At 47.1% G+C, this 144,179-nt stretch overlaps 1 protein-coding gene across 1 annotated transcript; it reads right to left on the bottom strand.

The window, feature by feature from the left end:
• Positions 1–35,014: 35,014 nt before the first annotated feature.
• LOC144770264 (uncharacterized) lies at positions 35,015–124,134 on the bottom strand. The gene is made up of 4 exons (XM_078654640.1): positions 124,047–124,134; positions 49,790–50,131; positions 43,300–43,415; positions 35,015–35,752 (listed from the first exon to the last, which is right to left on the bottom strand). The coding sequence occupies exons 1-4, from the start codon at positions 124,108–124,110 to the stop codon at positions 35,519–35,521; spliced, it is 756 nt and encodes a 251-aa protein (XP_078510766.1). The 5' UTR covers positions 124,111–124,134; the 3' UTR covers positions 35,015–35,518.
• Positions 124,135–144,179: the final 20,045 nt, after the last annotated feature.

Here is a 144,179-nt window from a genome sequence, read left to right as displayed (position 1 = left end):
GTCAACGACCTTTAACGATCGCGCACGCAGCAATATAGGCTTGATTACCCCCAATTGCGGGCTGTGCTGATCCCTCTGTATATATTATAAAGCCGTAATGTTCTACAGGCAGAATTTGGGTCGACAGAGGACACTCATACTCGTATTGTAGGAATTCTTATGTTTTTAAGTTAGGGTCAAACACGTACTCAACGTATGTTGCAGCAAGAGAATTAACCCATTGTATCCATCTTGGATGTAAAGCTTTAGCATTTGGAATGCTCACTTTCGTCACTGCCTCTAAGGCAGGTACAGGTGTAACGATCATTATTATGCGTTTACCCTGCGCCAGAGCTCTCTCTTTTGCTACTGCAGTTTGAACCGCTGTCAGAATTTTTTCTGTTGAAGTAAATTTCATTTCAGCTTTTGTGTACAAGTGTGATTTGTATGCAATTGGTACCGCTTCTCCTTCATTAAAGGTCAGGTATGTGAATCCGCATCTCCCTGGGATGATTCGGATCACAAGATTGCGCACGTTTTCGCGTGTTTGTAATTTCGTTTTTGCTAACATGTCTGTTTGTACTGATCGCAAAATGTCTGTATGGTTATGAGCCCAATTTGTTGGTTTAAAATCAGGTTTGATTAGTTAGTAGAGAGGTTTAGCCCTTTCTGCGTAATTCAGAACTTAAGTTCTTCCAAAATTCAGGAAACCTAGAATTGACTGTAAGTTTTTCAGTGTTTTTGGAGGTTGGACCAGCGCACATTTCTCTAGGAAGTTTGTTGCCAGGCTTTTGCCTTCAATTAATAACTCATACCCTAAGAATAGGACGTTGAGGTGGGCAATTCGTGATTTCTTAAAATTTAATTTGTACCCTTCAGAAGCAAACCCAACTGTTATGGTGTTCACTCTTTTCAAGTGCCTGTTCTAGTCGTCATCTCTAAGATAGATGTCATCGACAAAAGATAATGCCTCATCGTCATACATTTGTAATAACTCTGTTACTCTGGCAGAAAATAACCCTGGACTATTCTTGAATGCCTGGGGGAGACGGCAAAATTGTCGCTGTGTCCCCAAGATTGAGAAAGCGGTCAAATGCCTGCTTTCCAGTGCAATGTTTTGACAGAAAAACCCATTTGAAATATCTAATGTGGTTTTATATTTTTTCCGCACGATGTTATTCATCAGTGCTGCACTATGTGCATTGCAGTTTAGATGTCTGTAATCCAAAACTAGACGATATGAATTGTCTGGTTTGGAGAGAGGAAACAAATGATTGTTCATTGACGAGGTGCATGTTTCAATCACCCCTTGGTATTCAAGTTGATTTAATATCTCCCTGACTTGTTTTTTAGCTTCTTGCTTTACTGTGTACTGCCTCTGTGCAGTAGGCTGACTTTTTAACTGGATTTTGTGGTGAGGAGAATCCTCATCCCATCCTACATGATTTTTATGTAATGCTGGGGCTTGAGCTACTGCCCATTTCCTGGCATATGTATATTTTTTATGAATTTGAATGTTATTTGAGAAGGCTGGCATAATTATCTCTTCGCCATGTGGGCTCTCCCTAACAACTGCAGGTGGCCAGTCTTGTTCAGCTAGAAGAATGTCATAGCCCTTAGAGAGCTTCTCCCAAAAGAGTGCTTGTATTTTTCTAGTTATGTTCCCCTCCATCCGGAGTGTTACTTCATATAACTTGTGGGGTACACTAACCCTGGTGTCGGCAGTTTCAACCTGAATGCACTCATTCAAGTCCACTGTCTCCAGATGATCCATCAGGATCCTGTGAACTATGGTTACTTCTGCTGCGCTGTCTAGCATTGTCTGGGCCCACTCCCCGTTCTTGAGTTGTGTCCTCAGAATCCTCCGCATCTCTGAGCTTTATGCTTGCTACCTTCTTTTTGGAAAATTGAGCCTTTTTACTTTGGTGAACGGGTTCTTTGTCTTTGGACTTGACGCGTGTCTTTTTTTTCTGTTCTGACTGTCCTCTTCTTTCCGATTTCTGCGAGGAAGTCTGAAAAGATCGAGAGGGACGCATGTCATTATCTTGATATCTGTCAGGTTTTCTTAAAGTATCCCTATTTCTAAGGTTATACCTTCTTTCAGATGACTCCCGTTGGGGAGACCTATTTCCCTGTTCAGGAGACCTAACTCTCCTTTGGGGAGACCTTCCTCTGGACTGAGAACCTTTCTCTTTAGGAAGTGTCTGCTTACTGTTTTCCCACTTCTTTTTAGGAGTAGTGAGATTATTTTTAATTTAAAAAAATCAGGATTTTCTTGTAGTTGTGGTTTTAGTGGTTTCCCACCCAAACTATCTCTACCTAGTTCTTTATAGGATTTTTCAATAATTCTGGCAAGCTTGTATGGTTGCTCAGTAATGTCTGTTTCTTTTAATTTCTGGCGGATTGCCACTGATGCTGCTTCACCTCTAATGTTGGCTAATAGTATAGCCGAGACCTGTTTGAAATCTTTCAGTAATTTCATACCTAGATTTAAGGCGGGTTCTGGACCGTATTAATTTTGAATCTGTCTTAGAACGTCTGGTATCACTACCATGGACGGAACACCATGTGTTTTAGTGTAGATTGAAGTCCCTAGATTCAAGAAAACCCGCACGGGTGGTAGACGTTTCTCGATCCACACAGCGCGTCTATGGAACGCCCTTCCCCGAGACCTGCGGAAAGAATCGAACTACCTAAGATTCAGAAAACGACTTAAAACCCACCTGTTCCCTTAAACTCTAACCACCCCGACCTAATCAACTATTCGTTTTGCTTCTGTTAAAACTACTTCCCCCCCCTTTTTCCACCCCCAGCCCCCACTGGTGTAGGGTTCTTCAGCGCTGGGATACCTCAGGGTGACTACGCGCTCTATAAATTTTAATAATAATATTGAACCAATTGTATATGTATTTTAATTAACTGTTTTAGATGAGCTAATAATTCGGCATCTGACATCCTTTCAATGTCTGGATGTGGTGTATAGCTGGCTAGTACCGGCCATGTTGCTCCTGGTCTACCTAGTGGACCGAGTCTGGTAATGTGATTTTCATGTTTTAGGGCGCCTTTAAACCAAAGCTGATGCTCTTGGTAAGTTAATGGAATTTCAATGTCCTCGAAAGAAACATATTCCGCTGGAGGTTCCTCTGCTTTGTAGTAGTGAAACTCACGTGTTCCCGCATTTGCTGCAGGAAACTGTATCCATGAATAGAATAGCTCTGTCTGCCGATATTCATGTGCCTCTATGACAAAGATCACTCTGCCACCTTTTGATGATACTCCATTATTTATGAGTCTGTAAGTTATACTTTTCCTTACATTTACCGGGAGCAGTATAGCATCCGTGTCATTTTCTAAGATAGCAAAAACAACAGGTGATGGACAGAATGCAGAACAATGTCATACATTCACCCCAGTACAGAGATCTGGGCCTAAATCCATCATTTTTTTGCTCACCATGCCTTTCCAGTTTGAACCCAGCTATATGCAAATCAGTCTTGACCCTGTGCCCCATGGGAACAGTCCAGCCCGAACTGCCAAGCCAGGTCCTCCCTGGACTGGAAACAAGCATCCAAGGACCGGTTTCGGGCTTTCAGCCTGGATAGCTTGATTCCAGTGGCATGGAGAACACGGGACTCACGTCTGAGCATACCCGTCCCACTCGGGGTGACAAAAGCAAAAACAACAGGTGATGGACAGAATGCAGAACAATGTCATACATTCACCCCCTTTTGTACCGCTTTTGGCCGCCATAAGTGTGGCAGGGTATGCTCAGACGTGAGTCCCTTGCTCACTTTGCCACTGGATTCAAGCAAGCCGTTCTGAAGACGGCTGGAATGCCAGAAACCGGTTCTCGGAAGGTTGTTTCCGGTCCAGGGAAGGCATGGCTTGGCAGTTCGGGCTGGACTGTTCCCATGAGGCACAGGGTCAGACTGATTTGCATATAGCCATGTCTGAACTGGGGTGGCAGAGTGGGCTAAAGAACGGTGATGGATCAAACCCAGATCTTTTGACTGGGTGTGAGTGTTTGATTGGTTCTGATGCTCCGTCCATCACCACCCCCTTTTGTACCGCTTTTGGCCGCCATAAGTGTGGCAGGGTATGCTCAGAAGTGAGTCCCTTGCTCACTTTGCCACTGGATTCAAGCAAGCCGGGCTGAAGACGGCTGGAATGCCAGAAACCGGTCCTCGGAAGCTTGCTTCCGGTCCAGGGAAGGCATGGCTTGGCAGTTCGGGCTGGACTGTTCCCATGAGGCACAGGGTCAGACTGATTTGCATATAGCCATGTCTGAACTGGGGTGGCAGAGTGGGCTAAAGAACGGTGATGGATCAAACCCAGATCTTTTGACTGGGTGTGAGTGTTTGATTGGTTCTGATGCTCCGTCCATCACCACCCCCTTTTGTACCGCTTTTAGCCGCCATAAGTGTGGCAGGGTATGCTCAGACGTGAGTCCCTTGCTCACTTTGCCACTGGATTCAAGCAAGCCGGGCTGAAGACGGCTGGAATGCCAGAAACCGGTCCTCGGAAGCTTGTTTCCGGTCCAGGGAAAGCATGGCTTGGCAGTTCGGGCTGGACTGTTCCCATGAGGCACAGGGTCAGACTGATTTGCATATAGCCATGTCTGAACTGGGGTGGCAGAGTGGGCTAAAGAACGGTGATGGATCAAACCCAGATCTTTTGACTGGGTGTGAGTGTTTGATTGGTTCTGATGCTCCGTCTATCACCACCCCCTTTTGTACCGCTTTTGGCCGCCATAAGTGTGGCAGGGTAGGCTCAGACGTGAGTCCCTTGCTCACTTTGCCACTGGATTCAAGCAAGCCGGGCTTAAGACGACTGGAATGCCAGAAACCGGTCCTCGGAAGCTTGTTTCCGGTCCAGGGAAGGCATGGCTTGGCAGTTCGGGCTGGACTGTTCCCATGAGGCACAGGGTCAGACTGATTTGCATATAGCCATGTCTGAACTGGGGTGGCAGAGTGGGCTAAAGAACGGTGATGGATCAAACCCAGATCTTTTGACTGGGTGTGAGTGTTCGATTGGTTCTGATGCTCCGTCCATCACCACCCCCTTTTGTACCGCTTTTGGCCGCCATAAGGGTGGCAGGGTATGCTCAGACGTGAGTCCCTTGCTCACTTTGCCACTGGATTCAAGCAAGCCGGGCTGAAGACGGCTGGAATGCTAGAAACCGGTCCTCGAAAGCTTGTTTCCGGTCCAGGGAAGGCATGGCTTGGCAGTTCGAGCTGGACTGTTCCCATGAGGCACAGGGTCAGACTGATTTGCATATAGCCATGTCTGAACTGGGGTGGCAGAGTGGGCTAAAGAACGGTGATGGATCAAACCCAGATCTTTTGACTGGGTGTGAGTGTTTGATTGGTTCTGATGCTCCGTCCATCACCACCTCCTTTTGTACCGCTTTTGGCCGCCATAAGTGTGGCAGGGTATGCTCAGATGTGAGTCCCTTGCTCACTTTGCCACTGGATTCAAGCAAGCCGGGCTGAAGACGGCTGGAATGCCAGAAACCGGTCCTCGGAAGCTTGCTTCCGGTCCAGGGAAGGCATGGCTTGGCAGTTCGGGCTGGACTGTTCCCATGAGGCACAGGGTCAGACTGATTTGCATATAGCCATGTCTGAACTGGGGTGGCAGAGTGGGCTAAAGAACGGTGATGGATCAAACCCAGATCTTTTGACTGGGTGTGAGTGTTTGATTGGTTCTGATGCTCCGTCCATCACCACCCCCTTTTGTACCGCTTTTAGCCGCCATAAGTGTGGCAGGGTATGCTCAGACGTGAGTCCCTTGCTCACTTTGCCACTGGATTCAAGCAAGCCGGGCTTAAGACGACTGGAATGCCAGAAACCGGTCCTCGGAAGCTTGTTTCCGGTCCAGGGAAGGCATGGCTTGGCAGTTCGGGCTGGACTGTTCCCATGAGGCACAGGGTCAGACTGATTTGCATATAGCCATGTCTGAACTGGGGTGGCAGAGTGGGCTAAAGAACGGTGATGGATCAAACCCAGATCTTTTGACTGGGTGTGAGTGTTCGATTGGTTCTGATGCTCCGTCCATCACCACCCCCTTTTGTACCGCTTTTGGCCGCCATAAGGGTGGCAGGGTATGCTCAGACGTGAGTCCCTTGCTCACTTTGCCACTGGATTCAAGCAAGCCGGGCTGAAGACGGCTGGAATGCTAGAAACCGGTCCTCGAAAGCTTGTTTCCGGTCCAGGGAAGGCATGGCTTGGCAGTTCGAGCTGGACTGTTCCCATGAGGCACAGGGTCAGACTGATTTGCATATAGCCATGTCTGAACTGGGGCGGCAGAGTGGGCTAAAGAACGGTGATGGATCAAACCCAGATCTTTTGACTGGGTGTGAGTGTTTGATTGGTTCTGATGCTCCGTCCATCACCACCTCCTTTTGTACCGCTTTTGGCCGCCATAAGTGTGGCAGGGTATGCTCAGATGTGAGTCCCTTGCTCACTTTGCCACTGGATTCAAGCAAGCCGGGCTGAAGACGGCTGGAATGCCAGAAACCAGTCCTCGGAAGCTTGTTTCCGGTCCAGGGAAGGCATGGCTTGGCAGATCGGGCTGGACTGTTCCCATGAGGCACAGGGTCAGACTGATTTGCATATAGCCATGTCTGAAATGGGGTGGCAGAGTGGACTAAAGAACGGTGATGGATCAAACCCAGATCTTTTGACTGGGTGTGAGTGTTTGATTGGTTCTGATGCTCCGTCCATCCCCACCCCCTTTTGTACCGGTTTTGGCCGCCATAAGTGTGGCAGGGTATCCTCAGACGTGAGTCCCTTGCTCACTTTGCCACTGGATTCAAGCAAGCCGGGCTGAAGACGGCTGGAATGCCAGAAACCGGTCCTCGGAAGCTTGTTTCTGGTCCAGGGAAGGTATGGCTTGGCAGTTCGGGCTGGACTGTTCCCATGAGGCACAGGGTCAGACTGATTTGCATATAGCCATGTCTGAACTGGGGTGGCAGAGTGGGCTAAAGAACGGTGATGGATCAAACCCAGATCTTTTGACTGGGTGTGAGTGTTTGATTGGTTCTGATGCCCCGTCTATCACCACCCCCTTTTGTACCGCTTTTGGCCGCCATAAGTGTGGCAGGGTATGCTCAGACGTGAGTCCCTTGCTCACTTTGCCACTGGATTCAAGCAAGCCGGGCTTAAGACGACTGGAATGCCAGAAACCGGTCCTCGGAAGCTTGTTTCCGGTCCAGGGAAGGCATGGCTTGGCAGTTCGGGCTGGACTGTTCCCGTGAGGCACAGGGTCAGACTGATTTGCATATAGCCATGTCTGAACTGGGGTGGCAGAGTGGGCTAAAGAACGGTGATGGATCAAACCCAGATCTTTTGACTGGGTGTGAGTGCTCGATTGGTTCTGATGCTCCGTCCATCACCACCCCCTTTTGTGCCGCTTTTGGCCGCCATAAGGGTGGCAGGGTATGCTCAGACGTGAGTCCCTTGCTCACTTTGCCACTGGATTCAAGCAAGCCGGGCTGAAGACGGCTGGAATGCTAGAAACCGGTCCTCGAAAGCTTGTTTCCGGTCCAGGGAAGGCATGGCTTGGCAGCTCGAGCTGGACTGTTCCCATGAGGCACAGGGTCAGACTGATTTGCATATAGCCATGTCTGAACTGGGGTGGCAGAGTGGGCTAAAGAACGGTGATGGATCAAACCCAGATCTTTTGACTGGGTGTGAGTGTTTGATTGGTTCTGATGCTCCGTCCATCACCACCTCCTTTTGTACCGCTTTTGGCCGCCATAAGTGTGACAGGGTATGCTCAGATGTGAGTCCCTTGCTCACTTTGCCACTGGATTCAAGCAAGCCGGGCTGAAGACGGCTGGAATGCCAGAAACCAGTCCTCGGAAGCTTGTTTCCGGTCCAGGGAAGGCATGGCTTGGCAGATCGGGCTGGACTGTTCCCATGAGGCACAGGGTCAGACTGATTTGCATATAGCCATGTCTGAAATGGGGTGGCAGAGTGGACTAAAGAACGGTGATGGATCAAACCCAGATCTTTTGACTGGGTGTGAGTGTTTGATTGGTTCTGATGCTCCGTCCATCCCCACCCCCTTTTGTACCGCTTTTGGCCGCCATAAGTGTGGCAGGGTATGCTCAGACGTGCGTCCCTTGCTCACTTTGCCACTGGATTCAAGCAAGCCGGGCTGAAGACGGCTGGAATGCCAGAAACCGGTCCTCGGAAGCTTGTTTCTGGTCCAGGGAAGGTATGGCTTGGCAGTTCGGGCTGGACTGTTCCCATGAGGCACAGGGTCAGACTGATTTGCATATAGCCATGTCTGAATTGGGATGGCAGAGTGGGCTAAAGAACGGTGATGGATCAAACCCAGATCTTTTGACTGGGTGTGAGTGTTTGATTGGTTCTGATGCTCCGTCCATCACCACCCCCTTTTGTACCGTTTTGTACCACTTTTGGCCGACATAAGTGTGACAGGGTATGCTCAGACGTGAGTCCCTTGCTCACTTTGCCACTGGATTCAAGCAAGCCGGGCTGAAGACGGCTGCAATGCCAGAAACCAGTCCTCGGAAGCTTGTTTCCGGTCCAGGGAAGGCATGGCTTGGCAGTTCGGGTCAGACTGATTTGCTTATAGCCATGCCTGAACTGGGGTGGCAGAGTGGGCTAAAGAACGGTGATGGATCAAACCCAGATCTTTTGACTGGGTGTGAGTGTTTGATTGGTTCTGATGCTCCGTCTTTCACCACCCCCTTTTTACCGCTTTTGGCCGCCATAAGTGTGGCAGGGTATGCTCAGACATGAGTCCCTTGCTCACTTTGCCACTGGATTCAAGCAAGACGGGCTGAAGACGGCTGGAATGCCAGAAACCGGTCCTCGGAAGCTTGTTTCCGGTCCAGGGAAGGCATGGCTTGGCAGTTCGGGCTGGACTGTTCCCATGAGGCACAGGGTCAGACTGATTTACATATAGCCATGTCTGAACTGGGGTGGCAGAGTGGGCTAAAGAACGGTGATGGATCAAACCCAGATCTTTTGACTGGGTGTGAGTGTTCAATTGGTTCTGATGCTCCGTCCATCACCATCCCCTTTTTTACCGCTTTTGGCCGCCATAAGTGTGGCAGGGTATGCTCAGACGTGAGTCCCTTGCTCACTTTGCCACTGGATTCAAGCAAGCCGGGCTGAAGACGGCTGGAATGCCAGAAACCGGTCCTCAGAAGCTTGTTTCCGGTCCAGGGAAGGCCTGGCTTGGCAGTTCGGGCTGGACTGTTCCCATGAAGCACAGGGTCAGACTGATTTGCATATAGCCATGTCTGAACTGGGGTGGCAGAGTGGGCTAAAGAACGGTGATGGACCAAACCCAGATCCTTTGACTGGGTGTGAGTGTTTGATTGGTTCTGATTCTCCGTCCATCACCACCCCCTTTTGTACCGCTTTTGGCCGCCATAAGTGTGGCAGGGTATGCTCAGACGTGAGTCCCTTGCTCACTTTGCCACTGGATTCAAGCAAGCCGGGCTGAAGACGGCTGTAATGCCAGAAACCGGTCCTCGGAAGCTTGTTTCCGGTCCAGGGAAGGCATGGCTTGGCAGTTCGGGCTGGACTGTTCCCATGAGGCACAGGGTCAGACTGATTTGCATATAGCCATGTCTGAACTGAGGTGGCAGAGTGGGCTAAAGAACGGTGATGGATCAAACCGAGATCTTTTGACTGGGTGTGAGTGTTTGATTGGTTCTGATGCTCCGTCCATCACCACCCCCTTTTGTACCATTTTCTAAGATAGCAGCACCATCTAAGGTCGCTTGAGCTGCTGCTGCAGCTCTATCTAATTCGGTATCACTATCCAGCATATTAGTCGGCTGATAGTTTGCGGAAGCAGTTTCAAGGGAAAAAAGATTAGGTGCACAATATTTTGGAACACTGTATCCTTCAACGTTGAACAAACCAAAAACTAATACATAGGATTTTTCGTCCTACTCAGTTTTGGCGGATAGTATCCTTTCACCCACTCCAGACGTCTTTTGGAGTTTTTACGGGAGAAAAGGGGTCTGTTTGAAAAGCACGACTGAGTTACTCTAGTATCTAGCGTTAAATTATCGCCTTACCAAACGTTGGGCGCCATGTAGTGTAGTTCCTATATTCCCAATAGGCTCTGCACATTGGAATAACATAAACTATAGTTTAGACGTAGGACTGAGGTCGACTAGGTCTCTATCGTATGTATTAGACTTAATTGTGAGTGCCAGCTAGCTCAGAGGGCACTAGAAACTTTCTTGAATAAACAAGAAGGGATTAGTTTCTGACAACCATATAACATGGCAACTTTGTTTCCCCAGAAGGAAACGTATCTCTAGAGTCGCGGAAACAATAGACGGCTATTTCACTCAGTCATTCGTGCATGCTTCGTTTCACCCAACGGACTATCTGTAAACACGACGACTGTGTAACTGGCAGTAACGCACACCATGCCTGACCCTAAGATGGCGGCATTTTAATGAACCATCCGCCTAACATGAGTAGGAATTAACAGCAGATTCTGAAATCGGAAAGGACGAGGAAGCCGAAGAACCGGGTAGCGACCCGTCACAGCGCTAAGAACATCGAGAATCCACTTTCAACCCTCGGTGGCGAGGCGACCCATGGGTCCAAGATGGCGCCAACCCACTAACCACTCCTGAGACAGCCGACACAGCCAAAACCAACGTGGGGTGCACTGCGAGCCCGCCGAGCCCGGTGGTTGCATTGCGAACACGGGGGGTCAGTCCTGGAACAGAAGAGAAACCCCCCGATACCACACCCGACTGCCGAATCCGAGAGCGCTGTGAGTGCGGCAGTTTCAATGTCAGTGAGGCGACTCCTATGCCCCACCACCACCTCCTTCTGCCCTGATGAAACCCCCGGTGGGTTCAGTAAGGGGGTAGAAGCGGGAAAATCCAGAACCTAGACACCCCCCGAAAAAAAAAAAAAAAAAACTAACACTGGGCAGCCGCCATCTTTGTGTGGGAAGTTTTCACAACAAAGAAGCGAGCTGAGATGGAAGTGAGCGATGTATAAAGCGGAGGCCACAAGCACAAGCTCCTCCCCCCCAGGGTCAACATCACGAGTGCGAGTGAGCGTCACAAGATGTTTGCAGCCGTCGCTGCGTAGCCAAGGCTCTGTGAGACAACACAATACATCGGGGGCAGAATAGTGAGCAGCGGACTACCAGCGCAGGCAAAGAAGTCACGCAACCCCTCCCCCACGAAAGTTAAGAACGCGACGTAGTACCAGGTAATCCATGGCGAATACCACATGAGCGAGTGGGCGGCACAAGTGGAGAGTTGTGAGCTGTTGGCAGACGCTGCCGATTAGCCAAGGTTTGGCGAAGCAACACAGTACTACGAGGGCAGATTAGCATACTGATGATTTCCTGAGACCCTCCTGCGCATTTCAGCTTTGATGTGTCCCTGCGTGTACACCACCCCTGCTGGGCGATACAATGCTGCGAACTCATCTAGGCTGAAACATCCCATGATGGCGACTATGACAGCCCCGGGGAAAAAAGCTGAAACCTAGCTACTTTTGTATGATGCCCGGTGGAGCTACCTCGCTAGCTATGGGGGAGATTGACTTTGGGCTCCCTCCTTTGACTATTCACCTACCCAGCCGGACTTCGGGCTAACGCTCCTGTGTCTCTCCTGACCTTACCTTCCCCCTCTTCCTTCCCCCAACACTCCTCCCTCTCCTCTCCTACTCTTTCCAGCTTTTGTCCTTTGCCCTCACATGCCCTTGCCCTTTATCCCCACCCTGTTTTTCTGTGAACCTCTTCCCTCGACACCTGAGACAGAACTATTTTGTCTGATGCCCGATGGAGCTACTTGGTTAAGCTATAGGGATGATGGGCCATGGATTCCCTCCTTGGTCGTCACCTACCCAGTCGGTCTTTAGACAGACTTCCTTTCGTCTCTATGGTTGTCTCTTCCCGTAACCTCACTTTCCCTCCTCCCCTATCCCCCACTACTTTCTCGTTCCTCTCTCTCCTCCCCTAATGTATTGCTGATTGTTTGATATAATGTTTACTTGTTTGATCTTTTCCTGATATATTGTTGAACCACATTGTTGCACTTCCTTTCGTCTCTCCTGCCGTCTCCTACCGCATCCGCCCTCTATTTATGTCTCTCCTTCCCTCCTCTCTCAATGTATTGAGACTGAACTATTTTGTCTGATGCCCGATGGAGCTACTTGGTTTAGCTTTAGGGGAGATGGGCCGTGGATTCCCTCCTTGGTCGTCACCTACCCAGTCGGTCTTTAGACAGACTTCTTTTCGTCTCTCCTTATTGTCTCATCCCTAGCTCCTATCCCCTCTCCCCCGAATCTCTCCCCTTGCCTGCTACTCTGCCTACCCCCTGTCCTTTGTGCCCTTTGACTAAGCACTCCTTCTCCCCTTGTTGGGAAAAGATCCACTATTTATACTCTGGAGTCTCAGGGAACCCGCTGAGTGAGTCCACTGCGCCGAGGGAGCCACTCACACTTGAGGTTTGGTATGGCACCCCTTGCCAAAGCACTCCCTCTCCCCTTTCTGGGGAAGGATCCAGTATGTAGGCCTTGGAGTCTCAGAGACCCCTCTGAGAGAGTCCACTGCCAAAGGGAGCCTCTCGCAACAGAGATAGGGAAGTGATACCACTTCCCCTTGGATCACAGCTTACTGGACTTTGGACGTTTGCCTTGACTTGTCTACCAGTGTGTGTCTCCATCACCCTTCCCCTCCTCTTCCCATGCTGTGTCTCTCACCCTACCCTCCTCTTTCCCGCCTTCATTACCTGTCTACTTCCCCTGCTCCAACCCCCCTCCCCTGACTCTCTCACCTTGCCTGCTATTCCCCTTACATATTTGTGCTTAGTGTTTATCTCGACCTTACAAGTAACTATGTGGCCATGCTCTACGAACTATGTAACCTTTGTAACGATGTAACCTGTAACTATGATCTGATGCTCATGTAAAGCGCTCTGATACCTCCGGGTCTAGCCAATGCTATATAAAACTGTTGAAAAATAAATAAATAAATAAATAAATACATTGAAATAGAGAGACGGGCGCTTTCAATAAAAAGTATTTATTGAACAGTCTTATTCCTTAAGCATAAGAAATGCACTGCTACAATTGAAATGCTAGTTAAGAAGTACGATGCATATAATACGAGTAGTATTATAAAATAGTACTGTAAAAGCATGATATGGTTTCTAAGCCATAAACATAGAACACATGAAATGCATAAAATACATACAGTGATAAAATGGTTGCTAAAAGTACTCGACTGGTGCTTCTAAAATACGCCTACCCCGGTGTACCTAACCTAAGTCTAGTACGAGGGAGGAGTAAGTGTGGTGTAGCTTAAGTCTAGTAATTTTCTGCCAAGAATCTGTTCAAGAATTCTTTAAGGGTCTAATCAGCTCCGTACTTTGGTTTTAGAATAATAGAGGTCTTGTATCTCTCTCTCAGGACTCGATCTCTCAGCAACCCGCAAGGGTAGCCTGGAAACACCGGAGCTGGATTTCTCGGCAGGAGAAAAGACAGCGTCTTCTCAGTGCGTCAGTTGGAGGGTCGGCTTCCTTCAGCACTTTCAGCAGCAGGGCGTCGGGCAAGTTGTTAGTCGGTCTGCTCCTAAACCACCGTGTGTTTGACTGGGCAAATGTAGGCATATTTATACTTTGAAGGTGCCGAGTTTGACGTAAGATTGGACATAATATCGTCACTAGTGCCTCAGTTCCTTGAAAACTCCAGGAGTTCTTGGATAAATTAGTATTCAAGCAGGGGGAGGTCCCTGACTGCTGAAGGCTGGTTTTTCCAATAAATCGTTGTGGATTCTCGGAGTTTAGTGGAAGTAGCCATGCCATATTTGGGCTGCACAGGCTAAGACTAAATAAGATAATGATTCCTTATGCCTATATAAGGATTGGGTGAATTATATCTATGTATGGGCATGAATTGGGATAATTTCACTAGGGTCCTAGATTACCACATAACAAATCTCTGAGTGGTTGCACTATAATGGCATAACTCTGTACAAAGCGAGCATAATATTTGCTAAGACCTAAGAATGCTTGGAACAAATCTTTGTCTTGCGGTTTGGGTGCATCTTTGATAGTATTTAGTAACAACAACTTAGGTTTTATACCTTTGACAGAAATGTTGTGGCCTAAACAGTCAACATCTTGAGTAATGAACTTGCACTTATACTTATTCACGGTCATGCCAACAGCTTCCAGTTTCTGTAAAACTTTTTCAAGGAGAATGTAATGTGACTCTAATGTAGCCATGTGGATAAAAATGTCATCCTGGAATGATTGGATCCCTTTGACATGTATAAACAATTGCTCCATTAACCTTTGGAAAACACTTGCAGCGGATGTTAAACCGAAAGGCATCCGCTTATACATGTAGACTCCAAAGGGAGTAACAAATGTGGTAAGAGACTGAGAATTTTTGGAGAGGGGAATCTGATGATTCGCTGACCGTAGATCAATAGTGGTAAAATACTTGCTACCCCCAAGATTTGCAAGAACTTCTTGAATCCTGAGTAGGGGTTAGCCGTCTACAACTATATTACGATTAAGCACACGGACGAATATCACCTGAGCTCTACTTCGACAACAGCAGCAGAAACCCATTTAGCAGATTCTACAGGTGTTAGTATGGCTTGTAAGCAAATATCATCTACCATTTTTTTTAATCTTCCCTGGCAGACAAAGGAACAGGTCTGCATTTCTGAAACACTGGAATGGCATTTTTTTCTAGTTTAATGATGTGTTGGTAGCCTTTGACCAAGCCAACCTTGTTGCTAAATACACAAGAATATTTAGTAAATAAATTACCCAAATTAGAATCAGTACAAGGTTGGAGAATACTCGCCGGTTTTTGTTCAACAGATAGAATGGGTAGGTCTCCTAACACCAATGGCTCAGGATGACCAGGTCTCAAAATGATGCCTAAATTTGCTTGGTCTTGCCACCCAAGAACATCACTACGATTATGGGCTACATACATTTTGGTACAAATCTCTCTACCTTTAAATTTGATGGAATCAGAAAAATAACCAGACATGATAATATCATATTCCCCAAACGCTTTGGGTTTAACATCCGTAAGTTTGAGCAGATCTTTTGACCAACATTTTTTAAAGGTCTTTTCATCTAGTATAGTGATAGGAGAGCCAGTGTCAGCCATACGATTGATATCAATTGGTCCTATTGATACATTACACATTGGCGCTTTACACCTTTTGGTATCATTGCGTAAAGTATTAATTTCAATAGTGGACAACATATTGCTCATAGCCTCACAAAGAGCATTCTCTTCAACATTAAGAAAATTATCCTTGCCCTTTTGTTTAGCTGATCTACACACCGCGTAAAAATGTCCGATTTTTAACAAGTGTTACATCTCTTACCATGTGCAGGACAATTCACATCGTTGCCCATATGATACTTGGATACACATCTATAACAAGAACCCTTTCTCTAAACACTTATATGTGCTTTATGTTTGGTAGAGACAGCGTTTAAATCTACATCATTAGCATTACCAGTAGAAGCGATATGCATAACTTTAGAACTCTCAGGAAATTTACTAGCAGAATCTTGAGTTAACATTTTTGAAGATACCACAGAACTTTCAATGCTGCATGCAATATCCATCACTTCCTCAAGGGAAGGATTCTTATAAGTTAAAATACGCTCTTGTATCTTTTTGTTAAAGCAATTAAAAACTAGTTGGTCATGCAAAGACATATCTAAATTAGTACCAGATTGAAATTTAGATGCCAAAACACACAAGGCTGCTAAATAATCCTGAATGGATTCATCTTGTGTCTATTTGCGTTTAAAGAACCTATGTTGCTCATCCATAACAGATGGTTCATCAACATAATGTTTTCCCAATCATGCCAACGCTTCCGAGAATACATTCCAGGTTTCGTCACTAGATGGGGCTGGAACAACAGGCTAATTGTCAAATTCATCTTGACCTGCCCTGCCTAAATGATTGAACAAAAGCGCTCTTTTTCTAGAAGCAGAGTATTTGGTAGCATCAATAGCCTCCATGTAATTATCGAAAATTCTATACCACTTGTGCCAAGGAGTGAGAGGCTTACCAGGATTTTGTAAAATGGGAGGTGTTTGCATAACATTATTGGAAGAAGAAGACATATTGCCATAAAATAACAGTATTAATAGAATGCAGAAAAACTTAAAGTAAAAGGTGGTAAGTATGTAAGGTAAAATAAGGAGACAAAAGATAAAATGAATGGCCAAGCTGTAAAACAAAATAAATAACGTGAAAGAAAGAAATGTCACTGTGGTAAATGATGAGAAGAAGCAGGGTGAGGCATAAACAGCAACTAATAAAGTTTGTGTGCTTAACACGGAATACAAGCACAGGTGAAATCCTTGTCCTAAGGGGGGCTTGGGGGAGGGAGCCGACCGCCGGGAGGTCTCCTCCCCCGGGCGGTTTGGGAGGGCTGCGAGGGGTTTCCCTTTAAGGAGACAGAAGTTTCTAGATTTGGGCTGGTCTAGTAGGACCAGTATAGCCCAATTATAAACTCCCCTCCCACTGCCTACCAGCCACCATTTTAGGTTTGGTGACCTGGTGGCTAGGAGGGCTTGTAGCTTTTTTGTGTGTGGAGTGCTTACTTGGGTGCATTTTGATACTTTTAGTAGAGTTTCTTGTAGCATTTCTTCTACTGTGATGGAGGATTATCGCGTTTTGGAGGCCATGAGGCTGCTGTCCGAAGCAGGCCGCATGGACTTATTGGTGAGAGGGGGGCCGGCGCGCCCCCAGCGCCAGGCCTCCGCCGGCGTCTCCGCTGCTGTGCTGGCGTGTTCCCCGCCTACCAAGAGGCGTTCGGGACAGGTAAGCGAAAGGGGCCGGTCCCGTACGAGGAAACCGGCCCCTTCCATGCAGGCGCGTGAGGCTGGGGGGTAAGGGGGTGCTTTGCTGGAGTCCGGCGCTCCTGTGGCGGGCGCACTTGCAGCGCGGCCGGCTACTGTGGTGAGAGCTCGGGTGGCGGTTGGGGTGGGAGCGGCTCCGGCGGTCCCTGACGGGACTCCCGGACATTCGGGCGGGGCAGGCGCGCCTTTGTTTCCACCGGCGGTGCAGGCGGGAAGTGTGCGGAACGTTGAAACGTTCCTGCCGCTTTTACATGCTGCGGGCAAGCGGGGAAAGGGGGGCGGAGAGGGAGCAAGAAGCGCTCCGCATCCGACCCCCTGGGGGAGCGTGTTTTGGAGCCTGAGTTCGTTGTGTTGGCTAGGGGTGCACGAAGGGGTTCAGTACAATTTGCTGATCTTCGTGGTGCATCACAAAGGCATATGGAGCCTCCAGTACATGTGTCAGAGCGGGTGGTGGCGGAGACACAGCTTACCACGGACGCAGGTGCACAGATGTTGTTGTCCCCTTCCAGCCTGTTGGTTCCTGGAATTTGTGCTGTAGAGGGTATTTTGTCAAGTCGGTCTGGGGCAGGTGGGGTGGTGACACATGGGGGTTGTGAGACTCCTTTTGCCCACTTGTTTCCTCACATAGTGTTGGTGTTGCACAGGATGAAATGGGGGCTAATGTGGGCAGCCCTTTACTGTTTTCTACCCCTGGTTCATCGGTGGGTGCTGATTTGTCAGTGGGGGGGGGTTCCAGGGGAGAAGGAGAGTGGGCCCAGATGGGTGAAGGGGGTTCTTTGTCTGGTTGTACTTTGGGTCAGGAGCTTTCAAGGTCAAGGGGAGGTGTTTCCGGTTTTCAGGAGATGGAGGTAGGTCTGCAGAGAGAGGACAGGAGGGCGTCACAGGTGGGTCAGGGAGCCTTTTCGTGGGAGGGACGTGGGGCTGGCCCTGCTCATGCCTCAGGTTTGGCGGGGCTTGGGATGCAGGGTGTGGAGCATTTGGTGGGGTTTTCACGACCAGATGTGCGGTATGCAGAGGCAGTGGGTTTCCGGGGCACGTCTTTGGGACAGGAAGGGTTTCACGGGCAAGTGAGTGGCGGGCCCCTTCAAGGGGTTCGAGAGGCGGTCCCAGGATGGACTGGAGATGCAAGAGGTCCACATTTTATGTGGGGATCTCCTGGATGGGAACATTGTGGTACCTCTGGTTTAGCGCAGCGTGGTTTTCAAAGGGATGATGAGGGCCAGGTTTGTGGTGCGGGGGCCCCTCTTATTGCTCCATCTTCGGCGGTGGCAGGGGGTAACCTGGATGTGAGCGATGATGAAGAAATGATAGGCGATTCCCCGGTCAGGGGACGGCCTGCGAGGGGCGGCATTAGAGGGCGTTCACTGGATAGGTTGCAAGGGATGGTTGTTGAGGCTAATTTGCAGAGGTCAAGGTCTGTTTCAGGTGTTGTATTTAGGGACCCTAGCACACCAGTCCAAACTTTTTCTTTTCAGGATAGGAATAGGTGCGGAGTTCCAGACTTGGCAGGGCGCGGTCCAGTCCCATCTCGCCAAGGGGAAGTGAGGAGAGTGCCTAGCGCGGCCCTCTCTGTTCCACCGGGGGATCCCGCCGCGGTCGGCATACGAGGGTCTGGCGTGTCCCCGCCGGCCCCAACGAGTAGCAGGTATAGGTGGCAGGCCTTGCCGGCGGCTATGGAGCTGCAGAGTCAACGCGCAGGGAGGTACAGGCGAGTACAGCCTGCTCCCCCTCCTGGAGTTTCAAAATCATTTAAATGTACGGTGGTTGATACCGGGTTGGGTAAGACCCGTGGTGATTTGTTGCATACCAGTGTCGATTCAGTGGTGTTGGACTACGACAAAGAGAGTCCTGAAGAAGGTGAAGTGCGGGATCCGGAAGGGGGGGTGCCCTCTCATGTTTCTTGTAGTGTGTTACAGGCTCCAGTGGTCCAAAGTCAAGTGCAAGGGAGAAGAGAGCACGGCCCATCGAGTAGGGCGCCTCGCAGACCGGATGCATTGACCTCGGAGACACGGGCGGAGCCATCGAGAGTGGTCTCTCTGTTGCCAGGTGAGCAATCAGCCACACAGGCCAAACCTACGATGGTGTCTGTGGGTACAGGTGGTGAAACCGAAGTGATTAGTGGTGATGGCCGTCTGGTCAAAGGTCGATATGTAAAAGACACAGCAGTTGGTACAGATGATGTGGTAGACGTTACGAACAAGGTGGTAAGTGGTGTTATGGCTGGTGCTTCCAGCAAGGTTAAAGAGCCTGTGGCCAGTAAAGAATTAAAAATCAAGAAAATGCCTTACATGGGGGTTACAAAACCATTAGGTGCGCATCTCATGTTAAGTACCAAGGAACGTATTTGGAATGGTGAGTATGTGGAACTACTGAAGCTACTCCACAGGGAAGTCCGGTCTAAAGAGGGGTCTAAGGAGGAGGAGTTTGAGCTGGCAAAACGCCCCAGAGTGCCTTTAACTATTGAAAACTGGACAGCTGCATTTTTGATTTATGCCAGTGTATATTGCGAAAAGTTCCCTGAGCGCAGCGTGTCCCTTTTTAAATACATGGACGTCATTCGCAAGGCCCAGATCACCGGGGGTGGTTTTGCTTGGTCTCAATATGATGAGGAATTTAGGGCCAGGATGGCTTGGGACCCGGAGGCTAAGTGGGGGGAGCTGGATAATGACTTGTGGCAACACACAATGGGGTCGGCGTCAGGGGGGAAAACCATTTTTACGGCCAGTGGTTTGCCGTTAGTTTATCGGCCCTTTCAGGGGAAGCCCACCCGGGGAGGGGTGGGGGCCACTGCAACCTTGCACTCAGGGTCTGTTTTCTGTTGGGAATTTAATAGGGGCTCCTGTACCAGGGAGTATTGTAAATTTAAACATGAATGCTCAGGTTGTGGTAGGAAACACCCGTTGTCCAAGTGTTGGGACAATCAGCCATCGGAGGGTACACATGGAAAGCAAACGGTTTCAGGAACATCAAATACGACTTCACAGGGAGGATGGCTGGCCCGTTTCACGATTGGCCGATCCATAACTTGATTGTTTCACCGGTTGGAGTTGTCCCGAAGAAAGAACCGGGACAGTTTCGACTGATTCAACATTTGTCATGGCCTGAAGGGTCGTCTGTTAATGATTTCATTGACCCAGAGGCAGTGTCTGTCTCTTACTCTTCGGTTGACGTGGCCATGTCACTTGTTGTGACAGCGGGCGCAGCCGCTGAGATGGCTAAGTGTGACATCAAGTCTGCTTTTCGGTTATTGCCTGTCCACCCGGACGATTGGAGCCTTTTAGGTATTCAGTTCGCTGGTAAATGGTACGTGGACAAGGCGCTGCCGATGGGCTGCTCCATATCATGTGCCTTGTTTGAGTGTTTTAGTACTTTTCTGCAATGGTATTTTTCCCATCAGTCCGGTCATACCCTGGTAACACACTATCTCGATGATTTTTTCTTTGTCGGATCCCCGGGCTCCGCGGAGTGCCAGAAGGCTCTGGACACATTCCAAGGGCTCATGGAGGATTTGGGAGTTCCTTTGGCTCCCGAGAAAACAATGGGCCCTGCCACTGTCCTCTCCTTTTTGGGTATTGAAATAGACTCTGTGGTTATGTCTGCTCGACTGCCCGAGGACAAAAGGGTCAACATGATTGAATTACTGGATGTGATGTTGTCAAAGAGAAAAGTGTTGGTGAAAGAGATTCAAGTGCTTTTGGGTCATTTGAATTTTGCCTGCAGAGTGGTGAGAGCGGGCAGGACCTTTTGTAGGAGACTGGGCAGGGCTTTGGCAGGTCATCATTTGCCCCACCATCGTGTTCGTCTGTCTGCTGGTGTCAAGGAGGATTTGAGAATGTGGAAGTTTTTCCTGAACTCCTTCAATGGTGTCCCCTTGGTCAGAGAGGTTGACTTTCAGTGGGATGTACAAATGTTTTCGGATGCTGCTGGCAGTGATGGTTTTGGGCTCTTTTGGAATGGCAAATGGTGTGCGGAACGTTGGCCCGATGAATGGTTGAATGGAGGTCGCAGCATCACTTTCCTGGAACTGTTCCCTTTATTGGTCGCCTTGACACTGTGGGGGGAGGAATTGGAGCACAAGAAAGTGCTGTTTCGTGTGGATAACATGGCGGTGGTGGAGATAGTGAATCGCCAATCGGCCAGGGACGAACAAGTGTTGAAACTTATGAGAGTTTTTGTTCTTGGTTGTTTGAAACACGATATTCATTTTCGTGCTTTACACATTCCTGGCGTGGACAATGACATTGCGGATGCTCTGTCTCGTTCACAGTGGGGGAGATTCCGTGGACTGGCGAGGGATGCGGACAGATCCCCGACTCCGATGCCGAGTCATCTGTGGCACGTCGGCGAGGTCGGGTCGTTCAATTGGTGGTAGGTTCTCTGTCTGTGTCCACGCGTTCTGCGTATTCCCTTGCGTGGAAGGAATTTCTGGAATCTGGTGCTGTCAGAAGGGAGGATCTGTCGAGTCGGTCGGATGATGTGGTCAACTTTATACTGGACCTCATGGATAAGGGTTTGACCAAAGTAACCATTGCTGGGAAACTGGCGGGGATTGCTTTCATGGGGAAGTTGTGGTGGGGCTATCCTCCATCTGCGGGGGAAATTGGTAGAAGGATGCTTGAGGGCTGGGCCAGGGAGCAAGGGCACATTGGTAGATACAGAGCCCCTCTATCTTGGCAAGTTCTTGCCAGGTTAATTACAGTTTTGCCTTTAGTTTGTTCGGATGATTTTGAGGCATGTCTTTTCTCAATGCTGATGGCGTTCATGTTTTTTGGTGCTTTCAGGGTATCGGAGTTGTTGGGTTCAAAATATAAGTGTGGATTGTTTTGGAAGGACGTTTTTTGTTATGATGAGGGAGTTCATGTATGGTTGGCCAGTTCTAAAACTGATCAGACGGGTAAGGGGAAAGGTGTGTGGTTACAGGCATGTGCTCCGAAGCTTACTTGCCCTCTACTGCTGGCGCGGCGCTGGCGTTCCTTGTGTGGGGGTGGCGATGAAGTCCTGGTTTTCCAACATATCAATGGCACCCCTGTAACACCTTATCAATTACGTATGGTTTTGCGCAAAGCGCTACAGCACATAGGTCTCGATGGCACTCTTTATGGTACTCACTCTTTCAGAATAGGTGCAGCCACTGAAGCTTTTCACAGAAGTTGGTCTGAAAGGGATATTAAACGATTGGGGCGCTGGTCTTCTAACTGTTTCCAGCGTTATGTGAGGAGCTCGGCGGAGGAGGCGCATGCGTCATCCTCCTTCACATGATTCTAACTCTCTTTTCTTTTTCAGGATCCGTTGCTGGGCCTCGCTCCTCGGTGGTAACGGTCTGGATAGTGGGGCATTCCTTTGTCAAGTGGGCCAGAGTCCAGGCAGCGAGGAGTTACTTTGGAGACCTACTTGGTTTCAATGATCGAATGTTTAACGTTCTTTGGAAGGGTAAAGGCGGGATGCTCTGGAGAGAGTTGATCCCTTGTTTGAACAACAACATGGTGGGCGGTGTCTGCCCGGATATTTTAGTCATTCATTTGGGAGAAAATGACCTATGTGCAACGAAAGGTGTAGTCTTGCTGCGAGCTATGAAACGAGATTTAGGCCTCATTAAGGAACGGTGGGCTGGGTGTCATGTTTTTTGGACAGAGTTAATCCCTCGCAGGATATGGAGAGGAGCGGTGAATCCCAGGGCTGTCGATCGGGCTAGGAAGATAGTGAATTCGGAGGTGTCTCGTTGCTGTAGGAGCCTTGGTTTCAGCAGGATTTCACACAGGGACATTAAGTTTGAGTCTGTTGAGTTCTTTAGGGATGATGGAGTTCATTTGTCCCGTGTGGGCATGGAACTTTACTTGTTGGAGATTCGTGAGGTCTTAGCCCGGGCATTGGCCATGCAGTGCTGATTTTCTGGTTTCTCTTTCGCTTCGCGGTTGGGGGGCAGAAAGGGAGGCATGTCTTCCCCGCCTACCTTTCTGGGTGGCGGTGTTTTTGGGTATCATTACGGTTTTAGGCAGATTGCTGGTTGAGTATTAGTTCGAGTATTTCTTTGACAAGTGCTGGGGTATGTTGGTCATGGTTTGACCGTTCAGTTTTGTGAGGGGGGTATCTGCAGGAGTGCAGGGTCAGGCAGGGTTTATGGTTATGGAGGACCTGACCGTTGTTATTGCAATTGTGGTTTGACGAATAAAGTTTTAACGATGACGTATGTTTGTTCAATGACGAAATGTTTTATTGATGATGTAATGTTTTATTGATGACGTAATGTTATAATGCTGTTATATTGTTTATTGATGTATTGTTGGGAGCGGGAGGGCTCAAATGTTTTAGGGGTGGGGGAGGGTTCGGGGGGCTGAGTTTGTAGTTATTTATTTATTTAGTGAGGTTTAGTTTTGTAAGGCGTTGCCAAGGTTGGTATTTGTAATGTGCACCTGTGTCTTAATAAAGCGGCCTTTTACACACACATACAACTTTTGGTCTACTTTTCTCCCACCCCTCGCCCTCCCTCCCAAGGGGGGCTTGGGGGAGGGAGCCGACCGCCGGGAGGTCTCCTCCCCCGGGCGGTTTGGGAGGGCTGCGAGGGGTTTCCCTTTAAGGAGACAGAAGTTTCTAGATTTGGGCTGGTCTAGTAGGACCAGTATAGCCCAATTATAAACTCCCCTCCCACTGCCTACCAGCCACCATTTTAGGTTTGGTGACCTGGTGGCTAGGAGGGCTTGTAGCTTTTTTGTCCCACCCTCCCTCCCTCTTTTTTGCATTAATGTTCCTTTTTTCCCCTCGCTGTCTCGTTTTTTCCCATTTTTGGTGTTTTTTGCTCCAATTTTCTTTTTTAAGTGAAAGGCTGTTTTGTGGGACACCGGTGTGCAGGGGTTTTTTATCTTGTATTTGTATTCGTCGCTAGACACAGGTGCAGTGCGGTGTTTTTGGGTATCATTACGGTTTTAGGCAGATTGCTGGTTGAGTATTAGTTCGAGTATTTCTTTGACAAGTGCTGGGGTATGTTGGTCATGGTTTGACCGTTCAGTTTTGTGAGGGGGGTATCTGCAGGAGTGCAGGGTCAGGCAGGGTTTATGGTTATGGAGGACCTGACCGTTGTTATTGCAATTGTGGTTTGACGAATAAAGTTTTAACGATGACGTATGTTTGTTCAATGACGAAATGTTTTATTGATGATGTAATGTTTTATTGATGACGTAATGTTATAATGCTGTTATATTGTTTATTGATGTATTGTTGGGAGCGGGAGGGCTCAAATGTTTTAGGGGTGGGGGAGGGTTCGGGGGGCTGAGTTTGTAGTTATTTATTTATTTAGTGAGGTTTAGTTTTGTAAGGCGTTGCCAAGGTTGGTATTTGTAATGTGCACCTGTGTCTTAATAAAGCGGCCTTTTACACACACATACAACTTTTGGTCTACTTTTCTCCCACCCCTCGCCCTCCCTCCCAACGTGTGCTTGTCACGGAAGAAAATAAAATAAAGTTAAGATGGCCGCTAAGGACGTGATTGACGCGATGAGCAAACAACGTGCTGTGCGTCTTTAAGCGGGATGACAAAGATGCATGATGAGCAAGCAGCATGTGGAACGTCTTCCCAGGAACACAGCTGATGTGAAGATCAACACCAACGGAACGTCGAGGAGTTGGAATCGGGAGACGTGGAATGCTTGGTAGATTCAAAGTCAAACAAGGCAGCAACAGTGTGATGCGACCGTTGAAGGTAAACACAAGCTCTCTGTGCCAGCAATTAACTAAGTTTGCATTCGGACGCCAATATCAAATGTACCAAATCATGCACGAAACTCTTGCAAAACAACAGTACCTTTTAATTGTGGCATGAAGTCAGCATCAGAGGCAGCTCGTTAGTAGAAAGGATCAGAGAGGAATAGGTGCCAACTCTCGTAGAAACTATCCGAAATAAATTCGTAGATAACAGGAAATCTGTAGACAGTGGTAGGAGGTACTGAGGTTAAAAGCCTTTCAAAATGCAGTCGAATAATCCAAAGTGAATAAGTAGAACAAAGATACAGTTGGTCGGTGGGTCCTCTGATAAATGCCAAATCGTCGCCAATATATGTAAGAAGGGTCTCAGTGAATTGAAGAAACAGAGACTTCAGGTAAGAATTAAAGTACAGGAAACTTTATTACCACTGCAGAGACCCACAACATCTCCAGTTGGCAGAGAGACAAAGAGTGAATAATCCACATCCAGAATTATAGATCACAGAATGCAGTGAGCTAATACATTCTTATTACCTCATATTTGAATTACATACAACTTTATATATACAAGTAAATACCAAAGAACATAAGAGCAACAAATATACAACTCTCTACTCCGACTCACAACTTAATGAAACAGTTTTGTTTATGACCGAACTGCATGAGCTGAGATGAGAGTGGCATACGGATCTAAGGCAGAGAATTCTGCTGACCTGCTCCACTGCAGGTTTGAAACTGATACAGCACCACTGCTACATTTTGAAATGATTATAATGAAAGCCCAGGCACTGCTGTTGTGCCTGACTTCAATATGTCTAACATTTACCGTCTGGTTGTTCTGAAACTCAATACTGAGCATTTGAGACATTGTAAAGTCCTTCATTTTCTGAATTACGTTTAGCAACACCCTCCCATTAAGTTGTGGGGTTTCATAAGCCTTCTTTGCAATTCCTATCTGATCCAAAACACCCATTTAATTTTTGATAACTTTGTTCTGCCTGTCAAGATATGAGGGCTACTGCAGCAGGTCATGATGGGTTTCTGGGCCATTACTTCCTAAACAACAGCTGCATCATTTGTAATGTTTGTAAAAGATGCAGCTGGTTTTGATGATGAAGTGAACCGGCAAGGGGAGCTAATGGAGTTCCATCATTAGAATGGGGGTGATGTGATATTTCTTCATCCCTTAAATGAGACTTACAGTGTGTTGTAGGCTGTCCTACTGCCTTTCAATGTTTATTCTATGCTGTCTCATTGTGCCCAGTCCGAAAAATTACAATAACTTCTACTTCCTCAAATTTGATTTGTAAAGGTGCATCAGTAAATTAAAAATAATATGTGAGATAAGCAGCATTATTATCTCAAACCCTGTTCTGAAGTTCGTGGTTAAACTGAATTAGAACCTACCTACCTACCTACATCTTCATATGAAATGTGTTAATTGATGTCATAACTACACTTTCATAAATGCTTTATTAACCTTCTTGCTTTCGAAAATATGCTTGAATATGCACCATTTGCCCACTCTTTTACAAAATGTTCTTGTGGGGAGGACCACCCACACCCTCCAACCCATCCTTATGCTACTTGGGCTAGCTAGCTGTGCACGCTTGCCACTGGGCACTCATCACAAACTTTTACCCCACACCACTTTCAAATATTACAGGCCATCACAGAATATGCAAACCCAATGTAGTGAGTTTAAGTTTGTTAAGAAAAACATTCTCCCACAAATCCACATTTCCATTCTCAAGAGCCGTAGGTTATATAAGCGCTCTCAGTTCTGGGACAGAATGCAACATGATCCCCCCAACATAATCCAAAGACCTGCTTTACAGTTGGGTGGTAAAGAAATATCTACCCATTTTAGGAGGAAGTGCTAATTCTACAGAAGAATTAATCCATCTTTGGAATTCGGCCAATTATACTATTCCTATGGCATTGAATGCTAAGAAGGTTGCAAGTGTTAGGGCATAAGGCTCAACCATGAATTTACCTGAGCAAGACTGAATGACTGTACCACAATGGGTTCTTCTCCCAGAGAAATGTTTTTGAAAGGGGAGTAAAGTATTGCTTTTTTCCAAATTTAAACAATATATAAATTACAGCATGCTATGTGTGTTGGATCCACATTGCTAGGCTATGGCCAAATGCACACAATCTCCTCAATAGAGTGAGACTTCAGGCAAGAGAGAGGAATCATGGTTTCCATGGGAGAATATGTACTAAGAATTCGAAAACCCAATAGGCATCACCTTTGGGACCTGTTCGCTTTGCCAATGGCATTAACCAATGCTGCACAGGATATCTGATGCTGTTCACCATGGCTAAAGAATTAGAAAAAAAAGCTTTCAAAATTGGCTGCATCATTTTTAGACATGCACACCACGGGTGTGCATGACTACAAAATGATTCTGCCGTTTTTTTCTTTTTAGTTGCTAATGTAAGTTGGAGCGAAAAATAAAGCGCAAAACATTTTTTGTAAGCGACTGGGGAGAAGTAGATGCCCAGAAGTGACACACATGACTCTGGGGGAGGAACAAACACGGGCGGGCACAAACAGAAGTTAGAAGCAGGTCACAGGAGCAGGTAAAGGATGTGGAAAGAGCAACGTGGAGCACTAGGGATGGACAGCAAATGGGCAAAAAAGAGCAATGTGGAGCTGGTAAACTGAAGCACACTGCTGAGAAAATAACACTGGGGGTGTAGGGGAGAAGCACAGTGGCGAGAGCGAAGATCACCATTGCATGAGGGGGTGGTACAGGAGAGAAATATATGAGGGAGACAGCCGAAAAAGACATGCACTCTTGTGGAGGGGAAATATCCTTAGCCATGCAGTCAATCGCATGATGTGCCTTTACACTGCAGTCAGAACCCCGACTGCAATGTTACCAAGCGTTCCTTTACCATGCAAGTCATTACAACAACTAGCTGCAGAGGACACATTGTTAGACTGGTGTTGGGTTTGAAGTCCAACACCTTCCCTATTGCTCAATGGACTGGAGTTGGAATAGTAATTTATACTATTCCAAAGTCCAGCACCCCTTAGGCCAAGTTTGGTAACAACTTGAGTGGTAAAGGAACGCAAGGTAATGTCGCAATTGGGGTACTGACTGCGGCGTAAAGGCATGCCTGGCAAATGCATGCGGGGTTCCATCATACAACCCATGTGGAGTGCCTAAATAAATAGAAAAAGTAGTGCACAGTGGAAGGACACAATTATTGGGTCCATGCTTCATTGGAGAGATAAACACAAGAAGAGGAAGGAAAGCCTATACATGCTAAACAATAAGATTCAAGCAAATGTGAGTGGCTATAAAGCCAACCAATGATAAACAGTGGTCAGGCTCTAAGGCAATTGTAAGCTAACAATATGTCTTGCAACAGAAAGTGCATGCGCTGTCTAGTAGGCCAGGGCTAAAAAAAACAAATTGCCCACCTGCACCTGGCCTATTGCTCAACACCCCCAGTGCCTCAGACACTCACACTGGCAGCACTCTTCAAATTTCCCAGCATAATCCTCACCTTCCAGTGCCACCTCCTCACCCACCATCACTTCCGTAAACAAAGTGTCAGGCCCATACCTCTTTTTAAAAAGTTGCAAATTTGAAATTTCCCAATGCCAATCCTGGAGGAAAGCATTTTTCTAAATAATAAGATCCAATAAAGTAGTTTTCAACAGCGAGTGTAGCAGTATTTCACAGCGCTTAGTAGCTAAACTCCACATTTCTCTACTACGGCTTTGATTGAGATCACAAACATTAGATACATTTCATGCAGTCAAATGTCCCATATCATTATCGTCAAAAACGTTATGACTTAGATATTTTTAAGAGTACAAAAATAAAATGATACAATTACTTCGAAATCATCAAAGGGAGCGAGGCAAGTCCAGACCAATACACTTGACCGGTACACGATGCCCAAGGGTTCCCCAACGGATTCAAGACACACTACGCCGGTGGGAGGGGATTCCTTGGGCCCAACACCTGAATTGACGCTGCTCAATGTCATGGCGGAAATAGATGGGGCGAAGTCGTCACTGGGCATAAAATGAAATCGCTGGATAATAAATTGGACACAGTCTCCATAGAAGTTAATCTTATCCGCGCAGACCTGACTAAAATTAATGAAAAGGGCAAATCGCTGGACATTAAGACCGCCAGTCTGACTGATGATGTGGCATTGCTACAGCAGGAAGTGCGTGGACTTAAATCTTCCCATGAACTGGCCGAGCGTAAGCTGAATGAATACGAAGGGAGAGCCCCGCGCAATAATATTCGTATCCTGGGGGTGCCAGAAAAGTCCAAAGGCCCGACCCCGGACCTGTTCGTCGATGAACTTATCCTAACGCATCTTAAGCCCAAGAGACTGAGTAACTTCTTTACCATCGAACGTGCGCACAGGGTCCAAGAAGGGCGACCGAAGCCTAGCACGCCCCCCCCTCCCCTCGCGTCCAATGATTGCCAGGGTATTGAATTTTAGGGACAGAGACGCTATCCTGCAAACCGCCCGGTTAGGACCCCTTCTGTGTTATGAGAATGCCACCCTCTCCTTTTTCCCCGACTTCACACATCTAGTGCAGAAGCACCACCGGAACTTTCTCGCAGTAAAGAAAAAACTTCGGGACAAGGGGATTAAATACGCCATGATGTTCCCGGCCCGTATGAGGGTGGAGGTTGAGGGACAATCGTGGTTCTTTGATAATCCGGAGGTGGCCTTGGACTGGGTCGACAGCCATCCCCTCCGGTGGCTTGGGGACATGGGACCAAGGCGGAGAGCAAGCAACGCCGGAGCAAGAATGAGAGCTGACACGCAACAATTGGGACTGAATGCATATTGCCCGGTATCGGAGTATTGGCCCATTGTTAGGTTGCCGGTTTAACTACAGGGAGTGCCATGACTATATTATGTAAAGTGAACTTCAAGGAGGTAATTCTGCCCGGGGGGGGGGCACGGGGTTGGGGGGTGGGGGAAACGGAGCACTGGCCTTGCTCCTCTTTACTACGTTTAGTCATATAGTAGTTTAGTGTGTGGGGCGACGGGCACTCTGCCAGTTGGGGGTGGGCAAATGCCGTGAGCAGGGGTGCAGGGAGAGGGGTGTGGGTGGGGGGGGGGTTGGCTGCCATTTTTGTTTTTGAGACTGCATTGTTTGAAAGAATGTTTTTCAAGCTCGACTTTCACTAGTTGTATGTGTTTCGGCATCATCAAACGACAATGCAGAGCAGGTGATAGTTCCGCACAAGCATAATACTAAGCGATAGATGGGGAGCGGGGTTCAGCGTATTGAGTTGGAATGTGAACGGACTGGGAGACAAAAGGAAGAGAGGGATGGTAAATCAATTTATCAGAAGGCACACCCCGGACGTGGTCCTTCTGCAGGAAACGCATTTAATAGGAATACGTGCATGGCCTTACATAGAGGAGGGTATAAGCTGATGGCACACGCGGGATTTACCTCAGGGTCACGGGGGGTTGGCGTACTGATTAAAAACTAATTTCCCCTTGCTATAGAGGCTACGTCGTCGGACAAGCGGGTTAGATATGTTGGGATATCGGGCCAATGGTAAGGGAAAACAGCCACGTTCGTCTCGATATATGTCCCACCTGGCCTACAGGCAGACACATTTAAGTACCTTAGCTCTATCTTCTTGTCACTACCGCTGGGTCTCTTGGTGCTGGGGGGAGACTTTAATGTAATAATGGACGGGGACATGGACCGACACCCGGCTCGTACACTTAGGCTTTCCGACTATGTGGACACAATGTGGCTTGTAGATAGCTGGCAGGTACATAACCCAAGCATAACCCAGTACCCACACGTGTCGTGCAGGAACCACAGCTTGTTGAGACTAGATTATGTGCTGGCCCATGCTCTTTGGGAAGTATGTCACCTGGGTCGGGGCATTTCAGATCATTTCCCGTTGTGTCTCAAACTGGAATTTGAGCAGGTTAATGCCGGTAGGGTAGCCCCAATTAACCCATGGTACTTGAAAGACCCCGCTACAAACAAAAGCATTGCACAGCCACTGATAGATACTTCTAAGAGAATCAAAGCAAGGTTGATTCTGGGAAGTCCCTGTGGGAGGCATAGAAAACTGTAATTCGGGGAGAGACCATCTCCTTGATAGCAGGGAAAAAGAGGGAACGACAGGCCGAACTGGAAAGAGCAGAAGACGATGTGTTAAAGTCGGCAGAGGAAGTGGCCCGAGCGGTAACCCCGGAGGGCCTTCACCTTTTGACGCTACGGCAAGATGGGTTCAGCGGTCTAGCCAGGAATAGAGCGAGGGCGCAGAGCAGAGAGGTTCAGAGTAGAATTTATGAGCACGGAGATAAGGAGGGAAAGCTGATTGCTTGGCTGCACAGAAGGGAATGCCCGAAATAAGGGGTGGAGACTCCAGCGCCATCAGGGACCCGCAGGCTATTGCAGATGCATTTTCAGATCACTATCGCGTGGTGTACACCACGTCGGGTAGATTCACAGAAGCGGAAAACAGGGTGATGGTCAAAGTAAAGTAAAGTAAAGTCCACATTTGTAAAGCGCACAATCACCCGTAAGGGTCTCTAGGCGCTGGGGGGCCGTCGGGAAGATTAAGCGAGCTATTGCCCAGAGTCACATGGTGCTGGGCTAACCTGCCGCCGGAGCCGGGGATCGAACCGTGGTCCCCAGATTCCAGCGTCAGTCGCCCTGGCCGCGGCGCCACACCTCTTGATATTCAGTTACCCACGTTATCGGGTGAAAACAGAGACTATCTGGAGTCCCCGCTGACAGATGATGAAGTGGCGCAGGCCATCAGAAGTGTGCACTCGGGAAAAGCTACAGGACCCAATGGCATTCCTATAGAACTCTATAACTTGAGGTCCAATAAGCTTGCCCCATACATCCGCTCCATGTTCGAGGAAAGCAAGGAGAGGAGGCAACTCCCATATGACCAACGAGTGGCCAACATCGTGGTCATATATAAAGATGATAAACCCAGAAACTAGCTGCGCGTCCTACAGGCCCATTTCGTTGCTAAACGTGGAGCCCAAAGTCCTTGCGAAATTGTTGCCGACACATCTGGCAAAAGTCATCACCACTCTGATTCACCCAGATCAGTCGGGCAATATGCCCCATCATAATACAGCCCTCAATCTGCGTCGTTTGCATGGGTTACTGGGTAGGACTCCCACGATTATGGAACCGGCAGCCTTAGTATCATTAGACGCCACTATGGCATTTGACATGGTCGAGCGGCCCTATCTGTTTGCAGTGCTGGACAAATTGGGCTTCGGTCCGGAGTTCACGGGCTGGATACGTCTTCTGTACTCTGAATCAATGGCCCATGTGGTGGTGAACAATCACAAGTCCCCCGATTTTCGCCTGAGATGGGGCACCCGGCAGGGTTGTCCCCTGTCCCCACTTCTTTTCACACTGGCCTTGGAGCCACTGGCGGCATCGGTTAGACAAGACCGGTCTATACTTGGAATGCGGTGGTCATTAGAGTGGGAAGATAAGATCTCCCTGTACGCAGATGATGTCCTGCTCTATCTCACTGATCCGAGAGGGTCATTGAGCTGTCTTATCGACGTGCTGGCGATTTTCGGCAGATACTCTGCCTTCGCTATCAATTGGTCCAAATTGGTGCTATATGTCCTTCGGGGTGACCCACCGGTCATTCCGGGCACTTGCCCGATTCAAATTGTTCTTGAACGTTTCTGATACCTCGGCATCTATGTAACACTGGACTCGATACTCCGTTACATTTGTAATCTAACTCCCCCCATGTTGAGACTCAGAGACAACGTTGCGCGCTGGAAAGCCCTCCTGCTCTCCATGCTGGGTAGAGCGGTGCTTTTCAAGATGATGGCTTTGCCTCGAGTCTTGTACATACTGCAAAACACAATGGATCCGGTCCCAGCGTCCTACTTCAGGGAAATTGAGAGTCTCCAGAGGCAGCTCCTCTGGGATGGTAGACCCCGTATAGCATTTTTTAAAGCTGACCCTCAATTGGTATGACAGAGGCATAGGGTTGCCCGAACTGAGGAAATATTACTGGGCATCCCAATTGGCGGCTATCAATCATGGACTATACGGGGAACCAAGCGATCCTGGATTTGCCATGGATAGGTGGCAGCTCCCAGGGGAAGAATAAACCAGAGCGTTAACGTTGTATGCAGGGCCCCGCAGATTTCCCCTTACTGGCCCCGCGGTGCTTGCCGTACAAGTATGGCATGCAGCCAATAGGCACCTGAAGTGGGAAGGCAAATTAACACTAGCCACTCAACTCTGGAACTCGGAGAAATTAGGGAGCCTCTGGAAATCCAAAGGGTTTGACAAGAGGGATCTCATCGGGATCTCACAAATAAAAGACGTCTGGGGGGCGGGAACTGTCCACACTTTTGATTCACTCAAGAAACAATATAGTCTGAATGATAATGAGTACTTCCGTTACCTCCAGGTTCGGCATGCTCCACTTTCCCAAATCCCTAGGGAAACGGCACTTCCAGACGCTTCTCCCCTAGAAGACAGAGTGCTAGATGGACGCCTTCCAGAGAAGACGATATCTCTGATCTATAGGAAACTAATAAATAACATGGACGATCCATTGCTTAATAAGAAACGGAATTGGAATGAGGACAGCCTAGAATTAGACAATGAAGACTGGCAGGCGGCGGTTTCTTCCCCGAGTGTAGTGGCTATCCAAACAAGACTGAGGCTAGTGCAGCTTAAAATACTACATAGGACGTATGTTACAGGTCCCCGTCTAGTTCGAATGGGTCGTACAGAGAGCAGAGAGTGCAGGAGGGGCTGTGGGGAGCTGGGGACATTTATCCATATACTGTGGCGCTGCCAACATATACAACCATATTGGAGGGAGGTTCATCGGGCGGTCCTGGGGATTGACTTGGAGCTGGAGGCTCATAGATGCATCTTAAATGTCTGAGAATCAACGGACCTGAACACCCACAAAACGCAATGGGCAACCTTAGCATTCATGGTAGCGAAGCGTAACATTGCTCAACTGTGGGGGGCTAGCTAATCGCCTCGGATTGGGAAGTGGATGGAAGATCTGGAATGGTGTATGTTTAGCGAGAAGTCAGTCTACATTGCCTAGGGATGTCCGGGGAAATGGAATAGGGTGTGGGAGGCCTGGAATCATTACAGGGGGGATATCTGTGCCCCACCAAAGTTGGGAGGTGCTGATGCGCTTGAATCCCCCTGATTTATCTAATACTATAACTGTGTATCATTTTGAAATGTGCTAGATGTCATTGTGATATGTTGGAGACACCTGCTTGTAACCATTGGATGTGATTTGGTCGAATGTTCAATAAAAAGAAATATATATTTTTTTAAATTACTTAGAAATCAGTATTTCATAACGGTTTGTCACACATAGAATTACAACATAGCACAATGCATTCTAGAATAGAGCCTACCACCGAGTAGACCTCATCGTCGCAGAAATCTAAAGTTTTCAATACATCTTCTTCAATTTCTCTTTTTTTATAAGAGGAATTAAAAGCCTTTTGGTAGAATTAATAAAATGTATAAAACGCAAAATGAAGCAGTGTGTGTTTCGAAACATCTTCACAAGGACAGGTACCAATTATATAATTTGCATATTAGCCAAGGGTAAATACCAAGAGATTACAGACTGTGCCTGTTCCAAACCTACATAACCAAGGAGTGCAAGCCAGCAAGATGACATCATCCGCATATAGGAGTGCCAGGATAGCAAGGGAGTTAATAATTGGGACACCCTGATGCCGTCCAACTAGAACTGTACACAAGTTGTTTATATCTAATATGAATAAAAAAGAAGCCAGAATGCAGCTTTGGCATACCCCTCATTCCAGAAAAAAAGGGATTGGTACATTCTCCCATTGGCCAAAAATTGACACTAGCAGAGCACAGAGAAAATTGATTAGCAATGTGTCCAGCCCCATAGTCAGAAGCATTAACCATAATTTTAATCTCTTTGAGCTCATCAAACATGCTTGAGAGATCCATAAAGGCTAGGTGCACTAGAGAGTGCTTGGAAGTGGTATATTTCCTAATAATTTGATGGCGATTCAGGCACTGCTTCATTGTACCTAGGGCCTCTCTGAACCCAGGTTAACAATTACTCAAGATGCCCTGTTCGTTGGCCCATTATCTGATCCTTATAAAAACGACTCTGTCCAAAACTTTGACTGCCAAGTTGAGTAGACAAATGGGCCGACATCATATCAGTTCAAATCAAATTAAAGGTTTCCCAGAAAACTTTGGAATATTTAGAAATAGTGGCAAAAATTAACTGCTGACAATAATTTCCTTTGATCTCTTTGCGTCTAAGACTTACGGATGATTTATGTTCACAACGGCGAGTCGCAACTAAGTTTTTATCCCTTGGTTTCTAAGACAAAGCACTCCTCAAGCACTTATTGGCGATTGAACAGGGTGCATTAAAACATCTAAGGGAGGAGTGCTTCCGAGAGTTTAAAGGTTTAATTAAATGGCTTTTAGCAGCAGCATATAGTTCCCTAAAAGCGGGCGAGAATGCACAGCTTCCAGCATGGTCTGGGAGACCGATCATGAATCTGCTAAGAATAAGCTTAATCAAGAGTTCAGAAAAATACATAGGTTTGTCAAAGTCCAAACAAGTCTCAATTTGTCATTTTTGGGGTTCAGATAATCATATACCTTAAATGTGCTCTGCATCTTTAGCAAAGGATGCTGCAAAACTGGAGACAGGGAGTTACGATCCCTAAAATTCACATTGAGGGTATCACAAGATATAAATTGGCTCATGATACTCCTGGGAAGAAATATGTAGCCGGAGACTCGCTCTGACCACAGCCCTGTTGGACTTCAAAAAGGGAATTCGAACCACATCTTTAAATTGAAATCTGCCAGTGTTCCCCGTATCCCATAATCCCCAACCCTAAGGTCACAGGACTGAGAAGGACAGGGGAAGATGCGCTGGGCTTTCATCAGTAAGGTGTGTTACTATAGGCATTATCTGTCTTCCAATAGCTGCCCATAGGAGGCTGTATCTGACAGGCCCCGTTGCCCATGGTGTTACTTCCCAGGGCGTTATTGTCAGTAACATTTTGGCTGTTGTTGAAGTGAGGTCTCGTCACGGAGTTTCGTCGGACGCTGCCTGTCATAACTTCATATACTGTGTTGGTGGTACACTTCTTTTGAGACCGGTTGCCTTGTTTTATCTGAAAAATAAACAAAAAGATATAGACATTGGAGGTGCAATCAATAGTTGTTAAATATGTTATAAGATCGATAACCACTTAGGAACTGAATGAAGTGTTTTGAGCAGGTGCTTTGGAAAATAACTTATGAATCACCAGAGACACAGAACCTCACAAAGTAATCACATCAGGAGGAGAAACGAACCGAGCACATAAAGTGGGACACAACAGAAATGCATGGAAACGTGTAACTCCGTAATGGGGCTTTGGAGGGGCAGCCGGCCGCATGGGAGGCTTGCAACCCCGGGATTTTTGGGCCAATAGTGCGGCGCGATCGCAAATTGTGCTCGTTTTGGGCTATTCCTTTGGGCTGGGGGCGGGATACAAATACAGCCATCTTGCGCTCCTTGTCACAATTTTGAGTAAGGTAGCACGGCACCCGGCGGGGATACAGACATGGGCGTCCGCAGAAATGTTTCCAGGGAGGGGGCAAAATTTTAACTTCATCACTCGCCTTCCAGGGGGGGGCAACATTTTAACTTCCTCACTCGCCTTCAAGGCACGTTTAATGCAGACGGCCCATTGTCATTCTTTATGTGATAATCAGCAGCAGAGAGAATGACAATGGGCCTGTCCACAGTCTGCTGGAGGTCGGGGAGGGGCTGCTGCAGCCTCTAGAGTTCAAAGAGAAGTGCGAGAGGCCCTAAGAGATCAATTAAACTCCTGGGGCTTCTCGCAGGGGAACAGCCTGCTGTAATCTTGAACATTACGGACCAAAAGGAATGGGACCGGCGATCCAGGGGGGCAAGCGCACCCCCTTGCCCTCCCCTGCTGACGCCCATGGATACAGACACCAATTTTTAACCAATTCAGGTAGGCCCTGCGTAGCACAGCAAACACAGCAGGTCCGGGGTTCGATGCTCTGGGGGTTTTACTAAAATAATAAAAATATATAGATAAATAAAAAAAATCAAAAAAAAAATCGTAAGGGCAGTGGCATTGGGCCAGTTTTTCTACCGCTGATATGGAGCAGGCGTATGTAACTGGGAGGGGGCCTGGGTCGCAGTAGGTGACCTCCCCCCCATAATTCTAAGGAGGGAAAAGGGTTGCTGCACCACGCATTGTCCTGAAGTGGGGGCTAGGCGAGGGGTTTCTGAGGCAGGATGGTAGGCGCTTGGTGTCTCAGAGGACCGCAGTCCGGGATTCATGGCCAGTCAGGGGCTTGACTTGGGCCCTTGTTTCTTCAGGGCACTGTCAGCTTAGCTGACAAGGGGGCGGTGTCAGGGGGGTTGGCCTGTAGTCCTCAGCTTGTCTGGGGGGAGGGGGCGCCCAAGGGCAATCTTGCAGTCGCTTCGCTGACAAGGGAGGGGGTGTCAGGGGGGTTTGCCTGTAGAGCACAACTCGTCAAGGGGGGTCGCCCAAGGCAATTTTGCAGTGGGGGCCCCAAAATAAATAAATAAATAACATAAAAATAAATAAGTAAAATATTATGGTTGGCGATACAGGAGATGGACTGGAAGCATAATGTCTCAGTCTGGAGGGGCATTGAGCTCCAGCCTGCCAGCAATATACAAGGGGGGTAAGGTTTGGAGGGGGCCCCACAGTGGGGTGCATAGGTCTGGGCCGGATGGGGGGAGAGGTCTTTTTGAAGTGGGGGTGGGATAGACAGCGTGGTATTGGAGAAATCAAAAACTTCCCGACAGAAAGGAAGACAGGCAGATAGGGCTGGCATCCCAGGCTCGCCGGACCTTACTTGGGTGCTGCAGGGGAGGCAATTGCAAAAAATACAGTTGATGGACAGAATGTAGAACAATGTCATACATTCACCCCAGTACAAAGATCTGGGCCTAAATCCATCGTTTTTTTTGCACTCCACACCACCCTGGGTTAGACACTGGCTATATGCAAATCAGCTCTGACCCTGTGCCTCATGGGAACAGTCCAGTCCGAACTACCAAACCATGTCTTTCCCAGACCGGAATCAAGCATCCAAGGACCGGTTTCTGGCTATCAGCCTTCATCAGCCTGGATAGCTTGACTTCAATGGTGTGGAGAGCCTGGGACTCACGTCTGAGCATACCCAGCACACTCGGGGTGAAAATTGCAAAAAACACAGTTGATGGACAGAATGTAGAACAATGTCATACATTCACCCCAGTAGGGGAGGCAGCAGGGACAGGCAGACTTGGGAGAGTCACATGCGGCTCAAGGACCCCGAGAGGAAGGGATGGCACAGGCAGGAGCAGCCAGCCAGAGTGCGGCGAGGGACAGTTTCAACACTGCCATGAAGGCAAAAGGTGGCCTCTGCAGTGCAACACCCAGTTGGGTCAAGGCGGCCTCAGGGAGCAACAGGAGCAACAGGAGCAACAAGCTGGAACAGGAGGGCGTACTACAGCCCACAGAACTCGGCGAGGGACATCGAGGAGGTAACTCAGCAAGAGCAGGGCATAACAGAGACAAGGGTTAACAAGCAGGCCGGTTCTTAGGTTCAGAGTGACTTGTAAAAAGTGTGGAAGGGAAAGGTAGAGGTACGCGGTGATGCTTTGGCGCTGGATGCACATGCCCCTGCAGGACGAGGGTTTGGATCACGCTAATGCTGGCAAGTTTAAAGAGGAAAACTCGCAGAAACAAAATGAGGGAGGTGGAAAAATAATTGAGGAAAGTAGGGTGTGGGGGTGTACGGTAACAATGTTGTGCCTAGTCTGCTGCAGGCTCGGAGATGCAAAGAAAGATACCCTGCTGAAGCCGAAGCCATTCGAGCCACTTCACGACTGGCTAGGCAGATGAATCCGGTGTGGACACCGACCTTGGTGACAGGTAGGGACAATTGGTGGGTTGGGGTGGGGGAGACAGCGTCGCACAACCAACAAGTCTCCGGGGTACCATCTTACATGGGAGTGACAAACACAGGTGGAGTACTTTTTACGGGGAAAAGTAAGGGCCATAGAGAGGGAAAGGGAGTTGTCTGAAGGGACTATATGGTGATGTCATTGGAGAATAGGACGGCAGTCTCCTGACTTTCGAGATTTTCTTAGGCGTGGAAATACCCAGAGACGTGTCTTTATTCGAATGCACAATTGGGATCAACAGGTAACACAGGGTGGATTGGCCTCACTACAATGAAGTATTTGGGGCATGGCTGGCATGGAACCCCGCGGCCCAAAGGGGTGGGGTCGACCCAGAATGGTACTGGTAGATGGGTTTGGGGTAACTTCAGGAAACCAACTATATGGACAGTGGTCTACAGTTAGTGAACCCTGTCAGGGGTGCTCCGCCAGGTGGGCGGGTACTCGGATTCGAATTTGATATCTGCAAGCTGACACCCAGTTATACAATCTTTAGGGGCGTAGTGGTTGCAGTCAAGGGACGACAGTCTGGCCAAGGGAATCAGCTCCCTACAGCAGGGGATGGTCTTGGGGCGCAAGATGCTGGGGAGCAGGTGGTACGACATTAAAATAACATTTGGGGGATTGTCGACCGTTTTAATACCACAAATCCCACAAAAAGGAGGCAAGGTGGTTAAGTCAAGGTTAAGGTTTGCGGGAGGGGTTTTACACTAAGGTACGAAGGACCAGGTCCAACAAATAAAAAAAAATTACAAATAAAAATAAAACTTAAGGTCAGTCCACACAGGTACAGGGTTGGTAAGGGATGAGCCATGTAAAACTTAGAGGCAGCAAGAAGGAGGGCCCGTTTTTCAACTTGGCTTATCCGGGAATTAAGCATCTAACCTGTGGGGGGTGGGGAGGTTCCAAAGTAAGAAGCTGGGCAGTTCAGATTGTTGAAGCACTAGTCTTGGCGGGAGAAAGTTCCAGGCATTTTATACATGAAGGACTCAACAGTTGGCATTCTTTATGATATACGTAGACAGAGGACTGCTTGAGAGAGCACAAGGCATAATGAAATGGAGTTAGATGCTGCAGTATTGCGGTGCCCCTTGATGATTTCCAGACATCGGGTGTCCCGTTATTGGTCAAAGGTTTGTGGACACAGCATTACAAAAGGGTGCTACATATTGTGCCTCGTTGGAGCAGTTCAGTGCAATTTGGCAATGAGTCTTCTACAGGGCGAATGGTTAAAGTCACGGTAACACATTACCTTGATGACCCTTTCCTGGTGGGCGAAAACGGTTTGACGGCCTGTCAGCAACAGTTGGCAAGGGTCTAAGAGCTCGGGGGTACAGAGATGCCCCTGGCACTAGAAAAGGCGCAAGGTCCAAGCATAGTGTTGTCATTCCTGGGAGCTGATTCGGTTTTGGGGACAACAGAAACATGCCTACCAATAAAGGAATAAGGGCACATGTGGTTGCGGCTGGATAACATGTTAGCTAAAATATGGTTTACTCAGGGCAAACGGATAAAGTGACGGTGACACATTACCTTGATGACCCCTTCCTGGTGGGCCAAAACGGTTTGACAGGCTGTCTGCAACAGTTGACACGGGCCTAAGAGTTTGGGAGGTACAGGGCTGCCCCTAGCACTAGAGAAGGTGCAAGGTCCAAGCACAGTGTTGTCATTTCTGGGAGCTGATTTGGTTTTGGGGACAATGGAAACATGTCTACCAACAAACGAATAAGGGCACATGCAGTTGTGGCTGGATGACAGGGTACCTAAAATGTGGTTTCCTCAGGGCAAACGGATAAAGTGACGATGACACACTACCTTGTCAACTCCTTCCTGAAGGGCCAAAACGGTTCTGTGGACGGTCAGCAACAGTTGACAAGAGCTAAGACCTCAGGTGGGACGGGGAATGCCCCTGGCACTAGAGAAGGCGCAAGGTCCAGGCACAGTGTTGTCTTTTCTAGGGACTGAATGGGTTTGGTGACAATGGTGGTACGCCTATCAACAGATGAATAAGGGCATATGCAGATGTTGCTGGATGACATGTTGGCTAATCTACAAGTGGTCACAGTGGTACAGGTTTTCTTTTTTTTTTTTTTTGTAAAACAATTTTTATTGCAGAGGTAGTGCGAGTTATACAACATACACGCCAGAATGTTCTCGGTCATCAGAAGCAATTATTCTAGAGCCAGCTACTATATACACAGCCTTATAGCCCACATCCCGGAGGTTAGGTGGCGTATAATCACATATCATGTTGCTTCGGTTATCATTTATAAATGCTCCCATCAATGCATCACTCTCCGCTTTTAACTGTTCTATACCGTCTGTTCTCTCTTGGACGGTAATAGTGTATCAACCCTCCTCAATGTCTGTAATAGTGTAATTTTTATTTTCCCCCTCCCCACCCCCCTGGTGTCTGAGCCTACGTGCTATGGTCGCAAACTTGGTTGTGTTGGTGGTTGTAGGATCATGACGGTAGTGATTAGGTATGTGCGTCCGGCATTAGTGCGGGGTCTAACACCTCCTCCCCCGGGGCCCCCATGTGTACTATTTCCTCCTCTTCGTCCCTCGCTCCTGTATCGTCCCTAAGCGCTTGGACTAGGATCTCCCACGCTAGCGCCGCCTCCTGAGCTTTCGCATCTGCTTTACGCCTGGCCAGCTGGTACCTAATTGTGCTCTCCGCCGCCGCCCATTTCAGAAATTCGTTTAACCATTTTTGATGGGTCGGTGCCGTTTTAGATTTCCAGCCCTTAGTGAGCTCCCTCTTTGCAATAATGAGGCCCATGTCTATAAATTTGCTCGACAATTTGGTTTTCCGTGTGTGTGGAAACCAATGTAGAAGGACGACTGCACTGTCATAGTGCAGGACTCTATCCGTAACCTCATTCAGGGTGTCCCCCACTCCTATCCAGTACTCTTGTAACTGCGGGCAGTCCCTAAGCATGTGTAGTAAATCAGCGCCAACTAGCGTACATCTGGGGCATGCTGCATCTGTCGCGCCAAAGTATTGTGCTATTTTATTCGGAGTGAGGTAGGCCCTATGAAGGATGTAAAGATGTATTAATTGGAAACGGGCGTTCCTAGTGCTTTTCTTAGCTCGCTGAATCAGTTGGGACCAAGTCGTGTCAGGGATTTCTTTTTGCAAATCCGTCTCCCATAAGGTCTTGAGGCGTGTCAGTGGTGGTATGTTTTCCGTGCTCATTCTGGAGTAGAGACACGTAACCGCTTTGAGTGTTCCTGCTGCCATCATTGTGTATTGGCACGCTAGCGAAATTTTGGGCTCAATCAGTCCCTCCCCCCAATGTGCCTGAATAGTCCTCACAACCGCCGCATGCAGTAAATAGTCTCCTCGTGGGAGATCGTATCGCTCCTGCAGAGACTGGAATGTCATCAGTACCCCGTCGGCATAGAGGTCACCCACCATCTGTAGCCCCGCCTCCTCCCACAGTAGGAGATGCGACCAGTCCCCTCCATGCGGGAGCGCCGTTATCATCCCTAATGGTATCTCCGGCGCATATGGGTGACCAGGACCAGTACGCTTTTGCATGCGATTCCAACATAGCCGCAGCGTCTTTTCTTCTTGGGTCTGCCCTCTGAGTATCAGTTTCTGCTGTAGAGCTATATATGCCAGCACATGGCGGGGGGTACCTGCATCTCTCTCCTGTTCAGGTCCACGGTACACTCTTGCCACCTCCTGCGTGAAGAATTGCAGTTGCGCGGCTAGGTAATAGAGCTCGAAGTCTGGGACCGCTAGTCCGCCCTGATCTTTCGGGCGCGTGAGAGTCGCCAATGCGATCCGCCGCCTGCCGTCCCCCCATAAGAAGGAAACTATGTTAGACTTCAGGCGTCTGAATACGTCTCCTGGTATCCAGACAGGGAGAACAGTGGTACAGGTTTTCATAGGCCATTTGAAATGAAGTACCTTGGGTAGCAGTGCTATCACATGCATTTATCTGCCAGGGCAAAGGAAGAGTTTTGCAGGGGGGGTCGAGTGCAGAGACGACTCCCTTGACACTATTTTAAACACGCCAGGAATGGGGACAGAATTTACAAATGGAATCTGATCCTGCACGAGCGAAAACCTTGGTTTAGGTGGTCAGGGTAAGGAGTGCAGGGAAGGAGTGGCAGGACGCAGGCAACTTGGGGGTTAGAGTTTTGCCCTCATTGAGTTTTCCGCCAGGGGTATCAGTCAAGGCATGTGTATAGGATTTGCGCACCGGATAGTCAATTATGGAGGATACGTGCCTTTGGCAGGTGTATGGGAAAGGGCATGCTGGAAGGGCGAGCAGAGGAGACGTGGACCAGAACTAGGGTTAAGATGCCAGGCATGAGACAAGGGGTGTGACTATGTTTAGGTTTTTGCAGTAGAGATGCAATGGCACTGCATCGTACAGGGCACAGTAGAGCAGATCTGCTGGCACTTCCTCCTGCACCCTATACCCAAGTCGGGAACAGGGAGTCAGGACTGGTGGCAGCTTACACACTTTAAAGTTTTTTAAGGCCCAATAGATCCTAGGCAAAGTAAGAGCAGTGGGTCTAATTTTCCCTCCGTCATCCTTTGATAAGCGGTAGGGCGCTGTTAGCGGCTCTACGCAATGTGCTGATATATGATATATACATAAAGACACACATAGGCAGGTGTCATAGATAGTCAACCACTATCATCTGTGCCTCCTTGCGCACCCACTTAAACATCACTGTAGAGATATCACATATTTTTCTTACCTCCACCTTGCTCATAATAATGACTGTACATAAGGCCAGGGTCACCAGAGCAAAAACAATGAGCAAAGATTTCTCCCACTTCCTGGCTTCAACGAGTTGGCAGGGCTGCATTTCACCTGAAATATAGAAGAATGTTCTTCAACATCTCAGGAGCTTCATCCAAAAGGCGACTAGGTTCATTAAAGATTTTGAGGTGAATTTCCCCAACACAACATTTTTTCATAAATGACAGAAAAAGCCCTTTTTATATATTCAATAACGTATTGCTTTCGTAAGTTTCGTGAAAGATATGTGGTGCAGAACGTTTTCCTATGAATAAACCAACAGCGGAGAGGAGAGGAGAGGAGTGGAGGGGAGGGGAGGGGAAGGGAAGGGAGGGAAGGGGAGGAGAGGAGAGGAGGGAAGGGGTGAGGACAGGAGGGGAGGGGAGGGGAGAGGAGGGAAGGGAGGGGAGGAGGGGAGAGAGTGGGGGAAGCAGGGGAGGTGAGGTGAGGCACAACTACTTTTTCCCATTCTGAAGCAGTGATAAACTTTCACATGTTTGGCTTTAGTATCAGGATAGCCATGGGTTGAATGTGCTATTCTATCAATCAATCAATCAATCAATCAGGTTTTTGTTAAGCGGGCCTACTCACCTTTAAGGGTCTCAAGGCACTGGGGAGTGAGGGGGTCACAGGTTCCAGTCCATTAAGGAGGGGGTCTGTCGAAGAGTCAGGTTTTGAGGTTTCTTGCGAAGATGGGGAGCGATGTTATCTGTCTGAGGTAGAGCAGAAGGTTGTTCCAGGCTCTGGTCGCACGGCCTCCCGATCTGGTCTTTCTGGTGTGGGGGACCATGGTGTAGGAGAGCTGGGCTGATCATAGGGTCCTTTGGGGTACGTGGAATTTGAGTCAGCTGTTCAGGTATGCTGGTCCGGTGTCATGGAGGGCCTTGTGAGCGTGGGTTAGCATCTTGAAGGTGACTCTAGCTATGATGGGGAGCCAGTGGTGTGTGCACAGGTGCTGGGAGATGTGGCAGTGTCTTGGCAGGTTGAGGACCAGTCTTGTGGTGGCGTTTTGGATGTTCTGTAGCTTGTGGGTTACATTTTTGTTTATTCCGGCATAGAGTGCGTTGCCGTAGTCAAGCCTGCTGGTGACCAGGGCATGAGTGACGGTCTTTCTGTGTTCGAGGGGGATCCATTGGAAGATCTTACTTAGGAGGAGGGTATGGAAGCAGGAGGATGAGGCGGAGTTGATTTGGCGGTCCATTTTGAGCTCTGAGTCCAGGATGATTCCCAGGTTGCTTGCGTGGTCCCTGGGTGTGCGCGGGCTTCTGAGGGTGGGGCGCCACCAGGTGTCGTTCCAGGCGTCGTGGTTTGGGCCCATGATGAGTACTTCCGTTTTGTTGGTGTTTAGTTGTAGGCAGCTGTTTTTCATCCATATGGCGACGGATTCCATGCCTTCTCGATAGTTGTGTCTGGCAGTGTTGGGTTCGTTGGATAGGGAGAGGATACGTTGGGTGTCGTCTGCGTATGACACAATGGTGAGTCCGTAGGTTCAGACAATGGGGGCGAGCAGAGCCATGTAGATTTTGAAGAGCATAGGGCTGAGGGAGAACCCCTGGGGGACTCCACAGTTGGTGGATGTAGGGTCTGAGAGGAAGTGGGTATTCTGACCCGCTGCGTTCTGCCAGAGAGAAAGGAGAGGATCCACTCGATGGCCTTGTCTTGGATCCCTGCGTCGTGGAGTATGTCGTCTGTTGCGTGAAGAGGGTGGTTTCCTTACTGTGGTTTTTTCTTGGTTGACTATTAACTTTGTGAGTCTCATATTTAATTATCGTGGAGGTTTATTCTCAGCATGATATGTGGCTTTCCTACATGTTTAGAGCAGTGCCTTCGAGCATTCGATCCAGTCCCTCGATGGATTCTGAGGGAGACTGCAGCGTTCTTGTGTGTGGTTTTTTACTACAGCAGTTGATTATTGCATCTTGATGGCGGCATTCAATTAATAGTGGGAAGGCCACACCAGGTGGTAGGAACCAGCATCAGTGATTGTTTAGTATATTATTCCCAGTAATTAGGGTATACGAAAAGTTCGTAGAAGGTGGTAGATGTCATCTTAACAGAAGCAATCATGCCCTTTGTCGTCAGTGGGAGTTTCTTCCAGACAATAGTACTGGTCCTCAGGGCTTCTATTGTTACATGCATATATCTTGAAATAACATCCAACTCATCTGCAGTGGTGGCTCCTCCATTGGGGCGCGGGAGTGTGCCCACTGCTTTCTCGCAGTGCGAGAAGCAGAAACATGAAATGGTAAAACTACGATTTCATGTTTCTGCTTCTTGCACGGCGACAAAGCAGAAGTGCCTGGAGTGCCTGGTTGGGGGTGGGCAAGTGGGCGTTCCTGCTTGAGTGCAGGGAAGGCGTGTCTAGCCCACTGTCTTGGGTGCTTACTGTTTGTTCGGCCCCAGGGCCGACCAAACTATTCATGCGCAGTTGCACACTCTCTCTTTTTCTCTATGTAGGCTCATTGCAGCCTACATAGAGAAAATGGCTCCCTGGCCTACAGGCACCCGATTGGGCGCCCTCCACTGCACCACGCCAATCACAACGCTATGATTGCAGTGCTGTGATTGGCTTAGGGGAGCAGGAGGGAGGCTGCCTAGGTTAAACGCAGGCCCGGCCAGGAACATAAGGAGCTAAGGAGGTGGCCAATATCAAGGATAGCATCTTCAACACCGTCGAATTATACTTCACTCAGTACTTTGTACTCAATATTTAACATAAAATTTGATTTTTTTTTGTCAAAGGGTCGCTTCTAGATTTTGGAATGGAACCTTTCTTTTCCTTCCTGATTGTAGTGACCAGTCCTGACATTTAACAGTGTTGTGTACCACAGCGAATCTGGGTGCCAAAATGTAAGAAAAAACACGGGCAATGCCAATAGGTCACGGAAATTCGAGAGCTATTAACTTTGTTAAATTTATTGTCTTTTAGTTATGCTTTATGGAGTGGAGTGGAGTGCAGTGGATGTATATTGTGTGGTGTGGGATTATGTGGGTTGAAGTGGAGTAGTGTGCAGTGGAATTGTGTTGTGCTGAGTGGAGTTATGTGTAGTGGAATTATGTGACATGGTGTGCAGTGCAACTATATGGTTAGTAATTGTGTGGTATTGAGTGTAGTGGAATTATGTGTAGTGGGATTATGGGTCATGGAGTGTAATTATGTGGAGTGGTATTGTCTGTTGTTAATTGGCATGTAGTGGAGTGGAATTATGTGGCGTGGTGTTGAATTTGCAGCATTATTTGGAATTCTGTTGTGGGGATTGGATGTGCGTGGTGTGTAGCAGATTTATGTGGCGCGTAGTGGAAATATGTGTTGTGGAGCAAAAAACTGTGTATTGTGGAATTATGTGTTGTGGAATGGAATTGTGTGGAATCGAATTGTGTGGCATGGACCTATGCGGCACAGTGTGAAATTATGTTGAGTCGATTTATGTGGAATGGTGTGGCGTGTTGCTATCTGGAAGTTTGCTATGTGGGACAGAGTAGATTTATGCGGAGTGTATTAATGTGATATGGAGTAGAGTGTATTATTTATTTATTTATTTTTGAGGCTTGTAGAGCGCACAGCTACCCCCAACGGGGTGTCCCGGCACTGAAGACAGCAGCTAGTGAGGTTCGGTAAAGTCCAGGGAGATAAAGTGGGCTAGATCAGGGTGAAGAGCCAGGTCTTAAGTTTCTTTCGAAACAGTTGCTCTGATGTCAGAAATCTAAGTTCCAGTGGCAGATGATTACAAAGTCTGGATGTGGCCACTGAGAAGGCCCTCCCTCCCGTACGCGCAAGACGAAATCGGGGGCAAAGCATTAGGCGAAGATGGTTAGATCTGAGATGACGCGTTGCTTGTGAGAGCTTCAGTCTGAGTCTCAGATAAGCAGGGCCTCGCCCTGTACTTTTGTGGAGTTGGATGTGTGGTGTTAAGTGGTATTATGTGGAGTATAATTCTGTTGCATGGTGTGGAATTGAATTGTGTAGTGTAGAATTGGGTGGCATTGTGTGGAAATATGTTGCATGAAGTGGAGTGGAAATATGTGACTTGTGCGGAGTTCAATTTTGTGGAATGTGATTATGTGTTTTTAAATCGAGGGGATATATGTGGAGTGTAAATTTGTGGAGTGAACTGTAATTATGTAGGTCGGAGTGGAATTATGTTTAATGGTATTATCTGTAGTTGAAATGTGTTGCCTGGAGTGGTATTTTGTGAAGCGGGATTATGTGGCATTGAGCGAAGTGGAAAAAAGTGGAGTTGAATTTGCTGGATTGTAATTGTGTAGCACGCAGTGGAATGAGGTGGAGTAGATTTGTGTGTAGTTGAATTCTGTGGCATGTAATTTTGCGATATTTAAATGTGTTGAGTATAGTGGAATTATGCGGTGTGGATTTTGTATTGTGGAATTTTGAGACACTTAATAGTGTTGTGTTGTGTTGAATTATGTGAAGTTGATTGGTTGTTGTCTTCACCGGCCAGCTTGTGCAGTGATCTCTTCGGGGCATAGATTGCAGTAGGCAGCATATCTACTGCAATGCTGAGGGAGCCGCCTTCATGCGAAGTGAAACGATGTTGTTTATTTTAAATGTGCATTGACATGAGGGGCAAAAATAAAGTAACTTAATTCTGCCTGCTAAACCATGGCAGCAGAAGCTTGTCTGCAGTGACGACCTTTAAAATACAAAAATCTGCTGCCATTAAAAGAAGACATTCACCTTTGGTTTCCTGTCCAGAAAAGCGCATGGGGGAATTTAGAAAAACAAGTGAGGGCGGTTGGTGAGGTGAGGAGGGCGATAAAGATAGAGACACATTACAAAGATTGCTTTTATTTAAGGCCCTCAAACATAATACACTGAGCAGAACCCCAACCAAGCTTATGATTCAAAACTAATGAAGATGCAAACCAGATCTAAGCCCAAAAAATATGATTCGAAGTGGAAATATTAATCTTAAATTGATGTAGGGCGATAGCAAAATACAATATCTGCACTATGACCCCAGTTTGTTCCTGGGCAGGTCCAACTACCATGTAGGATAAGTAGGGCCATGAGTGGTATTATGTGGCAATGGAGTACCAAATTAGGGAGCAGGGTTTAATTATGTGACAAGAAACTTTACATTCAGTGGCATATTCTGTGGCAGTATTGTCTTTTTTAAGACCCGTTAACACTGTTTGGGGAAAGGGTTCTTTCTCCTTATTTGTATTAGTTTAACACCCGAATATATCAATCAGCAACTGAAACCGAGGACAAGTAACCTTTGTCCTAAGTCTGTCACAACACACCATCTCTTTTTGCATTTCCTTAGGTATGTTTTAAACCATAAGAGCTAGATTTGTTTCTGAAAAATGACGCACCGCACGAGGATTATGTGGCAATCTGTAATCATGCAGACCCACATAATTCCAATGACCCTAAATTTGAGTAATTATCCCCCACATGCATCATTGTGACATTTTGCACTTCTTAATTTGCGAAAAATAAGGAATCGCAAATTAAGAAGTGCAAAATGCTATGCATCATTATTTTCGGTATTCATTTGTGATTCGGTAAAAATCGCAATTTTTACCGAATCCCAAATAAATACCGAATTCTTAAGTTAATTTTCGCAATTCCCATTGATTCCTATGGGCCAAAAGGCCCATCGGAATCAATGCAAATTGCGAGTGGCCCTTAGAAAATTTCATGGGTGCAGGGGGGGGTCCAAAGGACCCCCCCATGCACCCCTGAAATGTATTTTTCGCATCATGTTTCACACACACATGTCCTAAGGACATGTGTGTGTGAAACATGAATGTTGAAAAAAAAAACATTTTCAGCTTTTTAAACACTTTTTCCAAATTTACCGAGTGGTTCAACCACTCGGAAAATTTGGCACCCTAATTGCGAATTTACAGTTTTAAATTTAATGATGCATTGCTTTTAAGAAATCGCACATCTGTGACTTCTTAAAAGCACCCGCAATTTTAGAACTCGCAAACATGTTACGAATTCTAAAATTGCTTCATCCATCCCAAAAAGCACTTTTGCATTCGCAAACGGCCGATTTTAAGGAATCGCACCGTTTGCGACTACAAAAATGCTTGATGCATGTGGGGGAAAGTGCTACGAGGAGCTTGATTTTAGCATTGTCTCTTTGTGTGGATATTAAACTCGGCAAGGTCAAACGACCGCGGAATGCCACAAGAATGTTTACAATAATGTAGGTGTGTATAACTTTTGTGTGAATTCTTCCTCCTGCATTGCTGTGGTCAGTGAGCCCTGTGTATAGGATTTAATTAGCCAAGCTAGGAGCCATCCCACTTTGCACGATTCTGGGCCTGTTACATTACTCTAGCTTTGGCTTTACACAGAAGCTTTTCCAATTGCCCATAATCCCTTTAAAGCAACTTTCTTTTCAGGATCCTAAGAGGACCAAAAAGATATGTAAATTTAAGGAAAAAATATAGAAATTGAATCCTGTTACCTGTGACAATCAGCACCGTGCCTGGCCCATACACATCGGAGACGTGCGGGTCTGTCTTGTTGCCAACGCACATGTACCAATCTGTATCATTTTTCCGCAACTGACGCAGCGTTATTGTGATGCTCATTGCTGTCCCAAACACCTGGACGCGCTCAGCAAATTCATTTCCCTCACTGCTGACTGATCCGCTTTCCTTCGAGAAGTGCAGGAGCTCCCGGACACCCCTTCTCAGGCTCATCTTGTTAACAGTCAGATATGAAGGCACCACGCAGGTTATATTGATCGCTGCATCTTCAGTGACCGAAATGAAGGCCGGCTGCTGGTCAATACTCTGATTCGCACCTGCGCATAGAGAAGAGCACATAATGAAATATGGCAGCCAATAGGAGGGCCTACTCTTTCCCATAATTGAAGCAATAGTCTAATAAAGATTAGTCCCTGAAAATCTCCAAGGGGCTCCCACGCACAGTTGTTTCATATAACTAAAGGCCAGATGTACTTATTCCTAATGTATGAAACCTAAGCAATTCCTAATGGGTCGCAAATAGACCTACCTCATGCTTATTAATGAGGTTGGCCGCAATCTGCGACCCATTAGGAATAGATGCCATCACACTGATGGCGTCAGCAGACTACCATGCCTGTGATTGCTTTTAAATAAAGCAGGTATTTTTTGTTTTTTTTAATGCAACCCGTTTTCCTTTATAGACGTTTAAAAAGAAAAAATGAAACTTTGCAGTTTCATGTTTTTTAAGGATGCTCCTAAAAAGTATTTGTTTTCCATTCTCAAATGGGAAGGGGTACCACCTCCTTCACGGAGTCGGTAAAATCTGAATATTTTGCAACCGTAATGCAGTTGCAAAACATTCACAGATACTATTCAGATTTGGTTATTTGGAAGGGATGTCATAAACACTCTCCTTCCAAACACCAAAATTGCAAACACAAATAGCATTTTCTAACGTGATACCGACTCACAGTGTGTTTTGAACACATGCAAAATAATTTTTGTGTTCGAAAAAGGTCAGTTTCTGACTGTAAAAATGCTTTGTACATGTCGCCATATCTTCAGTTGAACAATCACACCATATCAGAATGTCTTCTGGCAAAACTGACTGTTGGAAATGGACATCTTTGCACCATGTCCTCGTAGATCTTTTGCCTTCTTTTGCTGAACCCATTTTTGTTGGCCACAGGATTCTGCGCACTTTAGTCCTGCTAACTCGTGGTAAAGTGATTGTTCTATCCCTTTTAACCATGGTAAAATCATCATATACCAAGTGGCACATTTAATTACCTTCTCTGTATATGGTACCGCATGTAGCCAGGGCCTGTAAATTAATTGTGAGTAGTGTAGTTGTAGCACTCATTGTGCCATCCACTAAAATAACACTGCATAAACATGTCTCCAGGACTGCCCCTGCAGCCTGTGTGCAGTTTTAAAACTGCTATTTCAACCTGGCAAAACAAACATATTGCAGGCCTAAACCTTTTGTTTAATGTTTATGAGTCACCCGTAAAATAGACCCTTAATATCTATACTATCTAGCAAGAATAGTGGTCCTTAATACAAAGCGATCAAACAATGATATGTCTACATTTATTAATCTATCATAAAAATCAAAAAATATTAACCATCAATAACAATGGGGGAAATTTACAAAAAAATGTCGAAGCACGATGTTGTTTCAAAATTGCTAACACCGCGCTCTGACACCGTGCTCTGACATTTGTTAAATTCAGGGATGTACCGTATTTACAAAAATACGGTGCACCCCTCTTTCCCCTTGGGCTAAAAAAGCTGCCTAGTGCCAGCACAGGCACCTTTGCGCCATGTTGCAAGGGTGCCTGCGCTGCTGAAGTGATTGTTTATGTGCAGGACGTGGCACCTTCCTGCACTTCAGTAATCTTTACAGGCGATTTGTTGTTTCGATGTGTGTTGCAGAATGCAGCACATATGGAAAGAGCAAAATACGAGATGAAATAAAACATTTCTCCTTGTATCACCTGGTGAAGATCAGGTATTTCCTGGTCTTATTTCTGGAGCTGCACATAGCTTGTAAAAATGATGCAGCATCAAAAAGCAATGGGTGTGGCGGCGCAACACCCAGAACAACATCCATTGCCTGCCCTTTTGCTGCAGCAGACTGCTGTGGTAAGGGGCATATTTACAAGGTGGTGTTAAGCCACGTTAAGTAGCTTAACATCACCTTTTAAATACTGGGTTGAGAGCAACGCCACTGGGGCGTCAGAAAAAGTGACGCCGCAGTGGCATTAGGCTCTTGTAAATATGCCCCAAAGTGCAATGAGGTAAACAACTGTGCTTAGTACTCAAGCAGATTGAGTTATTCAGTGCTAATGCAGAGTGCAATATCAATTAATCAATCAATGACATTTGTAAAGTGCCTGGCTGCTTCAGAAGAAGCGTTCCAGTGCTCAAAAGCAGAGACTGAGAACAAGACATGCCTAATTTTGGTCAAAGAGCCAGGTTTTTAGTTATTTTCTTAAACAGTGCTCGGACTCGGCTCTGTGAAGTTTGATTGACAAGGTGTTCCAAAGTTTTGCCGTCAGTACCGTGAACAACCTAACTTCACAATGGACTTTAGCAAACCTGGGGCAATGCATACATAGGAGGTGGTTAGATCCAAAAGATCTCGCTTTTTGGTACCGATCGAGTCTATTTCTCAGCTAACATGGGCCTTACCCTCAGGGCTCCGAAAGCCAAGGTAAGGGCTATAAAATTAACCCTGTTTACCACAAGAAGCCAGTGTAGCTGCTTTAGATGAGGTGAAATATGTTGGTGAATAGGGATCTGCCGGATCAGTCTAGCAGCCGCATTCTGTATGATTTGGAGTCTAAGGATTCAAAAAGCAGGAAGACCCACAAAGAGGCTGTTGGCATAATCAAGGTGTGATGTCACAAGAGCATGAATTACCGTTTTTTGGGTCTCTTCCGGGAGCAAATGTAGCAGTTTCCTAACTGATCTGAGCTTCAGGGAGCAGATCTTGATATATCTGCTTGATCTGGGTAGCAAAGGAGAGTTCAGAATCAAACAAGATGTTCAAGGATGGCACTCGGGGGGGGGTGGGGCGGTTCAGCTTTACCGCCCACCAGAGGTTTGCTGGGAGGGCGGGGGCTTCTTGTTGAAAAAGAGAACCTCTGTTTCATATGTGTTCAGTGTAAAAAAGTTAGAACACAATCAGGCTACTATTCCTTTGAAACACTCTTTAAATTTGAGGAAGGTCTGCTTCTTAATGTTCTGCGAATGAGAATAGCAATTGCGTGTCATCCACATAGAAGACTACTTTCCCTCCACGGGTTTCAATAGAAGTGGCCACAGGGGCCAGGTAGAGGTTAAAAAGCAGCGGGCTGAGTACTGAGCCCCGAGTCACCCTAGAGACCAGGGATTTGGGGGAAGAAGTGAAAGGTTGGAGGAAAACCCGCTGAGAGCTCTCTTCCCAGAAGGATGGAATTCAGGACAGAACTGTGCCTTAAAAGTTAGTAGACTTAACATATTCCACGAGGTGGAGTGTGCCTTCATGTCTGATACTGCCACAGGTTTAACAATGCAACCATGGCAGAGGCACCTCCATCCAAAGTTCCTCTTGTGTACTCCCACACTTCCAATAAAGGGGTTTTAGTGCTGTATCCAGCACTGAAGTCAGATTGAGTGTCATGTAGCAGAAAATGTGCCTCAGCAAAGGATGACATTTGGTAAATTACTAGCTTCTGGAGGATCTTTGCAGGAGCTGGCAGCAGTGAAAAGGGCCTGAAGTTGCTGAGCATACTAGGGTCTGCATTGTATACAGGAACTCCTGTTTTCAGATGGCAAGAAAGTTATTGGATTTCAGAAAGGCGTTCCAAATCATCCTGAGAATATAGATTTGCAGACTGTGCTACCAGTCTAAGAATTTGAGAAGGGCCGCCTTATTTGCATTTCAGTTCCTCAAGTAAGGCATCTTCTGATATTATGCAAAACTCAGAGAAAGCAGGTAAATGACCGGCGGGAGGCATCAGTAAGGCTATAGTGCTTACTTACCCCCGGGAAGGTGGAGTAGAGTTCTTTGACGCTTTCAGTAAAAAAAATCTGATAGCCTAGTACAGAGATCAGGCGAACAGTGAAAGGTGTATTTAACAGCATCAGGGGAGATGAAAGACTTAACAATAATAAAAACCTCCTTGTAAGAGTTGGTAGCAGTCTCGATAGGCATCGAGAAGTGCCCTCTCATGCAATTACGAGTGGGTTTGTGGAAGATTCTGAGAGCTGCCTTATACGACTGTTTTGTCTCAGGGTCATAAGACTTTATCCCAGAGGCGCTGAAGCTTTATACAGAGGCTGTTCTCTGCTCTGAGGGTGGGGTGAAACCAGGGAGCAGACGGCTTAGATCTTTTGTCTGGATGCATTTTCAGGGGTGAAGAGGACCTAATGCCTTAGAGATCCATTGATTAAATCGGATTGCATCGCTGTCAGGATTGCCTGCAATGCAGGATGGGTGTATTGAAGAGAGAGCACAAGGGACACCTTCTAACAACCCGCCAATTCCTCTTCTTTTTGGGTGCAGTCATAGTCTCTAGTTGGTATCGAGAACGGTAAAACAAAAAACAAGACAAGGCAATGATCCTTCCACGCCATTCAATTAGGGACACTGGCTTGGAGACAGGTAATGTTGGAAAAGATGAATTCGAGTATGTGGCCTTCTACATGGGTGGGGCGGTGACATGTGGAGTCAGGTTAAGGCCTGCGAGGGTCTGAATCAGCTGAGAGGCCTGGGAGCTCTTTGGGACGTCTGCATGAAAGTTAAAGTCTCTAAAAACTGTGAAGTTGACCTATGTTCATGATAATTGGGCAATAGCGTCATACACCAGTGGGAGGCGGCTATTGGGGCAATCCAGGGACTTCTAAATCAACAAGTCAGCAAAGCAGAATGTGGAGGTTAATTTGAATGTGAAAATTAGACTCTCAGTATTCCCATTTCAGCCAGCATGGATGACCAGATCTCCAAAGCATCCCTGAGAATGATGGCTACGCCACCTCCTATCTTATCTCCACCCCGACCCGATAGCCCAGAGGAATTGTCATGGCAAGGTCCAGATTGGAACCTTCCTTGAGCTAGATTTCAGTGAGAAATATACAGTCACATGTTTTATCAGATACACATATGTAATGTACATAAATATACGTGCATCACTAACCATAAGGTCACAGCCCACATGGCACACATACATTATAATAAAGCAGGACCACTTTAGTAATTGGCAGCATTTTGCTCCTTTATAACAGGATCATCATCAAGACTCCATTGTAACAAGAGCCGGAGAGAAAAACTACATAAAAGAGGGGGGCAACAACAGAAGGTGAGACATAAATATATATTGCATTATATAAGCATGATATACATTATGAACAGTGTATTATAAGACCACATAGGTGCTTACTTCAAAACAGTGAATATATAGGACCTCATTTATGAGAAGATGCCAAAATAAAGTCCATAGACTGGAATTGAAGCCAATTTAAATCTGCTTTTCACTAAACCAGAACTGAATCCAACTAATTGGTAGGGTTGTACCTAGTCAATTGTTTGTGGGCTGTTAGACATCCTGATTAAACTGAAGAGGCTTCAAACTCTGAACCAGTTTAGCCACAGCTAAATCATTAGGATCATTAAAATAGAGATTAAAATCACCCACTATCATGAAATTGGCATAAATTCACAGTCAATGGAACAAAAAACTAGATTTCAAGCCAGATGGTTGATACATTAATACACTCAACACAGAGAAGGAGCCTGAAAAACATAACGAAAAAAAATGCCCTAACATCTGGAAACATCAAGTGAATTAAAAGTGCTGGAGTAGTGAAATGCAGAAATAATAGCAACTCCTCTGCCTTGGTGGGTAAGATACGTTAGCTGGAAGGGCCAACACTATATCAGGGGTGAAATAAGGACTGAGTCACTTTTGTTTTAAAAAGTTCATCCAGATTCAGCTCTAAAATCAAATCAAAGATTTAAAAAAAGTTGTATGTAGACAGCGACAGTTTAAATGAAAGCTTTAGAAAACATTTTTGGGAGGCTTGACTAGCCCCCCATATGGTGTAACATAAGGTGCAAATGAAAACCCACACACAGTAAAACCTGTGAAGAGTACAAATGGGTAAAATTGTGGGTGCTGTATGTTTCTTAAATTGCAAAACAGGACATAAAACACTCATTATAACGGCTTACAATGCTCAACTTCAGTTTGGGAGTAGCTAGAATAATGGTTCAAGGACTCATGTTAACATACATTGGTCTTATCTGATTTTATGTTACCATTTTGAAAATTAAACTTTCAAAAGGTTGTCATTTTCCTCCCTTAGTCAAAATAGTTTTTTTGCCAGTGTCCAGTGTCATGTCACTGTGGATGCGTCCCTCTGGTGAGAAGTTGATTGCTCCAATTGTGGACAAAGAACTTTGGGTTTGGAGAAAAGTTTTGTTCCTTGAAAAGGATGGCCTTAGTGCTCACCCCCTTGCTTAGCTTCATTGGATGCCTACACTGTCACTGACAGATGCAGCTCACAGATAGGCCTGCCTTCCTTTTGTCTTGTTAGACAGTTTGGCTTTATAAACCCATTAGGAGGGGGAGCTACCTCAGAACGGGTTCGGAGGGACCACATCTTTGGGAGGGAACAGTGATCTCTGACCAGGGGAAGAAAGCTTCTGCTATTTTAGATTTAGGTTGAGAGGAGTACTGAGGGATAGTTTACAGTAAACCACATGGTAAATGCACCAAAAGTGGTAGGGTCACCCCTGAGAACTTTGCCCCATTGGCTAGCGAGTGGCAAGGAGTTTTCCCAACTCACAGGCTGGCACTGGGCATAAAAGTGGAATTCTCAGTGCCTTTCTGAGAAACTACTGGACCTGTGGAGAATCAGTCTGTCCGGCAGTCTTAAGAACCTGCAGGAAGACTGGGCCTGTCTGCCTTTGAACCTACAACCCCAGAAGTGACTCTAGGGGTCAGTTATCTGACCTCCTATTTGAGCTACAGGGACACAACAAGATTCCAGAAGCCCTTTCCCTGCAATTGCCCAGCTGACCAGTGCGAACTGAGCCCGCTTTAGGCCCTGCTGCTGGCCTATGTTGGAGTGAGTCCTAACCCAAAATGGTGCTCAGAGGTCCTTGGTTTTGGGAGAGTGTACTCCTCCTGTTCAAACTGCAAAGGTTTGGACTTAAAAACCTTTTGCCAAATTTCCCTTCAAAACCGGGAATGTCATTGAACTAGAGCTGTCAAGGTTGAAATACTGGATTTACCTTGCTGGCTTGGCATTCTGAAGGAGATCTGACTTCCCTATATGTTTTTAAGTCAGAGCATAGAGAGCTTCATCAGGACCGATGCCAAGCAGCATCCCATCGACATCGAGGCCTTCCTGGGCACAGGCTCCAGACTTCACCCACTCTGAGTTTTCCCACCTTCATTGACACTTGTGCCAGGACCCCACTCTCCGGCGACCAGAAATCATTGAGCCCTGCTTCAAATCCTGCTGGCCCACTGACAACTCATCGACAGTCATTTTTCTTGCTAAAAATGTCTATGTCTGAAGGTAAACTTTGCACCTGGACTACCCTGGTAACTGTATCTAACCCTCGCTCGACTGCAGTCAGCCTTAACTTTTGACTTTGACCGGTATAGCACAACCAGATACCCACGATTGCCACTTTGTGCTTTTTGGTGTTATTTTTAAGTTGATCTTTAAAAATTCATATACCAAGTTCTACTAACTGGATTTCTGTAGTTCTTATGTGATCGTATTTATTACAAGTTACTTTATTTTCCTAAATTGTTGTGGGATTTTTCTTGTGTTGTATTTTCCCTGTGCTATTATTATTATACAGTTCTTTTATAGTGCATGGCTAACCAACCAGGGATTTCCAGTGCTTTGGGAGCAGGTTGATTGGTCTAGGACGAGCTGAAAGAGATAAGTTTTCAGTTCCTTGCGAAAGATGGCAAGGTAAGCACAGCATCTTAAGGACTGCGGGAGGGCGTTCACTAGCCTAGGACGGAGAAAGGAAAAGGAGAGTCCACCCATGCGGGTGTATTTGGCTCTCCAAACTGTGAACAGAGTTCTAGTGCTTGAGCACAAGGTGCGAGCCGGGTAGTATGGAGTCATTAATTCTCTTCCAGGGGATCCTCATCAATAGTCATAAGCATTAGAATATTCTCGCCCATGCACGGGACCCCGGAAACACTATAATATATGTGACCCACATATATATATCCATATATATATATATATACCTATATATATCACCAAAATCCAAGTTGCCTTGCATAGAGACGCCTGCTCAGTTGGAAATATAGCCATCATTTATTGCAGGTAATATGCACAGCGCGTTTAAAAAACGCAAAACCAAAGCGCCAAACATGTTTCGGGCTTCATGCCCTTGTTCACTGGCTGCATGCACAAAGTCCCAGCAGCTGTGTGGACTCATAGCTTTAACCCCGCCCAAGTGGGACGTTCTCAAGCACAGTGGCATTCTGGGGTAAGTATTCCGTAACTTTACCAAAGTGGTTGCTGCCAAGTCTCAGTACATTAAAAATATACAATCCCGTAGTGGGTGCTGTGAGGAAAAACTGCAGCAGTGCACATCAATATCCGTCCTGACAATACCGGCATTCCCAGCTCCTCCTGGTGCACTCGGTCATCAAGCACGAGAGGTACCGCTTCCTGCGCGGCGGGGCATCTCTGCGGCGAGGCACGCCGCTTTAAACATCACAAAATCCAAGTTGCCTTGCATAGAGACGCCTGCTCAGTTGGAAATATAGCCATCGTTTATTGCAGGTAATATGCACAGCGCGTATAAAAACCGCACAACCAAAGCGCCAAACATGTTTCGGGCTTCATGCCTTTGTTCACTGCCTGCATGCACAAAGTCCCAGCAGCTGTGTGGACTCATAGCTTTAACCCCGCCCAAGTGGGACGTTCTCAAGCACAGTGGCATTCTGGGGTAAGTAGTCCGTAACTTTACCAAAGTGGTTGCTGCCAAGTCTCAGTACATTAAAAATATACCCTAGGCCTGGCTGACGTTGAAAATGGTGGGGAAAGAGAAGGTACAAAGAAGGGCACTGCAAAGTGATCAGACCACAATAGCGGAAGAGGGGGGTCCGTAGTAAGGCCTGAGATGTTGGAGAAAATAGGATCTAACAGGTAAACTACTTTTTGAGTACTGCATAAGTACGTCACTCATTGCCTCTAAGTTAACCCTGACTTTTTTGTGCCAAGCTACCAAAGCATTAAGCACAGGTTTATTTAGTGACTTTTGTGCTTCATCCTGACAAGGATTGTGATTATTTTTGTTAGAGGCGGGTTATCACCACATCTCAAATAATTCTGCAGTTTCTTACTTTGATGCATTCCTAAACTCCTGAACTACAAGTGGAGCTCTGTGACCCTAGGAAGTGGTAATGGTTTTCGCGCACACGGCAATCAATATGTCAAAAAACAGCCTCCACTTGGACGAGAATGAGTGGCATGTTGGCCTCTGAACTGAAAAAGTACAATTAGAAAGGAGATACTGCACTTCAAATAGAAGATTGTATTACCCATATAGCGATTTGAATAGAGCTCACAAATGAGCATTAAAAAAGGTTAATGAAAATTAGCAATGCACTTATTGCAATGCCGACACATTACATTTTCAGATATCTTGGCTTTATTGAGTCTCTGAGGTGGCCAGAAAGATTTCTGTACACAGTAATAATTAATCTGAGTGACAACAGCTGGCAACTAATTAGCAGCATTTGATACCAACAGCCTCTTGCATTCTATACTTTGCTAGGAGACAGTACCATTTCCATAAACCGTTTATGCCCTAAAATAATATGTGATTTTATGTATTTTTAAGTTTTTAATACTTCACGAGTGCTGTAAGCCAGCACTCTATAAATATCAGGGAGTGTTTTGCCAGAGACTCTCATTAGAAAGGAGGTTGATTTGAAATCCGTAATTGTAATAAATGAAAGACGTCTCCATTTTGCAAGTCAACTATTCAACCACTTTTCCATAACTCCCTATTCTACTCATAGATGAGGGAGCTTATATTTGAAAAGAATGTGTCAGAGCACTTTCAATTTCCCTATGTTTAGCTACATCCATCACTCACCTCAGAGTTTCAAAGTGTCTCTGGGTAGTTTTGGTGTCTTGTTTCCCAAATCTTGTAAGGCTCTTATTCTTCTATCACAAACAAACCTGCTTGCCAATATGATTAATTTATCCACTTTATAGCTCTACGAAGAAGACATGTGACACCTTTCATATATATGTTAAGTGAAGGTTGTCACTGTTGCTAATGAGAGGAATTGCCCTTTCTAAGGGCTAAAGATCCCTAAAAAGAAAATCACAAAAATTAGTTAAAAACTTGTGACACTAAAACTTGGCAAAGATGTTGTCTCAACTACCCACAGTGTATGATGGATATTAACACGCACGTACAGATGCTTTTTTTTTTTTTTTGTCCTCATATGCCATAAGGATATTCTCAGAGTCGCCGATTCCTACCACCCTCTGCAGAAATACAGAGGGGCCCCTTCTTAAACTCTGACGATCTTTATGGATGCGCTTTCTGCAGATACCCAAGTGCGTCCAACACAGAACTGCACAATATCCATTCAATTCAGTTCTTACGAGTATCCAGGCCCATGAACTGATCTTAGGGTAACTCCGTCTGCAAAAAGGCATAATCATTGAAGGTAGTTGTTCACATCCTATCCAACCAATTAATACACGGGTTCCAGACACACAGAAGGTTATGAGATACACCTTGAATAGGAGTATTCTTTTGGATGAAGAAACAGTAGCAACTTTGCTTCTTGAATCAGATGAGTTTTTTAAACCCAATTTAGAAACAGCTACGCTTCCTATGGTCTGGGACGCATATAAAGCTTTTTTGAGAGGACTATTATCAGCTTTACAATCTGCTAAATATAAAACATATAGAGCGAAGATTACTCAGATTGAGGCTAATATTAAAGCTTTAGAATGTGGGCTGTTTGATCCAAGCTCAGCAACTCCAGGCAGTATTAAGGAAGAGTAGATAGCCTGTAAATCACAACTTCAGCAGGTCTTGGATAAAAGGCTTAGGCAACGCTGGCAGGCTAGTTCTCTGGCCCACTTTGAGTATGGTGAGACCAGCGGTAAGTTGCTTGCCTGGAAAGCAAAGAAAGAGCAGAAGAGGAACACCATTAAGGGAGTTCAGACAGACACCATGGCTGAGGTCTCAGAAAACAGCACTGACATTGAACAGGCCTTTTTCAAACATTTTCACTCAGTGTATAAGGAGGACCTAGTCCCTGGCCATGATAATAACCCGGACATGATTAGATAAATATGCTCTTCGTCGGATAGATGATCAGAGATCGGTGAATTTAAATAGGGGAATCAGCTCAAATGAAATAACGGCGGCAATAAATTCCGCTAAAAAAGTAAGGCTCCAGGTCCGGACGGACTGCCGGTGGAGATATACAAGGTTTTGGCTCCTATAATCATTCGTGTTCTACAAAAGCTTTTCGCTCATATTTTTGAAGAAGGGGGTAATATTCCTCCTTCATGGAATGAGGCTACAGTAGTTCTTATTCTTAAGCCATTGAAGGTACCATCGCAGTGTGATTCGTATAGACCCATCTCTCTGCTCAATTCTGATTACAAACTGATGGCGAAAATATTGGCAGAGAGATTAAATGGGGTAGCAGACAGCCTGTTACATCTTGACGAAAAAAGGGATTTGTCAGAGGGCGGTCTATACAAGACTTGACGCAAGCATTAGTAGGAGCAATTGATCTCGCCACCACGCATAAAATTCCACTCGCGGTCATAATATTAGATGCCACTAAGGCATTTGATCGTGTTAACTGGGTTTTTCTGACTAGGGTCTTAGAAAGGTGCAACTTAGGTAGGAACTTTTGCAGATCTATTGCAGCATTCTATCAAGCACCAACTGCTAGAATACTAATAAATGGAAATCTATCTTCGCCCATAAACATCAATAGAGGTACAAGACAGGGCTGTCCCCTTTCACCCCTGCTCTTTGACTTATATATAGAGTCATTGGCAGAAAATATAAGACAAGACCAGCGCATCTTACCATTCAAATTCAACAATTGGGAAAAAAGTTTCTTTATATGCTGATGACATGATGATATATACAGCAGATCCAATCAATGCTATTCCCCTTATTTATAGTGCCGCAGTTCATTTTGGTCAAATTTCAGGCTACCAGGTCAATCAGGCCAAAACAGAATGCATGATTTGGAATGTTATAACGGTATCAAATATCCCAATTTTAAAGCAGGAAATAAGATATTTGGGAATCCAAATTACGCAGGATATAAACTTAATAGCGGAAACAAATCTTATCAAAGTAGAGCGGGAAAGTGAGGAGGCATTGGAAGCTTGGGCACTTCATCCTTTGACTTTAATTGGCAGGGTCAATATGATTAAAATGATGTTGTTACCCAAATTAATTTTTATTCTCCAGAATATTCCACTCGCCTTTAGAGAAGCCAGGCTTAATAAGATTCAAGCTAAATGGAACACCTTTATCTGGGCCTCAAAGGGCATAAGAATCGCATGGAAGAAGTTGCGCAGACGGAAATGTAAAGGTGGGCTGTGTGCCCCGGATCTGAAACTGTAGGCCTGGACTTTACTAATTAAGGCACGAATCAGGCTATTCGACTCTCAGGCCATGACAGAAACAGGTATTATGTTCCAGACTATGCTTTCTGAGCTCCAGGATGGAGCTCATGGATTTTTGTTTAAGTTTGGAGATATTCGCTTCTTCAAAATAGTTCGGTTAAAAGTCCTTAGGGATATGGCATATGTTTGGATTAGAATGAGAAAGGCGCTGAATATCCCATATTACTCTGCGATGGCCTCAATCTGGGATTCACCGGGCTCGCCAGAATGGACTAAAGACTCTCTAGCATTGCCCCTACGGGCAGCAAACTTGAATGCATGCTGCCAGATAATCCCGGGAGGAGTTCTTTTGAGTTGGGAGGAGATCTCCATGCTTACAGACAATAACTTATCCAAGTTTAAATATTTACAAATCAAAAGTTGGGCTCAGGATAAGTTAGCTCAGATTGGTCTAAAGTCGGCTTTGGAAGAACTCTTATTGAATAAAGCAAGGAAAATTAAAACATCAGTGCTCTATTGGACAATCTTAGAAGCAGAGGATGGGGATTTTTGCTTACCGGAGCATCTTTGGAAAAATCTAGTCCCAGATGTCGACTTGCAGAATATATGGCAAGTATCCTTTGAATTACTTCACGTGACAGTCTCACCTGCCAATTTAAAGCGAAATCATCTCTTTTCCCTCCATAGAGTTTATTGGTCACCGGCCAGATTGGCCAAGTTTTCTAAAGGCCCTATCCCATGGTGTTCAAAGTGTAAGTTGGAGAAGACGTACGACCTCCATATGTTTTTAACTTGCCCTAATTTAAGGATCTTTTGGGCCGAGATTGAAGAAGGTATGAAAACACTTTTCAATTTTGATATACAGGTTAGTATATCATCAGTTTTCTTTGGATTGTTTGATAACTATGAGCAACTCTCTCTAGATACTAACAAACTGTCTCTTTATTTAATAATTCTTGCTCGTAGAGAAATATGTAAACTTTGGGTGAGTGATAAATCACCTTTGTATGTTGATTGGATTAGAGCAATCAGACATACACTTAATTTAGATAAGGTAGTTTGGAAGAGAAGAAAGCATTTCCCGAACCCGTGTATTAATTGGTTGGATAGGATGTGAACAAGCACGTCCAGATGCTTGCACCAGTAACTAAATATAGGAAACTTCCTGTGACAGGCTGCATGGTAGGGAAGTGTCAGCCTTGATGTGAGCTATAACTAATCTACCCCATTGCCCATTAAAACATAGTCAGAGGTGAACAGGTTTCACTAATTGTACCTTGGCCCATCTTTAAGAGGCACGGCTAGAGCATTAAGGTTTTCCTAAGAGAAATATTAATGCATGTGAACCCAGCATCAAGCCATCAAAGATGTGTTCAGCAAAGAACTTAGAATGTCTACACCACACTAAGAAAGAAGATAATTATGTAATAAGACAATTTTACAAATTTGAAGAAAACGTGATAAAGGATTTAATAATTATAGTTAGATGAACTCTAACCGTTTTATCTCTTCCAAAAGAATGGGGGTAAAAAAATGTTTTTGTTTTTTATTTATAGAGTGCAGTCACACAGAAGCATCATTGCACTGGAACAACCACAGAGATAAAAAAAAAGTAAAAGATAGCATCCGAGGGAGAGGGAGCAGGACTGGAGATTACGACAAAGGATGAGCATTACGCTTTTTCTTGAAAACCCAAAATTTGTCAGTCTGGCATACAGTCAATAAAATGCATTCCAAAGTTTGGGACCCATTATTTTTTATTTTTAAGTCGCAGCCTACAGGACAGCACAGCTGTCTCCTTTGCTGAAGACATCTTGAGGACATTCAGGAAGTTGACCTAGGAATAGATTCCGCCCATTGCTTACCATTGGCTTTATGGTTTGTAGCTCAACATTCCTGTCTTTCTATTTGCCTGCTTTATTTGCTTTAGGCTGCCCAGCTTGAGTTTACACCTCCCCTTGTCTAAAACTTGTTTACAGTATTCTTCCACAAACTCGCTTTCTGTAAACATGCCTTTACATATTTTTCTTATCTTGTCACATTTGCTTGCCTTTCAAAGACAGAAGTGAAATGTCAAGCTGTATCTTGCGAGGGAGTTGTTTTACTTTGCTTTAGGTGACTTCTAACAGGCCTTTAAATCTTGTTTACCTTGTCTAAATTGAGCATTGCATAAACAAATCTCAAACTATGGAGGACCAGTTCCACATTGAGGTTTTATCTATTTGTCCATAATCTGCAGAATTTGCTCTAATTTAGCTATTATGCCATGTTGGAGCTCCCTCCTTCCTCAATCCATTCCCTACCCCCCAAACAACACACAGCGCTTGTGAATTACTATTTCATCGTTTCTTTGTCCCCGTCATCTCTTGCTGCTTGCCCTATGATTGAGGTACCTTGGTTATTTTTTAAATAAAACAGTGCATAAACAAATATCAAACTATTGCAGATCGATACCACAAAGACATCCCTGTCTGCATGTCTATAGTCTGCACTATTCGCTGGTTTTAGCTAGTATGGAATGGTTTTATTGAGCGAGGTTTACTAATACGGAACTCTTCACATCTGTTTCAAATCAGTATTTATTGTATTAACCAATGAGGATGAAAGGCTGAATTTGCATGGTTTCAGCAACTAAGTAAAAAAAAATTGTGGAAAGAGGCTTTTCAACAATTTATATATTGTTGTTTAAGCACTACACGCTGTAACAGGATAATACCATTAAGATGGATGTATGACATTACAACGCATGCTTTTACATCGCATGCCTTTACAACGCGGTATTTACAACGAATACCTTTACAACGCATAGTGCTTTTGGGCGCTGGATAGTGAATAGTTTAATTTACTATTCCAACTCCAGTCCCCGTGGATAGTAGGGAAGGTGTTGGATAGTACATTAAACCTATTCCCTATCCTAGAGCGCCCCCCAGTGCAATGCGTTGTAATGGTTTGCGTTGTAAAAGTTGCGTCGTAAAGGCACTGTGTGGTAAAAGTTGCGTTGTAAAGGTTGTTTTCCCATTAAGATGCAATGAGCTACAGCAGAAGACTGGAAGCAAGATGCAGCCCCGTTCATCTCTTTACAAATAGCTTATATGGACGGATTAACCTCCTGTAACTAACAACCGCAGAAGAGTTACTTGGCCTAATGTACTTGCAGATCCACACTTATATACTAGAATCTATGAATTATTTGTATATTTTTTGTCTGGTTTCTCCAGCATCCTGGATTGTGAATAGCCTTGTGGACCAACCTCGATCGTTTCCGTACACAATGATTTTTTTGGAGCACTGCAAACTGTGTTTATAAAAAATAGTTTGGGTGGTAGGCCTGCTAGCAAAAGGACTAATATATGGTTCAATTGTGATTGTAAATCAGTAAATGCAGCCCTAAATCTAGCAATCAAGGACCATAACCAGCCTGGGGTTGTTCAGGCACGCAATAAATATAAAACTGCAATATTGAGAGCAAAACGAGATTTTCAAGATAACAATTGGCAGGATCTGGTACTAGCAGCCAGATGTAAAGATACCGCTCATTCTGGCACATCCTTGCCATGGGTAAAACGAATAGCACAAACACTCCTAGCTACCATATCCAGCCGGAGATCTGGGTTGAGCACTTTACAACACTATATTCTAGGAACCCGGATGCTGATTGCCCAAGCAATATAAGAATTGAACAATCCACTTTTAATATCCTCCCTGCTATGCCCATGTCTGGCATAGTGCTAGTTTTTAGTTTTTAGCTATAAACCGTCTTAAGGCAGGAAAGGCCCCTGGTCCCAATCAAATACCAGGTGGCCTATACAAATCTGAACCTATGGTATGGGCTCCGTACATAAACATCTTAACAAATTATATATCGGCTGCTGGGGCTATTCCTCCAAACTGGAGTGGAGCCGAGATTATCACCATATACAAGAAGGGTGATACTTCTGTCCCATCCAACTATAGACGAGAAGATGATATTGTCCCCCTACCAAGCGGGCTTCCGCTCCAAAATTAGCACGTGTGACCAGGCTTTCAGTTTACTTTGTTCACCTGGAAGTATGTGCTACTGAAAAAACAGAAGCTTTACATAGCATTTGTCGACCTAAGCCCTGCGTTCGACTTAGTTCCACGTAAATTGTTGTGGAAAGTAATGTTTGACCTAGGGACACACCCTGAACTGGTGGCCTTGATAGCTAGGCTCCACAAGGACAACTATGCCAAGGTCAGCTCGGGAACAAATGGTGAATTAAATGACAAAATACCGATAAAGCAAGGGGTGCGCCAGAGATGTGTGCTTGCTCCTACATTATGTTCTCTGTTTATCAACTATGTGGCCAGTAGCTACTGGACTGCAGGAATGACTCTCTTGTCATGAACGGCACAAAAGTCCCAATCCTGCTCTTTGGAGATGATTCTTTACTTACTTTAACAACCCCAATGAGCTTATAAATCCTAGTGGATATGTTTTTGGACTTCTGCAGGAGCAGGAGTTTGGAACTTAATGTTGCCAAAACCCAATTTATGGTGCTCAAGAAAGTTAAGGGCAAATCAAAAGAGGTCAGGATCACACTGGAACCTTTAGAGCGGGTGAACAACTTTGACTACCTGGGGATAAGACTGAGCAATACACTTTGTTGGGAGCAACAACTGGAAAAGAGCCATCTAACCCTCTGTCACAGGTAAAAATCAATAATGAGATATTACAGGCAGTCCCACACTCGATCATTGACCCCAGCACTAGAAGTGTATCGAGCAAAAGCTCAGAGTGGTGTTCTGCATGGAGCAGAGATATGGGGGTACATCAATACAAACAAATTGACAATATCAAGAATATCTTTGCTAGATCACTTATTTCAGTACCTATTACTATCCTTTTAATCGCTTTGTTCTTTGACTACAGACAAAAAGAATTGGCGATATGGCTTCACTGAAACTAATTTATTGGCTGCGTCTGTGGACAACACAGCAGCTTTCTGATTACTTCAATTCCCTGAAAGAGGTTTTGAAAATTAGTGATGCAAAAAGTCTACCCTAGTTTAAGCATGGTGCAAGTTGGTTTACAACACTTGGTATGTTAGAATTATGGGAACATCCAGAGAAGGCAGATAGAGAAGATCGTTCTAAGCTCAAGACTAGGTACTGGGCAGCTGTGGGGGAGCACTATGCCACGAGGGCAGCAAATGGCCAATTAACTTCTTAATTGTATGTGCCAAGCCATGCCCTTCATTTGAACCCTTCCTGGATCAAATTACACCACCACTTGCTAAAAATGTATATGTCAGATTTAGGTATCGTAACCTTTTACAGGGGCTTCCTAGCAATCAGGCTGCAGGTCTATCGCTAGAAATTTGCCCTGCCTGTGCTAGAACAAAAGAGACAGACAAGCACATCCTTTTTTTCTGCATAAAATACCAAATGATCTGTAGGAGATGGATGCGACCCATCTGCCAAAACATTGGGTTGCCAAAACCTTAAGTGGGGTGGCTTCCTCTAGTCTCGAGCCCTCCCTTGAAACCACTGACTCCCTATCCATGACAGAATTTGAGCCCACTTCCTCAGCAGAAGTGCTATTGGCACTCAATTAAATCAGGATCTCCTACAGTTTCTTTGCTTCCACGTAAGTGCAGCGAGCTATTCCCGGTGCTTGTAGATAGTCTGACCAGTATTTTCAATACCTCCTTTGAGAGTGCTTCCTTTCCCAGCAGCTGGAGCTCAGGTCAGGCCTATCCTTAAAAAGCCCAATAGTGATCCCTCCATCTTGTCTAATTACAGACCAATATCTCTACTGCCTTACTTTGGGAAGGTCCTTGAATACTGTTAACAAACGTGTTTCTTTTTATATTGAAACACATGCTCTTCTTGATCCATCGCAGTCAGGTTTCCGGGCCGCCAATGGCACTGAAACCGCAGTGATTGAAATAGTGGATAACATCCGACTCTCCTTGGACAGAGGCGAATCAGCCATTTTGGTCCTATTGGATCTCTCTGCTGCCTTTGACACCATCTCGCACAGCATTTTGAAACATCGGTTGTGGGAGATTGGTGTCAGAGGCAATGTCCTGGCCTGGTTCGTGGATTATCTCAAGGACCGTCACTCTTATGTTAAGATGAACTCCCATGCATCCGTTAACATCCCTCTTTCTGTGGGGGTTCCACAGGGATCGATCCTCAGTCCCTTATTATTTAATCTTTATCTTTCCCCTCTGGCCCACATCATAAAATCCTACGGCTTCACTACGGTGTCTTACGCCGATGATTCGCAGGTGCTTATCACCTGCAGATCCAATCTCCTGGAAACCTGCACTAGATTTAACCCCTTCACTGCAGCGGCAATTCCGCCGCAGCGCTAGGGGGGGGGGCGAGCGGCGCTCGCATGCTTGTGACGGAGCCGCTCCGTCACAAGCCACGGTTGAGCTGTGTTCATGATGGAGCGGTTCCGTCATGGCCCCGCTCGCTCAATGGAACGTCCAGGGCAGGCGCAGAATTCACGCCGCGCAGGCGCGCCGAGCGGGCCATGACGGAACCTCTCCGGCATGAGCACAGCTCAGCCGATGCTCATGACGGAGCGGCTCCGTCATGAGCATGGGAGGGGTTAAACAATGCATGGTCCATATCAATTATTGGATGAGTGAAAACAGACTTCAACTCAACTGCTGTAAGACCGAAATTTTGTTATTCAGCAAGGCCAAGTCTATCTGGTCTCATGATTGGTGGCCCAATGATCTAGGGCCTTGCCCTGAACCTAAAGAAGCCGTATGAGATCTAGGCATTATGCTTGACAGTGCTCTCTCTATGAAAGCTCATGTCAATCAAGTATCCGGAACTTGTTTCGGTATACTACGGCAATTGCGAAAAATCTTTAAATGGCTCCCACCCGAAACTAGAAAGCCTCTGGTTCAGGGATTGATAATCAGCAGGCTTGATTATGCAAATGCGATGTTTGCTTTCATAAATGAGAGTCTGCTGACCAAGTTGCAAACCCTCCAGAACACGGCTGCGAAACTAGTGTTGGGTTTGCCTCCTAGATACGCCTCCAAACCCATCCTCAAAAAGCTGCACTGGCTACCTGTGTGCCAAAGATGCCATTTTAGAATTTTGAGTTTAACCCATAAACTCCTTCATGGCATCGGCCCCGCTTATTTAGCTAAAAAACTAGTCTGGTATACCCTGTCCAGCCCTCCGCTCTAGCTTGAAGCTCCTGCTGTCCCAGCCTAGAGTCCGGTCGTCCAGGAATGGATGTCGGTCCTTTTCATATGTGGCCCCTCAACTTTGGAATAAGTTGCCTTTTCATCTCCTGTCCCTCTCCAATCATCTGGAGTTTCTCAGGGGTTTGAAAACGTGGCTCTTTCCCAAATAAAGACTCCTCCTGCGACATGTCTCTGCTCTGGTAGGTCGATGCCTTTCTTCTGCAAAGCGCCTTGAGACCTCTTTTGGTGATAAGTGCGCTATATAAAAGCATTTGACATTTGACATTTGACATTGGAGTTAGGCAACATCAGGGTGCCTACAGAATGCTGAAAACTGATACTACAGGACCAATAGTGTATGGGGTCAGTCATTTCTTATTATCGTTCTGGATCAAATGACAGAAGTTATGTACGCAGCTGGCACCGATCGTTATTATTAGAATTACCCTCTGTGATTATGAAAGTTGATTACCGGCACGAATGTACTGCACATTTGTTAGATCTGGGGATCTCTAGTTGGCAATGCTTATCACCTTTGTCCAAATAGGGACCCTTACTTCTAAGTCAGGATAAGGGGATCACACTCCTTAATAACCCCTGCTCACCCCCTTGGTAGCTTGGCACGAGCAGACAGGCTTATCTCAAAGGCAGTGTGATAAGCATTTGTGAATATACACAGTAATACAGTGATAACACTACAGATGGACACAACACAGGTTTTATAAAAATAAGTATGCTTTATATAGACTTAAACACAAGACCACAAACAACAAAAATCCACAATACTACACTTAAGGTTACTTAAAAGATGATAAAAGTCTCTTAGTTAAAGTTGTTGGTAAATGCGACAAAGTTCTTCACAAAGTACCTGGATGCGTAACGCAACGTGAACAAAAGGCTTGCAAAAGGGGAGATGCGGCGGTTCCGTGACCCGGGGGAATGGTTGCGTCCTTCCTCAATTCTTGCGCAGTGTAGGGGACTCGTCGTGAGCCTTACCGGTGCGGAGGTGATGTGTAGATTCTCGGCCTGCGGGTCCGTTGCGGTGTGCAAGATGGCGCAGCGCTGCGATGCGACGATCTGGTTGCGATGCAAGAAGATGGCGCCCTTGATGCGGCGATGCGATGACGATGCAATGACGCACTGGCAGCCTTGCGACGACTCTGTACTTTGGAGCCACGACAGGCCCTGTGACGCGCTTCTCCGGTGATGCGATGGCGAGTCTCTCGATGGCGTCACGCTTCTCCGGTGATGCGACAGCAGGCAGCTTCGATGAACACACGCTTCCAGGGAGATGCGGCGAAGGCTCGCTTCTCCGGCGATGCGACGATTTAAGCTGCGGCGGCGACACGCTTCTTCTCGATGCTTCGCGCTTCCAGCTCCCAGCGGCACACAAGTGACTGGAGTCAGAATTTCCAGCAAGGACATTCAGGAGGGAGCTGGGGGTGAAGTCTTTTGTCCCTGAGACTTCAGCAGGAGGCAAGCACAGTTCAAGCCCGTGGAGAATATTCTGTAGATGAAAGTCCTTACAAAGTTCCTTCTCCTTTCCCTTTGCAATGAAGCAACCACTGCAGGCCAACCCAGCAAACAACACACTGCCAGAGGGGCAGTCCAAACTCCTGCAGCTTCCTTGGTCCTTCTCCTTGGCAGAAAGGTTTCTTGTTCCAGAAGTGATCTAATTTCTTGGGATCAGGGTCCCAATATTTATACCCCAAAATCCTTTGTTCTCTGAAGGCCTAGTCCAAACCAGTTCCTGAGCACTTTTTTTACATGACTCTCCTCTTCCTTTCACTGTGCAGGGCAGAGACATCAGCCACCCCACAGGAGGTGGAGCCAGCACAGGGGAGGGAAGATACAGCTCTGGAGCACTCTTTTGACATGATTCCTCCTCTCCTTTCACAGTGCAGGGCAGAGACATCAGACAAGCCACAGGGGGTAGAGCCAGCATTGTAGAGGGAAGGCCCAGCCATATTCAGGTTCCAGGTGCACTCCTCCCTCCCATCTTGATATAGATCTCCCCATTCACCACTGGGCTGTCCCAGCCTGTCTCCTGGAATTCCCCAGCCCTGTCACTCACAAACCCAGACAAGGAATACACAACCCAGCAGAGGCAGGCTCAAATGGTTAGGCAAGCAAATACCTATTTTCTAAAAGTGGTATTTGCAAACACAGAATAATAAAATAAAGTTTACTAAAAGATGTCCTTTATTATTCTGAGTTCAGACATACTAATTTCGAATTTCTACCATGTTCCCTGAGTCAGTTAGGATTATAAGAATGCAATAATCTAACTGCCCATTCTAGCCTATGAGAACAGGTAGACTTCAATAGTGAAAAACGAAAACGGCTGTAATTTACTATTAGAACATGCTACACACATCAGAGCATGTCCTACCTTATACTTACAATGCACCCTGCCCTTGGGCCTACCATAGGGGTGTCTAATATGAAGCAAAGGGAAGGTTTAGGGACTGGCATGTGGGTGCACTTGGTCAAGTCGACATGGCAGTGCTAGACTGCACATAGGCCTTGCAATGGCAGGCCTGAGACACACTTTACAAGCTGCTTCTGTGGGTGGCACAATTAGCGCTGCAAGCCCACCAGCAGCATTTGATTTACAAGCCCTGGGCACACATGGCACACTGTACTAGGGGCTGACAGATAAATCAAATAACCTAATCATGGAATCCAATCAGTATATCAATTTAACATAGGGAGCACTTGCACTGTGGCACTGATTAGCAGTGGCACAGTGCCTGAAGCATAAATGCAGCCAAAACATATCAAAACAGAGGAGGCAATTCGTCAAAATGGAAGGGAGACTCACGCCAATGATGTCAGGTCTAACAACATTGTATACAAGATTTTATTGCATGTTTCCCAAGTGCTGTGTTTTTGAAATGCATGATGATTTATATGATGATTGTCTGTTTTAACGATTTTAGAATTTTAGCCATGCCCTTTTTATTATATATCTAATATGTAATCCAAGACGTTTGTGGCCTATTGGGATGGCGGGCTGACCTGAGTCAGCCCGGCATCATAATGAGCCCCTTCACCTTGTCTAATTGTTTACATTGTAAAGTCTTGAATGTATGTGTACACTTTGATGGTTTTTAGTAAACGGCCGAATAAAGTTATTCAAATTGAAGTAGCTTATATGCAAACTTACTTACAATTTTTTGCCCATAAATGTTAAAAGAAATAATCTAGTACAGTAGATTATGAGGTGCAACCTATTTATCATTTGCAGGTTTACTGCAGTTTTTGTTTGTTGGGAGAACAGTTATAAATCTGCCTGCAAAGTGTAGAGAATGTGTTGAAACAGTGCACAAGAAAATAATGACTAGAAGTTAGGCCTGCGCTTGCCTCTCAAACACTCTATCTTTACACAATAGCTTCACCTCTTTGTGAAGTGCAAACTCTGATGTGTCTTATCTTTACTGAGGAACATCCGCTCGTCGCACTGTGTTACTAAGCAAGTCCTCCTAGCACCTTTGAGGACAGAGGGCCATATGTATCAAGCTAATTAGCATTCGCAAAGGCCGAAATTCTGCGAATTTCGGCCTTTGCGAATGCTAATTAGACAAATGGTATGTATCAAACATGTTTGATGCAAAATAAGGAATAGCAAAATTTGCTATTCCTTATTTTGCGATTGCACTTAAGGAATCGCAAATTTTGCGATTCCTTAAATGCAATGTATCAAACAAAAAATATGCAAAAAATGCCATTAAGGATTAGCAAATTACCACCAACTTCTAGTTGGTGGTAATTTGCGAATTCTTTTCAAAAAGCTTTTTTCCAAAAAACAAAAGGTGCCATATGACGCCCATACATGCCCTTAGGGCATGTATGTGCGCCATATGCCCCCAAATGTCTTTTTCAGGGGTGTAGCAGGGTGTTCTTGAGACACCCCTGCACCCTTGGAAAAATTCCTAATTTGTGATTACCAAATTGCTAATCGCAAATTGCACTTTCATTCCTATGGGCCTCCTGGCCCATGGAAATGAATGGCTAATTTGCGATTAGCAATTTGCTAATCGCAAATTAGGAATGCTAAGGAATCGCTATTGAAAAGCGATTTTGTACATACATACCGTTTTGCATTTCCTAAATAGCGATTCCTTAAAATTCGCTATTTAGGAAATGCTAAATAGTTTGATGATACATATGGCAGAGAGAGAGGCCAGGCATGCTGTTCAATCATGAAAATGGGTGTGTTGGTCTTCTCTGTGTTTTTTTTTTTTTCTTATGCAGCGCAAACTAGACCCGGAGGTATCAGGGCACTTTACATGAGCACCAGCTACATTACTGATGGACACATTCTTTTTTTTTAGGCACAGGGAGATTAAGTGATTTCCCAGAATCACAGATTGGTGAGCATCCCTGCCGAGACTCGAACCAAGATCCCCAGCACCACGGTCAACCGCCCTAGCCATTAGGCCACATTCTTTCCCTTTGCATGGACCTCGAGCAGTGTGCATTTGTGTCTGATGATTCTGTGCATGCTGAACTCTGAAAGTAAGTAAGGTGTATGCCATTTGTTGCCCTTCAAACAAGTAGAGCGGGAGAATGGAATGACAATTGGCTGGAGGGATGCCCAGGGCTCTAGCCAGGCAAAGGCCAGCCCTGTTTGTAGGTTCTCATCCTTAGTTAACATCTGCACCAGTTTAGCATGCATATAAGGGATCCAGGTGTAACACTTTGTCTAATAGTTATCATCAAAGTTAAATGCTACTCAAACAGGCATTGCTAAAGTTTTTGTCCACATGACCTCTTGGCTTTCCCAATGTTTTTAGCTATGTTGCTAGTAAGAATGGCTGATGTGCTGCAAGGCTGAATGTTTTTTATTTTAAAAAAGCACTAATAAATGGTTACAACTAGCCATGTCAAAGCACTTTTTAGGTCTCACCTAGATACCGCTTGCGATGTCTCTTCGAGACATGCTGTATTTACGCTGTAGTTCGGGCCGGACTGTTCCCACAAGGAACAGGGTCAAGACTGATTTGGATATGTCTGGGTCCAAACTAGGGTGGTGTGGTGAGTAAAAGAATGATGGATTTAACCCAGATCCTTGGGACTGGGGGTGAATGTTTGCATTGTCCAGCATTCTGTCCATCAATTGTTTCTTTTGCATATGTCGCCCTAAGAGGGAAGGGTATGACCAGACGTGGGTCCCGTACTCACTATACCACTGGATTCCAGCTAGCCTGGCTGATGAAAGGTGATCCCCTGAAACCGGTCCCAGGATGCTTGTTTCAGGTCCAGGGAGGAGCTGGCTTGGCATTTCGGGCTGGACTGTTCCCACAAGGAACAAGGTCCAGACTGATATGCATATGGCTGGGTCCAAACTGGGGTGGTGTGATGAACAAAAGAATGATGGATTTAACCCAGATCCTTGTGACTGGGGGTGAATGTTTGCATTGTCCAGCATTCCGTCCAACAATTGTTTATTTTGAGCATTCAGGCTATGGGCATGAAGCACCAGCCACTTTCCGCCCATCATTTTGATTGGCTCCTTTGTAAATGGTGGCTTTTCAATAGTTAATTGGCTTAGTAGTCCCTCCTTTGTTCCGCCTTTTGTTTTCTTGTAACCTCCCATGAGGAACCCCCTGTCACATGTGCTGCTACTTGGTAGTTTTAATAATAGCCGCCAGCACTATTTTCTTAAATCCCTTTCTCCTTCCATCTATTGCAGTCAGGACACGCTCTCCTACAATTTTTTTTAATTTTTATTTAATTTAACAAGCGCTGACGGCCTACTTGGAATAATGGTAACCGTGTCTTTCTTTTTTTTTATTGCGATCGCCGCTGCAGTGGTCGCATGCCTTGTTTTTGTTTATTTACTTTTGATTTAATGGTGGTACGCTCGCTTTACCTTTAAACATCTTAAGCTAAAGCATGGGTTCCACGATTGCTACAACAGTAAAGAAATAGAAAATAATGCGCACTTTTACTTTTTCTATATCTTTATTTTTGAAGCAATATTGACAAATAAGTGTATTATTGTATTGTATTGTGTATTTGTATAGCGCTTTACTGTCACCCCAAGGGCATCCTGGCGCTTGAGATCACTGTCAGCAACAGAACCATCTTACACTGCCCTAGGGAACAAGTGGGTCTTCAACGCTTTTTTAAATGGTAAAAGGTCCCTTTGACCTCGTAAAAGGAGTGGCAGAGAATTCCAGAGTTTAGCCGCTGCAACACTAAACAAGCGTCCACCCATCCTCACTCTCTGGAATCTCGGTACCACCACCAGCCACGCAAAAGAAGAGCGCAAACATATTAGCCTTGACAAGTTTCATTTTTGAAGAACAGCCGTGATGCGGCTTCTATGTTGCTACATTTTCATGAGAGTCTCTTACTTTTTACAAAATGGAAGAAGCTGAGGTGTGTATTGTATGAAAAATGTAAACAAGAGGGAGGCATTTGGAAATGTCTGGTGATCCTGCGGCATTGTTGTCGATGCTGTCAGTGCATGGGCATTGTGTTTGCTTCAGGGGATGGAAAGCGGGTGCTTGTCATCCATGTGATAGAATTCAGGCTCGGATTCTCTGTGTCAATCATTCTGTCGTCACTCTCATCCTAGCCATCTTCTTGGCTACACTTGCACCCACCGTGTTTCAAGGTGGCATGTGTATGCTGGAAGCACCACGCAAAGTTGGTTGTGTATGCAGGCAAATTCGAGGTTAAGTCCAGGGCACAAGTCCTAAAAAAAGAAGTGGGTGGACGCTGACGTAACAACAGGAAGTGACGTCACGAAAGGTGGCATGCACCATCAGACTCATTGCCTCCCCTCGCTCACCCCTTAGATGCGATTGCATCAGATAATTCAGCGCGTGAGCAGCGTTCTGAATAAGCTCCGATCACGCCCCAGAGAGGCCAAGGAGTGAATGTGTGGCTCCATTTGCTCTAGGAATCGAGCTTCTGGTAAAATAAGTGGGGGGACGCCGTCCACCCGCGTGGTCCCCCAACTCGAGCCCTGGTTAAGTCCAGTGAGGTTTGTGTTTTTGTTTAAAAGGCAGGGGCGCAGAAGGAATGGTAGGTTTTTAGAGGTTTGGGTTAAGCAGGATGATGGGTTGATTTTCGCCGGGGGTCACTTGTGCTTCTCAACCCCTGACCAATCATGGGTGAATTAACTGTAAATTGTGCTAACCCCACAGCAACGTTCTCTGTTTGCTCAATGTAGCAATTATCCTAGTCATGTAGCAACCTTTTATCACAACTTTGGTATACTCCCTAGTAATGTTTCCATTGTCCATGTTCCTAAAATGGCTCCCGTTATCCCTCTTCCTTCAGGTAAGAAACATAAAAATAAACATAAAAAGACACCTCATGTGAGTATTGCCAAATAATAGATTTTCCGAAATAAAGATGCTTTCTTTTGCATGTGACGTATTTCAATTGCTAAATTCTCCACCCATTACCATTTTCGTGCAAGTCGCTGCACTTCGTATAGTTTCTTTGTAAAAGTGCAACCATTGCACTTTTTCATTTCTTGCTCGCTGCGAGGATGAGCGTGCAATGAGGCAGATGTAGATCTTTCATAACAACAGACTTTGTGGGAATCAGTGATGTAATGTGAAATAAATTACTGCGAGAACCCATACATTGGGGATCAGTGGGTGGTGTAGAAAGGGGGTGGAGGCACCAGGAACACGGTCATGCAAAAAATCAAGTTATATATTTATTTAGTAAAAACTCTTCCACAAAGAAATTGGCAACCAGAACAAAGGTAACAGTAAATCTGTTCTAGCTTACTTAATTGGTCACAGAGCCTGCTTTTTAAAATATCTCATTGGGTTACAGCACCTGCTACAGAAAACGTTGTATGCCCATCAATTTTTATTAGATAATAGTAATGGTATGACATTCTGAAGGTTAATGTACTCGCTGGTTGGATTTGTGTTTTGTCTAGTTACTGTTTTGACTCCTAAAGTAGTATATAGGGTTAAGTGTGCCGGCTGCAAAGGGCGCTGTGTAACATGCAGTTTACCGATTTGTATTCTAAGTAGCAAGGTAAGTGGGTTCCTGCTTTTGACACACAGATCCTTTAGTCACTTGCAGTTAATAAGTTGTAATCTTTCTAAAATAGCACAGCGAGCCTGAGCCAACCTCAAGGAGCTGCATGCAAACCGCATGGCATGGTTTTTTTTCTCACTGTCTTTATTCTAATGTTGCTAAAAAGGATTCTGTTGGGTAGTAATAATCGCATTAGTACAGACAACGCCAACCACTGCCTTACTTTTTAAATCTTCACTATGTGTTTCTCTAGGCCAAGAACTCTTAACATGTAATGCCTACCAAGAAGGGCAATATGCGACTCCAAAACCTACCCCTCCTCTCTACAACATTCCTGCACTTTCTTTTACACACTTCTAGGATTTAATATCTCTGTGTAAAGTGTGTGAGTGATATAAAGAGATCAGACGTCAACTTAATTATTAAGTGCTGTTTAAGTTGTTATTCATGTAATTCATACAGCAAATACATCTGACATTCTTACAGTGCAGACACATCTCTATACACCAGGGTTAAACAAAGTCGAAAACCGGCCTCCATATTGTAGCTTCTCCTAAGTACTCGGGAATTGATTACCAGCAGGCTGCCTGCCTTTGTTTACCTCCATTGCATTGGCATCTAGGTATTAATCTCCAGGCTTTTCTTTTGAGCCCAGCTGGAATAGAAAGTAAAATTCCACTGCAGCTTCCTGCTTCCTGCTCTCAATGGAGAGTAGACAATGTGAGGATGCTGCTGAATATGTTCAGATGTTGGCTATTTACACCTGGATAAATTCAGCATATTTCACACTGGCGGCCTGGATCAAGCTAGATCCCACCCAGGCCCGGACTGGCAATGCCGGGCACCGGGCAATCCCCCGGTCGGCTGGAGGGGGTGGGGGCCGGTTTTCAAAAAGGGGGGGCCGGTTTTGTGGCTGGGGGCCGATTTTCAGTCCGCCCGTCACAGCCTGTGACGATCGGTGAGAAAATCGGCCCCCAGCAGCGTCACGTCAACGTCACTCACTTAGAAGAAGCCACAAGACTCTCTCTCAGCCAGACTTCCAAGTTAGTTACAGACAGTTCCGATGCAGGCCTGCCTGCCCCGGTCCCCGAATAGTAGCGCCGCCGGCGCCGCCAGCAAGCCTGATTGACCGGTGCATGTGTGCACTGTACTCAATGTGCAACCTAACCTAACTTAAACAAACAGAGCGAGGAGGAGGAGGTGCCTGTGCGCAGCGCGCAGAATTCCATTTCCGGCCCCTGCATAATTTTATTCGTACAGTGGCTACTGGCAGTGGCTGGGTAGCGCCGCCGCCTACACCCCCTCCCCCCTCAGTCCCCCGCCCCCGACCCCCCTGTGTCTGCCATAGTGCCAGTGCCACCCCGTCCCGTGACCCCACCAACAGCAGGCTTCAAGACGGCAAACGCGGTAAAACCCCTAACGCTCCAAGACCAGAGGCCCGAAAACCAGCAAGGTAAATGTCCGGTTGGACGTTAAAAGACTTTCATAATGGCAGAGTCACTATAGGGTGGAAAAGCAGTGTATGAATTACCTGATTGCTGCCAGTGCATAAGCGCTGGAAGAGAACGAGTACTCCACCAGCTTGCTTTTTCATGAGCTGGGAAGTGTTGGGACTGAAGCTCTTCGGTTAGGCTGGGGAGGGGGGCCACGGACTGCAGCAGCAAATGGCAGTTTAAGGATGACCCAAGTGTCTGAATATAATTTGGACAGATATGAGTCACAGGCAGCTCCTCGACCAGAGCTCCTCAGCCGGCAGCAGGGAAACTAATTATTTGAATAATTCCTACGTGAGATAGTCACATCGCAATTTCAAATTGTGATGTGACTTGTTGAAAGAAATTATTTAAATATTTTAGCACCTCTGCTGCCAGCCAACCCGCTTCCAGTGTTTACAGGCTCCCCGTGCATGTCAGAGGTTTCTTGGGGTGGAAATCTGCTTCTGTGTTCCTTTCGCCAAGATGCCGCCCACGCCAGCAAAAGACCCCAACTTCCATAACTCACAACTTAGCCGCCTGACCGTGCTAGATGGGAAGCAGCTAGACGTGCGTGTCAGAGGGGGCACTGGCTGGGGCCGCAGAGGGAGCACAGCTTGTTTTTGTGGGGAATGTAAAATAATGTATCCTACTGTGCCGATCCACGTCACCATAACAACGAGTCGGTGTGAATAGATTTAGCGCTGTGCTCCAGTTTTGTTTTTCTGAGCGACACATTAGCCCCAAAGCATGTCAGAGTGCTCTCTATGCGTGGCAATACATTTTCATGCAGTGATGCCGACACCAACATCAAAATGCAATTTGTCTAATTCCTGATGTGTGGTACTTGTTAGAGTTGTGTGATGATGTACTTGACTATTTATTGTCTGTCGCAAATTAAAGGTGCGCATTAACATTTACAGGAGGTGTGGTGCAGCTGCCACGACGACTGGACGCTAGGGATCACGGTTCGATCCCCGGCTCCGGTAGGGATCTGCCCCGCACCATGTGACTCTGGGCAATAGCAGTCGCTTAATCTTCCCAACGGCCCCCAGCGCCTTGACACCTTCGAGTAATGGTTTGCGCTTTACAAATACTGGACATGGACACATAGCTGCCAAGTTTTCAGGTTGCTTATGTGTGACATTTCCGTGGTTTCAGGGTACCTATGAGAGGCATTCTACAACCGACAATTTGAGTGACCCTTTCTCGCCAGTAGAATGAAATAACAAAGCCCATATAAAGTGCTAAATACAGACATTACCAACCTTTCTGCAATGAGAAGCACTAGCCTGACTATATATGGTCCATTCTAGCCCCATTAACACACGTTGGAATTAGCCTTAACAATCCCAGTCCATTCTAAAACTCCATTAACGCTCATCAGAGTGTTTGAGTTTTAAGTATGCATTGAGAGGAGCTTTACGTGAGTTTCCTTTATTTGTGTGCCAACCAGGGTATTCAAGTACTGGTCAGGCAGGTAAAAAATCACAGCCATGTTGCAACCCTGTGGTAATACTCGATAGATATGGGGCTAGAATGGTGTGAGCTGGTATTTGAACACACGGGGTGGGGATGGCTGTCTTACATGGGAATGGGGCTTCTAGTGGGGACTGGACAGGACCACACTAATTTGTATAAAAGAATTTTAGTAAGAAAAACATTGTATGTCCAACCGTATGAGTATAGATAATCTGTTTCACAACAGTTTCTATGACGAAATATATTTTATGTTTTCTCCTAGTTTTAATTCATTTATTTGTCCTGAAGAATGTGGGATAAAGCTCAAGGTTCCACTGAAACACTGCGTCTACACAATAACTTTTTTTGTGTTTTTATTGTATACAGTTGTTTTCTAAGTTATTTTTGGACCACATTTTTTTGATAATGTATTTGGTCCAATGCATGATGAACTATATTAACAAATGTCACTAGTATTTTATGTGTATTTTGGGAGAATTATTGGTTATTTTTTTACTTTGAAGTTCTGTTCTTCTTATGTTGATAAGCATCCACATAGCAAAAATCTGGATTTTAACAAGTCCAGGGGAAAAACTTTTGTATTGGTTTAGCTGAATCCTATCTCTTGTGCCTTTATAAAATGGGGTTCTCTCTAAATTGTTGATAAAGAGTTGTATGTCGGCCATACCCATCACCCCCATTGTGCACTGAGAGGCGACATTTATCCATACCAATGCGAGGCTGTTGGCCTGCACAGAGAAAGGAGTGGATCCCAAACTTTAGGTTTTTTTAAACCATGTGCTGGGTATCATCAGTGGGAAGATTTGGAGTACATATAGGAATCGCAGGAGTATCATCATTTTAATAAGGACTACTCAGCCAAGTATGTTTAGCAGCTGGAGTGCCCTTCGCTAGAGAATTCTTTTCGTTTTTGCCCGGAGGGGCATAAGGTTGAGGCTCCATATAAGGCCTGGTCCCCAAGATGTAGCGAGGCCCAGGTATTGGAAGATAATGCACCTAATAGGAATCGAGGAATGCCATTCAAGATCTTGCTGTTCCCCTGAGTGGGGACCAGCAGGTATTTACTTTTGTTCACTTTGAGGCGAGAGGCCTTCTTGTAGAGTTATAAGAGGAAAAGGCAGTGGGGTCTGGACTCCATCTGTGTATAGCACGATTCTGTCCTCATCCCCACCCTTCCATTGGCAGTCGTGATTTTGAGCATCACAGCCTACCAGTCTGGTCAGGGATGATGGCTTGCACCAAAAGGAGTGGGGAGAGCGGGCATCCTTGTCAGGTACCACAACGAATAGGAAAAGAGGCCAACAACACACCATTTATTTGCACCCGTTCAAGGGTTGGAAATAGAGTAGTTTAGCATACCTACGAAAACATGGGCCTAAGCCCATACGTTCGAGAACCCCACCCAAAAAGCTGCAGTCTATTCAATGAAACTCCTTCTCAAAGTCAACTAGAAGAAGGGCACAGGGGTCTTGACATTTCTGTAGTCCTGCCTGCGCTATATGCACCGCTGAATACAGTAGCAGATTCTAGGGCCAGGCATAAAGCTGCATTGATCCGGGTGGACAAGATCGGGCAGAATGTATTTAAGCCTTTTTGCAAAGATTTTGAGCTCAGTGTTTATTACGGAAATGGAGCGACATGCCGCGCAATGGTGGCGACTTAGGGATGATGGCAATTGTGGCCAAATCCAGGTCCACCAGCAAGGCTCCAGTCACGAACGCTTCTTAATAAAGGGCAAGTAAATGAAGGGAGAGGATATCACAGAATCTATGGTAATTCTCAATTAGGAAGCCACTGGGTCAGGTGTCTTACTGTGTTCATCCAGAGGACTGTGTGCTCTATGTCTTCAACAGCGAGGGGTGCATCTAGGTCAAATCTAGATGCTATGGAGAGTACAGGGAGTGGGTTCATTGAGAGCAAGGGTTGGTGGTGTTCACAGGATGGCCTTGGGTGGTATGCAAAAAGGTTACAGTAGTAGTTGAAAAGGACTGCTACTATTTCGGTGGAGTGACTAGTGGTGTCGCCCGCAAAGTCTCAGATCGTAGGGATAAATCTGAAGGTCAGATGCTTTGTGACCAGTCTGTATAATAGTTTGCCAGTCTTGTCCCTGTTTTCATATACCTTATTTGTTGAGGATCTCTAACACTGCTGGGCCTAGTCATTAGCGATTTGGCGCAGGGAGATTCTTGCAAGTTCTAGCCAGCAGTGAAGGTTTTCTGTTTCGCCCTCTTGACACTGAGGTTTCAGCTGTAATATTTGAATTTTGTGGGTGGTAATGTGGTATAATCTGTCGCTCTCTTGGTGCCAGATGTACCCTTACACAACACCTCTCATGGTGGCTTTACATGCCACCTATAGTTTATTAGGAGAGGTGACTGTGCCCAGGTTGTCTGCTGATTCTCCTCCTGAATGTTTAAATTGGTAGATATTTGAAATACAGGCTCTGTTCACTGTGGCCTTTCCGAATTTCGCCACCACTTTCCCCAATACCCTTGTCAAAAACATTTGATAAGGCACAATCCCACAGCTACTTCGGTCTCAATTTATACTAGCCTATTATTAGTATGATCGCACTTTCCCTGGCTTCAAGAGCAAAGGGAAAGTCCCTACTTTTCTGGAGTGCCTGTCAACTATTCCCCTTGTAATTTGATCACCCAATTTGAATATGTGATGAAAATGTGCTGTAAAATTCACCATTTTGGTCTGTCGTTTTCCAAACATTTCACCCCATAGTAATAGTCGAGCTCGCTCGCTGCGCTCGCTCGCTAGACGGGGGCTGGATAGCTACGAGCCGGATGGGGGCTCGTCTGACATAATTTGCCAGGGCTGCTTTCAGTTCCCAGTCCGGCCCTGATCCCACCATTTCCTGCACTGATATGAATATATTTTCATTCCAGCAACAATTCTTGGCTTTTCAGGGCTGGACTGGCCATAGCGGGCACCAGGCGTTTCCCCGGTGGGCCGCCAGGGTGGGGCCCGGTTTTGCGTCCCTTGGGGCTATTTTTGTTACCAGGGCCGGTAATATCATCCCCCTGTAACTTAATCGGAGGAAACCGGCCTAGTAAACAGCTTGGCCGCTCCCCCCAAGGGGCAGGCCCAGCAGTTTGCCAGGGCCGGTTTTTGTTCCCTGTCCGGCCCTGCTGGCTTTAATGACTGGTGTTTTGCTTTGCTATTCTGCATGGTTTAGCAGCCTAATGATGTACATTCTATTTGCTAACTCTTCCCCCACATAAAACAAGCATTGGCATACCAGACGGTCCAGCTTTAATGTTGTAACTCATGCAACTACAAAAATGCACAAGTTCACATTTTTACATGCATATGTATTTGTATGTAATTGTAATTGCAATTGTATCAGCATTTGTAAAGCGCACTGTAACCCTATGGGCATCCTGGCGCTAAGATACGGTAAAGTAAAGTGCTAAGGAGTAAACTGCGGAACTAACAGCCAATTATGCTCTGGGAAAGAGCCAGGTCTTAACATTCTTCCGAAACAACAGTAGGTCCTGTATTTGCCTCAATTCCAGAGGGAAACTGTTCCATAGGCGGGCAGCTGCTATGCCGAACGCTCTTCCCCCATTGTAGATCTCTTAGTCCTCTGGATAATTGCCAAATTGGCTGACGAAGGACATAGGCTGCGTACAGGTGCATACCAGCCAAAACTACCCTAAAGTGGTTTGGGCCCAAGTCCATGAAGCGCTTTAAATGCGGTAAACAGAGATCTGAACAGTATCCTTTGGCTCACCGGGAGCCAGTGCAGCTCAGCTAATGCCAGAGATGTTGATGACTGATGTGTTCTTGATAGTGCAAGTTTTGTTCCTGCCGCCTGGATTCTCTCGAGCTGTGTAATTAAATATTTTGTAGACTCCAGTAGCAAAGCGCTACAATAATCCAGGCGGCTAAGGATAACACTCCTAACCATTGTACCTCTAGCCTGAGGAGGTAGCAATGGCAGTACCTTCCAGAGTCCTCTAATGAGAGTATAACAGTTCCTGACCAGCTTATTTACATGCGATTCCAGGTTAAGCTTATCATTAAAGCTGACCCCCATATTGCGTACCATACTCACGGGTACCAAGGGGACATCTGTAGGGATAGGCCAGAAGTCAGATGGTAAAGCTGACGGCACTCTGTCCACTCCAAAGTGCAGTATCTCAGTTTTTTCATTATTAAAATGCAATGAATTGTTTCTTAACCAATTCACCATTTCACGCATACATCTATGAAATGTTTCTTGGGAGTCAGCATGGTCGCCTTCCAGGGACACTATCAATTGGGTAAATGTCCAAGAGTGGCCGCACAAAGACATTAAATAAGATGGGGCTGATTGAGGACCCCTGAGGTACACCGTGCTCATTATTGAGGAATTCTGATTGAAAAGGAGGGAGGGCTACGGCCTGCCGTTTTCCAGCCAGATATGATTGAACCCAGCTCAAGGCCATATCTGCCACCCCCACTTCTTCCAGCCTTGCAAATAGAATGGCATGGTTCACTGTGTCGAATGCGGTGACATATTGGAGCCAGAAGTACGTTTAAAAACAGAAAAACAGCACAGCAGCCTCGGCTGGAGTAATGGTGGGCGCACCTTTTTTTTAATTGCGATCGTCAAAGCGGCTGCATGCCTTTTTTTCTATTTATTTACTTTTGATACAATGGTAGCACCTGCGCTTTACCTTTAAACATCTTAAGTTAAAGCGGGGGGGCTACAATTACTTCAAAAGTAAAGAAATAGAAAATAAACTGCTTTATTTTTCTATTTGTTTACGTTTGAAGCTATTGCGGCACCAGCGCTTTAGCTGAAGATGTGCAAAGCCTAAGTATGGGTGCCGTCATTGTAACAAAAAGTAAACAAATAGAAATGGAGCAGCTGACTTTTTTTTCTATTGGTTTATTTTTGTTACATTCGCGGCACCCACGCTTTAGCTTAAGATGTTTAAAGCTACAGCATGGGTGCCATGGTCCATTTCAGTGCAATAGCTCTCAAATTACTGAAAGTTTGAGCTATTGGTATTGCATTAATATTAGAAATGCCAATAGCTCAAACTTTCAGTAATTCGAGACCTATTGCATTGCAAATGCTTGATTTTTTGGGCGGGAGGGTGGAATGGGAAGCATCGTCCTCTTAAGTGTTGCACTCTCTCCCTCTTTCAAAGATGCCTCTGCCAGCATTTTTTTTCAAAAGCTCTGTGATTTAGCTGTGCTGGCCATGTCATACTCTTTTTAGGGCTCGGCTATAACGCGCTGGAAGCACGTTCTCGCCAGAGAACTATTGTCGGCGTCCCAGCAGTCTGAGACGCCGAAGGGAGACAAGACCTGGCCGCGCGCAGCGTTTTTCCATAGGATAACGTTGTGCGCGCGGCCAGGTCTTGTCTCCACAGCATGCATGGCAGGCCGGATCGCGTCGCGCGCCTCTGTGGAATGCAGGGGGAGTCTGCAGAGAGGCGTGCGGCGCTGATAACACGCTCCATGTGTTAAAGTTATTATTGTCCTCGGTTTCATATCCGCTCCCCCTGTTTCTGTCCATTTCTTCGCAAACTCTGACACTTTGTCATGGACTATGATGGACGTCAGTTAGACATTTGCTGCCACTGCCTTTAATGCGCCTGATTTCAGGGTTAAGAAGACCGTGCCAGGAAAAGAAAAGTTAACAAGGTTTTATCAGTCCTGTTTACTTTCTGTAGTTTCTACACCTTCTTGTTTTTTTTCTTTCTGTGCCGTCTAAAGTAAGTGCTTCCTCGAGAAATAATCTTAGGAGATGCAGCGGCTTCCTTCACGTCTTCTGGTTTGATCAATTATTCTGGGAGCAGGCAATCCCAGAGTTCATAACATCCGACCCAACAAAAGGAAGGTATATAACGGTGCAGTCCAGCAGCTTAAAAGCACGTTTTTGAGTGCGTGTAACTCTTTTGCAGCTCCTCGGCAGTCAGCACAGATGATCGAGGAGCATGTAACATACACAAGAAAGTGATAACTGGAGGTGAACATGTACACTAATGCTTCAGCGTAAGCACCACTGCCATGCACACACAGACACCACCACTCCCATGCACACACGGACACCACCACTCCCATGCACACACGGACACCACCACTGCCATGCACACACAGACACCACCACTGCCATGCACACACGGACACCACCACTGCCATGCACACATGGACACCACCACTGCCATGATCACACGGACACCACCACTGCCATGCACACACAGACACCACCACTGCCATGCACACGTGGACACCACCACTGCATGCACACACAGACACCACCACTCCCATGCACACATGGACACCACCACTCCCATGCACACACGGACACCACCACTGCCATGCACACATGGACACCACCACTGCCATGCACACACAGACACCACCACTGCCATACACACACAGACACCACCACTGCCATGCACACACGAACACCACCACTGCCATGCACACACGGACACCCCCACTGCCATGCACACATGGACACCACCACTGCCATGCACACACAGACATCACCACTCCCATGCACACACGGACACCACCACTCCCATGCACACACGAACACCATCACTGCCATGCACACACGGACACCATCACTGCCATACACACACGGATACCAACACTGCCATGCACACACAGACACCACCACTGCCGTACACACACGGACACCACCACTCCCATGCACACACGGACACCACCACTCCCATGCACACACGGACACCACCAGTGCCATGCACACACAGACACCACCACTGCCATGCACACACGGACACCACCACTGCCATGCACACACGGACACCATCACTGCCATGCACACACGGACACCATAACTGCCATGCACACACGGACACCATCACTGCCATACATACACGGACACCACCACTGGCATACACACACGGATACCACCAATGCCATGCACACACAGACACCACCACTGCCGTACACACACGGACACCACCACTGCCGTGCGCACACGGACACCACCACTGTCGTGCACACACGGACACCACCACTGCCAAGCACACACAGACACCACCACTGCCATACACACACGGACACCACCACTGCCATGCACACACGGACACCACCACTGCCGTGCACACACGGACACCACCACTGCCGTGCACACACGGACACCACCCCTGCAATGCACACACAGACACCACCACTGCCATACACACACGGACACCACCACTGCCATGCACACACGGACACCACCACTCCCATGCACAGACACGGGCACCACCCGTGCTTAATTTGTAAAAAAAAAAGTGCCAGGGCTTCCATTTGTGAAAAATTAAGTGAAAGTGCACTCGTCAGGAGGCTACTGTAGTTAGCCATACACATTACGCGACTTTGAGCTATTGGCATTGTAAATGACAATTACTTTTATTTATGTTTTGGTTTTTAAAACATAAATAAAAGACCTTGTCATTTACAATGTCAAGACATTAAACTCGCGTTCATTTACAATGCTAATAGCTCTAACTTTTGCAATGCCGAGACCGTTGCATTGTAAATGCTTGTTTTTAAAAACTTGCTGTAATGCTGCACAGTTACTGTGCTTAAAAAGGCCTACAAACAATTGACAAAGGCAACAGCTCACATAGGAAAGACCTATTGCCTTTGCCAGTGCTTGTTGAAACAAGGAATGAGGAAAACGGCGAAACAGCTGTAGCAAACATCTGGACGGCGAAATGTCCAATTAGAGAACAGTATACATCTTGTACACTAAGCATGCACCTGAGATTGAATCCAACTAAATGCAGGGAGCCTGTGGAAGGTGATCAGAAGAACCATCGTCTAAATTACCAACACCACAGGTGCTGTCATATTTTGAATGGTTTGTGACTTTTTGATCTGTAAAGCCAGAAATTTAGGCTGACCAGGTTTTGTAATCCAAAAACCGTGAAAATTTGCAAAAATAGTAAAAGGACTACAACTTCACATCAACCGAAGGGCACAATGACAGCGCTCCTCTAAACAGAAACATGCACAACGTGGCACTGAGGAAATAAATCAAATGCAATTTTTAAAACTAGTATCTTATCTGTTAACCCCTTCGACGCTCATGACGAGCTGGGCTCGTCATGCAGTAGCCTCCTGCTACGCTCATGACGAGCCCAGCTCGTCATGAATGTGCGAGGATCGCGAAATCCCAGCACAGCAGGGGAATTCCCATAGCATCCAAGAGGTTAATTAAATTGCTTTGTTTTACAAGCCGATAGCTAGTACTGCATTTCCAACATACAAACTTGCATCGATTGCTCTAGTTGATTGTCTCCAAAAACCGGGGCATGAATCAAATTTTCAGAAATCTGCCAGAACAGCTGGTAAAAGAATCGGGACTGTCCCGACAAATCTGAGATGCCTAGTCACCCTACAGAAATCCCAAATAGGAGGCGCTACAGTAGTCCAAACCAGTGGCATAACGGAAAATGATGGGGCTCCCTTGCAGATTGTGTTTAGGGGCCCCTGAGTTTCCTATAGGTCACAGATATTAATTGGCCTTGGGCTGAATGGAGACTGTTGGAACCCGAAGGTCTCTGGTTGGCACAGGTAGGTAATTGTGAAAAGCAGGGACCCTGAGACCCAATCGTCAGGGCAAGGGAACTACTCCTTCGAATAACCCCTGCTCACCCTCTAGGCAACGTGGCGCGAGCAGACAAGGCTAATCTTCAGGGCGATAGTAAGTTAAGCATTTATGAACACACACAGTAAACCCACTGACCCACCACAAATGGACACCAGGCAAATGGTTGAATCAAAAATACGTATACTTTATATAAAAGATATATTCGAGCAGAATTATCACAAGACCAACAATAACGTTTAGCGAATGGGGGCCACCAGATTACAATAGGCAAACTTAGTCTTTCAATGTTCGTTGTTCGGCAAGGTACGAAGACAGGGAAATAAGAACGTTGCGGACCCTGGATCCGATATGAACTCGGGACGGAGTTCAAGTGTACCTTGCTGTGGAAGTCCGAGGCGTTTCAGGCGCGGCTGGTGAGGGCTGACCCCGAACGAGGCCAACGGTTCTCCAGAGGATCTCTCCGGCTCGGTCCCCCTCGAGGAACGAGGGGGGGGAGCTAGACTGTGGAGGGTTGCGGCGATCCGGGATCGATGCAGCTCACTGGGCGAGGCGCCGTTCAGGCCTGCGGGGCGTACTACTTCTTAGCACGCCGGGTCGTACTCAAGGATCTGTGAGGGGCGTCGCGTTCTCGGGCAGACGGGTGCAGCACCAGGCTTCCAGTACCACTGTACGGGGAGGCCTTTCTTGAGGTGCGGCACGAGCCTTGGTATGCAGGAGGACAAAGCGAGACAGTCGGGTACGTTGCAACGTACGGACCGTTCGAGGCTATGGGAATGTTCTCCGTGCAGATTCCGGCTGGAGAGATGAGAGGTACACAATCGCGCTCCGTTAGCGGCGAGGTGACAGGAGAGCAGGCGGCCCGGCACTGAAGCGGAGAGCGACTCAGGGATGAGCGGGGCTCTCTACAGCGGGGCGACCAGGCTCCAAGCTGTCACGACCTGGGAGGGGGCGAAGGCACCCGAGTCACAACTCTGGCGAGGGAATAAGAACTAAGGCCCAACAGCAGACGGGCACAAGCAGATAGAACCCCATGGTCCTGGGGTTCCGTTCAGGGGGCAAGCTCTCGATCAAGCCCTTGGAGATCGTCTCAGGCACAAGTGTACAAAGTCCTTTCTGGTCCTTTCCTCTCCGTTCTCAGCAAGGCACCACTGCAGGCCAGTCTAACAGGATACAGACTGGTTTCCGTCCTTCAGCTTCTCTTGGTCCTTCTAGTCAGGCAGAGGTTCGTCGTGGTCAAAACTGAATCTGATTTGTAAGGAGCGGAGCTCCTATATTTATACTGTGATTCTTTTGTCTTTGCAGGCCAGGGGGCCTGAGCCTGGTTCAACCCAGTTCTGGAGTACTTTGTTGACAGGACGCTGCCGTCTTCTTTCAGGGTTCAGGGCAGAGACATCTGCGGGGTGGTGGAGCCAGTATTGTGGTGGAGGAGCACAACCCTATTCAGAGTCAAGGACTACTCCGCCCACCCATCCTGGTGTAAGCACCCTATTCACCACCTGGAGCACCTGACTATCCCCGGGAATCTCCCAGCCCTGTCACTCACACAAACCCAGACAGCAGATACACATCCTGGCAGAGGCGGTTGAACAGTTAGGCGAGCAAAGGCTAACTTTCTAAAAGTAGCGTTTGCAAACACAGGATATTAAAATAAACCTTACTAAAGGAAGTATTTTATTATTCTGAGTTCAGGCATACTACACTCGACCTGCTACCGTGTTCCCGGAGCCTGCCGGGTCTATAGCGTGTAATAGCTCCGACAGCTCGTCTGGCCTAAGAGAACAGGTAGCCCTTCAATAGTGAAGAACTAAAAGGGCGGTAATTCACTACTAGGACATGCCACACTCGAGGCTTGTCCTACCTTACGCTCGCAACGCACCCGGCCCGTAGGCCTACCATAGAGGTGACTGATATGGAGGTTAGGGAAGGTTCAGGGACTGGCAAGTGTGGGCACTTGCGCAATCAGCGTGCAGTACGAGACTGTACGCGGGGTCAACAATGGCGGACCCGAGACACATCTTACGAGGCCGCTTCTGTGGGTGGCACAATCAGCGCTGCAAGCCCACCAGCAGCATTTGTATCTACAAGCCTCGGCACTCCTCGTGCACGTTACTGGGGACTGATAGTAAATCAAATAAGCCAATCATGGAAATCAATTGCACATACACTTTACATTGGGAGCACTTGCACTGCGGCACGGAATGGCTGTGGCGCAGTGCACTGAGCATCGAATACCAGCAAAACATCGGAGGCACATCAGCAAAAAGAGGAAGGGAGACTCACGCCAAGGTGCCAGGTCTAACACGTGTCCCCTCCAGCTGAAATGTGGGGAGAACTACCCTTGCCCAGGGAGTTCCTCATCACTAAGGCGGAAAAACCTTGACAGACCGTCAGCATTGGCGTGGTCTATGCCAGGGCGATGTTCCACCGTAAAGTCCATACTCTGTAGAGAAATGGACCACCTCAACAGTTTCGGGTTCTCAACCCTCATTTGCATCAACCATCTGAGGGGCCTGTGGTCCGTCTGAACTCGGAAGTGAGACCCAAACAAGTATGTAGGGTCTTAGCTTCTTCAGTGCCCAGACCACAGCAAAAGCTTCTCGCTCAATCGCACTCCACTTATGTTCCCGTGGAAGTAACCTCCGACTGATGAAGGCCACAGGGTGATCCCAGCCCTCCTGAGTCGTCTGTGAAAGGACAGCCCCAATCCCATGCTCTGAAGCGTCTGTCTGCACTACAAACTCTTTGGAGAAATCAGGAGCCAGGAGCACGGGCGCCGTGCACATGGCTTTCTTCAGGGTGTCGAAGGCTTCCTGACAAGCGTCGGTCCAGATCACTTTCCGGGGCTGCTTCTTCGAAATCAGCTCTGTCAAGGGGGCAACGATGGTGCCTTATCCCTTGACAAACCTGTAGTACCCGGTGAGTCCGAGGAAGGCCCTCATCTCCGTTTGGGTCTTGGGGGCTTCCCAAGCCAGGATGGTCTGAATTTTGGGTTGAAGGGGCGCCACCTGGCCGCTCCCAACTTGGTGTCCCAAATACACCATGGATCCCTGCGCGATCTGGCACTTACTCGCCTTGATCGTGAGGCCTGCCTTGCGCAGAGCCGCCAACACTTCCCACAGGTGTCGCAAGTGTTCCTCCCACGTTCCGCTGAACACTGCGATGTCGTCCAGGTAGGTGGCACTGAACGCGTCCAGTCCAACCAACACCTGGTTGACCAACCTCTGGAAGGTGGCAGGGGCGTTTTTCATCCCGAAGGGCATGACCCGGAATTGGTAGTGCCCATCTGGGGTTGAAAACGCGGACCTCTCTTTGGCCCCGTCAGTTAAGGCAATCTGCCAGTACCCAGACGTTAAGTCAAACGTGGTGAGGTACCGTGCATCTCCCAACCGATCGATGAGCTCATCATCTCTGGGGATGGGGTGCGCATCAGTCTTCGTGACCGAATTGAGTCCTCGATAGTCCACACAGAACCGGAGTTCGGGTGTGGCTCCCGGCGTCGCAGCCTTCGGGACCAAGACCACTGGGCTGGCCCAAGGACTGCTGGAGGACTCAATCACCCCAAGAGCAAACATCTTCGAGACTTCCTCCTTGATGCAAGCTCGTACCCTGTCAGTCACGTGGTAAGCCTTGTGCTTCACCGGCAAGCTGTCTCCGGTGTCCACATCATGGATGCACCAATCTGTGACACCCGGAACCAGGGAGAACAAGTCAGGGAATTGCCCCAGCAACTGGCAGCAATCGTCCTGTTGTTCGGGGGTCAGGGAGGGTGAGAGGTTAACTCCATCCACTGACCCGTCTCGCTCGGAGGCCACCAAGAGGTCTGGAAGAGGCTCGGTCTCCTACTCCATTCCGTCATCGGTTGCCAACAGCATGCCCACTTCGGGCCTCTCCAAGTGGGGCTTAAGGCGGTTAACATGTAGGACCCGTAAAGGGTTCCTGGGAGTTTGCAAGTTCACCAGGTAGATGACAGGACTCTTGCACTCCCCAACCTCAAATGGACCCGTCCACTTATCCTGAAGTGCACAGGGCTCCACTGGGGCCAAGACCCACATCTTTTGTCCAGGCTGAAGCTCTACCAGAGTGGCATTCTGGTCGTACCACCGCTTCATCTCCTCCTGGCTGGCTTCCAGGTTTGCCTCAGCAAGTTTCCTGAATCGCCGGGTCTGGTTTCGGAAGGCCAGCATGTAGCTATATGCATTCTGGGGAGGTTTCCTGGGAGATTGCTCCCAGCCTTCCCTAACCAGACTTAGAGGTCCTCGGACCGGGTGACCATACAGAAGCTCGAAGGGACTGAACCCGAGCGACTTCTGTGGCACCTCTCGGTACGCAAACAGTAGGCATGGTAAGAGGACATCCCACTTACGCCTCATTGGTCCTTCCAGGCCCATAATCATGCCTTTCAGGGTTCGGTTGAATCTCTCAACCAACCCGTTTCCTTGGGGGTGGTAAGGGGTGGTGAACTTGTACGTTACACCACACTCTTGCCAAAGGGACTTCATATATTTCGATATGAAGTTGGTACCTCTGTCAGACACCACCTCTAGAGGGAATCCTACTCGAGAGAAAATTCCCATCAGCGCTCGTCCCACCACGGGGGCCGTCACTGTTCTCAGAGGGATGGCTTCAGGGTACCGGGTGGCAGGGTCCACCAAGACCAGGATGAACCTGTTGCCCAGGGCTGTCTTGAGGTCCAGAGGCCCCACAATGTCAATTCCCACTCGCTGGAATGGGGTACTGACGACGGGGAATGGTTGGAGGGGAGCCTTGCTCTTCCCTCCGACTTACCACTTGCCTGGCAAGTCTGGCAAGTTCTGCAATGAGCGTCTGAGCTCCGATGCATCTGGGGCCAGTAAAAGTGGGTGACAAGCCTGTCATAGGTCTTGTCCATCCCCAGATGTCCTGCTAACGGAACATCGTGAGCCAGACCCAGTAGGAAGGCTCTGAACTTCTGGGGTACCACCAGCACACGGGCTGACCCAGGTTCAGCAGCCTTAGGCTCTGAATACAGGAGATCGTTCTCCCAGTACACCAAGTGAGTTCCGTACCGAACACCATTGGCCTGGTCTGCAGCCTGCTGCCGCATACCCGCTAGAGAAGGGCACTTCTTCTGCTCGTCAGAGAATTCCTCCCTGGAGGGACCTCCGTCTTACTGCCAATGGGTCAGCTCAGGCAAGTCTCCCAGTTCAGCGATCTGCTCCCCCGTAGGCTCCAGGGCATTCCCCTAGAGGTCTGCTTCCTCCTGGGCCGTGGGAACATCGGGGACCGGCTGTCCGCGCCCCCGGTGCCGCCTCTCTAAGGCCGGTTCCTGGGCCTCTCCTTCAGGCTCCAGAACCTCTTCAACACCCCTACTGGCTGCCATGGACCGTGTGGTCACGCACGCCCAGTCGGGTAGACCCCCCATCCGCAGATGAGTCGTTTTCTCCACCTTTTCCCAAGGGGAGTTCTCCAAATCTTCCCTAGCAGACAATCTACAGGCAGGGAGGTCCTCACAGCGACTTGCAGAGTACCTGAGACCCCCCCCCACTCAAAGGGAACCTGAACCATCGGACACTGGCTCTCAGAATTGTCCGCATGGACAACCCTACAGTATGCGTGCGGTACCACCTGCTCTTGAGACACCAGGTGCTGCCTCACTGCAGTCACGCTGGCTCCTGTATCTCGAAGAGCCTCCGCCTTCTTACCGTTGATGGTCACTACCTGCGCATATTTCTTAGTGTTACTGGGCAGGTAGTTTTCGGGGACCATCTCACTGTCTCCTAACGAGACTAGGGTCATCTGAACGGATCCCCACCCATTTGGACGGCTACTTCCTCCCCAAAGTTAACATTAGCTAGTTGCCGGGGGGGAGCAACAGTGGGTGCGGGTTTCGCAAATAAGCGACACTTAGGATCAGAGGCAATGTGACCCAGGTCGCCACACCTAAAACAGGTGATGGGCCCCTTTGGAACAGGTTTACCTGTCGGGCCCGGTTGATTTCGGGGGTGGGGAAGACTGAGAACCTTACCCTTGGTTCCCTCGGGGATTACTTTGGGGGCCTTTCTGGAACCCTTTCTGTTTTCTCTTGTCCCCCCCACTCTTCTGCTGGAGACCCTGCCCACCTTTGGCTGAGTCTCCCACTGGACCCTTGTGGACCCTGGTGCTAAGCCAGCGGTCCGCTTCCTCAGCAAGCTTCCTCGGGTTGGACAGCTTGCTATCGATCAGGTGCTGGCGTAACTCAGGAAAACAATTATCCGACAAGTGCTCCCATGCTATCAAATCAAGCAGCCCTTGAAAATCATTTACCTTACTACCCTTCACCCAACCATCCAGCGCTCTGCAGAAAAAGGTCACATACTTCACATACGTACCCCCTTGAATCTTCACACACTTCCTAAACCGCTGTCGGTACATTTCAGGAGTTAAACCAAACCGATTCATCAGGGCTTCTTTCATTCGTGGGTAGGAATTGGACTCTTCGGAAGGGAGTTCTAATAGGGTATCCCGCCTCTCAGTCAGGAACCGTCCCCACAACCCCGCTCCCCAATCCTTCTCAGGGACCCGGTGGGAAGACATGGCTACCTCGTAGGCCCGGAACCACTGTCCTATGTCATCTCCCTTAAAGTACTCCTTCACCACATCTTTCGGTACGTAGACCCTTGACTCTGCCTGGGCTGGCGTTGTGCTGCCACCAGGAGCTGCGTCGAAGCTCTTTGCTTTCAGCTCCAATTCTTTAATGCGTATCTCGTGCTCCAGCTGGAGCCTTTACTCTTCCATGGCCATCTGACCCTTCAATCTGGCCATCTCCACTTCATGCGCTCTGGATGCGGCCCTGTCCGCCAGCTCTTCTGATGACGGGCCTCCGTGCACCTCGATAAGGCTATCAGGTGGATCCACCACCTCCCGATTTGCTGGCTCTCTGGACTCTTTCCAGGCTCTCAGTGCGGTGATGCGTTGGACTCTGGTTTTGCAGCCCGCCTGGGAAACTCGAAACTTTTCGCACAAGGCTCTCAATTGCTTGAGTTTGCAATTTTCTAGCCCTTCCCAGTCAAGATCGTCGATTCCAGAGAACACAGAGAGTACAACGGAGGGTGCTTGTACCGGAAGTGAACCAGGCATGGTTGGGAGATTGGAGATCTCTCGGCGAGAACGTAATCTGTGGCTTCGTTATTTGGTCTGCTCTCACTACGTGGTGATCAGTAATTCACTGTATATAGATCATAAATGCAAATCCTTAATCCTCACCGCTGGTACCAATGTTGGAACCCGAAGGTCTCTGGTTGGCACAGGTAGGTACTTGTAACAAGCAGGGACCCTGAGACCCAATCGTCAGGGCAAGGGAACTACTCCTTCGAATAACCCCTGCTCACCCTCTAGGCAACGTGGCGCGAGCAGACAAGGCTAATCTTCAGGGGGATAGTAAGTTAAGCATTTATGAACACACACAGTAAACCCACTGACCCACCACAAATGGACACCAGTCAAATGGTTGTATCAAAAATACGTATACTTTATATAAAAGATATATTCGAGCAGAATTATCCGAAGACCAACAATAACGTTTAGCGAATGGGGGCCACCAGATTACAATAGGCAAACTTAGTCTTTCAATGTTCGTTGTTCGGCAAGGTACAAAGACAGGGAAATAAGAACGTTGCGGACCCTGGATCCGATATGAACTCGGGACGGAGTTCAAGTGTACCTTGCTGTGGAAGTCCGAGGCGTTTCTGGCGCGGCTGGTGATGGCTGACCCCGAACGAGGCCGACGGTTCTCCAGAGGATCTCTCCGGCTCGGTCCCCCTCTAGGAGCGAGGCGGGGGAGCTAGACTGTGGAGGGTTGCGGCAATCCGGGATCGATGCAGCTCACTGGGCGAGGCGCCGTTCAGGCCTGCGGGGCGTACTACTTCTTAGCACGCCGGGTCGTACTCGTGGATCTGTGAGGGGCGTCGCGTTCTCGGGCAGACGGGTGCAGCACCAGGCTTCCAGTACCACTGTACGGGGAGGCCTTTCTTGAGGTGCGGCACGAGCCTGGGTATGCAGGAGGACAAAGCGAGACAGTCGGGTACGTTGTAACGTACGGACCGTCCGAGGCTATGGGAATGTTCTCCGTGCAGATTCCGGCTGGAGAGATGAGAGGTACACCATCGCGCTCCGTTAGCGGCGAGGTGACAGGAGAGCAGGCGGCCCGGCACTGAAGTGGAGAGCGACTCAGGGATGAGCGGGGGTCTCTACGGCTGGGCGATAAGGCTCTGAGCTGTCACGACTTGGGAGGGGGCGAAGGCACCCGAGTCACAACTCTGGCGAGGGAATAAGAACTAAGGCCCAACAGCAGACGGGCACAAGCAGATAGAACCCCATGGTCCTGGGGTTCCGTTCAGGGGGCAAGCTCTCGATCAAGCCCTTGGAGATCGTTTCAGGCACAAGTCTACAAAGTCCTTTCTGGTCCTTTCCTCTCCGTTCTCAGCAAGGCACCACTGCAGGCCAGTCTAACAGGATACAGACTGGTTTCCGTCCTTCAGCTTCTCTTGGTCCTTCTAGTCAGGCAGAGGTTCGTCGTGGTCAAAACTGAATCTGATTTGTAAGGAGCGGAGCTCCTATATTTATACTGTGATTCTTTTGTCTTTGCAGGCCAGGGGGCCTGAGCCTGGTTCAACCCAGTTCTGGAGTACTTTGTTCACAGGACGCTGCCGTCTTCTTTCAGGGTTCAGGGCAGAGACATCAGACACTCTGCGGGGTGGTGGAGCCAGTATTGTGGTGGAGGAGCACAACCCTATTCAGAGTCAAGGACTACTCCGCCCACCCATCCTGGTGTAAGCACCCTATTCACCACCTGGAGCACCCGACAATCCCCGGGAATCTCCCAGCCCTGTCACTCACACAAACCCAGACAGCAAATACACATCCTGGCAGAGGCGGTTGAACAGTTAGGCGAGCAAAGGCTAACTTTCTAAAAGTAGCGTTTGCAAACACAGGATATTAAAATAAACCTTACTAAAGGAAGTATTTTATTTTTCTGAGTTCAGGCATACTAAACTCGACCTGCTACCGTGTTCCCGGAGCCTGCCGGGTCTATAGCGTGTAATAGCTCCGACAGCTCGTCTGGCCTAAGAGAACAGGTAGCCCTTCAATAGTGAAGAACCAAAAGGGCGGTAATTCACTACTAGGACATGCCACACTCGAGGCTTGTCCTACCTTACGCTCGCAACGCACCCGGCCCGTAGGCCTACCATAGAGGTGACTGATATGGAGGTTAGGGAAGGTTCAGGGACTGGCAAGTGTGGGCACTTGTGCAATCAGCGTGCAGTACGAGACTGTACGCGGGGTCAGCAACGGCAGACCCGAAACACATCTTACGAGGCCGCTTCTGTGGGTGGCGCAATCAGCGCTGCAAGCCCACCAGCAGCATTTGTATCTACAAGCCCTAGCACTCCTCGTGCACGTTACTGGGGACTGATAGTAAATCAAATAAGCCAATCATGGAAATCAATTGCACATACACTTTACATTGGGAACACTTGCACTGCGGCACGGAATGGCCGTGGCGCAGTGCCCTGAGCATCGAATACCAGCAAAACATCGGAGGCACATCAGCAAAAAGAGGAAGGGAGACTCACGCCAAGGTGCCAGGTCTAACAGAGACCACTTGAAGAGATGGGGGCCCGCCTTTTCCACAGTGGCTGCAGGGCCTGTGTTACAACTCTGGTACAAACCGTAAAGTATCAGGGCACCTATTGCAGGCATTTGCTCATCAGGAGAGAGGAATGGAAGACTTATCCTCAGCATGCAAAGAGTGAGAAGGCAAGATGTAAGGGGCTTTTGGATATGGCATTTTAAAGATAGTCTGTTGTCAAACCAGGCACCAGGATTCCTAACTTGGGCAGCAAGAGAAGGTTGCATGCCTGTAAGAGATGGACCGATCAACCTTGACCAGCAGGATGGATCTTCACCAACGAGCACGATCAGAGGCTATCATCAGGTCTAGCAAGAGGGAGCCTGGATTGTTGAGCTCTCTAATTTTAAAGAGCTCTTCAAGAGTGACTATAATTACAATTTCAGCATTGTGACACAGGCGTGTCCGTACTTTCAGAAGTTTCACCAGCCATTTGGCCAGATAGCCATCAACTTAGTGAAGGCAGACAGCAAGATGATGGGATTGTGGGGCATATTAGCAAGCAGCAGCGATAATTATCGCTGACCGCTGCTAGCATGAGGAAATCTATCGCCCGCTATCGCTGGCGATAATCTCCATGGTAGCGTTTTATTAACAACGCTTAACGCCATGGAGATAAAAATCCCAGCGATAGCGGGGATTATCGCCGTTTTCAATGGAATATCGCTGGTTTTCCAGTGATATTCCATTGAAAATGGCGATAACCTTGCTGATAGGCAGGACAATTTTAGCCATGTAATCCACCTCCCATTGGATTACATGGCTATGAACAGGTCACAAGCAGGCGTTAGGAAAGTAGCGTTAACTGTGGTTAGCGCTACTTTTCGTAATGCTCCACTTATTAGTGAGCAGCTTGTTAATAGGAGAAATGTCGCTTAGCGACATTTCTCCTAATATTTTGCCCTGGAACGCCCACTTTGCATCTCATTAGAGATGCAAAGCTGGGTGTTATTGACAAGGGCGCAAAATCAGCAAAACACGCGATAGCGTGTCTTTGCTGATAGGGCGAAGAAATTATCGCCGCTTTTCGGCCGAAAACGGCCGCAAAAATGGCGATAATTTCAAATCGCCTGCCTATTTTATATGCCCCTGTATTTTTCCAAATCATGGGAATCGAGAAACATTTTCTAAAGCAAAGGAGAAATCAGCGCCCTTCTAAAGGAATCATTCTTAGCCTTCCACAGTAAAGGCAGATCCTAGCTTTTTCCAAAACCGTATTTATTAAGAGTTCATGCATAAATCGATACAGCCCTCCACAGTCAGGAGGAGACTGTCAACGACAGACATTGAAAAAGGCATAGCAGTGAACCCAGAGTTATAAAAACATACCCCAGTCCCCTCCCAGACCACCCAAACCCAACCGCCCTACCACATCCCCCCCTACTACCCACCCCTTAACCCTCCCTAACCCAGTGCACGTGTTCACAGCGTAGCAACATAAGATGCAAAACAAAGGTGGAGTCAGCCAACAGTCTAAGGTATGGGGTCCACATTCAGAGCCAACACATCATCAAGATCAGCGGGGGGGTCGAGGTGCAGACCCCTGTAGTCCGCCCATCTTTTCCAAATTTTGTAGTGCTTCCGGGGACACCCTCTGGCCTCAAAAACAGGTAATTCCAGGCCCATAAGGAAGTCCAGTCCCGCTTTCCATGCACCAAGCGGGGGGGCACGAACGCTTTTCCAGGCCTGGGCCAGATCTCGCTTGGCCACCACTAGTCCCAAAAGCAGCAGGTGACGTTTGTAAGCATTGCCCCCAACATTTTCCAGGATATGAAGGAGACCCAGCCTAGGGGTACGGGGCAGGTCCCACCCCAGCACCTCCGAAAGACAGTCCCAAACTCCCGCCCAGAATCTGGTCAGCCTCCCGCAGGACCACACAGTATGGAGAAGCGTCCCTCTCTCAGCACCACACCTCAGACACTCCGGGGCGGCTATAAGGCCCGCCCGCCACAGCCGTTCTCTAGTATAGTAGGCCCTGTGAAGGTACTTAAACTGAATAAATCTGAGACGGACAGCTATAGCAGCTCCCCGGGGGGATTCAAGCGCCTCGCGCCAGTCATCATCATCCAAGGGGCCAATATCAATCTCCCAGGAGGCCTTCAACGACGAGAGGGAAGGGGAACAGTGTGTAACCAAGGAGCGATATATCTGAGAAACCTTTTTGTCGCCTAGGTCACCCATAAATAGTTTAGCCTCGATGGGACTGAAATCAGGGAGTTGCTCCAAGCCCACCAGACTCGGGCCAAGGGCATGACGGAACTGGAGGTACCGGAAGAATTGGGACTTAGGCATATTGAATTCAGAGCTAAGGTCCTGAAAGGACTTAAGCGTAGTACCGGAGAGAACGTGACCAAGGGACGAAATCCCGATCGCGTCCCAGCCGCCAAACCCGGAAAGGGAAGCCAGTGCCGGGAGCAGGCCATTATGCCACAACGGCGTCTCGGCCGTCAGTTTGCCCCACCACCCCATACGATGCAAAGCTTGCCGCCAGACCGCGAAGACCACCTGAGTGACCCTCGGCAATATCCTCCTCCGCCTGGCCGAGTACAGCAATGTGTGGAGCGTGGCACCGCCCATCAACGAGTGCTCTAGAGCATAAGCCGGATCACTACGGTCCCCATACCACCACTCATTGAGCACGAGGAGGCGGGAGGCTTGGTAATAAGACAGGAGGTCCGTGGACGCCAAGCCGCCACTGTATGTAGAGAGAAAGCAGGTACGTAGCGCCACCCGAGAGGCGCCCCCGGCCCACAAGAACCTACCCAACACCGAGTTGACACTCCGGAACCATTGTGGGTCGATTCTATAGGGATGATTCTGCAGTTGGTAGAGGAGCCGAGGCAGGGCAACCATCTTAAAAATTGCCGACCGCCCATAGATGTTAAGGGGCATACGGGTCCAGGCCTTAACGTCCATCTGGACCCTATCCCACACCGGCCGAATGTTCCGATCCCATGCCACCGCGGCCGAGGCCGAGAGGAAGACGCCCAAGTACTTCATGCCCTCGACCACCACCCGGAGGGACGCAGCCCATGGGCAGTGCACCGTGTCACTCCCCAGCACCCACAAGGTCGACTTATGCGGGTTAAGAAAAAGCCCCGACGCCAGACCAAACTCATGCATGATCTCAAGAACGCGAGGGCCCGTACGATGCAAGTCAGTCATAAAGAAAAGCACATCGTCTGCATATAAGGCAACGCGGTCCGTGTGGTCCGCCCCCCATACAAAGCCCCGATAGAGCGCGTCCTGGCGCACCCGGGCGGCCATAGGTTCCATAGCCAGCGCGAAGAGGTACGGGGAGAGGGGACATCCCTGTCGGGTGCCCCTGGCCACAGGGAACCGCGCAGAGACCGCCCCAGAGACACGTACCGAAGCGGTGACATCCGTATAGAGCAGTTTTACATAGGAAATAAAAACCGGTCCCAAGTTCAGTAGTGGTAGGAGAGCAAAGAGATAGGTCCAGCTGACCGAGTCAAAGGCGCTATCAATGTCTGCCAACAACAGCGCCGCTTGTTCCCCGGTGGGTCCGATCGCGTCCAGCGCGGCCTGGGCCCGCCGAATGTTGTGCCGCGTCGCCCGGCGTGGCATAAAGCCCGCCTGATCCGGGTGGACAAGGGTTGAGATGTGCGGGAGGAGGCGATTCGCAAGCGCCTTGGCCAGGAGCTTGGCTTCAAAATTAATAAGGGAGATGGGACGGTACGACTCATGGCGCTCGGGGGGCCTGCCCGGTTTTTGAAAGACCACAATCTCGGCATGCCGCCAGTCTGGGGGGAGGGTGCCACGCTCCCGCGCCAGTTCCAATGCCCGCCTGTAATGTGGCCCAAGCTGTAGGTGGAATGTCCGATAGAATTCGCTGGGGAACCCGCTCGGCCCCGGTGCCTTACCCGCGTTTAATTGACCCAGTGCGTCGCCTAATTCCTCCGCCGTCAGAGGGATCTCCAGAGCGTCACGAACATCATCGGAGACCGCCCGCGGAGGGACCGCTGCGAGGTATTCCTCAATGCCATCGGAGGAAAGGCTCTCCCGAGGGGCATACTGATGTTCATAATGGCGCGCAAAGCTCGCCGCAAGGATCACGGGGTCTGTAATCGCCACTCCAGTATCGTCAACAAGCCCCGGCAAGGTGATCGGCTGCAGAGTCTGCTGACAAAGCCTATGGAGCATTGTGCAAGACTTGTCGCCCCACTGGTACACCCTACTACGCGTAGCCAGCCACGCCTGGCGTGCCTCATCTAATAAGACCGAGGAGTAAGACTGTTGCGCCTGTAAAAGCAGCCGCAGTGTCACATCATCTGCCGCCGTCCTGTGCCGCGCCTCCAGCGCCTCCACCCGCACCGCGGCAGCAGTAATACTGTGTTGGCGAGTCCGACGAGCCGTCGCGCACCAGGCTATATCCACCCCCCTCAAGGCGGGCTTCATGGCCTCCCACACTGTGATGGCATCCATCCCTACCGTAAGATTGTCCTGCCAGTAGTGGGCGATCGCACCGCGCAGATGCTGGGAGTAATCCGGTCGCTGCAGGTGCCACGTAGACATCCGCCACCGAAACGGCTGGCGCGCCTTACAGAGATCTATTTGCACCGCCACAGGGGAGTGGTCCGAGAGCCCGCGAGGCCGGATCGCCGCCCCCTGCACCCTGTCAAGGAAGGCCCCCGGTACAAACACACAATCGAGGCGCGAAAGAGAGCCATGCACAGCAGAGACATACGTGTATTCCCGCCTCCCCGCATGCAAATGTCTCCACACATCCACCCATCCAAGACCATCAATCATGGCACTCAGCCGAGTAGGGGAGGCTACAACCTCGGCCCCTCGTCCCCTCTGTCTGTCTAAGGTCATGTCCACTACATCATTCCAATCGCCTCCAATAACAGCCAGGGAACGGGGAAGTTCGGCCCATAAGGCAAACAGTCGCTCCGCAAGGGCCCACTGCAACGGGGGAGGGGCATACACACAACCGAACACCACAGGCTCCACTCCAACCCTACCCTGCACAAACACAAACCGGCCCTGAGGATCGAGCCATTGACGCTCATGAGTGTAAGCCAGCCGTCTGTGAACAAGAATGGCCACGCCCCTCGACCCCCGAGTGAAGCCAGCATGAAACACCTGGTGGAAGCCAAACCTCTGCAGACTCAGTGCCTTGGTACCCATCATGTGTGTTTCCTGAAGAAAGAGCACATCTGCCAAGTCCCTTTTCGCCCAGCGAAGCACAGCCCCCCGCTTGATCTTGTCTAGGAGCCCCCGGACGTTCCAGCTCAGTACCCGCATGGAAGCGCCAGGAGACACAAGCCGTGGAGCTTCAGCCATTGTCACGATGAGCCAGTACCCATCCACCCCAGTACCCGACCCCGGCCCACAACACCCCGTTTGCCAACATCATAAGAAACACGTGCACCCCCCAGAACACTGCCCTAAACCCCACTACCCCACTAACCCCAGCCCAACCCACAAGCAACCAAACACCCCGAAACCCCCCACCCCCACCCCCATACCTCAATAAACAATGAAGTATCTGTCGCGGTAAATGGTACTTCAGGCCCAAAACATAGCGCCCAAAGCCAGCCATACCAAGGGATCCCAACTAGTTCCCCCCCAAACTAACCAGACACACTCCCTGAACTACCCCCCAGTCCCAACAGGAGGAGGCAGCCCATAGTACAGGCCCCGAACCCCAAAAAAAAACATACAGTCGAGTCATAAACAAAGCACCATAGAAAAGTACCAGACCAGGATGGCCCTGGTATTCGCCAAAAAGGAAGTCAATACTGCACCGGCCAATGTCTGTCCCACCGACCACAGCTCAGCATCCGCAGCATACAGTTTGACATATGAAAAGCATCCAGCAGATAGTCCCTGTGAACGGTGATCAAGAGCCGTGTTCAGATTGATCCGTATCGGGCTGTGTGTCCCCCAAAAGAGGGTCCCGGGACAGGGACCTCCGCCGGGAGCGGGACTTGCGGTGACGTTTCCCTCTGCCTGACGTGTTGCCCCGGTCCTGAGACGAGCCACGCGACGACCCGGAGTGGAGCCCCGGTTGGACATGAGGTCGAACTCTGACCGTCTCATCGGTCCAGTTGAAGACGGCCTCCGGTGTATCGAAGAAGAGGGTCTTGGAGTTGAAGATCACACGGAGGCGGGCCGGGTAGAGCAGTGAGTATTGGATTTTCAAGCCACGCAGCTTGGCCTTGGCTTCCAGGAAGGAGTGTCTCTGCCGGTGGACCAGTTTGGTATAGTCCGGGAATATCATAATTTTATGATTATCATAGAGCAGGGTGTCCTTAAGCCGAGCCTCCCGGAGGATGACGTCCCTGTCGTGGAAATTGAGGAGCCTGGCGATGATCGGGCGAGGCCGCTCCCCGACCGGCGGCTTCTGGGTCAGGGCGCGGTGAGCACGCTCCACCACGAAGCATCGCGACAGGGAGTCCGGGGGTAGCCAGCTCGCCAGCCACCGGGACAGAAAAACGTCCATGGGCCCATTCTCGCAGTCCTCCGGAAAGCCAACAAAGCGCAGGTTGTTCCGCCTTGCCCGCCCTTCGGCATCCTCCACACGGAGCGCCAGGCCCCGCTGAATCTGTTCCATGTCGGCAATCTTCTTCTGAAGGGCCCCAACATCTCCCTCCACTGCTGTGACCCTGGTCTCGGTTTCAGTAATGCGGGCGACCGCATTACGAAGATCTTGCCGCAGCAGCATCACGTCGGCCCCCACCGCGCCAATCTTCGCATCCAGCATGTCGCGGGACTGTGTAATGGCGGTCAGCAACGCCGCGTTGTCTGGTCCAGCATTTTGGCCCCCGCCAGCCGCACCAGGTCCTCCACCAGGGCCGGTGAACTTATCAATGGGTCCAGTCTTAGTGGCGGCCGAGCCCCGAGTCATGGCTGCCGCAGAGATGGCAGACCAGTATCACGCACCTGTAGCGAGGCCGCACCGCACGGTAGTCCACCAACCAGGCCTCGGCCGGGGCGTCTAGGGCACACCAGGCCACACAGGATCCTCACGCCACTGGGCCACAGATCGGGCAGGCCCCCAGGAAAAACGCCGTCTCACCAGGGCGTAGTAGGTCGTCCCCGCGCCCACTGGCACGGCGCAAATATGGGCCACTCTAGCCCAGTCCACGAGTCTTCCGGCCGCCGCCCCGGCGACCACAGGGGCTTGGAAGGGCAAGTATCCGGGCCAGGCGCCCGACTGACACCCCAGTCCCCGGGGACTCCCACTCGGCCGAAGGATCTGGGCCGGCGACTCCAGGTGGGGACCACCAAACTCGAGGTCCCGGCTCCACCAAGGCCAGGCAGGCCGCAGGTCTTCCGGGGCCCCCCCGGGCACCAGCCCCCACCGCTGATGTGGCGAGAAGAGGCAGGGGGGGTCCCACAGCAGGTCGCCGGCAACCAACAGCCCAGGGTCGTGGCCAAAGGAGAGCGCCGCAGGCCCCGGATCGAGACCTCCAGTCCAGATGCGCCAAAATTGAGGCCCCGGCGTGCTCAACCGGCACTAGGCCGCCCACTGCTCCAGGCTGCCCTACCGCCGAGAGAGGTCACAGCGCGTCCTTGGCAGCACCGGATGACTCCCTGCGCCGTCCGCCACCGCAGCCCCAGACGTGGTGCACAATTCGGGTCCGGGGGCCAGGAGAAATCACAGGATAAGTATCGGGCCGGCGGGAGCTCTAGCAAGCCACGTCCGCCATGATCGCCCGCTAAGCCACGCCCCCTCCAGATCCTAGCTTTTTAATGATCGAGACCGGGTCAGCTGAGGGGTCAGATCTAAGCCTATCTAATACCTTCCTGTGGTCATAGCTGGAAGAGATTCGATTCTTTCCATCTGGCTACAGGAAGGTATCAAATGTGGTGGGGAGTGTTAGAAGGGGCGATCTGAGAGGGCCAGGTTGTGCTCACCCGACCACCCCAGGACCCACCTCTCCCACAGATCTTGCAGAGTATTATCGTGAGGTCCCCACCGGGGAGGACTTTGGGTCTAGGATCGTACACACTGAGCTCACACCACACTTACGAACGGACACCACACCGTTGGATTTCAGTAACAAGTTCTTTATAAGTAGTAAAAAGAAAGAAGCACTCTTATGTACAAAATGATCGAGGAATCACAAAGTCTTTGAGGATTCAGGAAGAGGGAAGCGGGACAGTCTTTAGCCTTTGGGCCAGTACGAGGTGTACCCTTCGCACAGCTCTCAATCCTCGAGCCGGGGGGTACGGAAGATGATGGTCGTACTGACTGCTACACTCACGTCAAGTCAGCTCAGGTCGTGATGGTAACGTCGATGGTCCATTCGGACCCGAGTACTCCTCGAGCCGCGACGAGGTCAGCAGGGCTCGATCCGGAGAAGTTCTTGAGGAGCAGCGACAGCGTCAGCAGGGCTCAGATGGTTACGAGTTCAAGCTCGAGCCGCGACAGCGTCAGCAGGGCTCCGAGGTCTTTGAGAGGACAAGCCACGACAGCGTCAGCAGGGCTCTGAGGTCTTTGCAAGGTCGAGCCGCGACAGCGTCAGCAGGGCTCTGAGGTCTTGGAGATGGTGAGCCGCGACAGCGTCAGCAGGGCTCCGGTGGTTCAGTTCCGTGTTACGAAGAAGGAGCCGCGACAGCGTCACCAGGGCTCAGCGATGCAAGGTTGAGTTCTTCTCAGGGTCAGCCGCGATCAGATCAGCAGGGCTTCAGGTCCAAGATACAACTGCCCGCTAGTTGTCGGGCGGGCCCTGATATAGTCCATTGGCCCTTTGATGTCCGGACCCTGGCAGGCGGAGGTCTCATGCCTTGGGGGCTGGTCGTTTGGCGAGGTCCGGCGGTTGGCTCTTTGATCTCTTTGGAAGATGCGTCCGGGAATTCCCAGATGCCCAACGGGTCTGGAGCCAGCCCTCAGGGAGGCCAGAGGAGCAATCAAAACTGGCCCACCGGGGAGGCCAAAGGTGTGATAGATACCAGTCTCTCAGGGGAGGCCGGAGGTGCCATCGAAACTCCCTGGCTTATCTCACTCGGGGAGTCCTTTACCCCCGAGCCGGGACTGGTGCGCCTTTGGAGTCTGGGTTTCGCTCTGGCCGGGGTCACGCTAGGCCCAGGGAGTCAGGGATCTCGGGAAGGGAAAATGGCTGCCGGGCCTTGTGGGGCGGGAGAAGCGGAACTGGTCGCCGGTTACGGGGTCTGGGCATACAGGGAGCAGGACGACCAGGGGCTCGGGGTGCAGGCTACACTAACGGGGTGCTGCGCAGGGAACTCAGGGTGCAGGGCTACGCTAACAGGGTGCGGGGGAGCAGGGGCGAACCACACCACGAGGCCGGGTCCAACACGCTTACCCCCCAGCTAAGGGCGGGGAGAACTACCCATCCTCTTGGGGGTTCTCTTCGCTGAGGCGGAAGAATCGGGACAGGCCGTCTGCGTTGGCGTGGTCAACACCAGGCCGGTGCTCAACAGTGAAATCCATCCCCTGGAGGGAAATGGACCAGCGCAACAGTTTGGGGTTCTCCCCTCTCATCTGCATTAGCCACCGGAGGGGTCGGTGGTCGGTCTGGACCCGGAAGTGAGTACCGAACAGGTAGGCCCTCAGCTTCTTCAGGGCCCAAACCACCGCGAAGGCCTCCCGCTCTATGGTGCTCCACCTTTGTTCTCGAGGGAGTAGCCTCCGGCTAATGAATGCCACTGGCTGGTCCAGGCCTTGCTCGTTCATCTGGGACAGGACTGCTCCGATGCCATGCTCGGACGCGTCCGTCAAGACCACGAACTCTCGGGAGTAGTCGGGGGGCCTGTAGTACTGGGGCAGTACACATGGCGTCTTTTAAGGTTTCGAACGCCTCTTGGCAGGCGGGGGTCCAGCTGACTTTCTTTGGCTAGTTTTTGGAGGTTAACTCCGTGAGGGGGACTACGATGCTGCCGTACCCTTTGATAAATCTTCTGTAGTACCCCGTGAGCCCAAGGAACGCCCGCACTTCCGTCTGGGTCGTGGGGGCCTCCCAGGCCACGATTGCATCGATCATGGGCTGGAGGGGGGCTACGAGGCCGCTTCTGACCTGGTGCCCGAGGTAGACTACGGACCCTTGTCCGATCTGGCATTTGCTCGCCTTAATGGTGAGACCGGCCCAGAGGTGCTGGAGGTGCTCGGGCCAGTGGGAACTGAACACTGCGATATCGTCCAGATACGCAGCACTGAACCCCTCCAACCCCGCCAGTACCTGGTTGACCAGCCTCTGGAAGGTGGCGGGCGTTTTTCATCCCGAAGGGCATCACCCGGAAATGGTAGTGACCATCCGGGGTGGAAAAAGCAGGTCTCTCTCTGGCCCCTTCTGTGAGGGCGATCTGCCAGTATCCTCTGGTCAGGTCGAACGTACTGAGGAAGCAAGCAGCCCCTAGGCGATCAATCAGCTCGTCGGCTCGGGGAATGGGGTGTGCGTCGGTTCTGGTGACTGCGTTGAGCCCGCTGTAGTCAACGCAGAACCTCAGCTCGGGGACAGCACCGGGGGTGGCCGCCTTCGGAACCAGGACCACGGGGCTGGCCCATGGGCTGTCAGAGGCTTCGACCACCCCCAGCCCTAGAATCTTAGAGACTTCGGTCTTGATGCAGGCCTGGACTCTGTCGGGGACGCGGTAGGCTCTGTGCCGTACCGGTGGACTGTCCCCGGTGTCCACATCGTGGACGCACCAGCTGGTGACGCCGGGGATGAGGGAGAAAAGGTCAGAGAATTGTCCCAGTAACTGGCGACAGTCCTCTCGCTGCTCGGGAGAGAGGGAGGAGGAGAGACTCACTCCCTCTACGGAGGAATGGAAAATGGCTGCCGGGCCTTGTGGGGCGGGAGAAGCGGGGCTGGTCGCCGGTTACGGAGTCTGGGCGTACAGGGAGCAGGACGACCAGGGGCTCGGGGTGCAGGCTACACTAACTGGGTGCTGCGCAGGGAACTCAGAGTGCAGGGCTACGCTAACAGGGTGCGGAGGAGCAGGGGCGAACCACGCCACGAGGCCGGGTCCAACAGGGAGGCCATCATATTGGTGGTCTCAACGTCACAAGAGATGTCATTGATTTTCCTGACAAGAATGCCACCAAATGTTACAAAGCAAATTTGAGAGGGTGATGGCAAGGGTGCAGCAATGAGGTGGTGGATGTTGGGTTCCGCGAAGAATAAGGTAGTAGCTGTGCCACAATGGAATAGCTTTTTGTCTACAGCAAAACAGAGAAGATCATATCCGTTTATAAAACTAGATGGTAGGAAGGCACCAAGGATTTTTATCAGTGACTCTCACAGAGTCATAGCTTTCAGAAAGTAGGGCTCAATCTTCGGTGATTAAAAACTGCCTATCGGTGTGGATGGACACAGAATGCACTTTTCACATTGTTTTATTGTAGTATATTGCCTTCAGAAGAAGTTTCCAAGACACTAGCTTTATGGCACACAGTTTCTTTGAACAGTCTTGATACTTAGGACCATTATAAAGAAGTCACTTTGCACTGCTGCATGAAAGGTAAAGGGCAGGAATGTGCCGTATTTAACACAATCTGGTGCACTCCTGCCTTTTCCCAGCACTGGCGCACAATGTGCTGCCTAGCACAAATGCAGGCACCCTTGCACCATGGTGCCTGCGTTGTAAGCAGGATTGTTTTTTGTGCAGGAAGGGAAACTTCCTGCATAAAAAAAAGTAAGAGGCATTTTCCTCTTTCTATGTGAGCCGCAGAATGAGATTCGCACTGTGCTGCGTTGCGTTACTTGGGATTTATCAAGTAGCTCAGGGCCACGCATGGGCCCCTTGCATGGCTTGATAAATTGTATATTAGGGGTTGCATTGCTTTTGCACGACATTGCGTGCTGCAAAAGCGACCCCCAGACGTCATAAATATGGCCCTTATTATGTAAATACAAACATGTGTGAATGTGCTCCTAATTTTTCTTGAGATGCTGCTGTCCTCATCAATTACTCGGGCCATCCACTTCTTCCGCTAGTTTTGCCCAGTTGCACTAAAACGTTATGTTGTGAGCAAGCCTACCTTCCTTAAGAGGGGTTTGGAGGTTTCTCCCTAAGAATATTGTGAAAAAAATTGGGTAAAATAGGAAAATGTATCACTGTTAGGTTGTAAAGGACAGACACAATTAGGGCGCAGTGGGCCACTTATGAGCATTAGGACTGGCGCCACTGCCCCGGCTGTGCTAACATGATTTATGCCCTTCGCTCTGTGTCCTAGGGAATCTGTACTACAGTCCAGTGAACTTTGCCATCCTCTTCCACTTATTTCGGCCACTGCTTTTCATTTCTGAAAATCACCTGCTAGAATAGGTAGAACAGGGTGGCAACGGCACTGGAGTCTTTTAGGAACTGTCAGAATAAGCAGTGCCCCTGCAAGCTCTCCTCTTTGTTCAGTGCCCCAGGCTTTGTTTTTCTAAATATGGGGCTCAGTGAGTCCTGGGCATCTCAGTTAAGTGCCGCTGGGTCACACCAGCACACATTAACTAAAGAATAGCCTCTTCTAGCATCCTAATGTGTTCCCCATAGCAGGAGCAGCTGAGCTCATAGACCCTTTCCAGATTTCCCCAAGTGTCGATCCATCAGTTCCCATCACATCACCAGAGTGCCCTGTGCTCTTGGCATCTCCACACAACACTGCATGCCTCCACAAAGTACAAGATTTTTATCTGGACTCTTTTCTGCTCCTCCGGCTTCTCTTCTAGGGTCTAGTACTCCCCTTAGCAGACAACAGCTATCCTCAGCTGTCCTCATGATTGAATGATCTAAAAGCATCTGTAAGCCTTTTGTACGTCTTTAAAACATGTAAATGTCAAAGTGGTGCAATCCTCTCCACTTCCAAAGCTTGAACCTACTTTTCAGGTTTTGTGGTTGAAGTCTTACAAGCTTTGCAAACCCCTCTGCTATGCCTCTTTTCCGCCCAACTCCAATTCCTAATTCTGTACCATTCAGTGTCTCTCTACACAAATACATTCCAGAGCTAAGCACCTGTCAATTTCGTAGATATCTGGTCCAGCCAATTCGTATAATTTTGAGTTGAAATTCTATGTTGGCTCTTTTTACACTGATGTTCACAAATGTTCCTTAGGATAATAGTGGAGAAGTGTGGCTCACTGGTTAGAGAAGGTAGACCCTGAAGCAGAGGTCAGACCCGGGACAAGGGTTCAATTCCTGACGCAGCAGGGTCTTGAGCCCAAATATCCATCGACTCGATAATTCGTGTTTCGGTGCCTACTCGAATCATGGGTTCACACTCTGCAGCTCTGGGCATCAGCCTGCTTAATCTCCACGACGGCCCCCCGTGGCGGGATGCCTGGCTTTCACCTTGGGGATGCCCAGTATGGGTATCTCAGAGGGAAAAAGCCAGGACGGGTTCCCAAGGCAAGCACCGAGATGCCTACGGGTAATCGAGCGCTATATAAGAACGCATAATAATAATAATAATAACATGGCAAATGTTTGGTTGACACTCTGCTTAGTGGCTTTCACTGCTCAAATTTTTTATATTAATATGTGATCCAGAGCATACTGTACGCGTGTATCCTTATGCTGTCTTCAAATTTGTTTAAAGTCTAATGTAGTTCTGTTCACACTCTTTATTCTACAGTACACAGCCTAGTTAGTATGTGTTGTCTTTAAATGTCGATATGAGACTACATTAATGGAGAAGAAGTCAGATGGCAGTGTTTGAGATTAGGAAAAAACAATGGGAGAGCAAGGGTATTGTGGGGGGCGTCCTTGTCCCCTCGAGCGTATAGTACTTAAACAATGTGGACGGGCCCACTATGTGTATGTGAATACTTGTAGTCACTTTGTGGCATGAGTTGAGACCCATTGGGTGTTTAAAAGACCCCTCACACACCAACCTAGTTGGTGTCATGCTTTATCATCGGGGTCCCAACCGGGTGGCCGAATGCCTCCCGGTTATGCTACGACGCCTGATTACAGAGGAGCGGGTGATGGTGCGTTAGTGTGATGTGAAGTTCTACAGTTCAAAATATCACTGAGAATCCTTGCCTCAACTTTATTATTGGCGGCTCAGGATATATGTTAAAATCTAAGTGGTGCAACTAGTAAGGATTGATTACCTATCAGTTGACTATGTGTGATGGTCTACATGTTTCAGCCCCCTCTGGGTAATTTAATGGGGCTTTCTTCAGGATCGAGAAGGTGAATAGTGAGTGGCGAAAGGTGATTAAAGCCACGTGATAAAACCAATGCGGTACCTACACACTCGCTAAGATGTGTGGTAAAAAAGGTGTGAAAAGAGTGTCGGCATACTTACCAACACTACAAATAGGCAAAAAAATCCTGTTGGAAGCAAGAAGACAAAACACAACATATAGAAAATTTAACTATTCGCAGCATAAAATGCAATCTTAATGGTTGGATTAAAGTTGTGTGGTAGTCCTCAAGAGGGGCCACTACAGTGACTGTTATAGTGTACTCATGCAGATTGCGGCATGCGTTGATACTGTAAGGCATGCTTCTCATGAAATAAAAGCACAGGACAGCGTGAGTCAAGCTGCTGTCCTGTGTGAGTGGCAGAGGTGTGGCCATTTGAGCATAAACTGCATGTTTGTACAAGACAATATGCTGTGCTATAAACCACTGGGATGAGGGCCCCGTGGTCCCGGGCATATCGTGTACCTTGGTGATGGTGTTGCGTGTATTCGTTGAGGGATGCCTACATTGTGTCCCGTGGACAACTCTTCCCTGTCTAACGTGTTCTCTTCAGCATCCTTAACGGTGCATTATTTGCACTTCCATGAGAAGAGGTGGGGGGGGTGGTGATGGTGTGTTAAAGACATTAGTAGAGGCCGCCCACGAAGAGGGCCTCGAGGGCCGTCACCATAACGGCCACCCGTGCCCCCCAAGGAACGGATCCGGTTTGCGCTGGTCAGCGCCGCCGGGAATCGCAGCACTGCAAAAAGCGCCCAAGGCCCTCTCCTCTCCCTCCCAAGAACAAAGGGAAGAAGGAAAGGGGGAGGGGGATATAAGGCAACACACCTTTCACATCAGTGAGCTGGGGGGAGCGGCACCAATGATTTTGGAGTGCTGGCGAGCAGCACGGTAAGAATTTCAGAAGCCGCTCCGCTCCTCTCGTGCCGGTCCGGTGCCGGCCGATGTTTTCTCAGTGCCTGTTTTACTGATAAGCAGGCTGTCTGGGTCTAGGACACCCAGTTCCACGATCACGTCTTGCAGTGATTCCCCCAATGGGTGCCCACCAGCAGTTATAATTTATGCAGGGCGTTCCCCCGCAAAAAGCCTTGTATAAGTGACGCGGGGAAATCCATGAAAATTTCACTGCGTCACTTCTAGGACGCCGTTGTGTCAAAATCTAGCACCTGCCTCACAGCAGGCGTAAGACTGACGCAGGCCCTTTCACATGGGGCTTGGCCCATGTGAAAGGACGCATTGCTGGAGTTGCGTCACTTTTGTGACACACTCCAGCAATGCGTCACTTTTGCGCCATACAGATACGTCAGAAATACTGATGTATCTGTAACTCCTTGCGACATGATGCGTCATACATTAAATATGACACAGCAGGTATGTCGCAAGGAGTGCGCACTGAGAAGTGACGCATCGCTGCTTTCACGCAGCGATGCATCATTTCTCATAAATGAGGCCCTTAGAGTGTGGCGGACGTGTTACAAACATGACAGCTATCCCATTAACCCTTTTGTAAGTGTCATGGATATAATGTACTTGTAATACAGCAGACGAGAAATTCTGTTATGTTTGCCACAGAGAAGAACCCCGTCCGCCAAACTCTAAAGCACGCCATGTGCCTGCTTTGGGCCAACATCTATGTTGTTTGATTGTTTCCATGTTTGCAGTGAAGTGGCTCTGAGGATACTTACATTTCCACTGTTCTGTGCAAAAGTTCAAGAAGGCACTTCCTTGCCATTAAACTTGCAGCCCACTTGTTTAGTGCACCAGCATGGTGTCTCATATGCACTTTGCAAGGGTTTCCTGTGAAACGAGTCAAACAGTTTGCAGCGCCCACCTGCAGCAGACTCAAAACATGACTTTATGTGTACTGCTCCTCAGACGTCGACGTCTTGTTGATCTTGATATCTGACCGTCCCGCAAACATTCTTTTAATCAGAGGACTCACAGTGTGGGGGTCACTTAATCCAATAATGCAGGTTGCTTCAGTGTTATGCAGGTGTGAGAAATGGTATTATGCAGTAGTTTAGGTATTTGATACAGTGCACACCTATGGAAGAGGTGTGGCGCCGCGGCCAGGGCGACTGACGCTGGAATCTGGGGACCACGGTTCGATCCCCGGCTCCGGCGGCAGGTCAGCCCAGCACCATGTGACTCTGGGCAATAGCTCGCTTAATCTTCCCGACGGCCCCCCAGCGCCTAGAGACCCTTACGGGTGATTGTGCGCTTTACAAATGTGGACTTTATTACTCCTAGGAGCATAGCACATGTTTATAGTAGCAGGAGAAACTCAAATAGGCTACACAGACAAAACTGTTGCACCCATTTCACACCATGTTACAAGAACCAAGAAGTGATCGGTGGCGAGTGGGAACATCCGTAGCCCACTTAACATTGTATGTTTACGTATTTATACTATGCAAATTTACAATTTCAGGCACAAGGAAATGCAATGATTTTTACAGAAACGGACTCTTTTGCAGACAGAAGAAATTCCTATATTACCCAGTTATTCGGATCCCTGTTTTGCTGTTTTATCATGGAACATAGCGGGGGTTAATTCAAAGTTGAGTAATGAAGATTGGGTTTCATTTGTATTCAAATTTGACTTCATTTGTTTTCAGGAGTCACGGTCAGTAGTTGACTTTCATATAAATAGGTACCGCTCATTCAATGCACCAGCGATTACAGTAATATCAGGAAGGCCTAAGGGAGGATTGGCAATGTTAGTCGCTGTTAAGCATATGGTGATAACAATTAGAATAATCTGCTCCTCTCCTTTGTACCAAATAGGTTTCCTGTATAAATAAGGCCCCGTAGACCTGTTAATTATACATTTTTATCACAACATTTTTGAGCAGTGTAATCCCCATGTAGCAGATGTAACCACTATGAGACACCCACTCTGTATTATGTGGAATAGGGATTATAATTGCACTGTGTGTAACTATAGTAGGCCTCGAGTGTGTGAGGTGGAGAATATCGAGGGGCAGTCAATGTCTCATTTTACCCACTCAATATATGGGATGCGTTAAATAGAATTGTGGCATCAAATGATTTACTGTCTTAAAGGGTTGTGTAAATGACATTAGTGGACAATGTCCAACATATGTGGTAAGAGGTCATGCAAGTGTTATTGATTATATGCTATTATCTAGTAGTTTTCTTAATTTGTTGGAGGATCACAAGGTCTTATCATACTGTTTCAGTGATCATAACCCCCTAACAGCATCTTTTAAATTATATAATTGCAACATTCAATCGCCTGATGTTCCAATTAAATATGATACAATACAGGGAATAAAGCTGAAATGGGACCGGCTAAGCCAGCAGGCATTTGAGTACAAACATATCTGTGAGAACCTGGGGGCATATTATCAAGGACGGGCGATACATTATCGCCGCTTTTATTGGCAGGAAACTGCCGATAAAGCGGCGATAATGGGCTTGATAATATGCTCTATGAATTCCTATCGAAGCCCATGTTAGATGTGAAGACATCTAACATGGGCTTCGATAGGAATTCATAGAGCATATTATCAAGTCGCTTTATCGGCAGTTTCCTGCCGAAAAAAGCGGCGATAATGTATCCCCCGTCCTTGATAATATGCCCCCAGGATCTTATAATCAGCTGTTTAAATCATGATTCCTCCCCAGAGGTTATAATGCAGGACTTTCAAGCCGTGTTTACTGTCATTTCAGCTGATTTGACAGTGAAATGTTCTCAACCTGAGGAGAACCCCCTAGCTTGTTGACTTAATAGGGCTTGTTCAAAACCATACAAAAACCTAAAAGGTGATTTCAGGGGCCCCCTCGGGATAACAGCCTAGTGAAGGTCCTGGGAAAGAATTATAAAGCTACGGTTGAACAGAGGAAGGGTGGGTTCAAGCCAGAGGTTTTCAACAATTATAGGCAGCAAGTGCTCTGGAGGACTCAAAAAAGTTCTGGCACGTTATTAATCACCCAATATATTTGCAGGCATCCCTTCTCAAAAATTGGATTCTTTGATCCTAGGGAAGACCTGGGTGGAACATTTAAACCTTATTTTTAATCCTTTTAATATAACAAGTGCCCAGGCAGGACTAGGAGTAAAAGAACCCCAATCTCTAGAACAAGCAATCCACTTCAGTATATCTATTTCAGTAGATGAGGTAGCGATTGACATTTCTCAGGTGTGGGATACCATTACCCATTGACCTATTTAAATAAAATGGTTCTCTATGGGCCCCTCTATTAACATACCTAATTAGAGCTGCGATTGTTGAACCTCTTCCTGTTTCAGGGAAAGATGCTATAGTGGTTCCCGTTCTTCATGAAGGGGGATAAAAATGCCCCGGGTGTTATAGACCCATATTGTTGATTGATTCATGGTAAAGGTATTGTGGAGGGTTCTTTTAGCCTATTTAGAAGTTTGTACAGTTGAGAATAATATATTGACACAAACCCAATACGGTTTTAGAACAAGAATGGGACAGTAGAACAGTGCCTCAATTTGTGACAGATTATTAGCAGGTACACTAAGTCCATGAAGTACTCAGTACGTCGTGCCTTCATGGACTTATCCTGTGCGTTGATTCTGTCAATCTTGACAGATTGTGGACCATGTTGGGAGACATGGGAGAAGAGGCACCTTTGGTCCTTATATTGCGTAGGCTTCATTCAGACACTACAGTTAAGATTTGCCATGTTATTAACGGTGAGAAAACCAGGTCCATATTATCTATGGAAGGAGTCTGTCAAGGATGTATCCTTGCCTAATTCTTATTTCTTATTTATATAAATGGACTGGTGGCATATTTGTTGGGGAACATTTTTGATTCTCCTAAGATCGGGAAAAATTGTATTGTATTCTTTCTATACGCAGACAATGCTGTCCTCATTGCAAGGACAGCAAACAGCCTACAGAAATCTTTGGACGCTTTTGTAGGTTTCATGGCCTCTTTGGATCTTAAAGTAAATTATAAAAAGTCGTAAGTTATGGTGTTGGACCCAAAACAACAAAGTCTAAAGTATTTGTGGTCCAGGGAATGAGATTTAAGAGGTCAACAGTTTTTCCTATTTGGGAATTGTTTTTAACTCTCAGCTTTCTTGGACTCTCTAATTACATTAAGTGCACTGCAAACATCAAGAGTAATGAAGGCACTTTTCAGATTTGCAGCTCAACTGGGTCAGAAGCCAGTGAAAAAGTTGCTACTCTTTATATGGCACAGTGTCTTTCAATCGTTACTTACGGTGCAGGGGTGTGGGGCCATATTAACTGCTGTAAGCTCCAGATAATAGAGAATAACCTTATCAGAAGACTTTTGATGGTACCAAAAAGTGTGTCAACTCTCTTCTGTCACGTTGTACTGGGTCTGGAGTTACTGGAGGATCGAGTTGGTCTCACTCTCCTGATGCTATGGGATAAGATTTGGAATACGCCTGAACTGGAATTTACTAGATCCATTATACTGGATTGTCTCTCTGATGTTAATTTTCATACTATTCCATGATTCAACTACCTCAAGTGTATGTTACAGGAGTTGGTCCTGATTGAATTGTTTAATAACCCCACTAATATGCCCAATCAAGCTAAAGTTATTATCAAAACCGCTTTCATAACTAGGGCACATTTACTTCACTTGCAAGTGCTGATTCAGCTGAAATCAGTGAGTAACTTGGATGTACCGATTGTGATCAATCATCCCTGTTTTTATCTTGTACATTTGAAGAATCCTCAACATATATTTCTTCCGACTAGATTTTGCCTGTCCTTGGTTCATTTTCTGGTGGCTTTCCCACAGCAATGCAGTTGGTCTAATGGCCTATGTCCATGCTCATCTGATAACTTCACCACACAGAGAACTTTGCACTTTACTCTCTTTTGTGCTTTGTGCACGTCACTAGGAGCTACATATTTACTTCCAATATTAAACTCTCTCCGACCCTGATCTGATACAGAAGGTTATAGGTGTTTACTCTCTTTGGACTCAAAGGCCATCTGCTGTGCAGTTTTAAACTTTATAAGAGGAGCTATTGCAATGAGAAAAAAATATGGCTAAGGGAGGGTTGGCGTATTCTGTAAGGATTTGTCCAATTGTTATTGAACAAACCAGGGTGCTGTTATTTCAATATCTATTGTGAAGACTCCTGTTGTTTCTTAAATGTGTTTTTATGGTGAATGTTTGTATTGTGTGCTTTAATGATTTATTTAAATTGAATAAAGCTTGTTTGACTGAGTGTTTCGTAGCTTTTCCACTAGATCACATTTTCTATTATTTTAGCGAATAGGATAAATCGCAGAGCAGCGCACTTTTTCTTAGGATAAGACTGTTATCGATAATTCCAAAATGCATATATTGTTCAGCTGGAGAGTAATCTAAAAGCTGAAAAGAAAAAAAAATTCATTGTGTTTACTTCAAGAAGTTCACATCTTTTCATTTTAAAGCCCGGTCAAAGAGGATGTGACAGAACTCTAAAGAAATATCAGCCACATTAATATCGAACCATTTTTGATAGTTCATTTGAGATAAATTGCTCTGATGGTCTGCACATTTTACACACTGCAAAACAGTGTACATACAAGTTTCTTTTAACAACATTTTACATCACAGAGTGGACAGCGGTTTGTTGTATATGGCAAGGGTGGACAGTAGATTCCTGGTAAGCAGGAAGTCACACCTCGGTTATTTCAAACCTGAGGTCTGCAGAAAGATCTAGTTGTTATGTGTGTATTTGTGAGATAGGAAGTGGGGGCTCATATTTTCGTTTGGGCAGGAGCGTAGCACAAGCCCTTTAAGGCCCTGCGGTGCAGGGGGGACACTGACCCTACAGAGGCCCCTTAACTCTTCGGGGAGCCCCATTCAGTCTAAGACCAATGAAAATTTGTGAGACATTGGAGACTAAGGGCCCCTATTCACATTATGCAGGGGCAGGCATCTTTTTGTTAATTCCAATGCACATTGAATATGATAATGTAACACAGAAAGTGTGGTGTGTGGAAACGTGCAGAGGCATTATGATGGAGAGGTTATATAAGGCAAAGCCAATAGGTCAGGCTATTTAACTTACCTTAAATTAAATCATGTATTCATTGATTGACACGTATGCATGTGGCTGAAGTGAATGTGCGAACAGTTCAATTGGTTGTCGAATAAATAGATGAATGCAAGGATAATAGAGAGCATGGCAATAAGCTTGGAGTGGTTGTTGGGGGTCCAGTACTTATTTTCTATCATCTGACTGTATCCCGAAGGAAAAGAAAGAAAGACAAGAAAGATAGAAAGGAAGAAAAAGGGAAAGATAGAAAACTGCTTTTTAGTTCTTGACTTAAACTTTTAAAAAGCCTCCTGCAGTGAAAAAACAATACATTAATTGACATAAAAATATAATGCATGATGATTCAGGTTTTTTTTTTAAATGTAAAATAGTTACTCGGGTACTGAAACACACTCTATAGGAGGCAGAAGGATACACCAAACAGCAAATAGCATTAGGTGAGATAGAAATACTCTTCTGGGCAGAGCTAATGCTCACTGCATGAATATTTCAAAGCATTGTCAATAATAGCTCTATGGGCAGCTGTGGTGTCAAGCCAGACTTAAACAAACCTGCAAGGGGGACATAAAGAGACAGGAAGTGTAGAGGCACAGGGTGAAATCAAGACTGGGCAGCCTTGGTATCTTGGTATTCATTCGTAACCGTGGCATTTAGCAACAGCAGCCTAAAATTTTTATTTTAATCAAGATAAGAACTGAAATGAAGCTACGTTTGACTGTGCTCAAGGCTGAAAATGTACCATGAATCAGGCAGATCACACTGATGTCCCACGTGATTTGACGGCCCAATCGCGTGGGAGATACTTGCAAAACACACGAGTTCCCATTCTTGGGACTCTTCATATGGGCTGGAATTAATAATTTTTATATTGAGATTAGAGTATAAATGAGAGTATGAATGAGGAAAGGGGCAGGGTGTAATACAATACTTATTGTGATTATATAAAACATTTTGATACAGCAAAAATCGAATTAATGTATTATTAAAGAAGTGCGTCGAAATGAATGTAATGTATATCTAAGAATGTCACAAAATGTCATGAGGGTTATTCCTTTTTAAACTATAGAAGTTATAGGGATCATAGGTCAGTTAGATGGTATTCCACATAAAAAGCAATACAAGTTAAGTGGGAGCTCTTGTTCTTATTTTGCTCTAAATATCCCTCTAATAAACCTAACAGAAACGTGCTAGAGTTGCCGTTCCCAGTTGTGTATGTACGCAACTGAAAACAATCCTGCGGCCTTAACTATAGTATTTATAATTGTAGCACCAATAAACCTTGGTGTACGAGCGCTATATAAATACTTAGAGCATAATCAGCGCACTCTTCAAGCACTGAGCAGCCTTTTATACATTGAACCATGGGGTACTGGTGAAGACGCTTCAAAACTGGCTGGAATGGATTGCTGTAGCCTTTTTCTTCATTCCTCATAAACTGAAGCGAGAATTGAACTGGTGCAATTGCTCAGATCAGACTGCATGCAAAGTGTCCCAGGGGTTCAGTTCTCAACCTTGCATGGCAATGACATTTTGGTATCGCCGGCACCTTCGCCAGAGGAGCACCAGGCGCACTTTCATGTGTATGTAGATGACACTGAATTCACAAGGGACTGGGGAAGGGCTCTGGAGACCAGTCAACCATCCACAAGTCCTGAGTCCTCATGCACCAGTGGATCAGGCAGAGCTTCATCGCTGGAACAAAGCCAAGACTGAAAACCTTGCCCTGGGATGTTTAGATCCCACTCTCTTCAGCCTCATCCCAGGATATGCAGACACCCCCAACCACATCACAGAATGCACATCACCTGGAAGTTTGAAGTCACATGTTCACCTAACATTACTTCTGTGACCAGGGGTACTCGTTTAAAACGAGCCACTCTCCTGCTCTACCAACTCAAACTCGAGTTCATATCATAAGAGTCAGAGTGATGGTGTACCTACGCCACTGAAGCATAATGTTAAATTAAACCCCCCAAAAATTCCCTCAAGTATCAGGTGGCAATAATTAGCCTCAGACTACATAAACGTGACACCAGACTCAAAATGCCTCCACTGGTTCCCAGTGCAGTAAAATATCAGATTACATTTAAAATACTCTGAACATTGCATTAGGATTGGAAGTCCAAATGCGACTAGTACGTGAACACCAGCTCTTATGGAGATCTGCAATTCTTCCTTGTCCTCTGGAAGAGTGCCAGACTCGTGGAAAAGGCTCTCATTGTCCCTCTTTTAGAGAGGCCTACCCCTGACCCATGGGTTATGTGTCATTATCAACTGATCTCTCCTGTGCTTCTGGGGACTAATATTGCTGGAAGCTTGGGGAACAACCACCTACCTGCCTATATTGAAAAGCATCAGTTGCTTAAAGTACTTCGATTTGGTTTCCGTTATAACCTGGGTACCTAAACTGTCAGGGGCTTAGCTGGGGGGAAATGGGGGGAGGGGGGGCAAGAGCTCTATGCAGTGCAGTTTCATGTCAAACAAAGTATTTAGATAGACAACCCTCAAAAGTGAGTGCAGGTATCAGAGACATGATAGAGTCTCGATTTAGAGCCCATTGCATTCTTGCAGCATGACAATCTCTTAACACTGATGACTACCAAACAGGGGTGATATGACTATGAGACACGTTTTCTTCTGGTTAAAAATATTATTTTGGAAGTGACCACACCGCAGAATGAGACACTGCTCGGGGAAAAACCTATAAATCAACAGGTTGAAACCTCTACAATTCACATGCACTGCTGTCTTCTCTTTTCTTTTAAAAGGCCGGAAGGAGGAAGAACGCCTGAATTCTCCTTTCCCCTGCAAAGCTGATGATGAGTTTTTCCCGATTTTTGTGTTCACTCACAGAATAAGGATGTATGTCATTACAACGCATGCTTTCACAACGCATGCCTTTACCACGCAAGTCGTTACTAACGACTTGCGTTGGGGGTGCTGGATAGTGAGTAGTTTAATTTACTATTCCAACTCCAGTCCCCGTGGATAGTAGGGAAGGTGTTGGATAGTAAATTAAACTATTCCCTATCCTAGAGCGCCCCCCAGCGCAAGTCGTTGTAATGACTTGCGTTGTAATGATATGTCGTTGTAATAGTTGCGTTGTATTGGTTGTTCACCCAGAATAACGTAGGGGAATATTTCCTAAAATGTCTTGCAACGCGGCACAGCAACCAAAGTTGCTGGCGTGCATTCCATGAGAGAGAGAGAGAGAGAGAGAGAGAGAGAGAGATCCATATATACGGAGATATGGTACTGTTCTTCTCTTTGGTAGTGCTGGTGCACAATCAGGCTGCCAGCGACATACAGCCACACACACCTTTGCATCTTAAAAAGGATGCGTGGATGAATGCAGAGATGGATAGAGAGAAGGATGGTGTGGTGGATGGAGAGAAGAATGCAGAAGATGGATACAATTATCAATCTATGGATGGATGGATGGATGCAAAAATCGATGGATGAGAGGAGGATGAAGGGATGGATGGAGAAAAGGTTGGATGGAGAGAAGCATGGGTGATGATTGGATGGATAGAAGGATGAATGGAGAGAGGAACAATTGAGAGAAAAATAGAGTGATATATAGATGGGTTAGAGGTGGATGAGTTGTTGGTGAGAATGAGGGAGGAACGATGGGTAAAAAATTGATAGATACAATGGATGGTAGGCTTGAAAAAAGCCCAGAAAGGATGGGAAAAAAAGAAATAAAGCAAGATGGAAAATGACAAATAATGGAGAGAAAGAAGGACAAAAGACTGAAAGAATGATGGAAATTTAAGAATCTCAGAATTTACCTCGGCGGGGGGCACTCTCGCAAATGACACTAGGGTTCATTTGCCTCCTCCGCTTGCTTAGAGCTATACGGGACGTGGTTAAAACTGAGGGGTGTTTTCGTTTTCTGCCTACTTTCTTGAGCAAGTTCTATTATTTCTCCCATGGGTGCTCTTTCCATCAACCTCTGAGGCGACCCACTCCTGGCTAGAGCCTGCTTCCTGAGCAGTCTGAGATCCCTTTTTGTGGCATGGATGTGCACACCTTACATACCTGGCTCGAAGCAGCAGCACAGGAGCAGAAGCACAGAGCACAGGGGGGCTGGGTCCAGCAGCATGGCTGATGAGAAATATTCTAACTCGCTTCTGAGGGCACATAGAAGCAGACATCGTAGACGCCTCCCCTCCTCCACCACAGGACTTCCTTCCTCCGATTCATTCACATCACTAAGCCTCTTCATAACTGTGACTACGAAACAATTCAGGTAATCAAACGTTTTAATGCATATCAGTTGTCAGTGGGGCAATGCTGGACCCAGTGTCAACTTAAGGATTCTGGGGCACCAGGTAAGACATATTTTAGGGGCCTCTTTATGTAACAGATTCGAATGTTAATACTAATTTACTGCTAATTCAGGAACGTATAGTTGCACGGTGCACGGATGACAGGACCCTGGTCTGAGAGCACCTGACTGGCTCCAGAGCGTGTGTGGGGGAGGGGCTTCATGTACTTTGCAGAGGGGCGCCCTCACGTTTCATTGCACCACTGATGTTGGAGGGGCCAAACGTGCCTGCTACAGTCTACCTAAAATGTCACCGACCTCATATATTATTTAGAGGGACTGGCTCTTTGTTTATAGGATAGTGGAGGAAGAGAAGAAGGGAAGGAAGGATGTACCCAGTCACGGTAGTTAGGAATAAGAGAATATAGAGACACAGGGAAGGATAAAAGGAGGAGAAATGAATAAAGAAGCAATTTGATGAATGGAGAGAGACCAGTGAATCGCATAGGTAAGGAAAGGGTAGAGATGTAGGGGAGAAAGAAAGCTTGGCAAGATACAAGGAAGAATGAAGGGATCCAAGTGTGAATATTGAGATACAGGGTAAAACAGAGAAATGAATCAGACAATGGAGCAATACAAGAGAGAGTGGAGAAGACATGGAAGCATGAGGAGTGATATAGACAAGAAGAGAGAGACAGAGAGACGAGAATAGAGATATGGATGAAAGGATGGAGAGATATAGGTAGTAAGAAACATAAGAGGGTTGGGAGATACAGGCGAGAATGGAAGATACAGGAGTGAGATGGAGGGGGAGAAAAAGTGGGGATGCAGGAAGGGATGGAGACAAGGGAGCTGGAAGAGAGCAACACAATAGAATAGGGCAAATTGGTGAGAGTGTAAAAAACAAATACAGAGGAAAGGGAAGAGGTGAAAGGGGCTTGTAACAAGGAACAGAGGAAGCGGGAGGTGTGATGAGTGCATATGCACAACTAATAATATAGGGATGTGGGAAGAATGGTATAATGTAAACATTAATGTAAACAAGAGCCTAGAGATGCAGTGAAAGACGTAAAGTAACAAGATATAGGGGACGAGGGAGGGAAAGTAGGCAAGAGTGAAGGAAATGGAGAAAAAAAGGATGGTGAATGAATGGTACTAGAGTGATTCCCAAGAAAAAATAGAGGTGGAAAGACTGGATACAGAATTCAATACATCCGAGGAGGATGGATGAGGGAAAAAGTGGATAGATACAAGTGAAAATAAAGGTGGACAGTGGAGAAATATAGAAGAAATGGAAGGCATTGAATTTGGGTGTATTTAAAGAAGAATGTAGAGATAATGGAAAAATAGAGATGAGTAGGAATGCAGGAGACTCCGAGAACTGATTGCAGCACTGGCATTACCATTCATGTCTAAGCAATGACCAGACTGGTACACCAGACATAGATGGGTACCTCTTGCCAGGTCTAAATCTTCCCCTTTTTACACATATATGTCACCATTGAGGTAGGCCCTGTATGACCCCTAAGGCACGATGCAATGTATTACAAAAGGCTTGACATGTATTTTTTACTTTTACATGTCTTCAAAGTGAAAAACTCCCAATTCCGTTGTTCACTACTGTAAGTCCTGCCTCTCCCATTGTATGGCATAGCTATTGCCTTATTACATCTTTTAAGTATAATTCCCAATTGTGAAGCGGTAGACTTTTCAAGTGTGGTGTCACTGGACTCACAATTAAACGTAACAACATATGGTGAAGTTGGATTTTAAATTACAGTTAATCAGATGCCACTTTTAGAAAGCTAGCATTTACTTATTTTAGTCATTTGGTGCCTGTTACCTGTCTCTGTTCTGTCTAGGTTGGGTGACAGCTGGGCTCTGTGTATTCCGTCTAGACATCCACACACAAAAGGAGCTGAGGTGTGTCTTGATGGGCCTTCCTGGGAGATGGGAGGGACGAGTTGGGCACAGCCTTATACTTAGACCTGAATAGGCTGTGTCCTGTCCACACACAAAGGGCTGCATACCAGCTCGTAGTGCATCTAGATCCAGAGCGTGAAGGGAGCATTTCTGTGCACTTCAAAGCTTTCTTTGAAGTCTCCCCCACTTCAAAGGCACAACTGAGAATAAGTACTGGTCCTCTGACATCATAACTTCAGCCCACTTCTGGACCTGAGAAGACTCTGCAATACTATAAGGACTTTCCCTCATGACCCATTTACTTTTTAAGGATCCGTATTATAGATTCCACCAAGGGCACTGACAAATACCAATGACCATTTATTTCTTTGACTTTCTTATTTCACTTTATTTAGTCATATTTAGTCATTAATAATGATTTCTTTTCTCTTTTTTACTTTTTCTTTTTTCACTTATTTCTTTTGTGAGTAAAAGGTTCTAAGATAAACACAATTCTATCACAAATTTACAATACTGCAAGAGATATTTACACAATAAATTACAACTGAATTTCATACATGCCTGGGTAGAGAAAATATACAACCAAAATCATACATACACACTACATACACACTTTTCACACAACACACTCCATCTGCACGAGTTAACACGTTTCAGTTGTTTGTCTATTGATCACAATTTTATTCACTACGTTCCGTAGGATTAATTAATAGACTTGGTCAACGCGTTTCGGTGGGGTAAACAATAGTAGAAACCACTTTCTTCAGGACCCGTCAGAGTATTGCATAAGAGTCTCTACACCCAGGAGTATCTACAAGAAAAATATATATAAGTAAAACCCTAAATAGGTACAGTGCCCATATTCTAACATACAAAACAGTGACATCCATTTAGACCCAAACTATATACATGTTCAGGGCTTCCATCATATATTTGGCTGTTTCTATTATGAGGATTATCCAGTCCGTGCATGCATCCTCATCGGAACCAGCACATCTTTGCCTTTACAAGAGTCGGAACCAGCGCATCCTCATCATTGCGTGGAGTGGACCTAGTGTATTGCCTTCGGAATCAGCGCATCGCCTCGGAAAGTGACACATCGCCTCCTGTGGGTGCAGCAGCCGTGCATCGCATTCCGAACCAACCAGCACCTTACACTTGTCCCGGACGCATCGCCACAATTGCGTGGAGAAAATCGAAGCATCTTGTCCACTGCGCAGTTTGACACTGATACATCGCTTTTGGCTGCTCCTCGCATCTTCGTCGACAACGATGCATCCCGGATCAAGATATTTCTGCATTGTGATCGACCTGAATTTTTTGACTTTGCCCCAGTCCAGCACAACCAGATAACCCATTTAAGTGCTTATTGCCTTTAAACACTATTTTTTATTTATTCTTTATAAAAATAAATTTATCAACTTCTGCTTTTTTGTTTTGTTCTTGTTTTATTTATACAAATAAGCACTGTTTGTATAACCTGGTGTGGAGTCAATTTGTGGTCTTTTCATGTATATCTGGTACTGTTTGAAGTGTTGCACAAATACTTTACACATTGCCTCTTAAATTAAGCCTGACTGCTCTGGGCCAAGCTACCAGAGGGTGAGCACAGCATCATTTAAGGTGTGTTGTGACTTACCCTGACTGTGATTGAGGTTCCTGCGTGGAAAGGGTGCACACCTCTGCCAACAAGAAACTAACGGCCAGATTCATGAAACGAAAATCGGCTCGCAAAGGGCCAGATTCTGAGAATCTGGCCCTTTGCGAGCGCAATTATGGCATTTGGGATTCATCATCCCAAATGCAATAATCGCTATTATAGAATTCGCTATTGTGCGAGGAATTGCATTTAAGGAATCTCTATTAGAGATTCCTTAAATGCAATTCATCAACCAATTTTAAATTGCGAATTCGCTATATTTGGCCGCTATTTACCACGAAGTCTGACTTCGTGGTAAATAGCGAAAGAATAGATTAAAGCACTTTAGAGCATTTTTTTCTTTTGCATGTTACACACACACATGTCCTTTGGACATGTGTGTGCGCAACACCTGTGTAATGTTGCATTTCAGGGGTGCTACAGGGTGTCCTTTGGACACCCCTGGCACCCTTGAAATCGCATCCTTATTTGCGATTAGCAAATTGCTAATCGCAAATAAGGAATAACTCCCCATTCATTCCCCATAGGAATGAATGGGGAGTTATTCCTTATTTGCGATTAGCAATTTGCTAATCGCAAATAAGGAATGTGTAGGAATCGCAATTTATTTAGCAATTCCTACATGAATCCCGTTTTGCAAGTCCTTAATAGCGATTCCTTATGAATCGCTATTAAAGACTCGCAAAACGGCCCTTTCATGAATCTAGCTGTCAATTTCTAACATGCCCACATCCATGTATTTTGTGGATTAAGACTTTCCCCAAAAAAGTTCTGATTGTACTAACTCACAAAGACGGACGAGTTTAAAGGTCACTGAGTTCCAGTGAGGCCATGCTGCCTGTCACGCCTATTGCCACCCTGACAATTTCTGATTCAAACATAACTGCACAGAAAGTTTTCACTGCTCTAGACAGTCTCTATTTGAGTACAAGATCTGTGCTGTATGACCAACCAGTAATAGAATGGAAAGAGGCCACCCGTATATGTGACCTGCTTTGAACAGCTACTGCAACTAGACCACACCTGTGATGGACATTACCTACATGGAAGACGTTTTCTGGAGAGGCTGTAGAGATCAAGTGAGGTTCCAGCTCAAAAAAACACAAGAGCAATCCTCCTGGCTTCACTAACCTCTTGAGGATGACCTGGGAGAACGCACTATGAGAAACCCACCGTCTTACCACCAACCTGAGCCAGTAGGGATAAGCAGAATGAATGAGTTTTTGCAGGAGAGCTACGAGAACTTTAACACCAGTTGAAGGGTGTCAGGGCCATCACCCGCCCGCCTCACCCTCGTAGATCCAAGCCTTGTCCTACAAGTCTGCATGAGGAGACCTAACAGTACTAGAGGGACAGTAGTGGTTTCCAGTGAATGGCTCACCCAAGCAGACTAAGGCACTTCTGCTACAAGTGTGAGAAGATGAAACATCATGCACTTCTGTACCAGCATTTCATATCCATTGTACAGTTGTACCTCAGTCCTATAGTTATTTGTCATGATAACCATTGTGAGCTCTCAAATTTTGTGCTGTGAGATTAGTGTTTTCTTCCTTCATGGACTATATGAACCTCTGCTTCAAACTACCAAAGCAGTTCACAGGAGTCAACTAAGAATCTCATTGACTAACATATCAATACAGTAGGTAAGAGGAGAAACCAAAGTGTTCTGAGTGAGCAACGTGTGGCGTATTCTCCAACTTGTAAAGGAATCTTGCTGGGGGAGGCTTAAGCTCACAGCCGGGAGATTTATGCCGTATATTGGAAAGCATGGCTCCGGAAAGAGGCAGTGAGGAGAGCACTTGAGTCAGGCTTCATAGACAAAGTACCCTGCCCGAAGGACAATTGACTACAATACCTGCAGGAAGCTAAGTCAACACTTCCATGCTGCAAGTTACCTGAAAGTGAGTAGTCCTGATAGACATCCAAGGAGAAACTACCCTAATTGAAGGTATCTTGGTAAACTGGTCCTTAGTGAACTTGGGGAAAACACACCCAGTCATCCCTTAGCATGTCAGTTCTGAATGCCGTGAAGCATCTCTTCATAATAACTGGTTAGCACAAGTTTTCCTGAAGGGATACTTCCAGCAACTGTTACTCGGACAGCCATCTCTATATAAGAAGTGCTTAAGTTCACCATAAGACATTCAGGGCCTGATTTAGATTTCGGCAGGCGGGTTACTCCATCACAACGGTGATGAATATCCCATCCGCTGAAATCCGAATCTTATAATATCCTGTGGATTTATATTACGGCAGACGGGATATCAATGTCACCATCTTCCGAAATCTAACTGAAGCCCTTAAACAATGGTGACTTCCCGATAAGAGATCCTAAAGATGTGTCTGAAATGGAATCTGCCCCCGTGCACCAACACCTCTTTCCTGTGTGTGTGAAAGGCCCAAAGGCTTAACCCAGATATCCACCTCAAGAGTCCCACCACTTAATAAAACTGCACCAGCAGATGTGGAGGGTGTGAAAGCACCTTAAAGATCTCAAAGCTACACATTACACATTGCCTTAAGTAGATAATGCCCACAAAAGCTGCTGGTTCTCAGTATTGGATCAGAGAAGCGCTGATATCAGTGTCTCGTTGAGAAGAGAAGCCAGCTGATTTAATCTCTCAGCTACCTCCTGTGTTTCTGCATGTTCAAGGAAATGCAACACAACCTCTCTGGAGTCTCTGCAACATTTCCAGGGTTCTTGGATAGGACAGAAATATATGATAGACCTAAGTCTTCTCAAATCAAATCAAATTATCTTTATTCGGTTTTCCATTGTTTTTGAAATACCATAAAAGTTCATAAAATACATCAGTTTCATATACATAAAAAAGCCGTTTTTAAAAACATTTAAAAAGAAAAGAATTTCAGTTTTTTAAGTTTCAAGTATTAAAAACTATTTTTACCAATGTTCGTTTAAGCGTAAAACAATTTGGGGCACTTATCACAGATTGGTGCGGTGTCTGATGCAAAATTTAAGGAAATGCACTATGGACTTTGTCATAAGTTAATTTTCCAAGAACTGTAAGGCCAGATAGGCTGGGCGGCACTGACACAACCTCAGGACCTTCAGAAGTGGTGCTATCCACCGACAGCGTGGTAAAACATAAAATGTACAGAAAAAAAGTATATGTATAGTTGATTGTAAAGAAATAGAATCACAGGGGCAAGGGGAAAAATTTGTGGACCAATCATTTTGGGAAGGGAAGGAAATCATACGATGAAACACATTAAACCTAAAACGGGTCAGCAAGGATTTACCATATTGATTTAAATTATACTGCAGGTACGGTTGGATAGTGGGAACAAGTTGTATTAACAAGCATTGCTGTACAGAGGGTTTTCCTATTTCGCTTAATAAACGCATTTGGGATAGGTGCGACAAACATACTGTTTTTAGTTCTTTTTTTGAGAGGTCCAATACTGATGAAGGGTCGTCAAAGAATCTTGCAAATCCGATGTCAGTAAGGAATGATTTGACATAGACCAGCCACCTGATCTTACCCATATTATCAAGTTTCATGCAGTCTTGGACAATTGTTCTCGTAAGGTGACATTGTTCCGTTGCCCAAATCCTTCGCCACAGCATAACCGGTTGGATTTTAATAATGTCCGAAATGTAATCCAGACCAAGTTCAAGATGACAACCGTATGTCGTGGTACTTTTTGGGACTGCCAACAAAAACCTTAAAAATGAGTTTTCAATTTTTTGAAGCTGTTCTACGTTCGCCCCTCCCCAGACCCCTGCTCCATAAATTGCAATACTTAGACATTTTGCATTGTATATTTTGAGCATTTCGGTCGGGGGTCTCTTGCCCAACCGGGTTGCAAAAGCCTTCAGTGCACCAACGGCCCTTAAAAAAGCAAATTTACGGGAATTAACAGCTTCCCCCCATTTGAAAGCCTCATCAATTAGAATCCCTAGATAGGGATAAGTGTCCGTTCTTTCTAGGGGAGATTTGTCCACATAAATTGTCTTGGGTTTTTTGCGCTTTATACCAGCGTGCATCACATACGTCTTTTTCATATTTACTCTGAGATTCAAGCTGGCCATAAACGAGCAGTATTTGTTCAAAACCCGCTGGAGCTGGACTGGGGTTCTGGCAAGGATCTCCGCGTCGTCGGCGTATAATAATGCTGTAATCTGCCGACAACCGGCTGCTGGAAGATCTTCTGCACCCTCTAGCATTGTAGCCTCTAACCCATTAGTGTAGAGGGTGAATAGGAAAGGGGCCAGCACGCACCCTTGTCTGACCCCCTTCTCGATCAGAAATCTATCAGTTAGTTGGCCTCCAGTCCCGAATCTCACTCTTCCGGTTGCCCCTGAATATAGTTCTCGAAGGAAATTGACTATTGGAAGGTCAGTTCCCATTTGCAGCATAATTGTCCACAGCCTTGAGTGGACCACGCAGTCAAAGGCCGCTGTTAAATCCACATATACCATATGTAGAGAAGTACCTTTTGCCTCTACATACTTTCCGGCCAATAGTGTCAAATTTAGGGCCTGGTCCACGGTACTCAGTCCTGCCCTAAACCCGTATTGCAGGTCAGAGATTGCCTCGTGATCATTCGTCCACTCCTGGAGACGGTCGAGAAGAATGCGCCCAGCTATCTTCCCAAGCGAATCCAGGAGTGAAATGGGACGATAACAGGCAGGACTGTCTCTGTCTCCCCTCTTAAAGATGGGAACCAATATAGAGGACGACCAAGAGTCGATCAGACTGACCTCTTTGGCCGCATTCAATACGTTAGTAAGTAACGGGGACCACAGATCTGGATTATGTTTGAAAAGGTCCACAGGGACCGAGTCCGGTCCTGGTGCTTTTCCGGATTTAGCAGTTTTTATTGCCTTCTCTATCTCATTTAATGTAAAGTGGAGGGCTAGTGGATACTTTACCGGAATTAGGGATTCTATATATTCTGGTTCAGGGAGTTCTTTCCCGCTAAAAACCTCAGAGAAGTGTTGCACCCATTCTCCTGCATCAATAGCAACGTCTAGAGAAGGTGAATCTACCTCGCCTGTTAGGAAGGGAGATTTCACGATCTGCCAAAAGGCTGTACTGTCCTTTAGAGTACTACTTTTATGTAGTTTGGCCAGTAAGTTGGCTTGGAGTTCCTTTTTCCTGGTTCGGAGTGCGAGCGCATAGACCTTCCTTAGTTCTATGATCTCCTCTTTATCTCTATCTATTTTGGCTAGAGCCTTCTTTAAGTTGGTATTAGCTTTTGTACATTCTGTACTAAATCATCCCCTTCTAATGGTCTTATTTCGCTTACAGTCTCTAGTTAGTTCTTTTCCAATATTTTCAACGATGTCACTATAACTGGCCAAAATCTCAGTTGAGGTTGTAGAGGGATCTAGACATCGTTCCATCGCGCTTCTGCTTGATTTGACTATTTTGGTAGTTATAACTTCCTGATCTAATTTGGCCCATTTTAATGTAAAACCGTTTACCCTATCCAGAGTTAGTGTCTGTTGATATAACAAGCTTAACTGGGCCGAGTCTCCTTTATGCTGTAATTTAGGTTCCTGGAACGTCATACTAATAGGGAAATGGTCGCTAAGTGCATTATTAAGCACTTCAAAGGTCTTGATACTTGCAGCTTTATTGGTGGACACTAAAACATAGTCTATCAGGCTTTTAAGGCCCCTGCCGTGAAAAGTTGGCATAAATTCGTTTACAGGTGTTTTTAATTTATTGGCGAACCCCATATCCAAATCAACCATCACCGTCTGCATGTTGTTACCCTCTGGTGTATGTGTGAAATGGGTTAAACAATTTCCATCTTCATCAGTGATCCCACAGTTAGGGGTATCGCTCTTGTCGCATAAGTGCAGATTAAAATCTCCTCCCCAAACTACTGTGTGGAATTCTTTTGCATATTTTGTTGCAAGATCGTGTATCAGATGGGAAATCTCGCTTAGGACCATAGTTAACTCAGATGAAATCAAGTTATTATAAAAATTGATGATCGTATAGACCACTTGTCTACTTCTGCGAAGAATAATATGCTGGTAGCTCTGATCTAGCTTTAAGGAGATTATTTCACAACAGGGCCAGAGATTTGAAACATATGTTATTAGCCCTCCCTTACTCCTACCTGCATTGGATCTTGTAGCTGCGGAAAAGTATGTTTTGTAACCTAGGAGGTGAATGGGGTCATTGAGCCAAGTTTCCTGGAGGCAAATTAGATTACTTAAATTTGCCAAACAAAGGAAACCATTTTCTGAATGTTTGGAGGCTAAGCCCGCCACATTCCAGAATAGTAACCTTAATTGTGAATTGGAACTTGTGGCAATTGATGCCCTACTCTGAATACTATTTTCTCCAGGGCAGCTTAGCTGTGCTTCGCTTTTCGATTTTGGTGTATTTCCCAGCACCTGTAGGTTATTTTCTGTGGGAAAAGCTATACCAATGCGATCCTCGGGAGAGGCAGAGAGCTCGTGTGTTGGGCCTAGCCTAATTGGATGAGCAGTTGGATTAATTAATCTAGCTGATCTTTTAGCTGGTACACAGCATCCCTCATGGAAATAGTTATTTGTAGGGCTTTGTGATGTATTTATTGTTACATCTCCCGCATTTATTAGGCTAGGTATTTTATGCTCCCTTTGTGATGATGGTCAATCGACCATCTCTAAACAGCTGTAGCCATTAAAGGTTGGTATTCCACCCCAAACTTCCCTTTGTGATTGGGCTCTCCTACCATTACTTTTCCAATCAGTCCAGTCCCTGCTTTCATACCCCCATCCTCCCTGGTTCCAACCTCTTTGTCCGTTATCTAGCTGATTCCATGACCAATTTGAGGACCAATTTGAACCTTCAGGATAGTGGGGTATCGGGGGGTAAAAAAAAGGATAGACGCTTGGTTTTTATACCTCCATTCTTATCCAGTGTATCCCAGGAGCAAATATGATCCACTACCTGAGGATTTTCAAAATTAACTATAACACAATCACCTGGAATTGTTTTTTGTTGATGTCCTATCCATGGAGCCCTTCGTGCTGTAATGATTCTGGTAACATAGTTTTGCAGGTTTGGTCTGTTGACATTCAGCCAGTGCCGAACTTTGTTTAGTAGTGACCAAGTTGGTTCCTCTGTGTCATAAGTTAGTTCCAGCACCCCTGTCAGAATAACTACAAACGGGGTTGCTTCAGGGGGGAGGTTTAGAGGCTTAGTCCATCCTTTCTTTATCCGCTCTCGCTGGGTTTTATGTCTCTGTATTTGTTCATGGTGTGGGGTGTTTATTGGGGGTAACTTCGGAGGTATGTGGGTTGTGGGTGGGTTTTTCTGCAAGTCTAAAGCTTTCTTGGAGAGCTTTTGGGGGGACTTAATTATTGGAGTAGGAGGGCCCTTAGTTGAGTATTTGGCCATTTCTCCAGTCTTGGTAGTAGAAGTGTTACTTGTATTGGGGGTATTTTTAGAGGGTTGTGCTGGAATAGTGGTCACAGTTTTATTTTTTGGTCCTCCAGGATTTGTCAGCCCTAGGTTCTTAACATGTGTTGGATTTTTTAGGGTGGTGGCTAATACTGCTATTTGCTTCTCTATGACTGCCAGGCTTCTTTGGATGGGCTGTAACTGATGTTTTATTAAGTCAGCTATCCGAGCCATCAGATGCTGATCTGAGTCGCATGTTTTACAGCCTTCATCCAAATCTGAGCCTAGATCTTCCTTTTGAGCGCTGTCATCTTTGCTATCATTCTCACTTAAATCCGCAACAGTAAGATGGGAATTAACTGCACTGTTGTCTACTTTGGACTCATTAGAGATATCATTTTTCCGCCTTTGCTCTTTTGTTTTATTTCCCACTTTCTGATTCTTGGGACGTGGCGTGTGTTGTGACTTACTTGTTTTCGTAGCTTTAATGCCTTTCTGGTTATTTTTAGTTATAGTTTTCTGTTTCGATATTGCTCCCTCCCTTAGTCCCCTTTGTTCGTTATGATCAGGGTTGTGATCCTGAGAAGGAGGACTCGAAAAAATATCAGGTGTTTTTTCAAGCGCCTGAGTCAGTTGCGAATCTAGTAATGACAAAGATGCGGACAGATCAACCAGGTTTGGGATACCATGGATGTCCGCACGTGTTTCCGGAGCCGCTACCTTCTCTGGGTGAGTTAGAGGTGTTTGGGCTAATATCAGGGGTCCCAGCGACGATCGTCTTGCGTGTGCCAGATCATACGATACTCGTCGGTCTAGTAATATTATACCTTGATCAATAGTTTGGTTTGCTTTGGTGATAAATTGATCAATTGGACCCACAGTTTTAGCCATATTTTGAAGTGTTTTACTTCTGGTTCCTCTCGGCGACATTTATTGTTGGGCAGGGTGATCCAGCAGTAGTTGGAGGATAATAGATGACCAACTTTGATCTAGTAGTTTTTAGGTTATGATGATTGCCTATCTGGGCAAGGAAAATGTAATATCTATATCGATAACCCAAGCAGCATAAGAGAGTTACCTTGTATAAGCTGTTAGAGGGAGGGCCCAGTCCAGTCTCTTCCGGTCTGTGACGGGATAGGACGGGCCCGCCCTTGGCCCGGGCTTCGCCCGGCGTCCCGCGAGACGGGGCTGATGACGATTTTAAGCGCCTCCTGGCGCTTGCAGGTGACGCGGATCACCGCAAGGGCTCTTGGGAAATGCAGTCCGCCCCTCGCCGGTCTCCTCTCGGCGGCCCCGCTCTAGATGGCAAAAGAGCGGCCGGGCAGCGGGAGACAGGCGGGCGGGTCCGCGCTAGATACGAGGGGACAACAGAAGTCTTGTGGCCAGTGTAATCCTCTGACAGCAACAAAGCAACAAGGGCAAGAAAAGGTTCCCCCTCTCAATGGGGCTGATGACGATTTTAAGCGCCTCCTGGCGCTTGCAGGTGACGCGGATCACCGCAAGGGCTCTTGGGAAATGCAGTCCGCCCCTCGCCGGTCTCCTCTCGGCGGCCCCGCTCTAGATGGCAAAAGAGCGGCCGGGCAGCGGGAGACAGGCGGGCGGGTCCGCGCTAGATACGAGGGGACAACAGAAGTCTCGTGGCCAGTGTAATCCTCTGACAGCAACAAAGCAACAAGGGCAAGAAAAGGTTCCCCCTCTCAATGGGGCTGATGACGATTGTAAGCGCCTCCTGGCGCTTGCAGGTGACACGGATCACCGCAAGGGCTCTTGGGAAATGTAGTCCGCCCCTCGCCGGTCTCCTCTCGGCGGCCCCGCTCTAGATGGCAAAAGAGCGGCCGGGCAGCGGGAGACAGGCGGGCGGGTCCGCGCTAGATACAAGGGGACAACAGGAGTCTCGTGGCCATTGTAATCCTCTGACAGCAACAAAGCAACAAGGGCAAGAAAAGGTTCCCCCTCTCAATGGGGCTGATGACGATTTTAAGCGCCTCCTGGCGCTTGCAGGTGACGCGGATCACCGCAAGGGCTCTTGGGAAATGTAGTCCGCCCCTCGCCGGTCTCCTCTCGGCGGCCCCGCTCTAGATGGCTAAAGAGCGGCCGGGCAGCGGGAGACAGGCGGGCGGGTCCGCGCTAGATACGAGGGGACAACAGGAGTCTCGTGGCCAGTGTAATCCTCTGACAGCAACAAAGCAACAAGGGCAAGAAAAGGTTCCTAAGTCTTCTCAATATCGTACTTTACACAGTTATGACATCATTCCAGAAAGACAGGTTGGAACACAAAGAGAGCTATTGAAAGTTCAACCTACACGCTCTCCTGTGGTACTGCAATATTACCAGTGCTTTAAATGGGCCGATACTCACCAGTACCGAGTACCGACATTTCTCCCACTGAGTACCAGAACATGAGGGGGGCTTATAGGCTAGTGGAAAGAGAAGGGAGTGCATATTGTTGATTTTTAGCAGTAATTAAAATGCAATATTTTCCAACAACTTTTTTGAGGCCTTCAATACATCGATGAGAGAGTGTGTTTGTTTGTGTCAGACACTTGATATTACCCGACTGAGAGCACTTGTTCCCGACTATTTACTGCAGAATACAATTTTTAGGGGGGTGTAATGCCCCAAATACCTCCCCCTGGAGCTACTACGCTGAGTAGATCTGGGGAACTAGGGGGCATAATTGCAAGAACCTCGTTAAAATTTTTGCTGTTTTAGCGGCAGGAAACTGCCGCTAAAACGGCGATAATGGGCTTGCAAATATGCGTTATAGAATTCCAATAGAAGCCCAGGTTAGATGTGCAGGCCATCTAACCTGTCTAACACAATGCTGTCAAACTTCAGACATAACTCATCAACATAGAATAAAATGAAACCTGGACAAGGCACCAGAGTGTACTCTCGATACCAATCTCAACATTCATTTCTCAATGAAATGATGACAGAATCAAGACATAGAGGTACACTATCGCCATACATGTGAATATCAAAGTATTGTGTCTAAGTCTATGGCAGACAAATATTTATAACAACATCAGTGTGCTCTACGCAGAGATGCACCACATCTCAAGTCCTATGTGTCAATCTCAGTGCATCATGACAAATTATCAGATGAAAAGCAACAGCTGAAGGCTGGCAATAAATTGTACAACTATCTATGTAACATGTTTGAAACGCACCACATGTACTCACCAAATTCACATGCTAAAGTAAATGAACAATTCAAAGGTTGTGTCATTGTCAGGTAGGGCAGCAACAGCATCAGTGGTTCCCCATGGACATATGCATGTGTGAGCGTCAAACATGTTGGCACTATCACAGCCTACCTCTGCGTGACCAAAAGGTCAAACATCAGTTCAACATACTGTCACTTTGCACATGCAGTGAGCGCACATAACCTAGAGCGGTAATGAACCTCTCAAAAGACTTATCACAGTTAGCTATAGGCCAAACATTAATGTCTGCATGTTGAAGCGCTCAAAGTATTAGGGCATGCACATCTTTTGCTGTGACACAGAGAACTGAAAGAGACATGTGTAATACAATGGCCAAATATATATGTAACATATATTGACAAATACTGTAAGCAATGTGTAAGAGTCATTCAGTATACATGATAGACATGGACAGGAATGTGGTTGTAACAAGCAGCATAATCATTGACAGTATTATCTTTTTCTAATTTCAGCTGACCAATGATATGGTCTGCAGCAATGGACCATGACTCCAATCTCATATCCCCACATTGAGCCAGGACGGCAGTACAACGAGGCACTGGCCAAGACCAGGAACAATGTGGAACAAATGTTTGGTATGATGAAGTCCCACTTCGGATGCCTGGACATGTCATGGGGGAAATTTCTTAACACCCCCCATTGTATGAAAAGATCATCCTTGTATGTGCCATCCTACACAACATATGTGCGAACAAACGTCCCGTGGGATGTGGACCATGAGGAGCAGAAACGAATGGAGGAGGAGGAGAAGATGCAGAATTTCATTTGTTTACTAGATGGACAAATTCTCAGATATGAACTGATTTGTGCAAAATGCAAATAAATGTATGTATACATTTTTGTGTTCGATATTTTATGTTATAGTCACTGTAAACATCAACTCACTCACACCTCCTCAACTTGATTTAGGCCTCAACATGTAACAATCATGTTGTCAGACCCGATAAGCAGCATGGGGTTAAGGCCCTCCTTATTCAAACCACCTATACAGAAATGCAATGTAAGGTGGTGATAAAGTAATCTACTTGGCTAAAATAAAGTGCTATCATAAAGCTATCTGCTCTGCATGTGCCACGTTCTATGCTGAAGAAATTAAAGCTAGCGTTAACCCCACTAAATGCATTTTTAAAATTGTTCAGGAGCTTTAGAGCAATAGAGCCACTGCATCCAGTATTACATCTACGCAGCAGTTATGTTATGTTATGTTAGTGGTATTTGTAATGCGCGCAGCGGCTCCAGCGAAGGAGCGTCCTGGCGCCCGACAAGAAAGCCACACAACATAACCAAGGAACAGATTTATTTAAAATTTCGGGTTATAACAGGGCTAAGGAAACAGAAGAGTCTTAACGGCCTTGCGATAGGAAGACAGGTCGGCAAGGGTCCGAATTTCGCGAGGCAATGCGTTCCACAGAGCTACTGCCCGCACCTTGAAGGAGGAACTCGCGATCTTTTTTGTGGAAAAAGTGCAAAAAATCTACAAATCATTTTTGCAGCGTTCCCCAGGTTTAGCTGTCCCTGCAAGTGCTAAGGTGAGAGGTCCCTTCTTAGCAGCTATACCGGAGATATCCAGTGAAGAGCTTGCCAAATTATGTGGCAAAGTTAAATCTGGGTCGCCCTCGGATCCTATGAGGCCGGCACAATTCATCGAGTCTCTGGTGCTCTTTCAACAGCCGCTAGAGCTTATACTCAACCTGTCTTTTTCTATGGGCAGAGTTCCTATGGCCTGGAAAGAGGCTTGGGTTTCTCCTATCATTAAGAAACCCACGCTGGATCCTTCTAAATTGGAGAACTTTAGACCAATCTCCCTTCTACCGTGGGTTGCTAAGATTGCAGAGGCCCATGTAAATAATGTTCTATCTCAATTCATGAGCCACAATGACATTCTGGATCCGTCCCAAAATGGCTTTAGGCCGGGCCACAGTACCGAGCCCGCCCTACTAGCTACGACTGAACATCTGCGGGCGATCCTTGATGCCGGTCAGAGTGCAGCACTGATCCTGTTGGATCTCAGTGCTGCCTTCGACACGGTGTCTCATGACATTCTCCTGTATCGCCTGGAGGCAGTAGGGATCAGGGGAACCGCCCTAGAGTGGTGCAGATCATTTCTGAAGGAAAGATCCTTCAGGGTATCGGCGCCGCCGTTCCTTTCTCAATCCCATTCCATCGGTCAGGGGGTCCCTCAGGGCTCGGCATTAAGCCCGTCTCTTCAATCTATATGTTCAGCCACTTGTGGCTGTGGCAAAGGAGTGGGACCTAACGATGGTATCATATGCTGATGATACTCAGTTTGTCATCACCTTAGCTGAAGGGCCATCTACATCGGCCACTAGGTTCTGAGACGGGATGGCAGCTGTAGCCCAATGGATGGCAGACAACTGTCTACAGCTTAATGCGAGCAAAACTGAGGTCCTACTGGAAGGGAAGTACATCTCCCTTTGGAACGAGCACTGGTGGCCTGCCTCGCTGGGTATTTTGCCAATGCCAAAGTCTCTAGTTAAGAACTTAGGAGTCTGGATGGACTCCACGCTTGGCTTTCAGACCCACACTAAGAGAGTGGCAGCCACTTGTGTCGGCTTGTTAAGAGGTCTTAATCCGCTCCTGAAGTTCTTCGATCCAACAGTCCGGCAGCTCATTGTCCAATCCACTATACTATCGCGCCTGGACTATGCCAGTGTGTTACTTTTAGGGGCAAACAAAGCTGAGAAACAGCGACTCCAACGAGTCCAAAACTCAGCAGCAAGAACTCTGGTTGGACTTCCTCGTCGATCCTCGGCTAGAGCCACAATCAGAAGGCTGCACTGGCTTCCAATCAATGCCCGGATTCCAGTTCAAACCTCTTTGTCTGGCGTTTAAGATTATAAAATCCGGGAGTCCGGAACTTTTACGCCCACTTCTGATCCCGTATGTTCCCCAGCGAAGCTTGCGCTCACTGGGACAACACTTGGTGATCGTACCACGGACCAAACTCTGCCGAATCGGTGGTCGTTCTTTTCGGGTCATGGCAGCCAAGCTGTGGAATTCCTTGACAGTCCATATTCGCGGATTGGAGGATCTGCTTGCCTTCCGGAAATCCATTAAAACCTTCCTCTTTCCGTTAACATAGTGTTTGCGACCATGGTAGGCTAGTTTTCAGTTGTTTCTGTACCATTCAGATTTAGCAGCGCCGGGACGCCTCTTTGCTGGGGCAGCTGTTGCGCTTTAGAATACACTTAACATAACATAACATAACATGTGGTGTACTGCATTAAAGAGACCACCCAGGCATGCCATATGTCCACATCTAATGTTATTTATTCCTGTCATCACGCACTTGAGCAGTGCAGTGCTGCACAGCTAGCAACCTGGCTATATTTTACATCAGCAAAGTATGTTTCAGATGGCACTCAGTGAGTGCTGGAACATAAACCACCAAATATGTCCATACCTGAGACAATCAACTCAGTGTAGTGTCTCACCAATGTGGTAGCATACACAATGGCAGGACCTTGCAGGTGCTAATGTTGTGGCACACACCTTCACAGATCATGAGTGACAGTTGTCATGGAGAAAGGCCAAGTATGATGGGTACAAGATGAAATTGTCTTGTTACAGAATGCATACATGAATGCCTAGGGAACCTCAAAACACTACACATGTCACTCAGTTCCTGGCCTAATTGTCATGTATACCACTCCAGGACACATGTGTCGGTATACACAACTCACAGGCATTGCACAGTAATTTGATGCAAGTCAATGTCATGTAACTCAACAAAATCAGCAGATTAATTTGCATTGTGAACAATTACTAGAAGAAAAATGACAATGGGATGTGTTCAGTAAACATCGCAACACCAGAAGAATACGGTAAACAGAGTGTATTATGTCCATGTGAAAAGTTTGACATAACCGAATGGTGTGGTGGAGGAATTCGGATAAACACTTACCTCTGCATGGCTAGACTAGTTTGCCATGAGTGCACAAGTGCATAGTTGAGGGATTAGCTAATCTTCTATCATCCCAATGGAGAAATGGAATTCAAGTGTGTGGCATTGCATAGGCCTGTTTCAGAGAATGCTGTCTTCTTGGACCAGTAGGTACACAAAGACCTCTCCTCAGAGTAGATGCACTTTTACTGCCTTTGACAGGACTGAGACATACCGAACGTTGGGTTGGTAGCATAATGTTAACTGAACAGTAGTAGTGATCATGACCATATGACTCTGGTTCACTGCAGTGAGTCTTACTGGCTCACTCACCTCTCACAAAGGACTTTTAATGTGTGTCACACTCACCCCTGACCAATATCATGTTGTTGAAAACGTGTGCACGATAAATTCCTGTGCAGAATGCAGGTGGCTTTGCAAGAGATACACAACATTTGGCGTCCATTATTGAACAGTGTGCACATGGTGAATGTGTGTGTACTGGTAGTGTGTGTCCACCCTCACACACTGAAGTACAGTGAAAGGGGAGTATAGTGCCAATCAGTGTGTGCTGACTGAGTGTGTGTGCTGCATGATTTCATACAGGTGGAAGACGAACACATGTGCATTACACGGTTGTGGCACAAATGTAGTATGACAATAAAAAGATGGGTAGCATATGAGCATGGCCACACAGTGCAGGTCATGAAGTCCCCCAACTGCAATGCTACGTGTGAAAGCAAAAGACCAGGAATGTGCTGCATGCAATAGTATACCACGCATTTCTGCCTTTTTCCCTTCATCAGTGCTGTTTTGCTTGCTAGGCCCAACACAGCCAACCTTGCACCATAAGAACCAAAATAACCTGCAAGGCATAGTCCAAATTGTAAGTGTGTTGCAGAATGCTGAAATAACTAGGAGACCCTAAGGTAGTACGCATTGTTACTCCACTCCTGAGAAGATTGTACTTACTGAGGCATTCCCAGGTTACCCGAGGTTGGTACATCTGGGAATGGGTCTCAAACCAAGGATGTTGCATGGGTGCACACACGCACCTGTCATGGAACCTGTCTCTGCTGCAGAGTGAGGCAATGCGTGTTTTCTAAAACATTGCATCACACACGAAGAATGATCCCTCACAGCGGCAATATGGACTTGGGTCGTATAAATTATATAATAGATGTGCATTGCAGATATACTATGCTGCATTGGGGAAGAGCCACACAATGCAGGTCGTACAAATCCCCCTGAGTGCTGCAATTCCTGCGCCACTACATAACATGAAGGACCTTGCCTAGCTCTGTGTGTTGTGTAAGGCATGGTTGACTCACAAAACCATGATGTAATTTTGATTTACACCTGATTGTGTCCACACATTCTGCTGGGTGGGACATACACTGTAGTATTGGCGAGACAGGCTGTCTTTATGCTAGCCTAAGTGTGTGTTTCCTCTGTGACACATCACAATGACTCTTGCCCACGCCTGGCATGAATAGAAAACATAGCCAGATTTAGGAATCCAGCTGTGCTGCACATAGGCCCCAGGAGCCATCTTAATATGTACATATGAGTGTGGTGGACATTCAGGTGTGTACCCTGGTAATGTCTGTGACAACTGATCTGTGATCCTACTTCTAATAATGTCTGTCTTGCTGTGCAGCCTTGCTGCTAACTGTTTTATGTTGCATGATGATAGGGACAGCACATGCATTCCTTGATCCCATGCTGACTCCATGGCCAGTCTGTTGCCCCACCTGTAAATATTGCTGAACCTGTCATCAAGTTACTGGCAAATGACGCCTTACGACCACTAA

This window comes from Lissotriton helveticus, chromosome 7 (assembly GCF_964261635.1).
Source record: "Lissotriton helveticus chromosome 7, aLisHel1.1, whole genome shotgun sequence".
Taxonomy (NCBI): domain Eukaryota; kingdom Metazoa; phylum Chordata; class Amphibia; order Caudata; family Salamandridae; genus Lissotriton; species Lissotriton helveticus.
Note: the sequence above shows the minus strand (reverse complement) of the source record. Positions and strands in the feature narration are given on the sequence as shown.

What these genes read in the sequence shown, in the direction of transcription:
- LOC144770264 (XM_078654640.1), bottom strand. Translation starts at nt 124,110, where the DNA reads ATGCTGCTGGACCCAGCCCCCCTGTGCTCTGTGCTTCTGCTCCTGTGC. An exon ending in GTGCTGCTGCTTCGAGCCAG is followed by an intron (nt 50,132 to 124,046) that starts GTATGTAAGGTG and finishes CTCTATGCGCAG; the next exon opens with GTGCGAATCAGAGTATTGAC. An exon ending in TTATTATGAGCAAGGTGGAG is followed by an intron (nt 35,753 to 43,299) that starts GTAAGAAAAATA and finishes TTTATTTTTCAG; the next exon opens with ATAAAACAAGGCAACCGGTC.